This window comes from Varroa destructor, unplaced genomic scaffold (genome assembly GCF_002443255.2).
Source record: "Varroa destructor unplaced genomic scaffold, Vdes_3.0 BEIS01000005.1, whole genome shotgun sequence".
In the NCBI taxonomy this organism is placed as follows: Eukaryota; Metazoa; Arthropoda; class Arachnida; order Mesostigmata; family Varroidae; genus Varroa; species Varroa destructor.
In genome coordinates, this window is record NW_019211458.1 from 11,859,988 (window position 1) to 12,004,166 (window position 144,179).

The window sequence follows — 144,179 nt, forward strand, 5'->3', positions numbered from 1 at the left end:
CAGGACAGTTATCCCGATGTTTTCGCGTCACATACTATAGCTGAGGGGTTTATGCCCAAGCAAGCACTCAGTAAATCTGCTATCTTGAGACAAATGACCTCCATAGAAAATAGCTAGTTAAGACTTCGCGGTAATTTTATTCAAGATTTCTTTTTCGGATTCGTGGAAGACAACATAGTAAAAAATGTTCAGTGTTCCGTGCTCGGTTTTCGCCACTGCCTCGGAGACACAAGACTACTAGGCAATCTATATATAGGGTTAATGTGATTAAATCGCTAAAAGAGGGTGACGGACCAACACAGGGGGCAACTAAATCGTAGTGATAGTGCAATGCGTATACTACAGTAAGGAAAGTTTAGCAAAAAAACTAACCCGACTCCAATCAATTAAATTTTCTTTAGTACGAGATAATTCGCTGTGGAAGACAGTGGTGACATCAATAGACGTGATTTCGAGAAAAAAAAAAGAAAAACTGACGTTCATACTTTTAGGTCAAGAATGGACACAGCATAAGTTAATAATAACAACGTTGACAACGAAAATCTGAGACTGCTACTTCAGTTTATTCGTAAGGAAACGACTTGAAGCCTTGGGGGGTCACCGGCCTTTTACTAGCCGGACTCTTGCAAGTACAAACAAGAACAAGTATAATTGCTCCTGTATCATAATTTATTTTGTACAAAGCAGCGTCGAACACGATCAGTTTAAGGGTATATTGATAGCACGATGTGATGATCACGGTTAATTAACTTATAATTCAGTAGTAATATAATAATATCGTTAGTTACTCAGGATACTGCTGCTGAACAGGAAGTCGTCGTGGATTAGACACTATCGACGCTTCTATCGTCTGCGCATGGCACCCCATCACTGTAATGGATGATAGCTGCTACGACGGCTTCATTATAGAGCGGGACTCTCTACAGTTAGTTGTCAGCGTAAAAGCCATAAGTAACATAGCCATCAGTGTTAACGGTGCTTACATGTTTCATTTACGCTTTTAATGACTTCAAACAACGAACTTCAATAATACATATCGGAGCTTAACGTTAGTAGAAGAGGGCGAGGAAGGGGCTAAGATTGTGGAGTCAACATGAACAAACTTCTGGTGGTTTCTGACAACTCGACGCTTGTGCTCTTCGTTGTATTCCTTTGCCGCATCTAGTTTGACTCGCTTAAAAGTCATCGTCGTCGTCGTCATGGTAGCCTTCTGAAGTTGGCCACACTTCAGCAACGCGTACATATATCTTTATTCTAGAAAGTTCATTCGAAAATGTCCTTTCGATCGAAGAGCCAGTTAGCAGCTGGCGTGCTTCGTATATTACTGCGTAACTAAAAATTTGCCTTACACACATATTAATGATACTGCTTGAACAAAGCAGGTCAAGCTTATTGTGCTAAATCATACACATTCACCCCATATAACAACGTTGGGCTCTAGTTGTCATGCTTCACACTTGCTACGAGACAAACATCATTTTGATTAAAAACTACAATCTATAGAAAAGTACAAAACGGGGGACGACTTATCTAGAAGCCATTTTATGCGAATTATCAACAACGTTTGGAAAAAAGAAGCACAATCCCAGCTTACTGTTTATCGTCGTCTACAATTAGTTGAACGAGGGTGGAGCAGAACCCTAAAATACCAAAACGATATAAGATCCATCGCTAATGCAGTAAACATTAGACATTTAACTAATATTTTTGCCATTCGTTGCACCTTATAATCTGGTGCGTAGGTATATTCCATGCAATGCTTTACGTCGAGATAACGTGGTCCCGTGTCATCGCTAGCTCTAAGATCTGCTCATGTACCTTTTACATATATAAATACGTATCGGACCGCCATGGCCTACGTTACTTGCTTGTATGTCTATTGATAGCTAATATCGGCAATATATATATGATGGACACTGATGGCTAATATAAGCAAAATCGGTTTAGGGTCGAGTCGTCAGTGGCAAAACCATAACGACCGAGCGGCGTAAGCTGGATAATTACTTTGATATCGCGAGGTCCTCTTAGTCACACAGGACCCCGGCATATTAGGAACGATCGTGTCCGTAATCAATAGCTAACACTCTTTATCGGTTATTATTACCACGAAGAGCTTAGGCTTATGCACTCTTTTATTCTTTTCGATAACAGGCCCATAGACAACCCCTCATTAGTCAACGAACGAAGATCAACCTGACGAGCAGGACATAATCTCACTACATTAATTTAATGCTCGTTCGTAACGAATTCATGACCCGCGACGAGCCACACGATATTTCGTACGATAGAGCTGTCCTCGCAAGGCCTTCTAGAAAATTTCCATTACAGGACTCCTTTCAAAATCATGCATTATACACAGCTGGTGGATCAACCGTAACAGGGATCGTGCTCCAAACACACGAGATAATTCACACCAGATATAGCTAGATGCCATAATTTGCAACTGACAGCTTTTTTTTTTTGCAGTCTCTACATTTTCCTTGAAACATTTTTATGCAAGTTATTTTTGAGGAAGAGCATATGAGTGTATTAAAGATATGCTTAAAGGACATTTTGCACTGACTAGAATTTGATCAGATAGATAGCTATTTGTTAACGGCCCTACGTATGTGTTGCACTATGTAAAGATTGTCAGAATTTATTTTAACCTACCTGCAAAAATCTAGAGTTGAGCAAACATCTAAAACTTTCTGATTGTAGCTAATACAGCTAAATAAAGGTTATAAGTAAAAAAAAATTATTAGGATCTTGACCTGAAATTTGAATTTTTTAAATCTCTTATGTGCACCATTTGCATCCAAACAGGTACAATAGATGACGCGGAAGAGTGCCAACGGCAGATAGCAGTGCGCGTGTTTACGTTCCAAAACATCCTAGGACGCTTTGAAATTTCTAGCGGTGCGCAAACTCTGCATCTTTCACTTCTGCCGCTAACATCACCATGAAACCTGCACGGCTTACACTATGCCCCAGTTCATATGTACGATGTATAAGTAAAGTGTACTGTCTAAACCTAAAAAACAGAGAAACACAAGGCCATACAACAAGGTTTTTAGGTCTTAGCGCGCAAGTTTCATAATTTCCATCTTTTTTAGTGCGGGGTGTTATGATCCATGTGCGCACGGTTTTCTTGAAAAGGTTCGTAATATCCAGGTCACCTGCATATTATTCCTCGAATAGCCTGTTCTGAGAAGAAGATAACTGGAGAGCCCATACCCGCCATGTTACCTGAGTTTTACTTGCATAGTCTTGCTTCGATTGTGTATCTGAGTTCTTCCTGGTGGCATTCGGTCTATGGAGTGCATGAGCACACCTGTCGGATTTCTCGAATCGGAACGGACCAAGAAATAATTTCGAAATTAGCATCCAGTTTATGAGATGCATTAATGTTTATATCTTGAAGAGTCGATCGCTAAGAAAAACCGAACATTTTTCGGAGAGAACTTGGGCGAACCGTGTTTTTATCATTTTCCTGTTTCTTTATTAGTCGAGGCTGCGGCTGAGAGTCGGTGGTCAGCCACTAACGTAATATCTATGCTCTATATGTTAGGCCATACATCTCTTCGTATCGTTTAGTTTTTTTAACATGCATATAACCTTCGAATTATCCATAATGCTTCCTAGACAGATGCAAAAAATACACTTGATAGTTCTAGGGTGATGCACTTATGTTATTCGCAACGTTGCAGAATTGATGCATCGAATAAAATGTAGAAAGCTGATCAAATTAACATGGACTTGCCTCCTCGTCGCTACAAGACAATGTTATGTAGCTTTTTTCCTATCGATGCCTGCTTGAAAGGCGTGTTCCAAAGGAGCTGACGAATCAATATGGTCTATATGAAAATAGGCCATATTAATTCTTCTTAGCGTCTACAGTGTTCGTACATCCAGATCGATTTTTGTGGATATATTTTAGCACATGGTTACTTAACGGTGATGCCCTTTTTCACAGGATCAGAAAACATCGTCCTCGAAACTGATGTTTGTGGCTACGTTTGTGACGTTAGTCAGCAACAGCACATTAACGGAACGTAAAAAAGTAAATATAGGGGGACAGGATGAGATAAGGATGGAAATTGCTTACGTGGTAAAGTCCTAGTCACACTGCATAGAAATACTACATGGGCAATGAACTACATAAGCTTTATTGACTATACAAAAATAGTGTACATGCACCATGCAACGGGACTTGAAGCAGCAGTCGTTAGTTGATTTAGTCAAAAATTTGCCTATCTAAAGCACCGCGCCGACAAAATGTACAAAACAGGCAAGGACATTTTTCCCTTTTCAGCTGCTATTATCTGTTTACTAAACTTAATTTAGGCTTTCATTTATTTACATTACATTATATATTCGAGAAATTGTCCCTACGTGATCCATAACTAATAGGAGAAACTACAAGCAATATGGACACGGTGCCTCGTAGTTTCTCTATAGTGCTTATATCAAGGTTGTGTCGCTTATAGCTACATGGACAATTTTGACAAGTGTAAAAGAACGAACTAGGCTTGAAAGCTGTGTATCTCTCAGTGCGCATGCGTTAAGGCAAAACCACATTAACTCGTTTCTGCTATTGCTCTTCATGTGCGCACATGTGGTAGTTCGTCGCGAAGGTCTGCTGGTCAAGCTGGAGTAAACTTTCGGTTTTTGTCTTCACATTTCTTATTCTCAGGACTTTTCGTGTCAGCCTGGTGTTTCTTGTTCCTCGTGTCCACCCCTGGCCCAAGTAGTCGTTCCCCTGTCTTGTTGCTATGTATGACGAGATCTGTGTCCTTAGGATCAACGGCTTTATGTGAAGGCTAACGTCATCGATCGGTTGGACAGCCACCGGAGTGGAGTTGAGGCCCATTATTGTCGTTGCTCTTCGTTGCCGTTTTTCGTTTCGAGCTCCTTTGCCCTCCGCTTGTGGCCGTCGTTGTTTCCCGTGTTTGGAATGTTGCCATCAAGATAACGATATCCGGCCATCGAAAGGCATCGATCAAGACACTGTAGAGAACCGTACGTGAAAACCGAGCCAGGGGCAGCAGCAGCAGCAGCTCACATCAAACGAGATCTGCTCGGTACGTGATTGCCATTTTGTCCCGCATTATTTCGCTCTAAAGGAAGGACGAACGAGCAACCAACGTATCGATGAGAATAACAAGTCGAGTTAGAGTTGACGGCGAGAGGGTTGGGGACGAGAGGCGGTGAGGTAAGGAGGTGCTGACTACGATAAGGGTGCCGCCAGTAGTCGTGTTAATGCTGTTAGTGATTAAGATCTGCTAATGCCTGTGTAGAACAAGTCAACAGACTCGGTAGAGTTGAATCCTAGCTTCTGCAATCCCGAGATACCATTGCAGAGGGTTTTCGTCGAGCCGTGCGTAACTCTAGCATTTTTCGCTACCGCAACGACGAGAGGTGCTTCAATAAAAAATTAATAAGAAACATAAGCCGTTGGAAAATTTGCAAAAATCGCTTCAACGCTCGGTAAAAAATAGAACACAACTTGCATTATTGTATATGCTATTGAATAAACTATAATAACTCTATATTTATACAGAACTCAAAGGACTATTTCTATCGCAAAGGACCAGAACGTTGGAAAGCATGTGCCTGCCATTGCTGTAACAAGCCTCATTAGTTGTTGCAATGTGTGTAAAATAGATGCTCACTGGGCCAACAGGTATAAAGCCACTACAAAAACGCTGGTAGTTGTTTCACATTAAATAAAGACTACATGCGTTTTCTGTTACCACTGAGTCAGTTCGAGTTTTGAGCCTCTTTTTCAGAAGAAGAAAACCTATTTCGTTTGGAGCTAGCATCGTAGCTTACAGTGTAACGACAGCATATCTGCCACATATGTAGGCGCATTTAAACAACTTGGCGAAATTACACTCATTTGGTATCCGTTTAGTTATCATGGTCCGGTTAGTTAGTCCTCTCCTCCTCATTTGACGCTAGGCTAGATAACAGTTGTTGCGGTTCTATCATTGATGTTACCGTCTAACAGTGTCTTTCTTTCTTTCGCCGGAGAATGTTCCCTGTTCCGACTTCCTGTTCGAGGTTGCATTTGTATATCTGAGTGCCGAAGCCTCTAAACAACACCGATTGCACGGCACTGAATCAGAAAATTGTGCTTGTACATAAAAAGAGCTGGAAATAGACAGAAAGTAATAAATCGTATCAAGTACCTATGCTGATAACGTCACAACCTTGTTTTCGATGTTACACTGCGAACGTAGGAAAAGACCCAGAATCTTTGAAACGGCCTAAACTACATTATGAAAGTCATCACTGTTTCGCGCTTGCAACAGTAGGCCAGTATAATCATGATTACTTGTAAATATTAAATTTTTAAAGAAATATTATGATCTTTAAATAAAAATTAAATTGAAATATCTCGACATACGACGCTGTGAGCGTTGTTGTCGCGCAACCTGGGCACACGGTTAGCAGCTAGAAATAGCTTTGATTATGATTTCTCACGAAAATCTATTAGTTCCATTTGCATTGAAATACGAACTAATAATAGCTATTTTGGTGTTAAGCTTTGTCGGGCGACCGTCATTCTGTCGTTGAAAAAAAAACGAGTCCATTGTAGCGGTAAAAGTACATTAGAATTGCTTAAATCTCAATACTGTCGCATCTTAGATCGTAAAAATCTAAGGTGATCTTTAGATCGTGTGCCTTCTGTGACAGGCTCAAGGGTCCAGTGTAGTCTAATTATCCTCTAAAATTTATAAATAATCTTAACTTTGCTATTGTTTATTGGATCTCGCTACGCTTTACAGATACTAGAATAAATTAGCGCAGCAATAATATTATACACTTTCAAAAATTGCCACTAATTTGTTTAACCGCTTACTTATTTACTTGGCCATGCATAAACACCGTCTTTCCAAAGAGACATTTTTTTTTATTTTAGCGTGTACGGTATTAATTTATAAAGCGTAAGTATTTCTTCAATCCATATCATTCTTCTTAGCATCATCGAACTTTAACGTACGCGGTATTTTGCCATTCTGTAGGCTCACGTATAAATGATGACTTTTCGACTGTTCGAAAACAATATTTGAGAAGCATAGTGACTACCTACAATCTGGCCTTTCTATAGTGGCGGCCGGTATTATAAACTATTCTTTTCTCTGAGGCTTACTCCGTCATCTACTCGAAAAGGACATCACCACTATACCATAGCATTATCATAGCACTATTATCATAGCATTTCGATAATGGAATCTATCATATTGAAACGCCCATTGAGCAAACCTTGTCGACTTTAACTAAAAACGACTCTTGAGTGAGCCAACAAAATAACTGTCTGAAGAAAATATCAACAACGTTCGACCGAAGGCTTTCAGCTCTAAAATCAGAAATTGTACCATCAAGTGTGTGCCATCAAGAACATTTCGATGGACCGTTCACTCAAAAGGAGACAACCGGTGTAGCACAAAATAACTAAAATATAACGAAGTACTTCTTTCGTAAACAATTGTTTTGACTGATATGGCATAAGCAATTTTAGAGAAGCAGACGACTGACGTTTACAGGTTCCAGAGCAAGCAACTTATTTCTCAATGCTTAGATGTAGCTTCCGCACTTCTGTGGAGTCCAAAAAATTTCTAACTAAAAGTACTCTAGATAGTAAATGGTTTTCTTTTCCGCGAATACAATTTAAGAAAGTTAATTCATGCAAAAATGACTTCGGGCACATTCTAACAATTGAGCTGTTCTAGCCAGGGTCAATGCAACCTGTCGTGTCTGATTAGTCGACAACTAGCTCGGGATTTACGTAAACTGTCATTTACTAGGATCTGCTAGGTATTTAGTTGTTATCTTGGGATAACTAATAAATCTCCCCAACGCTAAACCCACAAGGTTTTAAATACAAGCTTTGAATGTCTATTCAATGTCCAAAGTGGCATAAGCGTTCTTGCATGTCGAGTCGTTACTTTGGAAGAACTGGTATTTGTCAACCTGTTATCCCTTGGATCCTGTAGCTCTCTTGTACCCAATTTGGAACTACTCAACACAATCTTTTTTTAACGAAAGCTCATACTAACACATATAAACACTTGCAGCAACAGTCGGTATCTCAAAGACGCCAAACACCATAAAAGCAAAGCTCCTATAGGTCTCTCAAACAAATAGACAAAACGTTTATCTGAACCCTTATTTCTTAGAGTCCAATACAGGTGTAAAATATTCGCTCCGTTAGCTTTTTGAGCCATGTCTCACGGCCCTTTCGTCTTGTGAAAAGACAGATTTTGATTGGAGAAAAAACAGCACGATAAACGCAATTTTTCTATTGTCCTCCAAAGAACTGCCAGACGTTCCATAGAAACGTCAAGTGCAATCCAGCATAAGAAAATGTTTACAATACAAAAAGCCTACAAGCACGTGACCATAAAGCAACTTGTTTCAATACAATATGTTAAAACGCCTGTCTCCTTTTACACTTCCAATATCTAGCTTTGGACCCGAAAAAATAACGGTACCGCCTTCCGTCTTGTTGTTGTTTATTATAGTCGCTAACAACCCATTTTTTTGGCTAATCTTCAAGCTCAGAAGATCCTCCATTCGAGGCGAGTCGTTGCTTAAGTCAGACGGAATCGCTGATATTGTTTCAAAAAGCTCCGTTTTTATCGCCTTATAAAATAAGCCCAAGAGTGTAGTGTCGTTCACGACGGCGTACACATACGGAAAGTACTTCCCGGTTGTCAAGATACCAAGCAGATTCTGACGTGTGCTCCGGGAGTGTCAAACGGCCCGGGAAATAAAACGCACTGGAGCAAATTCGAACGAGACGCGCGATAACTTTTGACAATCAGGCAGGCGACGCTCTGGGCCGTGTTGCAAAAACGCGATGATGCTATATCTATCAAGCTGTTGTCGAACTCGAAAAAATCTGCAATTGCGGCGGTGTTCGCCGACCGTCGTACATCAAAAGTTCCGGATTGCCTTAGGCACAAAGAACTCAAAGCAAAGTAAGAGGTGGTATAGAATTAGTCATATATATATATATATATATATATATATATATATATATGAATATGTTTGTCACTAAAAAAATGCATGGCCGCTATGAGTAAAGGAAAGCTGTCTTCTTTTTTTTTGGCTATGCAACAACCTGAGCGTCACCTTAGTCTTTCACTTTCGCTTTTTAACCTTATGGCTTTCGGATTATCCATCCACTGGGCAGGTTTGCTTGCCTAATAAGAGCGGTAGTATCTTTACGCTGAAGTCCGTACTAGCCCCTATATTACATTTATTACAGAAATATTTCAGGAAGTACCGACTCTTATTTAAACACGTTATCTAGCTTGGCTAAAGGAATAAAGATAACTCGATTAAAATTAACCATACTATTTCCATACGAAACAGTCTTCGAAAACAATTCATGAAGATTTACTATTCTATATATCCCGATATAAAAATTTGAAAATCGTGCTTATATATCTAAACTGTGATTGTTATTTCCGACGTTGAGCAACGAAAGATTATTGTAAGTAAAATGTTTGAAATCGAGCAGTACCAATAGCTGAAATCATATATTAATGAACTGATATAATTGAAGTGCTTTCTAGGTAGGTATCACGTGTAGCAGCGGGGATTTTTCGATTGCTTCAGCGAATCTTTACTATTATCCGATACTTACCTGCGTCTGTTCTCATCTCGGGGAAGTGATGGGGCACCTGGTTTCTCCAGGCAATATCAAAAGAAATGTTTTTTGTATTTTTGTATCTTCCAAAAAGAAGAGCGTTTGCCAAAAAAGAGAACCCGATAAAGGTGGCTGTAAGAACGGACAAGAAAGAGAATCCAAATCGGATGGCTTTAACCTTGAAACACTTCGATCGTTTTTTGACAAAGTATATATATATATATATACTTAAAAATTGTACCACAATAATATGTGTGGTACAATTTTTAAGTATATTTTCCACTCTAAATTGAAATCCTGTTACAGAGGACATTTATCTTGCTGCTCAGAAAATCTTACGAGTGATGGTCTTATGCTTTGCTTTGTTTCCTCAGGAATGCTGTATCGACGAAGCTCAGCCCGATGAGAAACAGATTCTGACCTTATTAAGCACGCTGGGGACGTAACCTAATATTATTTTAGCTTGGCTTGCGAGTAGACAGATTGGCCAACGTTTTCCGCTACGTGAAAGTGTATTACATATTATTATACTTTCAATTCTAATTATAGTTGTGCTCCATTATGACAGCATGTCTTTTTAGCTTCTATAAGCATTTCCAAAGTAATTGGAGCCATTTAGACTTCGTCTGGGGGGCACGCGCTTAAAAGCTCTTGTGTAACAACCGCCATATCAGGCACTGCGATGACTCTTTTGATCTGCTTTGCTTTGTGTAACGGCATCGGCTGCTGAGCTGGGGCAGCGGTAATGGGGATTATGGCCTGGCCATCACCATTTTGGGTCAAGTGAGGCAAACTGCCATCATAACAATCATCATAACGGTTTCGAAAAGACGGGCGATTCTGAAGAAAACTGAGGATAAGGTTTGTGACTTTCCTGAAAGCATTCTGATGAGAGATTTCCAAAAACTAAACAAAAAGGAAACTTCAAGTGCTTCGCTGCAGCAAGATAGAATCTAAGTATTTATGCTAAACTATTATAGTTTATTTGCAATTTTTTATCATTTTTCATTATCGGCAAAAACAGTTTTTTTTTTTTGCTTTTCCAATGTGGACTCGTGAGAGCTAAGAAAAATGATTGATTTAAAAATTTGAGGTATTAAAAGCACAACTTTTGGTTGCAGTGGCAGCTTATTGTGAGTGAGAATGCTTGATATTTTTGAGCAACTGGACTCAGATACAAATACAAATACAAAGTAAAGCTTATAGAGAAAATTTACCATTTCAAATATAACAAGTGTCAAATCTACGACCTGTATTCATTTTTCCCAATCTAAATCCCTCCGAAAAAAAAGCAGCGTCCAGTTGCCATGCAACATCTAAAACCTTCCTGCCGGATATCGTTGTGGAGTATAAAGATAGGATATAATAACGCATATGTTAATGGGGCGTAGTTTCTCATTCTGTCTATGACCCGGACTCAAATGCTATTTTTGTGATGTTTTCGTAGAACTTCTCAGTCCAGAACGAATGCTCGGTTTGCCGTGTCTATGATTAGGTTTTCCTTTTCGATTTATAAAGTCAAGGTTATCGTCCTCTCCCGAATAAGGACGTTAAGACGAATGCAGAATTTTCTAGTGATAACAGTTTAGCTAGTGTTTTACCTCGTTGGTCGTTCGACATTGACCCGCATGTTTACTATGTCCATTACCACACTATCTTGTAATTTTGCTTGTATCAACAACCCTTCTAGCAAGGTCGTTCGATTATGGAAAACAGCGTAGTATTAGTCCACGTATGGCGTCAGTTGAAGGACAGAATATTTAAAAAAAAAAAAAAAAAAAAGTCAATCAGAAATTGCGAGCCGTCATTTGTTACTATTACGTAAAATATATTTTTGTTTCTGGAGCGAATAAATGTTTGACAGTTTTTCAGGTTAGTGTAGTACTTTAGTGTAGTACTTTTACTACTAGTGTAGTACGTTGTGTTCATCGGTAATATATATAGCCATTTCAAAACTTCAAGTTTTGTTTTTTTCAGTATTAAAGTCATAACCTGACCAGGTGTTAACTACCTTTTGATGCCCTGCTACTATATATACTGACTCTTCTTTCAGTCTTAAATACTGACAGGAGTAATGTATAATTTTTTAAAAATAATAGTTGTACATGAAGTACATGAAGCAGGCGCCTGTATATAATTCGTGGTTCAGGACATTGATTTCAAAATGGGTGACAACGTGGCGGTTTGTCCGGCCCGACTCGACTCCTTTCAGCTATATTTCTCGTCGTTCTCGCGTTAAAAAAATTGTCGTCTACCTCGACATGCTTCTGCTTCGACTTCCCGAACAACCCAAACTGTCGGCTGCCAGAAGTCCAGAGCGAAAACCCAGATCTCTGATGAGCACCAAGATGTCGGTAAGCAGGTAAGGTCAATTACTTAGCTGCTTTCCGTACGATAAAAGCCTAAAGGCACACTTTAAAAAAGAGATCTTCACTTGATTGAGAAGCTTTGCCTACCTGAATCTGAATCCACCCAAATCACATTTAGCCCGTTAACCGTTACCGGCGCCACATCCACGTATAATACTCGGAACACTGTTGCGAGGGAAGGGCAGTTTGCGCTTCTCAAATAATACGATGTGATTAACGCTTTTCCATGATGTGGAAGATGCACCCGCAACGATTAAAAATATAAGAGGCTCAGAACAGACCCAGAGACCCACAAGATACTAGAATCGAATCTATCGACATATTGAAAGGGAGATCCAGCGGAAAAAAGCGTACCAGAAAGCTGCAACACTACCTTCCCTTCCGAATTTTACGGTCTCTGCCTAATCTAGGTTGACCATTGCTTCTATTCAGTTACCGTCAAATGAAGCGCAGCCAGGGCCTGCTGCATCTGGAATCCTCCAGGCCGGCAATAGATTACTAAGCTATCCACGTAAAGATTAATTTCCCTATCTCTCTGTTAATAATGTGAACCTTCTGTAATAAATAAATTAGGAGATTTGGCTACGGGCACGAAATCGAGGACTAGCATCTTTCTCACGATCTTAGGATAACGTTCAGAGACGTGAGTACTTGTCTAAGATTAATCGTGAGAAAATAGTTCTGTTCGATTAATATTAGGCCTGTCACAATCACATCGTCTATATAGATAACGCTGTGTTCAAAACTCCGTATTGTCACGTAACCATTACTTGTAGGAATACGGCTGAAGCACACTATATGGCAAAGGGTTTCGTATTATAGCGAAATCGTCCCTTTGGTTTATCTAATACTAGTAGACGCCATCAACAGACGAGCTCCCACTCTATTTATTTGGTTTCGCTCTATTTAAACACTGTTTATGAGACATAGAGTATTTGCCGATATAATTTTGCAGACAATCACTAAAGACTGATACATAATTATGGCGATCGTCCAAAGATTTATTCAGATCAGTTTTTTCTACACACAGTCTACGACCCCTAGATTCCTCTTAGTAGCTATTACTGAAGTAGCGAAGTGTAAATGAGTCGTCGACTCTAAAGCGCAACCGCTAGCTGAATGATCTAACTCGACCTCAAATTTAGGTAGCACTTCAGGAAAGACTGGCTGTTCGAGACGCTATGCGTCCGAATGTACATACGTAGACATAATTAGACGTCTATTGTAGACAAAAATATACCTTTCCTCAGTTGTTTAGCATTGGGTTTATGTAAGGCGAAACGTATCTCTACTATATTTGTCTTTTATCTAAACTCATCTATAGACTTATTCCTTAAAATTACCCTATCTTTCCTTCAATTCTACAATGTCACTTTTAACTAATTTCATTGTATAGTTCCAATATGTAACCAGCAAACCTGGATCCCCGAACTTTTGCATTTTAGCTGCCGTTAAACTGGATAAGTTGCGCGGAAAAATCGCTTCATTAACGATGATCATTTCAAGCTGAATGGAACACGAACGTATCCAAACCGTGTTTTGCAGCGGTGCTTTGTAGCTATGTGTCCGCTTTCTCAGAAATCTCTTCCACATTCCCTCTTATTAGATACCGATACTGGATGATCAGATAGCAGACGATATTGAATATATGGTTTTTGACGAATAGCCCAGCGTTTTGTTTGTATGGCAGCTTTCCGTGCCAGTAATTTCTAGCAAAAGAAACGTACAAACATGATGGTAATAACGATGAACATTTCCTTATAGTTCTGTTGCTTCTTTGTGCTAAGGGTTTGATCTACCTCAGTCTTGTTTATGCGTATGTGCGGCCTCATTAATTGTGCATGATGTCCTTTTTCAGTTAGGTATGCTGCTCACTGTGATCATGCGGGAGTCTATTTGTTTGCGACATGCTTGTCATTAAAAAGCTTCAAAGAAACGTGACACATTTCTTCATGTTCTAAATTAAATAAGGTCAAGTGTTATACGTGGAAGTTGATGTTATCTATTACGATAAGTTATACGTACATGAAGGGATAGACATTTACTCGATATTGACACTTCTATTTGTACATACGTGCCGCCCATATCGCCGCCTAATCGTACTGTGTTTTGGAACTCTGCAGTCACACGCAATAAATAAATCAAGAGAACAAATGGGTCACTGTAGCCAAAGCAATATCGTTTCAATTGAGTTTATTGATATTTGTGAAATTATTTTTATTAATAGGATCATATTGTAAAGCTAGGCATTTTGAATATTAAATTTTATAGCTTGTTAAAAATATTGCTTGTATGATTTCCGGTTTTCCGGCGGACAGTGTTGGCATTATTATTATTATTATATAAAAGACATTATTCCAAAAGGCTGTTGATAAAAACCATTGGCCAACTATAAATGCGAACAATCGTTGTATTTGAATGACGGATAAATTCGTAATTTATTGATTTTTTTTTAATTCTATAATTGGGATGTACGCACGTCAAGGAATACATAAAGCTTGTATAAATAATTCAGAATTTTTAATATTAAATCTATAACAAACCAAAATAAATAGACAGGTTTTGAATTATATGTAGTTGCTCCTTGTTAAATCATACCTGATACGATATGATAGGATGTGTATTTTTTAAAAATCCTAATAGAAGAACACATTCAATTGATAATCAAGGACTGCTGTTTGCGGTGCCTATTTTCCTTCCATTAACGAGGACAATTAATGATAAAAGCCAACTCATTAAGCGTATACGTACAGAGAGGTGCGGCGCCTAACCTGTGTACCGTAATCAATAGCGTAGCACTATATAATGCCACTGAAAGAAAAACAAAGAATCTATTGGATAGGCATAACGGTAATAAGGCTAACGATCGCTGGGTTCACTCCAACTTTGTGACCTCACTACCTAACCGTAAAAGCCACTTCATGGAGTCTATTCATGTAGATATTTTTATTCGCCCCACTTGACCTTAAAGCCCCAAGAACAGTCGTGGTGGTCAACAACTTAAGCTCATGCCGAGCAGGGATGGTCGCATGTGGGGGGGGGGGGGTAAAGTTGAACTCTCTTCACTGTCACTGCCAGAAAGCGCTTTCTCCAATAGCGGCCGGCCAAAAGATAAGAAAAAAAACATTACTAAAGACAAAAATAGTGAGCGAAACGTCCAGCTTCAGAGAGGCTTGATCTAAAACGAGACCCTGTAGAAGTAGCAGCTCTTTTGAATGGCCACCTTCGACGATGCCACTCTGACTATAATCGCTGCTAGCACTTCTGAAGGCAATGCTGCGTGTGTGGGTGTGATAAAATGAATTTATTCCATGAATAGCTCGGCTTGAAAAAGTACCGTCCTTTACCCTTCAAGTCTTCGTACAAAGATCGTCACTAACAGCCTTTTGGCTCACATCGAAGTTCGCGTGCTATCTTCAAGTTCAAAAGAGGAGAGTGTCGAGAAAATCAAATGAGTGAAACAGTTTATTGTGGGCTGGTGTGATTTTGCTCTGTGGGTCTAGCATGCGGAGCCCAGATTTTTGTCCCCAGTGCCAGTTGGAACATAGTTCTTAAATTGTACACAAATAACTGTTTACTATGAGAATACGCTTAAATAAGCCTTTTGTACGTATGTTCGTGTAAGCTTTCATTCAGAGCAAAATGTAGTCTAAAACTTGAACCCACGAGAAAAAAAAATAATGATATTAGATAAAATCAATACGATGGAAAATAAATAAAGAGGCAACCGTCCTTATTGTTTATCTCAGCATTTTGAATTGAATCGAAAAGCTATCTTTGATTTTTAAGTTGTTTTTCAGGAAAACGGCCCTGCTAATTTTCGTGCTAGTGAAGCTTTTTACGGCAATCTTGCCTTTCTGCCGGACTGTACTATTGACCAACGTTCTAGCGTCTCTCTAGATATACTTTATGTTTGAAGCACACCCTATTTTCAAATTGTTTTAACGATATCGAACATTTTTATTTACTCCGTCTCAAGATGTCAATGCATTTTTCATGTGTGGTTGTTTATGATCCGAATGAAAAAAAAAAATTTAGCATTTTTACAGTTATCGCTCGACCTCAAAAAAATAAGAGAGATTCAATATTCTATTGCAGCATGCCCACAGCGTAACGCGAATAGAAGTATCAATATAGATTTCGTTGGGCCAATATACAACGGCTTAGCGGATCTTTTTTTTCCCATTGGCAATGGGCTTCAGCTAAGCCAACGCATCCCTCACCTTGTCTGTGTGTGCCTATGTATGGAAACAGGTTAAATAACAGAATTTTAAATTAAGAAAATTCTCTGTTGGCCGCAAGTATCGTATAAATATCGTATGTTGGCTTACATGGTTTCCTTTAAATGGTTTTCATGCTAACTCGGTTAATGTCCATACAGATTGCACAGAATCATCTGTTGTACGCCGTCAATCAGCAACTCGAAAAGGGAACTTCAAAATCAGATACAAACGATCGTGAAATATCATGAAAAATCGTCCGATCATACGTTGAGAATCGAAAGGAGACATCTATAGAATTTCACTGTAACAAGAGCTGAATGAAATAGCATTGATACGAAATAAACATTATGAAACTTGGCAGCTTATTTTTTACGCTTAACAATGGCACAATGGTAAAGCATCTAGTCATCTGGATGAAAGTACAAAGCCCAAAGCGGAATCGTGTTGACGAATCCCTTTCATTCTATTATAAGGTGAAGTGTTTTTCAGAAAAATATAACAGGACAAGACGGACATAGTCATCTGCTGCGCAGTTAGACTTATGACGCTCGATGTCAATGTTGATCTAGTTAGGCAAAGCAGCGATTGGTAAGAGAGGGTCTGGACTTCATTTCTTCCTACCTGATTTAGTATATTGGAGAAGAACAGGGCCAGTACAGGCTGAGGAAATAGCCAACAGTCGAGTCAGAAAATACGCTGTACAATCAAGTTCAATTCATATCTAATATCTTATCATTTTTAATTTGGCCATTTAGTCTTAATTAGATTATTAAAAACAATGCCAGTCAACTATTTTGATAAGGCTGTGGGGTTGATGTCGACCTATAGGCAGCAACTGCACAGAATGCTCTTAATAGAAACTTCTTCACTGCTACACATTCTCATCGTATGAAGTCGTATGCTCGCCAGGCAAAAACAATTTTGTCAACAGTACGATGGAATTACAAATAAATGTAGGAACGATACAACAATGTCTTCTCATAGTGCCCCTCAAAACCTAAAGCTCTATTTATAAGAACGATATAATAGCGGAAATTTAATCTGAAAGTTTTCAAGGGATAACCTGAGTATTTCGTGATGTATGAACGCCTGCTGTTTGTAAGAGACGCTGACAACATATTCATCCAGCTTGTCCTAAACAGGCCACAGCGGTGTCATCATCTAACATCCATTTTCATAATCTAAAAAGGATGAAAACTGGTTTCCTGCTTACAAACAAAATCTGTAAACAGCTAAATCATGTGCAAAATAGGCTAAGTATAACTTAGAGCATAATAACTTGAAAGCTGACTACTTGTAACCTAAGGCCTTCCGCATCGGCTTCTTTCGAAGGCTATATCGATCTCAAGTCTTTTCATATTAACAAAACAATAGGGTTCAGCTGAGGTGCCAGCTAGCCTTGCTGGCTCCCAATAACCTCCGATTATACCAGATGCTGGAATACAAGTTTTTCAGCGAAGACAAATAGGAGAGGTAGGATTTTCTGTATCCGATAGATTATTATTTGCAATTTTATTGGGTCAATCGTAATTGGAAATCAACCACTCCAGCGGACATTAACAATGAGGACAAGAAGTTTTACGATCGATCGGTCAACTTGTAATTTTCTCCTCTTTATTACACAGTAAGTATAGTAGTACGTTGAAATTAATACGGATAGTAGTAGGATTGACTCAGCGTGGCCATTGCGAGTTACGTATCATAAACTGGTATTATATCGTATTTATCGCAAAATTGCCTATCTGTAAAATGACGGTTTGAGACGAATGTTTTAGATTTCAACGTCCGTTTTAGAAGCAAATTCGTTTATTCTATGGGAACGTGAAAAACCTGATTTCGGAAGCGTCACGCGTGACAAACAATTTACCATCGAGAAATAGAACTTCTAAAGAGGAAACCAAGTAATCGTTGCTGGAGAAGAAACCGATCCGGGTCGGGCGGCCCTTGGGAAATAGCGCTATTATGAGTCAGCACTTTTTGAGATGGTTTCGTACGACCTGACACTGCAGCTTCGGTGTATTTAGCCCAAAAAAATGACGAACCTAATGGGACTTTTAAAACTTTACACAGCCCAGAAATCATCTAACGAAGTATAGATGACGCATCTCAGAAAACGACCTAAGGGAGCAATAGCTACACTAATACGAGATCATATAAAGATAGCATAAGAATTTTGCCATATCGGATACCTTTTAGTGAAAATGTTTCGTGTGGAAATTAATCCCTTTATGAACAAGTCATGTTTTCACCTCATTCGCTTGTCGAAATTCGAGAATATTCTGTGCCTGTTTTAGATGGGGCAAAACACATTCAGTTCACTTCTGCGTGGCCTTGTATGGCATCCAAGATGTCTTGAATACCTCTTTTCTAATTTCGAGATTTTTTTTCAAGCTGAATTATCTTCGAAGCATATTACCATAATTTCTAATTGGCCATAGATGGTATACTATAACGCATATGGTGACTAGTTATTTTTGTTTCGTTCGAATGCAACCTCTTGTTTTGTTCGATTCGATTTACTTGCTTTACGTGGGGTAGCAAAATCTTCGAATTGTGGGCAACGGTGGAGCCAAAAAAGAATCAAGGTCGACTCATAGGAATAACTGGGCTTCTGTTCCTTATGTCAGCACTTTCGATAACTGGAACAAACTTATTAGCCTAGGTCAATGAATCATGGATCGAATATTAAATTGAAAAAGTTTTTAATATTTTGGCTCACACATGTAAGTACTATTACAGTGTTTACCCATACTACGACACGACAGCCCACTGACTAGGAGCCTCTAATCTTTCTAAAGATCATGACTGTTTTACGTTGAACAATTTCAATCCACTATATAATTACTTCTACTTGATAATCCCTGCTTCTTAAGTTATAGCTTAAGTGTATAATGAAATGATAATTAGAAAAACTTTGTCTGTTTGGCAAAGCAATCTTTTGTTTTTTGAGTTTAATTAACCGGGCTATACGACTGCTTGATAACACTGTCGTCATATTCTCATCAATTAAAAATATAAGGTAAGTGCATGATATCAGTAGCATCATATTAGCAGTGTCAAGCTTTGCTTGATTCCTCAAAGAGAAAGCTTCAGAAACGTCGTTTCTTTTTGTTTTGCGAAATACTAAGTACGTACTCAGTTGTGCTCATAGAAGTTCCTTTCTCCTTCCTACTGAACCCTTGCTGTGCCATATCGTAACGTCAGCTCTAGCTGCACAAGCAGAAAGGGCCAAAAGCGTACAAAAAAAAGTAAAGCTAGCTTGTCTTCATACCGCTACTACTTCTGCTACAGCCACCATGACCGGACTTTTAACCTTTGGACTCACGAAAACTTTGCGTCATTCAGTTTCTTGATGAAACCTCGCTGCTCAAACGAAGCAGCAGCAGAAACTCCATAAAACTTTTCTATAACACGACGCCTACAACGTCATAACGTAGTAATGAGCCTGAGCATCGTTCGCGGGTGCTCACGCTTCAAGTTCATTCGTAGTCCGTATGCGGACGTAAGAGAAGATGCGGCTGATTGACGCAGATTACTGACGAAGGAAAGGCCTCGGTCCAGCAAATTGTTGCTATTGGAGACAAGTTAGGATGCAGCATCTCGCAAACGTACGATGCCTTTAAGTCTTGTTACTATATTTACTAGGGTACAGAGCCACGTCTAGCTTTGCGGGCGCGCGACATTCGCAGGCGTTGACAGGTACCGGAAACCGCTGGCAACCCAATGAACGGACGAACGAACAGTAAAGCGGTTTCCCGCTTAAGAGCATGAATCAGCTTCTGGATTTATCGGAACCTTTTCAATAGGAAGGTCGGATTGAATGAACTATGAACGGCAGGGTCTATTCACTACATTGACTTTCCAGGCCCTCGACACGCCGCATGCAGAGGCAGCATTGGCACACGACAGAGATCTCTTAGCTGGCTTTGTTGAGCACGGCAGCAGTGTAACGGAAAAGTTTCCCTTCGATTCATTTGCAACAGCAGCACTGATGAACTACAGCAGGCGAGAAGGACGGGACAGTCAGAAACACAAAACGAAGCTAGGAGAGAAAGAAACAAACCTACTGGCCATCATTGAATAAGTGTTAAAATGGCTTAACAATCTATATGTTTGTTCGACGCGTATAGCTGTCAATAGTATCCTCGCCTCTTGCGCTACCTACGAGAGATGTGCTGATTGAAACAGAATAAAAAATGTATAGGGGCTTAGCTTTCAACTTTTACCGCTAAATTATGACACAGGCACATTTTGAGTACAGTAAATATTGGTTAGTAATCATTTGTTGAGTTTACATTATGTAATCCACCATAGTTGAGCAAATCAGCAAAATGCAATAAAGCTTGATAGGTTGCATCCCTTCTTATGATGGTTCATGAGTTCATATTCAAATGTCTTTAAGGACCGTTATTTTAAACTTAGTGTACAACTAAAACAAAGGCAAAGGCACTAAAGCAAATAAGGCCACTGATCCTACCTTCGGATCAAACAGGTTTGAATTATCGAAATAGTATTACCAGCGCCTGATTGAGTCTCTCAATCAACGTCATCTTTGTTTAATGTTAATTAGTAGACGAAAAACAGCATTTTGTGCATAATTCAACTGTCCTCTTCTTTTTCTAATAAGGGTTATCCTCAAAGCCATGGTATAATCTCTATATGCGCTGTACATTAATCAAGCGCACATCAATCTTCGTAGCACTGTTCCTATCTATTGCTATTAAAATAACAGATGGATTACGGCGCGAATTTTTTTTTATGATTACTGAGGTCGTTCACAATAGATCACTAGATGAATTGCTTCTTGTCAATCGTATATCCAAACCTATTGCGTTTTGCCTATCATTTGACATACGTTCCTGGACCAGCGTTCATCGGCCTGCCATCACGAAGATCATACCTAACGATTGTTTCGTACAGTATAGAACATACTATATTCGTATTCTTCGAGCTTCATTAGCAACAACAGCAGGACCGGCGTGCATATCAAACTGCATATACTTCACTTTTAAATGAAAGATAGGCCTTCTAGTAGATTCATTTTATGCTATGCGTCAACTTAGTAGAGCTATGACTTCTGGAGACATCCCGCTTTTTTCATTCTACCGCAGCCTTAATAACAGTATCTATCAACACCGGCGGATCCTACCCGTGGCGACATCCTTATCTACAATGCTAACAATGAATATAATAATATTGCCACGAGTGTTTCTTTGTTTCGGTGGTGTGGTGGATGCTCTTCCCTTTCATCGCTATCTATACCTGTTCTGTACCATGCAAAAAAGTATCTAGTGATAGTTCGATCAACAGCGTATCGTTAATTCTACCGCTCAGATCATCGCTACCCACGAACGCAGAATAGCTTGTATTTATTCGCCCAATGGAGCAACAGCACGTTCAGGTAGGCAAAACAGTGTCCTTGGAAAGCCAATCGATCGTCTGCCGATTGGCCGACTCATTTTTGCCGCTGTGTTAAGGAATACAGCGGACTGTTTTGAGTGTTCGTCACTAGCGGTAACTGTTTTGTCACTTATATTGAGAGGCAACATGCAGGACACCACGAATACCTGAGATGAACCCACCTTATGTTATAACAATATTGGCTGTAACCATCAGTGGACATTTATTGCTGCCCATCTACGATGTCCAGTTGGAAAACAAAGACATTCTACTATGAAAAATCATTTCTCAACAGTAAGAGAATGAGAAAATTTTGAAAAAAACTTAGCTTTAAAAGGAAACCCTTATGATGAAGGCTCGACTGGTCTTCCATAGCTGACAAAATCTATAATAAACCGCAACTTAGATCTCGTTGCGAGGCCCTTGACGTTTGAAATTGGATAAAAATTCTTGACGTATGCGCGTAACCGATAGGATCCGTCTAGCTTTTTACTAGGCTGATCCTAGTTCTGCTCTAGTTCTGATCTTAACATTCAACTTACTAGACTCTAGCTTGAAGCAACGATTTAGAGTAAACATAATTTTTAGATTGCATAAAGCTATTGATTTTAGACATTTCACAGTTAGTGTAGTCCACTTGAAACGAAGCCCAAATGTTAGTGGACATGATAAAGAGTTCATTAAGGCTTCTCAATGTTGGAAGTGCTATCACAAGTTCGAATATGTCAACTCTGTTTCAGCAGCCTGCAGCTTGCTTCGCCTATACGTGTATTAGGGTGTCTTTTTCTACAAGGTATTCCAGTAATGATGTCATTAATTCTTGTCTAGAATTTTCAAGTAGATTTAATTGTCTTCATCAGTGCATACACGGAATAAAATATGGCATCGAGCTAGACTGAGCTCTGCTAGCCCTACGACACGTTGTATAATCATAGTTAATCGCAATAGTTTCTCTCTATCGTAAACAAACTAGCCCACCGATTGTTACCTACGCGCTACGTTTGCGGTCTTTGTGTTACTGTTAGTATTTGTTAAAAACGTTAACAAACAAGACACTGCCCCTTTCCCGGACAACGTCCCAAAAGCTGTGATGTTTGACATTTTTTTTTCTGAAAAATGCTCTATGCTTACTTCCGTAACGGCACGAAGGCAAGACAAGCCAAAGTCAGGTCGTAGTTCTGGTTCACACGTTATCATCAGTGTTGTTACTTTTATTTCGATACTGTTATCAGATGCAGTGTTGTTGGATGAGGGGCAGGTCTCTCTCGCCTTTGAAATTCAGAACGGTTTTTGTCAACCGGCATCGATCGTCAGCAACAGCTTCTTTTATCTTCTCTTTGTTAGGTGGACCGGCAAACGAACGGGATAGTGTGTGAGAATCAACGTCGCAGACAAAAGGCTGGAATAAGCAAAGATCGCTGGTGGCGTTCCTTTTCTAGCTCTGTTACTGTGGCTACATACGCACATATTAATACGGTAGAATATAGTTTTCGGTTAGAACGACTACTAGGACAAAGCGAAAAGCGTCTAACCGGGCGGAATGATCTACTCGAGGTAGGGAAGTCAGAGGAAAAAGCCAAGGTCGTTTCGGCGAACCAAGCCCTGATGGCGGCATTAGCAATAGCATTGATAAGGGTAGCAACGATGACAGCAGTTACCTCGACGCTCACGACAAGCTTTGCTTTAGTGGAAGCAGCGACTGCCGTTGCCACATAGCTACTTACGCTTACGGCGTACACACCTTACCTCGATCCTGCCTCTACAGTTAGGACTAATGTTGCTGCGTCCATTGCCGCCATCTCCTGATGTGATGCGAAAGATATATCATCACAAAGGAAGAAAGTGGTGACGGACGCGGTGCGACGAGCTATCAACAGACGAAAGTCGCCGGGGTCAGTGGCCCATTACTCCTATTGTGGCGGTGGAAAAAGCTGCTATTCCCTGGAAAGGCTGGTGGGGTAATAGGCGTACGGCAGGCTACGGAAGCCTAAGCACCAGATCGCGTAGCAGCTAGAGAACAAAGGCGGCAAATTGGACCCCTCGGCAGTACCAGCAGTCATAGCCAGTTTCATCAGCAATGGCATTGAGGAATAAAAGCAAGCAACCTTAAAGAAAGGTGCGTACGCCCTGTAAACCTAGGAATAGATAGAAATACGTATTATATGAGTAATATAGGCGATGACGTGTTACTCTTATGGAAATGTAATGGCTGTTTAGTAAGAAAACGTAATAAGGCTAAAGATAACACCTTCAAAAAGCTCATTAAGTCTACTCAGAATATAGTAGAAAAAAAATCGACGGACATTGTGTATACAAACAGAGTGACAGCTGGAAGAGAAGAAAAAGATATTTAGTCCAAGGATTACTAAGGTAATAATTATTTTTAAAAGCCAATATGCATATTAAACGAAATAATATAACGAATAAATCTGCTGATAAACGACCACTTCGAATATCACTCAGTTCGAGAAATAAGGTTGTTTGTTGCCAATCATACTATTTACAACACGATTGTAGGTTTGATCCAGCTTTCGTAGACCACTTACTTGCGTTCGACTCTTATAAGCGTGTTCAAATGGCTATTACACTTAAACACGCTCATAGAACAAACGCAGTGTAATATTAATAAGTCCGCATATAAAACGAGATTCTATACACAATAAATACCCTCTGTTTTTTTTCTGTGATTCTATAAATAGTCTATATGACAAATTTTTTTTGCATCCATAGTCTGGACCTGTCTACTAACACTAACTGACGCTTCCTGTTCATTACACGAGAATGCACAGTCCCGCACGGCAGATATCGAGCTCAATAAAGAAACTAACGAGCCGTTCGTTTCCGCGATATTATGCTAATAAAAACCGTTGTTGAATCCACTGCCACGCCGTCCGGCAGGATCAGCTTAATACGTAACAGAATATAACTACATGACTTCTATGGTGAACTACGACTATTTGGAAGTAAGATAACCTCGATCGATGATCAATAACCGTGTGCCAGGAAAATGTCTGCTATGCCGCAGGTGATTACGCATTACGACGTCCTCAGATATACAAAGCCCTCTATGCGAATCGGTATGCAGGAAACGAATAAACCAACTAAGTCGTGGAACATCAAAGAACACGCCCGTTCAGTATAGGATTAAGATATGTCATTGGACACTCACCAACGAAGCGGAGGTTGTCGGAGCAGAAGGCGGCTTACCGAACGGCGAAGGTGGGGTGGTTTTTGTTTAGATGTGGTCCTGTTGTTCTTGCTACTGTTTGTGTGGGCTTTGGTTGGCCTGGCTCGCCCAAGAGTGACTGAAGGATTCGCAAGCCATTCTGCTAAGCTGCTCCTCGTCTTTAGGCTTTGCACAACACTGTAAGACGCACATCATTAATCTTGATAAATCATAAGCGTGAGTTATTCATCTATCATCATACGCTAGCCCATTCTTTCTGTGTATCACTAAATCCTTTTACTAGGGGCCGCCAGGGTTATGGTTGTGACCTGGACTGCCCTATCGTATTACGGCTGAACTAACGCCGTCGCCTTACTCATCCTGCCTGCCGAGCACATTGTAGTTCGTGTGCAATAGATAGCAACCGGAAAGCAACCGGCAACTGGCTACGTCTAGCGTTGGAGAGGAACTATCCTAAACGGTCCCCCCGGCCGGACGTCATTGTCGTGCGCAATCGTGGACTCGTCGTACAATGGCTTTTACCTTTATACTCTGCCATCGTACTGCTCCAGCATAATAAATAACGTGGGTGTACTCCGAACAAAAAAAGGTTGAATGAGAACAGGGCAAGGGGGAAAAATGTTCGTTCTCTGGCTGTCTGCTTCTACCTCTTACTCCAGCTTAATGCTTAATTCTATGGGGTGGCAGCTTCTGGGAGTAGCACTGTATGACATATCTGTTACCGGATAGCTTGACTCTGCCTACAGTCAACGAAACTATAACGAAAAATAAAATAAATATAGCAAAACAAATATACTGTGACAGAGGTTTGGCCATCATTTGTTTTACGTATATCGACGTAGCCAATGCAGAATTCAATAATATCAGCTTGTGCAGTCGGGGTTTGTGAAAGATACGCTTTTATGCTTCCTGCAATGATTCCCTTAAATCGATCTCTAAGATCGGTGCAAACTAGGATCGATGTTATGCTAATTTCTAAAAAGACAGAAGCACTTATCCTTCAAAAATTCTGACAGCTTACTAGGGCTACAAGGTACTGAGTTGTACATGCGGCAGAAGAGATTGCATTTACATGCGGGAGCAGTTGCCTTAGGCCATCAAAGGAATGCGAAGTCAATCCTAGCTAGTATTAAACCGATACAAAAGGAACTTTTAGTCAGCAGGGTGAACGAACAACAAGTGGCAAGTATGACATGACCGAAGATTTCAGTTGCTTTCACATCATTACGTCAACGAACGCTTTCTTTTCGATCTTAATTTGTTTTCTATTCATATATATTATTTCTGGACATTTTTGCCTCAACGGCTGATGGCGCTATAGGCCCATAACAGCAGAGACATACATGCACAAAGAATGTTGCCATACGGAATATAGCATAGAAGGGATTATATGCCGCTAGGCCACTGAGAGATCTGCAGTTTTGCCCTCCCGCATTATTCAGCAATCATCATTCCTTCGTCGCATGTTACAATCACTGGTTAGATAGAATAAGTGCAAAGTACCAGCTAAGAATGCTGCATACGCAGGCGTGGAGACGAACCAACGCGAGGCATATACTGGATGTTAACAAATAATAACTACACCGGAGTAACTAGCTGTTTATTCGCCGTGCTGAGCAGACTGCTTCTTTTACATGATTACACGGTTTTACACTGGAGTTTACACTTACCTACATCCACCGCCCCCGGGTTCGGCTGGGAGAAGGAGCAAAACGTGCCGCCGAAAGCAAGCTACCTGCTTTGCCGACCCGTACTTCGCTTACCTCGATTCTGTGCTGTCGGTTTGTACTAGCGACGGGCAACTCGCAGTGCGGGGACTGCACTAGACAGAAAGACGCAAAAACCGAGATAGACACAGGCATCGATTCAACTTATGGTTGCTCCCGTGGAAATTTATATATATACTCCACTATAGGTGCGATTAAAGCTACAATAGTGATATTCGTTGATGTCAGCGCGATGGACAAATGGTTAGATTATAGATCGTTTCTAGCCCTCATAGTAAACAAGAATAGCTTTTCATTATTCCTCGTGCGAAAGTTTCTCCCTTTTGTCGTTCAGCCCATAGCGAGTATTCTTAAAGCGTCCAGCCATGTGCCATGCTGTTCCACAGCACTATCACGGAAGCAGAAAAACCTCTCTATCGAAATGAGCTAGCAGTGTCAAGTGGGACAAAAAAATACAAGCAATCAACGTAATTTCACTTTCATACGCTAAAGGGTACGACGTATGATATTGCTTTTAAATTTTTTCCTTGATCGCTTTCGATGAGATTACCGGGGTATTTGACAGGTGCTTTTAAGCTCCTAGATACAGCACATCTATGATTGCTCTGAGCAGTAAGTGTAAGTTTTTTGCGGCAGACAAAATCACGAAGAAGTTTTTCTGGTTGGGATGTGTCATTTTCATATTCTTCAATGAATTCTGCAACTCGTATGTGCCGTATAACGAGGCTGGTGCTAGCGATCCATGCGTTCATAGTCTGCCGCACAATGTTCAGATATAGTATTATTAAAGGAAATGAACTCTACGTGGACCGGCAGAGCAAGGGACTTTAAAACGCATTGTTTTGTCGAAACTTTGTCAGCACAGTTAGCCATCTTAATTCCAACGCTTTTCTTCATATCCGTATGGGAATGTAAGCAGTACTTTGTGGCCCTTTTTGCTAGATATTATATGGCTTTTAGAGAACACGAGAAGCCTTTATGTTATAGGTCAAAAGTGAAATAGAGATAGAAAAAGGGCGAGGAAGTAAAACTGAATTTTGTCATAATGTTAAACACGTCGAGATAGTCACATCGTACGAATAAAAAAAGCTCTCCAAAACACAAATGTCAAAGCGCATTGCCTTGGAGGATACCTCCAGCTGCACTGTTGTCCCCTGGAACGTCTGGGGAAATCTTTTTCAGTGAATAACGCTGACCACAAATACGAGGCCACGTTCGTAATGTGGTCCCAGTTAAAACTATAGCACACCCCTTCAGAAAACTACTACACCTCCATTATGCCGAGAGGAGGATATAGTTTGTTTTTGGTAATTCTGCACTAAGCTAAAAAAAAAAAACCATGTTTCTCTTTGATCAAGTAAAGAAGATAATACTCATATATTTGATAGTTTTCTGAATTTATCATGGACTAAGACGAAGTACTCTTTCACGTGTACCTTAGCTTGCAGAAGTTTTGAGGTCAAACCATACGTTTTTACTATGTTGCGACTCAGATATAGATCTAGTTTGTTGTCTAGATGGAAATGAAAAGAATTTGCACTGAAACAAAGCACCTAGAATAAAGCGGGTTCGTACAATTGCACAGAACAGGCATTGTTAACCTAAGTTGTTGCAAAGAGCGCAGTGTATTCATTATACATGTTAAAACCATCTAAAAACCTAACCATGTGAGTGAAAGGCTCAATTATCTGAAACGCAACAGTTTTTTGTTACCATTGCATAATAAGAACAATGCCGTTAAGAAGGAGCTGCGCAATTAAAAGGTTGAAAAAAGCCGTCAGGCTACAAGTACCAACAAAACACTAGTTTACCACGTACCATTGGATATTCAATCAAAACAAAAAAGAAACCTCAATAGTCAGGGTAACTTTTCGAGGTTCACTAGAACGAAATGGTCTACACGAATTTAGATTAGTGGAATCAAAGTTGATGCCATGCATAGCTCACTTATAAACAGGGAATTCTTTGTGACCGTACTTTTTGATTTTCTCCGAAATAAGACAGTGCGCGCTTACTGCGTCTACTGACGTATGTCAGCCATGCTTGCTAGTCAGTGTATGTACTACAGCCATCAGAACACACGAGTACCCGGCTGTTAGTTACACAGCGATGCTCTGTGCCCCCTGGTTAGCTGTCACCGTCAGAATAGCCTTCTTCTCAGTAGGCTTATTAATCTGGCAGTCAGCTCTGCGGCTGACTAAGACTGCCCTAGCTGACAGAGTAAGGTCAGTAGGAAAAAAGGGGGACGAAATAGCTCAACTAAGCAAAAACCAAGTGCCGGAGTGTCATCGAAGGATATCGTCGTAGTCGGAAGTTTATCCGGAAATGGTAAGCGCTCGCAAGGAAGAAAGCTGACCGTGGTCTGTAGGCGCTTTCTGTCCAATCAGCCATGGTAGACGAAGGAATTGGCTAAACATGAGGAGATTACTTAACCACGACGTCACGGCCAACATCAGACGGAATCGAGAGGCGCCTCCACACAGTGTGCAAAACGTGAGGAACATTCATGCAATAGGACAGCTTGGTTTCTAAACATCGAAATGGTGCTGATACGTACACCGCCGTTTCGGCTAATACCGCCAGATTCGAGAGTCTATCCGACCGTGATGTCAGTGATTGGTCCCTACTTGGGACGGAGCAGTCGAGGCAACCAGTCAGTGTAGATAGCGTGTGCATGATGACATCTCTTGTTGCGGATAGCGATACGAGCATGATCGCAAATGATGCATATTCTTGATAGGCATAGACAGGCATATCTGTACGGGCAGATCTATGTATGTGCGAACGATTGACGGTAGTGGGGCAAAAAGTGATGCAAGAAAGAAAGGCAGTATCTATACTACGTATGATAGAGGCAGGCAGCTGAATATACAAATACACACTGACTATAATGGCGAGGATATGAACGCTGCAGTACGTAATACGTAATTTGCCGTACTTGGCGTGATATTGGGATAAAAGAGGCTGGTGCTTATTAGAGTATGCGGAGAGCACAAAGGAAACAATACCGCACTAATAAGCCCGTTATCGATCGTCACAGAAAACCTACTTCGCTCACTTGGTGATACACACATAATTATTCATGTTTAGATTGTGTAGGGTGAAATTGGCGAGGTACGTGGTCAATTATGACCAGGATAATACGATCAAATTGTAGACTTCAATCCAGAGTCGGCGGTCAGAGATCTTGCATTGATTGTAAGTACGCGTCTCTTTTGTTGTATGCTATCATTGATTGTATGCTATGGAGATATTAATTTTTTCATTCTTAACCCATCAATCTACGCACGGAACAAGCTTGTAGCCTAATAGAACAACGCAGATTGAAGCGTTTGCGATTAATTTATTAATAACAAACGATTAGTAATTTTGAACTGGGTTATAGTTTGCAAATCTGTTACAAGAACAACGGGTCATTTCACTGTACAACTAAGGTCATCGTAAAGCTTGATATAAAAATATGGGACGTTGCAGTACAATAAATGGGCTCCATTTACAAAGTTTTGTTTTTCGATTATTTTTTGCCTTCTCGCACTTCCTTAGACAAAGCCGGGTGACCAGTTAATGCTGTTATCTGTTGTTATCTGGTGATTTTCAAGTTAACCTTGGCACAGTACACACTTACAGATAGCGAAACGTCTGTTTTCGCTTATTTCTTTCCTAATGATGATCTAATGGAGACTCATTAAGGCTAGAAATCGAAGCAAGAAATATAGGGGGTACCAACGAGGTCCACTGAGCGGCTACTATTCCTGCCATTTTCCTAGAAGGTCGTGTTAGAAGCCCTCAATGATAAGGGGTGTAAATTCCGAGACGCGTCCGATTAACGTATATTTCGCAATAAATTAATTTACGACAACTATTACTGAACAAAAATAACAGTCTTTCGACAATTATGACGAATGCAGGAATGCGCACAAACGAATCAAAAGTCGTTTAACAGATATATAAAAAAAAAATTACTTATTTTTTAAACACGTATATAACTATGTGCGTTACTAGACTCGAATGAGTAACTCCCCAATCTTGATCCCCAAGTACAATTTCATAGGTGTTACTAAATAACTGACATATAGAGGACTGTCGTTGCTATCAAAGGTCGCCGTGGTAATGTCTTCTATCTGTTAGGTCTATGCAACTCGGGAATCTGTACGATGGCCAATGTCACGCAGAGAGAGCTTTGGGATGATTTACGCGCGCGCTTCGTACTTTCGTTCACACAAACTCCACTAACCCACAGCTTTCCCTTTGGAGTCACTGTTTTGCAGATATAATGCGCAAGCCTAAGCCAGAGTTATATTCATATTTCGCGCTGTACTTCAAGTTACCAAATACAAGAACTAATCCATAACATTATTAAACAGTAAGTTCCATAAAGTCAAATCATCAATTTCGTTAAGGTAAAGAAGTGATAAAGAGTGATACTTTCGAAAAATGATCTAGAATAGTCCAGTTATCTTAAATAACAAAAGCAATACAAACATTTTTTGAACAAACTTTGGTGTCGGTGAAAGATAGGCCTGGGCGATTACTGTAACTTACCTAAAAAATCGTCTTTATCTAAGCTTGAAAATAACTTCGTTGTTACAATTTGTTGTTACAAGTGAAAGTAAACCATGCATAATAAATTGCATTTTCAACTAGAATAAGTTATTACTTTTAAAACGAATCAAGATTATGAATTTAAAAAAATCAATATTTGTACTTGTTTTTTTCTTTGCATTTTGACGAGAAGCCGTCGAGTGGTTGAATACGGCCGGTTTATTTTGTGCACAGCTGCCATTGCTTTCGGAAAGGAAGGAGGGAAGGCTCCGTATGTACGATCTGTTTGAAGATGTACTCTGTTCGATTAACTTGCTTACGTAAGGGCTGAAAAGTACCACTACGTTCATTACAAGCTATATTGCATTGGTGGATCAGTCAACTAACTACATACATTATTTGCATGCACGTACTCTGAGATATTGTACCTCTATCTCAGCATGAAAAACCGACAAAACTGACCCTGTCATAGACAATATTGTGTTTAACGTTAAGTAACGCTGCCCGCATCAAAACAGCTAGCGCCTTGTGCAACGCATGCTTATGCATGATAGTGCATGTTTATGAAAAGAACAAAATATGACATTCAAAAACGGAAGGAATATTGCCAGTGCTTACATCAGAAGCCAAAAGTGCTTAATGGAGAGATATTGAAGAAAAATCTACTCGGTAAATACGGTAAGCCGCTTGATAATAGCTTAACAAAAATAGTTTAAAACAAGTTATCCAAGTACAGTCCCGCTTAAACGGTAAGCGTTGCGTTGATAATTTTGTGCTTTCTCGATACCGCTGCGATTCTAGTAACTCTATACAGATATTCCTACAGAACCAACATTATGCAACCTACTTATAAGAGATTCTCCCATATCCAATTGATTGACTCTAGCGTAAAGGGAAACCTTGGGGATGCATTTATAATTTATGAAATGTAAGCAAATTATAATGAATACGTGTTGAATGAGTTGTGAATAAGCAACACTTATAAAGACATCGTTGTTATACCTTACCAGTTAGCTTAAGTTAACTGTCTTTATAAAGGTCGCCTTTGCACTGTGATCACGATAGCTCATTGTAGCTGGCGAGTTTGACGGTTAAAAAGCTTATACAAAATTTTGTAATGAGTTTGAAGTCTAGCAGTTTCACTGGCATACAGAAACACAGACATCTTTTAATCGTGCAAAAAAAAAAACGCTGAAACAGTGTCCATGAACGTCGTCTTGGGTCATCTGAGGCACTCGCCGAGATACTTCGATTGAAAGTATAATTAAATCGTGAAAGCTGGTTTATCATGTCAAACAATGTTACATCTTGCCGGCGCTGTTTCGCTCAGCTCTTACAAAAACCCAAATGTACATATACATTCTCAGACCATGACATATATGCTATAGATAAACGTCAATAGTACTATCATATACATTAGAAGCAGTATATATAACATACGACAGGTAGCGTTGTGGGTTAGGGACGGCTCGTGTATTGCAACACAGCTGAACTGTCGTTGCTTGATCACTGTAGCCAAGGACAAGACAAAAAAACAAACGACTATTTACAATCTCCATAATATCTTATAGCATAAAGTATTATAGGTTGCAGCTACAACATCTAAAAAAAAAGTAAGCCGTCGTTTTTGCCAGGTGAACCCGCATATTGTGGTTTTGTCTCGTTCCAAAGTTAACTCTGCGGACAAAGCTTCGATTCGGTTTGTCGGCCCCTGATTCCGTAAGTATGCATCTACGTGAACAATATATTATATATCGGAAACAAAAGCGCTGTATCACAGACAAGATTAAAGTTTAAGTTGCCTCTCCCCAACAACTTGGCAACGTATACTCGTGGAACAATCGTGGAACTAGATTTCCTTGTCTTCAGAAAAACTTGTTACAGATAGATGCTATATACTATTTTCTGCAACCATTTTGGGAAAATAGCTATACTAAGTAAAAACCGGTTACTGCATAAATTTTCTAGTATGTTAATTCATGTCTAGAAACACTGTTAACGACGCATAACTAATGGCTCGATCGAACTTTACGTTTTAGTCGGAGAACAAATATAATATAATTTTTAAAAAGTACGAAATTTATGTAATGCCGATAAACTATGACGTCCGGTTGAGTCAGCAACGCCGCAATCTAGTTGCTGTTGCTAGTTCTGGAGGAGTATATATCATACGTTTTTTTTTTGTGGCAGTCGTCGCGTCTTCTACGTGTGTACTTGTAAATAAAGAAAAACGCAAACAATACAGTTTAGGTTAAAATAATTGTGATATACTAAACATTCTAATTGATGAAGATGTATATATAGATAAATGCAGGCGAACTGTGAATACCTTATGCATAAATATCTTTCCAAACGAATTAAAAATTCTATACCTTGCAAAAATGTTTAGTCTACTGTATTCGTCGGATAAGTTAGTTCCCTTGGGAACAGGGAGTTTCGAAGAAATGCTGCCTTGAAGCTACAATTTAGTTTCTATTTTTGCTTTACATTTGAGTTTAACAGTATCAGCCATCATATTCAAACCAACTAGTACTGCTAACTCTGAACCAAAATGCTCTTAAATCAAAGACAAACCTGTTCTGCTGAACTACGGGTTTGCCCTCACTTGGAACGATGGTGCTTAAGGACCTGCGGACGAAGGCTGACCCGATACATAGGGTGAGTTCGATTTATCACAGTGTGGCACCTGCTTTCTCGTTCGATCTTCACGCTCGTTTCTCGAAGAACAAGGGGTGTCATACAATGACCTTTATCCTAATGTAACCTTCTGTTTCTCTCGTGGGGTAAGCATGAAGCACTTCTTCAGTCAGGAAAGTTAATGGACCTGTAAAAATTGCAGAAGCAAATACCTCCCCATCATGCGGAAGGACTAGTACGTAGTTCTCTAACGATTACCGAGACGGGGCGGATAGTTTTGCAGACTCCAGTCGAGCTTTATCCTCATCTATTAGAGTGCCTATTGGCAGTAGGAACTTGCTATCGTTTCTAAAATATTTCAACCAGTTGTTTGATTGCGATCACCCGATTGTTATTTGAATTATAGATGCATACATCACCCAAATGTAGTTGCAATTTAGTATAGTTTGTAAATAATAACGCAACACACATACACATTCATTTATATTTAATTCCAGTTGTTACCACTATTCGATACTTGTTTTTTATTGCTTTTGCCAGTACTATCTGGCGCTTTACTAGATTTAACGCAATGGCATTAGATGCCTGCGTCGATTAGTGCGAAGTACAGACGTGTCTTCCCAGAACGTAAATTGGACACAAAGCTACCCACCGATTTATTCCTTTGAGATATGATATTGATCCATATACAAGTAATGTAATAAAATACACACGCAGGCTTATGTTCTCCTTTTTACAGCGGCCTTCAGTCTCAATGACAACCTAATGACTTGACCTGTCAGTAGGCTTTAATGGACTGGCTCTGTTCTTCACAGGCTTGGGTCGCCACTCAAAAAAACCTTTGTAGAGTTCCCTTGTATACAAAACTTCCTACTGACTTCTTCTTGAATGGATTAGCCGCACCTTTGGACAAGACCTAGCTGGTGTTCGGTTTTCTTTGCTATTTAGGTTTGGTGCCAAAGAACGGTTAGAGATGGGGTCTAAAGAACTAAGACCTATCCGTGCCTGGCACTTGAATAGGTAAACGTCAGATACCCTTTTCCTCTCTGGCGAACCGGTCACAGCAAAAATGTCCAAAACACTAACTCCCAACCGTATTTGCACTGTTAATTCCCTTTTGTACATGGAATCTACGCGGAATTTGTCCAGCTCAACATTTTCGTTCAGCTTCCCTTTGTTGCAGAGACATTCCGATTTGTCAGCAAAACGTCTGTAGATCTCGTCAAAGCAACGTATTTTCAATTCTAACCAAAGCAATACTTTAACACCTGTGGACAGAAACATTTTTTAAATTTCAAAAGTACTCTACATTGCGTTAAACGCACAAAAACGTCGATTACACGTTCGTAACAGGAAAATAGTTGAGCAACAATGGAACCTTGTTCTCAAAAAACCGTTAAGTTACCGCATAAAATTCAGCGAGTACTCGTCTTGTTAGCTCTCTAACATTTGTCTAACTCTACGTCATAGACGACTTCCTAGTTTAGGCTAGAAACGTCGACCAATTTTAGATAAAAAATTATGGCGTATTCTGCACAAATGATCGCATTCGACAAATAGAGATCTGTCTTGCAATGACAACGCTCCGTATTGTTGGTTATCTTTTATTACCGCCCGCTGAGATGACAATCGCTATAACGTCGTTTGCCAACGAAAGATATTACACGTATATTCAAAACGGACCACAGTCTTGGATTTTAGTATGTCGATGGCAGTGTTCGATGCTCGCCGTGAAATCCGTCATCCACTGGAGGGTTAAGTACAGACTAAAAGTAGAGCCAATAAAGTGTACTAACAACCATGGAAAAAAAAGTTGACGCTTGACCTAAATAACTAATACTTCAATAAATAGAGAAACTAGGCTAGATGTACTAGTTTATTATTGTTCAACGTGATTTGTTTGACGCGATTGATTGCCCTTCGTTCGTCTGGCTTTTACATTTGTTTGCTATCGGAACATCTGAGTATTATAGACGACGGATGCAGCAGTGTGCTCCATTACAAGCAAGCGGCAGGCTTGAGTAACCTACGTTCCCTGGAAGTTCACTTTGTTTTCATTGAACATTGCTGCGATAAGCACGTTGACAAAACTCGGTAATGCTCCTCTTGATCAACTTAACGCTCGACGCTACCGTGTACATTTGGAGCTAGATTTTTTGCTTTAACAGCACTGCTTTTTTAGAATGAACTTACAGCAACTATATGATAACGTAGGCTGAACTTAGAGATAATGATTGCATGTTTCTTTGAGTCGTAACTCGTTTACTAAAACTTCTCTATCGAGTTCACTGTACTTTGTCTAATTCGTCTCAACGTTCGCCCTAATTCAACCAAGCACTTAGCGTATTGAAATCACGGACGAAGGCATATGGGTCAATATGTGATGGGTCATAACCTTGACACAGTGAATACTCGGAATTTCTGAGACTAAGCCACTTGCTTCTTTATATTTCCATGCCCCATTACTGAAATGCAGGAAAAAATAGCTTTGTATTTGTACTATTTTTCGTCATCTCACATGCCATTAAAGGCACATGTCAAATCGAGTTAGAAACTGTAGTCTAAAGTTTTCTTCAGGTTCGTGCATTCTGCATGAATTTCAACTTTTGGAACAAAACATTACAAGAATTAGTTAAGAACTGATCCACACTTAGCCAAATGGCGAGTTATAGGGCATTGCCACCGTTTGCGTCTATGTGAGCACAATCTGTTTAAACCTACCAGATTTTGAAGCTTAATCATCCATCCGAAAGCAAATCGACATCATTAAGCGTTCCATTATCTAAAATAACACGTTCCTACCTTTTGGAAAACCTTAGGTAACGCATGCGCAGTCGGTAGCATCGTGACAGCTTACCTCAGGTGGAAACACCCCTCGCTTTCGCCACATCATGCTCTTAACTCTTCCATTTACTATCCAAGTGAGTTCTTCGTCTGTGTCCCCTCCTCCTCCTCCTCCCTAATGCACTCGTTCGATCGCCCGTTTTCTTGGCCTTTGCAAATGTAGGCTCATATAAAATCGATGCTGCCCTATGGCATCTATTATCCGCTTTTTTCGAGCATATGGAGCTTGACGCCGTTTGGGCCTGCTTAATGTCATTAGCATTACTGTTGCTGTTTTCATTGTCCCTAGCATTACCTGCGCATCGACCTAATTCAAAGGAACAAGCTTTTCGGCACGTACGACATAGTCGTCATGGCAACAGCGGTAGAGGCATCCGCAGGATTCGAGTTGCATACTGCCTGTTCTTGATCACCAACATCCTGCCATTTGTCTCTGCCAAAACAACTAACGCGCCCACCACATACCCAGTCCATTATGAATCTCGAATATATATGCATACGTGCCTCTTCTTGTCTATCTCTTTCTTATTTTCGCAATATATGTGGTTTCTCCTTGCGTAGGAATGTGTAATACATTTCTCTATGTCCATGTGTATGTGAGTACGCGCTACCATGTATAGAAGCGCGATACTAGCCCACCGATTTATTTCCTCGCATCTTGCATATAACGACTCACAAAAAAAACGTGCTGTCTTGGCTGGCAAATCCTTTCCAAAGGCAGTAACGAGGCAATACCTTTAACATCAATTATTACGGCTTCAGTACCTCGTGAGCTTTGAGTATGAATGTTGCTTGTTGGGATTTGTTTTGTTGTGAGATTTATACGAGAAATGCACAAATATGCAACTCATTATGGTCATGTGATTAAGCACTGTGAACCGGAATCAATACCGATCCCCATTTCAGAAATCAGGGAAAGAGACCTGAGAGAATAGGTTTAAAAAAACTGTGATATATCATACCTGGCAATAAGATATTAATATCTTTCATGCACTTTCTGATATTTCTTATGCTCTACAACATCCGACATACAGTGGGGCTATATGGGCCAAAATTTGCTTCACATTACCCTTTAGAGTTGGTGCTACAAGAGAGAAAAAGATTAGTAGTGTGCTTGCCCATCAACTGCTCTATTCTGCTGTTAGATAAATCAGTTATTCTTAACAAAATACCAATTTAAGGCACCTATGTCGTTGGCGGTTCCAGCCATTTATCAATTACAACATCATTTGGGCTCTGCAATATGAATACTCGTACATTCGCGTCTCTCAACAATGAAAGCATCCTCAAAATTATTCCACCGTATGTTTTCATTACTCTTCTCTTATTTGGGCCGCAGAAAAAAGCGTAACAGGATCTTTTCCGCGACTGATCAAAGTAAGTGACCCTGTAATAATATCTGGGTGCCTCGCGTCAACCACACCCATGGCACACAGGAGTTTACCGATGGCCTAAAAGTGGGTGGCGTGGCAGCAACGTGTGTAACTGTTAGTATTGACACGACTTTAGCGTCGTTAGGGCTTTTGCCTATCGGTATTCTATCGTCTCCGCCCCTGCAATTTTTTTTGTCGCTAGGATAACAAATCCAATTAGCCGTGGTGCCCAAAGCAGATTTCGGTAAGACCCCACTTATCGCAAAAAACGTCTCTGACCAGGTATGACACTGACCGCAACAAAATTTACGATTTTCTTGGTCATGGAACCATACATCTGTTGCTACCATTCAGACAATTAAATGGTTTACGTAAAGCAAATACACCTTTCACCCTAATAAAATATTTAGGTTCGATCTTTTTCCGGGATTGTATGAGTTAAATTAGACAAGAATCACTGTCAAATCAAGATAAATAGTCTAGAATAATATATACATACATTATTCTTATTTAAAAGGAACGTCAGCTCACTTTGAATCTACAACAGAAAATAACGTAACCAGTTATGATTATGCCCTATGAAGATCAATAAAGAAGCCTGATCAAAGAAAAGAAAAAGGACATACATCAATACCTTTTTTTCCTAGCCTACACTAACCAACTCTATATCTTTTTATCACAATAAGGTAATGCCACTGTTATCTGGATGAACGACGATTTTGCTTATTAGACCTAGCTTCGAAAGTCGCCAGCTTTGCGAAAGAATAAATCGGAAGGATGACAACGTGAAACTTTGGCAATGTTACCGTCACGTTATTGTTGCTACCGCAATGTAGCCCCAAGTAACCCCGACGCGCTGTTATTGCGGTATTATAGAGATGATTACGTGTGATCCACAAAAAATTTGCTTGCAGAACCGGTTTGCCCCGAATACAGTCTTCCGGGTTAACGCTGCATAGACGCGTTGCCAGAAAAAACCAATGTAAAAATAACAAAAAAATATTTTTTTTCTGTTTGGCTTTTGCTACAGCACTTACTTAAGCCACACGAGAAAGCTGTTTCCACGACTACGACGGACATGTGTATAGTATAAAACCAATGAATGGACCCCTATCCTAATCGAAGCTAGAAATTAAACCGTATGTTTCTTAATGCCCCGGCAGTCTGCTAAAATACTTCACGGAAAACCTAAGCAAGCTAAAAGCCAGCAAAAAAAAATAACAAACGCAGAGCTTCTCGCACGAAATTGTTTTAGCTATATCTACAACATATTGTAAATTACCAACACGTCTCGGAAAATCTGCGAAATAAGAACTTTGACAGTTAGCTAAACTATGGGAACGATCTTAGGTGAACTTCAATGTGTGTCACCATGGTAGAAACACAAAAACAAGATATGCCAAGTCTAACACACATAGGAAATTTAATTCTGCGATTCTAGTAATTCTGCGATAAAAAAAGACTCAGTTGTGACATAAAACAAGAGCCTTTCTTAGTTTTAGTTAAAACAGACATAAATCATTATTCGCGGAAACTTGTCATACACATGTGTACGTAAGCTCGGAGTAAGCCGCCTTATGCAATGCTTTACGGCAGTTCTAAGCGTCAAACGTGAAATACTTATTTACTTACATATGCTTTAAATAAAATCTCTTCTTATGACAGTTGACTAATATGCAGTCGTATACAGTAGTGTTACATGCATTAACCTTTCCCTATTATAGCGTTACATAGATCACACAACCAGAACTTCTTTTTTCTTTCTCTTCGTATGTTTGCTTAGTATATAAAAAAAAAAAAGTTTATATAATTTGCACATTCTGTAAGAACCAAGCGTCCCTCTCAGAAATGGACGGACGGTATTGGATGAGAAATTCAATGTTTCTTTACCATCAACGACAGGGGCGGACAGAAAATATGTGCGTATTACGTCGAATGCTGCGAAAGCTCGATAGAACTTGGGCAGATAGTATAACATGTCGAGAACGATATTCCTACACTGTATAGCTCTTCGAACTATCTATAGGAAGCTAGTATGACGCTTGGCGTGTAGTACAAATCCTCCGTGGATTTCCAGTAGCCAGCACCGACTCCATCCATGACTACTTTTGTGTTTAAGTATCCGGTACTTGCTTGGCTGAACCTGCAACCTAACGACGGCGGCATTTGCAAGCAGCAGCTCTACCTGTAGCAGCTTAAAAAGGGCGCGCCTGGCAACCTGTAGAGATTTCGACAAATCACACAGATGATCCTGATTTATGGAACGCTCTATTTATTGGCCAGGCATAGCCATCTGGAAGTGGCCATAGTTGTAGCGACGTTTCGCAAACTCCTACAACGTGAGTGAGCCAAAGACGGCTATTCATGTGCGGTTTTCCTTGCATCCAGTACGGCTCTGAAATGTATTACATCTTTAGAAACTACTAGCAGTAGATGCTCGTGGACCGGTGGGTCAGGTGACTGGTCGTCCGAAACTACACAAAGTCAATCATCTGTGTAAGGTTAAGGAAAAAGAACCTAGAAGATGAAAGCCCACTATCTTTCTACTAGCCTTCGCAAGTGCTTAAAGTTTGTTTAATATCAATATCCTGCTAGCTGGCTAACTGACGACTGGATCACGCGAAGATTGAAGCAAACGATGGATACTGCTATTGCCAGCAGCATTAATACCGAAATAAGCGCATCGGCGGCAGCAGAAAAGCTCTATACTGAAGGAGAGAAGGTTTCAGGGCTACCTCCCGCGACCGTCGGATAGTATGGTGATAAATGACATTTTCATTTGGCTGCACCTAAAAGAAAATAGACCGTTTCCCACCCGAAAGCCACCGATGGCGTGAAGAAGGAGGTGGAAAAGTCGACGAACGCTCGCTAGGCTCGTACGACCGATCCAGCAGAGCAAATTTTCCGCGAACGGGTGTCAACTGTCCCGCGAATAAAAACGTTAAAGATGGATCGCATGCAAACTTTACCACATATGTGCCTTAAATCCTGTGTGTGTTCGTATAGCCATGATAGTTGTTAAACAGCATGCGTAGAGTCAACTGCAATGAAAGCTTTACTGGCACACTTCTAGATTATTAATGTACTACAGGTACAGACTTCTACCATTTGAAAAATCCAAAGCTACTCTGCGTTGCATCCGTGCACCTTGGAAAAAGCAAACGTTAAACCTTGTCTCCTGAACCTAGATCTGGCGTTAGTTAATAGGCCGTCGTGATCGCATTTCTTTAGAACAGCATATGTGTACATTTATTTTAAATTGTGCGGAGTCGTCAAAAAGACATACATTATTAATCAGAGTAAAATAACAAAGAAAACACCGTATACTTATGTGTAGTATCTCAATTATAAAAAACTAATAATAGGAAATAGCAATCGACCTTCGTAGAAAAAATTGCTTGGTTTATCACGTAGACTAAACGCCCAGGTTCAATATTGTGATAGCACTTCATAAGCCTAGAATTGATCGACCAACAGCGCGCTTGGTTCCTAGCGACTAAATGCGCTTGGCTGCTTGAATAAGCTAGGCCTTAAGGTACTACTACCGAGCTACAGTTAGCCCTGATAAACTTGTGTTAGTTACGTGTTCTAAAGATAGCAGGTTGGCATATAAATGAATCGGTGACAAGTAGTAGTAAGTAGATAAAAAGAAAAAGGATCTCACGTATAGTTAAATTTGTTTTACATTTTGTTAATTTAAAAGATTAGCACTATGGTCGATTGCCCTAAGCGCCGCGGTGACGTGCCGGCGTAAAAACGAGAGGGAAGTATGGAGTGGTCTGAATTTGAGGCAGGTCACTGACAGGCGTCTGATGGCGGTTTCAGACGAACAGACTCGGGAGCTTTCTGGTGACGTTGCCTTCAAATGATTTTGCCAAAGATATTAGAGGCAGTTTTGTTGAAGGCAATAGACAAGCCGATGAGATCTAAGTGCGATGCAAATATGAAGTAACCACTATTACCATCAGAGATCCATCACGAAGTCTGTTCACTTCAAAAGCTGTGCTGTTTAATTGTACGAAGGAATAAAAAAGCATCGGACCTATCAGAGGTATTCATATCTAGTTAGGAATTCGTGGAAGCTGTTACATATTTGCGCGAGAGTTACAAGACGAGAGTTCCGATACGGTTCTTCTTAGGAACCTTCGAACATACTAGGAAATTTAACATAGGGGTAAGCGCGGGTCACGCAACGGTAACATGTTGATACTCTACTGTCAAGGAATACAATCTGCTGCGTTTGGTCGTTTGAGCATGCTAGCAATGGCATAAATGGGCTAGTTTATTGGGATGATGCTCGTAAGTTCGACGGACATAAAGCAGGAATTTATTACAAAAATCCTTTAAAATAAACTATTTGTCTATAAGGCATAATCTATTCATTCAGTAAACACCATCAACCTATTATGTAATATAATCATTGATATGCCTATTTGTACATGTGGCATTTACCTTGTCCCCTTACTTTACCAAAAGAACCTGGCTGCACTATGGTCCCGCGTGACGCGAGACCTTTACGCATCTCGGGGGGTGGCAACTTTTAGCCTACAACATCCGCATGTCGCATCTGACGGTACGACGACGTCTGTAGTATTCTATAGAGAATATAGTTTCAACGTTAATTATTGCATGTCGGATTATGCATGTCGATGACTAATGCATTTGCATGAATATTATCCGTATATGATATGTTCCCATTAAGCAGATGAGTCTAATTAGAACTGCGGTTGAACAAAACGAAAACGAATCTCACAAAAACAGGCTGACTCATCAAAATAGGCGAGTGGCTTGGTAGATGGAAACAGTCGCAACCGCCAGATATAATACAATGAATCCTATCTGGCTTAGGACCGCTTTTTCGAGCTAGGTCTCATCCTGACGAACAGACGTGCGGAGAAGCAATTAGATGGCAGAATGAACATTGTCACGGAAAAGACACGACCTTGCCAACGAAAAATTGGTTTCCGCTTGTTGCTAGGTTGCCCCTCCCCCTCCCCCCCCCCGGCGTTACCCGACGAAGACAACCGTGCTAGTAGTTGTAGAGAATTAGTTTGGCACTGTCGTTTCTTTGAGTCCTATTGGGTTGGGGTCAAGCGCAGAAAGGAGAGGGAAATGGTCGTTCCCTTTATTCTACTCTACTACAGGACCTTATTACTTGACGACAGACATACCGTACTTACAGTTCGCAAGTACGACATGTCTATCGTCATTAACTGGGATCGCACAACTGGAATAGCCTATTAGCGTTTGGAGATTTCATGTAACTTATAGAGGATTGTGTTAAAATAAAGGTGATCTTGTTGAACGGGCTATTCTGGTATTAAGTCTCGCAACCAAGATATGAGCTCGAAAAGTTTTTCGAGAACCTTCTTCCTTATTCTATTCAACAGGAACCAAGTGTTCACCTTATATTAGCTTGCAAATGCTTGCATGCTTCATAACTTTCTTTTCATAAGGTTTTTAGTCATATTTCAAAGAAATGCTTGTTTGAGAGAGACAGCTAACCGTGAAAAGTACGTTAATGTAATACACAGTTTATACTAAAAGACCCATTGTTTTAACCACATTAGCAGCGAAGGTAGCTCGAAACTATAGGCCGTCTTATGTTCTCTTGCCGTCTCTTTTTATCCATGCATAACGTTAGTTTCTTATGGTATGGTGCGAGTTGTATGAGCTTCACACGAGATATGGCACACTGACTGTGCGTACGAAGATCGGTATTCAAGTGCTACCAAAAGCTACCAAAAAAAAAAGGAAAGCTACCAAATAACTGAACGTAACGACTGGATATAAGTTTTGTTGGTTTTGAAGCACTGACACAAAATTGCACGAATGGGGCAAGGCAAGTTTGGACCTATGGACGAACCCATTTTCCAGTAATCGACCAGGGACAGACCATGACTTTACTATGGATTTGTACTATGGATTACTACAACGAATAAAGTTGTATTGATTGGAAAAGCTGGAAGATGGCATCGCAACGTTACGATTACCTCATTTACGCCTAAATCGAGATAAATTTTGTCTAGTCATAGAATGTTTACCGGCGGCTGTCGTTCAATAGTCATGAGTATTTTTGCTTGCTTGCTTGCTTGTGTTTATACACATAGAGCATAAGCTTGAATTTTCGCAATTTATACTTTACAGGTATATGTAAATGTGAAGAAAGGACCTGCAAAGTTGAAAAAATTCTGGTGCTGTCGTTTTAGGCAGCCGCTAAATATTGTTCCCCAAATGTTAAACGCTAAAATCGTGATCGACCTATTCTACAACTACAAGTTCCCTTGCACTGCGGATTTCGCTTTTGTAGTATGATACTGATTTTTTTTCTTTCACACGAGACATGCCCATAACGTCGATAGTCTGCAGAACCGATGAAATCAGGTAAAATCCTGCATTTATCCGAAGCACTGAGGTACGTTAATCTCATTTAGGGAATCATGATAAAACCTAACTGATTTTTTAATTACACTGTATTAAACATGTGATCTAAACGTAGACGCTAATTATACGGAGAGTATATCTCATTTTATGGTTTTCTATAACTTGGATGGTCTTCGAAAATTGCAAGCCACGTGATCCGCTATTATATGGTTGAAGCCGGCTGGTCTTTTGAGCATCGTATCGTTGTATAACAATGTTCTCAGCAACAAAAAAATTGGCCAAAAAATAGACCGACGATGGTGTTTCTTGTACACGTTTAAGAAACACGATAACGATTAGAATCGTCATAGCGTATCTGAAACTTTCGATTGGAGGCGTAAGCATTTCGTAACACATATAGCCTATGTGGATCTGTTTTGGTCGATATAGCTTCTTAGAAGCCACTGTAACAACCTAGAAACAGTTATCAAAATGTATTTGTAATAAAAAAAAAAGTACACATTCGTATTTCCTGTTGCGACTAGAGATACGCATGTTGGAAGCAAGATGAAATATCATCCCACTGTGTTGCTTGCTAACAGCGCCCTGATCGGTGCCGACTCTGTAAAAAAAAATTGTGTTTTACACCAGAAAAAACCTGTTCAAAACGCGACTCTTAACGTTAATAATTTATTAGACCGATCGTTTAGTTGCTGGACTTCAGGCTGATCAAGCGTTTTGCGGAAGTATTCTGGATAAAGTAAAATACCACGATCTAATCTCTCACCAGCTATAGTAATAGTCGATGTTACTATTTCCAACTTTCATACCGCTGCATAAACGAAGCGTTATTGCTACTCCATCGTGTAAACGGTGCGTTTTCTACGTACGAATATATGAGCGATTGAATATTCGTATTTACCCTCAGGGTAATTAGTACGTGCATAGTAATGGCAGGTAAAGCAAACGACGAACGAACGGTCGAAGAGTTACATAATTATTGTCAAGGGAGATTAAGAAGGCAGATTTTCTCGGAACGAGATATCACCCTGTTCTTTCGGAGTTTATGTCCATCCAGAATTAAACTACCTGATGTTGCTAGATAGCCTGTAAACGTAATAATTATAGACTATTTAGTAAGTGATAGTAATCACAAGGCATGTACGGTGATTCTGTATTGAAATAAACGCCCCCACAAGTTAGCTCCGGTACCCGTTACTCCGTTTTAGAGTCCTTTCACATCGCCTACCGTACGACCGCCCCGACAAGGCTCATTGATGAAGGCCACCGTTTATTTAGTTCCTTGTTACGTTATCTATGTCGTACTGTATCATAGGTGTAGAAACACTACGAATGGTACAAGCGTCTAAAGAAACCCAAACTTCTGTTACCTTATCGCGCTTCACAGATGTTTTCGTTTGAGCAGATCATTGCAAATACTGAATGTGTTTTTGTGAATTAGCATTGAATCGGGCTGGGAGCTCGCACGAAGGTATGCGAGAATCCCGTAATGTTCATCGACAAGGAGTGAGCGAGTTTGAATGTACTCCCGTTGAAGTGAGTCGAGAGAAGAGAAATGGTGAAGAATGGAACCTGGTTATAATGCGGAAAGCAAATGATGGTGCCAAAGTGAAAATGACGTACAAAGAAATTGCTGATGTTGGTAAAGGGACATTCGGAACTGTGAGAAAGATGATTACTTTTGAGGGCTCAACATTTGCTCTCAAGTGTCTCGAGCATGACCCAAGGTGCCACATAGATAGACACCTAGAATGTACGTTTCCTAGACATTCGTACAAATTCGTTTAGAAGAGATTCAAGTCATTTGATTACGGTATTTCATGATAAACAACAAATCAACGACGTTTACTCCTCTTACCTAGCGTATTTGTGATTTCTATTTAGAATATGCCGAAACGATTAGGTCAAACGTACCATGTTATACTAAGTATTTGATAATTTACCGCACTTATAAATATCTACTAACATGTTACTGTTTCGGAAGCAAGGTCAAAAATTCAAATAAAATGGATATAACATTATAAATTATGATTGAATAAATAGCCAACCAGTTTCGTGATAAAGATTTTTATATAAAAGACGATTTATTTATAAACATTTATAAAGACCCGTGCTCACGTCTTCTGGTTGCATGAGTAAAGGTCTCCACATTGCAATCCATATTTCAGATACAAAAACCGGGAAATCTCCATTATGAAAGAATTGGACCACTGCAATTGCTGTCGTCTATTTTACTACTTTTCAGAACAAATAGACGAAGGAACCGCTGACCTGCGCATTAACCTCGTTATGGAATTCATGTCTGACAATTTAGCAGCACTTTTATATAAGTACCGACGAACAGGGGATGAAATCCATCCCTTCATGATTCAGCTCTACCTCTACCAGTTGTTGCGCGGCACCGCGTATATGCATTCGAAGAAAATAGCCCACAGGTATTTTGTTGTTTCTAGGAGGAAAACTTTATTAGTAGTGGGAGAAAATTGAGTAGAGTATCAAAGTGTAACCATTGTAGGGCATAATAAGCCTGTACTCCATATAGGCGACAACCCATTCAGGAACTGTGTATGCGCCCCTTCATTTTTTCAGAGACATTAAACCGCAAAACATTCTCATTGAGACATCGACGTCGTTGTTGAAGCTGTGCGACTTCGGTTCAGCAAAAATGCTGAATGAGGGTGAACCGAACGTCGCGTACATCTGTTCCCGCTTCTATCGAGCGCCTGAATTAATCTTGGGTAACACAAACTACGACGTGTCAGTGGATACTTGGGCGGTGGGCTGTGTATTCGCTGAACTGTACCTTCTCAAGCCACTATTTCTTGGCGACTCGAGCATAGATCAGCTAACTGAAATCATCCGCGTACTCGGGACGCCGACAGCAGAACAAATGGATAAACTTCATCCAAGATTTCCTAAAATGCTGAAGAAACGCGAACCGATGTCGTTAAGTAAAGTTCTAAAGGTGGGCTATACGTCTAGTTGTTGACGGTGATCCTCATAAGACATTTTAGGTAGCCCCAGTAACTACACACTGCCTGCATCGACGTACCTAGTCTACATAAGTAATAAATAATTTAAAAGCGGGCTTTTTTACTGTTGCATGGACGGACGTTTACTCAGAACAAACCAACGCCGAAAGCGATACACCTGCTAACGAAAATGATACAGTACACGCCCGACTGCCGCATTCGTTGCTGGGAGGCATTAGCCGAGCCATTGTTTGATGACCTTCGGCGTGTGGGAGCGAGGCAGCCAGATGGGCGACCGCTACCCAACCTCTTTGACTTTACGCCTAGGGAACTTGAACAGAATCCTGTACTGAATCAGCTGCTCGTCCCAGCTGAGTCTGGAGCCGAGATTCAGGTAATTAAGAAAAATGTTTTTGTTAGATTCATTTCGTAACATAACAAGAGTTTACTTAACACGGGACTAGAGACACTTGTCGCGAAACAGCTGGAAACAAGCAAGATAACCTCCTAGAAATCACACTCATTATATTGTGAGCTTACTTGACATGAAGCAAGTTCCTTCTTTGTGGTAAGTTGTTGGCCTTTTGGATTCCATTCTATATGGATGAGCGCCAACACTACTGCACTAAATGTAGCGCAATAATATGCAGCAATTTCAATTTTCCTTGTTGGCAGCATTCGAAGAAAAAAAAAAGTCGAAAGGATAAGCGAGAGAAGCCTAGCGGTATGGTGGGATGAATGCGAATGAAGGCGTCGTCAATCGAACTGGGTTAGCAATCACGAAAAGTCACGTCCCGTATACGCTGGGTGTCCTTCCATTCCAAGGAGATTGACGTCATGGTCAGTGGTACGAACTAATCGCAAGACAGTCCTTTAGCAAAGACGGTATTTTAAAAAAGAAGATAATCATAATAACAGAGTAATTGGCGGTAGAGTGAATTTTTGAAATTAGTGCCAAATTGATAAAAGTAGAAAGAACAATTTACGTGGACGGTGGGCAAACAGTTTCGCATGGTAAGCGTGTCAAGGCTACGTTGAGAGAATAGCTGCAATAAAATGACGTTGAGTACGTTGCTTTCGAGTGTTTTTTTCCTATTCGTGCCGTTTGATACAGGAACTGTTTTCAAACGCATCCCGTAACTAAGTCTACTGAAAAGTTTCTTTTACGCAATAACTACACTGCGTTACTCAAATATGCGTTCAGATAATAACTGCTACTATTAGCTACTTTTCTTTATACAAACGTTTAAAGTTTAATGAAACGGGGTGATTCATTGACAATTTGAATGTTCACCAGCTGATGCTCCGCACGTTATCTAGAAGCGTTTCGAATTAAGGTCAAGTACTCAGAAAAAAAATGGAAGATCACGAAAGCAGTTCTCGAAAAAAAAATATCTGTATTGTTGAGTGTTTATTTTTTTCGAAACATATATATATATAAGTAAAAAATAAAAATATATATATTTATAAATTAAAAAAAAATTAACTTTTCAAGCAAAAAAAGTATCTCAAATGAGCCGTGCGACTCGACTCATTCTTTATCGTGTATCCAAAGAAAGGTTAATCTGTCGCGACTATATAGAGACGCGGTCTATTTCAGCTACGTTTTTTATATATATTTTTTACATTTGTGTGGATCCTGTGTGTGTGGGACAGCAGCAGCAAGCGAACTTCCTAACCTTTGTACGTAAAGTACGTAAGGTACGTAAGCGGTTACTTATAAATGAAGCACGTTTCGGTAGCGAAGTTCGCATTTTTGGGAAACAGAACGACATTCTGGCCAGGGAAACACTTCTGAGTAGCTTCCGCGTAAATTTCCTTCGCACCTGAAATACCTCTCACCCTCTTACTATTGCCACGTTTTGCTCTGTTTATTTTCCAAATGGATCTCTCATGCTCAACTGTGGAGCCAGCCAGTAGACGCACCGTCATTCATAAACAAAGATGCACCTTTTCTAGACACCAAGTTATCGGAAGTGAGGGCTCGAATGGCTTTCTCCATGCTTTCCTTTTTCCATGGTGTGACACTGTTTCATGGCTATACGGAAGAGACCCCTCTTAGCTTGGGTTGAATTCGCGTAATTTACAAACCGGAATCACCTGCAGATCTTCCAATAAATTGAGGTAGTATTCCCTCTGGATTGGACTCTCCTTTTATGCATGGCTATATTCCCGTAAGTGCAAACCGTTTTAGCTTTATAAAAATGTGACTTATAAATAAATGGGTTAATAGGATCATAAACGTTCGACCTTTACTGGCTAAAATAGGCACTATTTCACCATCAACGAATTATTGTTGTTGTTAGCTACCAGCAAATCGTTGTCAAATTCTATGGAAAACGTCCTGTATCTTAATTTTCTCTATTCCATTTCTTGAACGTTTGCTGAATTGAGCCGTGTTCATTAGCAAGAAAAGGTTTGCGAGAAAACGAATAGTAACAACAGCAAGCGTATGTATTATCAGTATAAATTCAACAGATAGATTTTTCCACTGGTTTTTGGAATGTGCCCTTCCCCTCTCTGCAAACTGAACTCAAACTCAAACAAAAAAAAAATGTGCCTGAAGTTGTCAAGTACAATGTTTTTTCTGCCCTGCGATCTGAAGTTACGTGACGCAATATATTTGCCATGTAACTAAGAGAAGGCTCCGGCAGGTATGAGGACAACGTATCAAACAAGATGTGCTCCGCAATAAACACGCACCAAACTGAGTACATTGAATTAACTGGAAGCTTTATATATAACTTCCAGCATTACTGAAGCAAATTCTATTTGTTCGATCTCATTAGATTTAAAATATTTTTGTGAAACGCCGAAAAAAAGTTATGCAGTAACTATCAAGTTGGTCTCGAGAAATATCTCTAAGTTATGCTCGATGCGACTGCTAACACAATCAAGCGACGTGAGACCAAAGGGCTCTATATCTTTGAAGCAAAATAGCGAATAAGACGGACAACGTTTCCGAATTTCGCTATCTCTGTTCGGTCTTAACTGGAACAACTAATGACTTGAGTAACGTAAATGGTAACGTACATCTATATGTACATCTAGGGGGCCCGTAGAATTACGTTGTTCGTTCTTATCTACTTACGCATTTCTGTTTAGCTTGTAGGGTTAGTATTCATCACTACTGTGATTAGATCGCATCGCCTTTTAATAAGACCATTCTTACTTGAAACGATACATCATCACGAAAGCGGTATTATCTTTATGTAGGTCTAGTTTTGTAAACAAATTATTAGCGGCATAAAATAAATTTGATTCTTAAGCGGCTAAGTTTGATATTCAAAATTTCAGTCGTTTTTACTCTAAGAGGTTTTCGCAACATCACTCGTTACTTAGAGTATCTGTATGAGCACATTTCTTAGTAGCAAGATGGCGTGTTTCTTTAGTTCTCTAACAGTTTGGCGGGTAATGTATTCGCGTTCTAATCCTAGAAACATGTGGAGATCTAGGTTCTCGAACTCGAGTTCGAACTCGCGCATAGACACACTTCGTCTCGTGCTGGAAGCCGGACATCTTACGGTATACCTAAAGGCGGTATCAAGGCGAGGCATAGCGCACAATATTGTAAACTCGGACCCACACCAACATTATAATCCTCTTTCAGACAAAATTATCAGTTGATATCTTCTCGCATATGCAAACAGTTACTTTGCCTTAGTGTTATAATTAACACTGTGGCCCTATCATTAGCCAACCAAACAGGTCACGTAGGTACCATAGCGTACCAAAACACCTTATGAAATTATGCGGCACTCAGAAGCTGAGATCCTTTTTCATCCGTGCATTGGCGTAAAAAAGATCAAGTCGCTCTTTAGAGCCCTATACTTTGGAAAGGAGAAGAGCTAAGCTCCTTTTAACGTCCAATATGATGCTTTAATCCGTAGTCGTTAAACATAGTAGTTAAAACATTTAAGGAAATTGACGACTTCATTTCTAACGTCAAACGAAGGTATCGACTAGGAGTCATATTTATATGCGTTCCGCATAACGATGTTTTAGCGAGGGCTTAGATCGCTTATTTTTAAGACAATTTTTTGTTTCAACTACCCCATCCTCTTACAAATAGTGTACGGAAAACATGACCACTAAGGCCAGAAAATGAGAATGATTTCGAAATGGTTTGCATGCTAAAGATGCCTCCCTCTAAAGGCTTACTTAGCCGAAAAAAGAACTCTTCCTTAAGAATTTCTTTTCCGTCTATATTATAGCGGTCATTAATTCATATCAGGTCTCTCAAATTTTTCTATTTCCAGTCTTTCACCCTTTGGAGATTCGAAGTCAATCGGGCGTTCTATAAAATGTGCTATCACAATATCCAGATTGTACAGTTTAAACAATCTGACTGAAAACTCAATTACAAAATTATAGACCATACAAATATTTCATATTCTTCTTGAAGAGGGAAGATTCATGTTACCGAAGAAAGCATTAGGTCGACTGCATGCAGTATCGAGGAGAGCAGATGACATCCCACGCCGAAAATTAAGCACGCGGAAGTTTATACGACGCAACTGTGTAAACTGGTTGAAGTTCCATGGGTCGTTTTTCCCTCACCGAGTGCAATGTTGTACATTATAGTTCTCTATAACTATCCAACCGCCCGTCTTAATAGCCTAATCTACTAGTGAATACACAAAAGTCTTCATGCCAAGCTCCTCACCCCACCAACTAAAATACCGTGATAAGCAAGCACACAAAGATTTTAAAATCTCTACTTGAATGCGTTTTCAAGTTGGAGTAGCGTAGCATCGACGCTTTCCATCCTCAACATTGGTGCTCTTAGTAGCTAAAACGTGTGGTAAATACTTTTCAAAAAATTCCATATTACCCTAAAAGCTGGCTGCGGTGATCGAAAAAACACCGCTACTCTCGTGGCCCACAACGCTTTACCAATATATGTCGAACTAAACATATGCGACCTCAATTAAACCACAAACTCCAGAAAACACGTATATTGGCGATGATACAAAGCTAAAGAAGTGGATTCTTCCGTTAATAACGTTATTCCATGTTAGAGTGTATCGTTTATGTGTGACACCTATCGTAGTCAGTTGAATGTTCCTTAGTAGACCTGTGGTAAAAGGGTAACCTGTAGACTAACGTGTCCAATAAAGACAGGTGTTGGCTTCCTGCCAAAGTTTTGAGTACAGTGAAATCTATTGCAACGGATTTTTTAAGTGTCTTCTTTCCCGCTATCTAGCTATACTCAATCCAGATAACTTCTTCACTATGCGTCTTCTTTTCTAAGAAAGGGCTTCTTCCTTCGCTCAGCTGCCCTCTTCACCATATTAATATAAATTCAACCTTTTTTAAATTACCCTTTTCATTGTCTAAATTTCTCTCAGCGCCTCTTTCCGCAATTACCTTCCACGCCGTAGGATGAGCGCGCGTTATTTTTAAAATTTGGCCTCTGGAATTTCAGCTCGCGAAGACCTGCCGTTGTTATCTAGCGTCGCGGCTGGTACAGCGCCGATTCAAAATGTCGTCAACACCATTTAGCACTGGTCCGCGTCGGAAGCGGCCATCCACGGAGCAAACGACAACGGCTACTAGCATCACACAATGGATAGCTAACGCTTTCATCCCTGTGTTGCTAAAACGTAACGCTATGTCGTAAGTAGCAGCTTGTTGCTTTTTTCCGACATATTTTTAACGCTAGGGGGCGGTGGAGGCGGCAGCAATAAAAGGAGCAGCTGTTTTGTCCAATGGTCCACCTACAACTAGGAATAGCGAATCGTAAATGTCGAATCGTAAATCGAAAAAAAGTGTTCGCTACGAAAACTACGAAACGAAATTCATACGTTTAGTTAATTCATTCGATTTTATGCTCCCGTCATCGCTTTAGTACTCCACCGTCCGACAATATAGACGTTAGGCTTGCGATCGAAGCAGCGTAATTTTTAAAAATATTATAGATCGCAGAGACTATCGGTGGCTGTATAAAAAGAATGTACACAATTAAAGGTAGTATACGAAGAGATACATCATCAGTTTCGATCACTCAAAAACTATAAACCTCTAAAAATTTAAATTTCTTGTGGTATATTCTGGTTTCTGATTAACGACTAAGACAATATTTGGTCTAATATCGCGATCATGGACGACTCGTCTTCATCGAATCGGCTGATCGTCACTACATAGCGTTAGAGTTGTAGAATATTGAGCACTATTGAATAAAGCCGAGCTATATATTGAGTTCCTCGCTTGTTTGAATAGGTTCCGATAATAATATATTTGGAAATGTTTTAAAAAAGAAAAAACAAGCCATATATACGGACCAACACGCTCCAAGCGATGAAACGCGTCTACTAGAATGACGCACATTTGCATCGACTGTTAAGTTCTTACCCGACTTAGGTAGTGTTTTTCCGGGTGCTTGGTCAGATCCAACTTAGCACATTGTGTTCTTGCATTAGGTGGTCTAATACATGTCTTTTCATGACACAAATCCGCATCGGTGTGTAAATGCTGTTCGGGTAAAAGGGTAAAACCATTGGTTATCTATTGGATACATGGCAGACTTCAGGAGATGCCTATGCGCGATGATCGTCCTGAGTAATAATGTCGTCGTGATTATTGCTACCCTCGGCTGCACTGAAGTCAGTTATGGCACGAATTCGTTATGCGAGTGTTGACGGAAATTGACAGACGAAGAAAAATCGTTAAAATATTTTGTTGAAACAACCCTCACTCTATAAGAAGTGGTCCAATGCATAACTGTCAAAATAAGTTGATAGGAAAAATTTTCGCTTTTCTGCCATCGTGCTAGGTGCATAAAAACTGTACATAGTCGGTATGTATTGTTGAGTCTTTGTGGGACATCGAATGACTTCCAATAGGCACGATTCAATTCTCTAGGAAGTAACATGTTTAGGCTCCCTAACTGAGCCTTAATATTCTTCGGCGAGAAATATTTAATTTTCAATGTGACATCTTTGTAATGGTTTGAAAAGTCCGACCTGCCTTAACACAGGACCTGATATTCTTGAAGAACTTTTTGTCGCACTCACCGATATGCGTGTGCTGGTCATTTCCTACCAACTTGTACAAACGACGAAAGAACGCAGCGCAATAGAAGCACAATCTCGCTTCGAAAGTTTGCTGGTGGTAGGGTTGACATAAAGCGGTCAAGTGTGGTCAAGAACCTCTTTAAGCCGAGCTGGTAAAGGTAGATACGAATTTCGGCTAAAGCGTTTGACATCGTCCATAGCAATAGGTTGTTGCTTGCTGTCGCTGTATGTTCCGTCAGGTGACATGCGTCCGTCATTGTTCATATGGCAATTACTAGGCCTTTCAATTTCGCATGAGGGATCGTGCCCAAAACGCAATGATTGAGATAACAGTGTTGAAAACGTATATTCTAATAATCTGCAGCAAGATAAGTAATGCTTGCCACTGCTGCTGTTGCTCGTCCAGCATTTTTTTTTTGTACTAGTAGTTCCTTAATAAACTTCCTTGATAAAATCACGACGACACGGAAAATCTGCGCGAGAGGGGGCGTTATAGTTTATGAATAATCAAACAGTACAGCTTCAAAATTAATCTCTGTAAATTCAAAGAAGTATAACTTAAAGTAATTATACTTTTGCCGACAGCTGGTACATATTCATCAAAGTATAATTTTTCATTACTGTGAATTGTAATTCGAAAAGTGAATTACCACCTTTAACTTTTCCAGTTGTAATTACGGCTTTGGCAAGGAGACGTTTGAACTAGCTTCGTAACTGGTAGCGACGCGTCATCTGTATTTACCACAAGCAAAAGGAAAAAAAAAGAAGAGAGTGCGAAGAGTATAGCTTTCCGGCAATATATCGTACGACACAGTTATTAACAATGCAAGACCGATTTCGCATCTCCCAATGGCCAATGGCAAATTCACTGTCGGTTCCGTTAACAGTAACAGATCGCATAGCGGTTTCATCAGTTCCTGGTTGTTGTTATTATTGTTGCGTTCGTATCTCGCCTCCAGCAGTTGTGCTACTAGGCGTAACGCTATCGTTGCTGCTCCTGCTGTGATTATCTACGTCTTTTTTTTTCAGTATATTTCTTTTTCTCCAGTATAACTTTCGCCAGCGGCAGTAGCAGTCTGCTATGTCGGGTCGTTTCATCGTCTTTCCATTTTCATACATGAGCTTGCGCGCACACAATTCGACGCTGTGCTCATCCTCTACTTAAACGGTTGAGTTCAGCACCGTTATTATCACACACACATGCGTAAATATTGTGGATTTTAGTAACAGCGGCGGCGCTGAAGGCGATGGCAAAGAACTTCAACAGTACCTCACCGCGAAGCCTTGACTAACTCCGAATATTTGGAAATAGTCAATGGCATACGTAGAGCTTATATGCCTCGCTTCGCAAACCTCATGTAAAAAACAGTCTAGTCGCAGTCCAGAGCATTGCTGCTATCAAAGGTAAAGACAAACAAGTCATTTTACCATCGGCAATAGGCAGTAATGATAACGCAGTTAAAAGTGATACCCGAAATCCCCATGATGAGGCCCGGAAAATCTGTCGACGGCGCTAACTTTGAGGAAAGCGAAATGTCGTTCCCAGTTCCTCTTACTACGAACGTGAAGAAGACGGAAGCAAACTGTACGTCGTGCGCTCAGCACCTCGCAACTTCTACTTGAGGTGTCTTCAATTCGATAACCAGTACAAATGTTGAGCTCTCCTGAACAGTTGCCGGAGGCAGCAGTAAGGGCAAAAACATCCTTCACCGTGGCCAACCGTAAAATCAGGAGGAACTTTTTCAACTTGGTGAAATTGACAAATACAATGCAGAATCTTTAATTACTGCCAAAACTGCCTGGAGTACAGGCCACACAGTAACGCTAATGCCAAGGAAGCGTTTGTGTGATCTTTGTCGCGACATAAGTCCGTTTACTTTGAAAATCGTAGCCAAAATTATTTACGATGTATTTATTATCAACTTCCGTAGCTGCAAGCTACACAATGTATATACACTGCAACAGAGCGGACTAAATAATGCAAGTTGGATAATATTATTTTTATTACCAGTACTTTATCGAAGGTGTAAGTTCTGATATTGACGAAAACCTTCTGCTGCTCTGATCGCTAGTTGCTCTTGGCGTAGTAAACTGAAAGGAAGTGTTTACAACAGCTTTGTAATGTTCCTATATCACATTAGAAGGACATGATGCCATTGAGAGACTGCTGCCGTGGCCACTGAACATCAACAACATCAATGAACGTGAAGAAGGAAACGACGAGGCTACCGCCGACGAAGCATTGACAAAGTGAGCTCGAGACGCTCACCAACAACAACGATGCGTGCGAGCAAAGCACTCGACCCTTTACAGCGGCGACGGAACAACAAAAACCTTCTCCTTATTAAGCGTTCTCGATCGCTTTGTTTCTGTACTGTCCACTGATAAAATTGTAATAGTTTGAACAGAGTAAGCGAAGTTGGGAGAGCTGTTGTAATAGCAAAATGAATTTGGCCTACTGCTGGCAAATTATTAAGTCATCGAGTAGACGATGACGACCAACAAACACAAAAGCTGTTCTCCCCAGCCGAAATCCGTTGTTAAGCTAAGACCTCGATGATGAATTGACGAGTATACGATTCACTGTATAAAAAATCATCGTTGAAAGTTGAAAAAGTCTAAATGGGCGATCGTTATAAAAACGCAACGGTTGTATTTGCGGTGTTAAAAGATTTCAGTGCTTAGGCGCTGTTGGTGCTTAAACGAATTTCAAAAAAAACTTTAATCGTAAAAAACGCAGACAGTTAAGGACGATTCGCTACGTTGTGAAACTTAACGAATTGAAACACGTGCTATCTTCCTTTGGCGTTACTTATCAACTATTATTCATACTAATACTGCATTTATTTTTTGCGCAGCCGTCCGTAGTGAAGGCGATCAGTGGCGTCCGAAACAGCCACGATAAACATCGACCCCGACCACAATTGGAAGTCCCCTAACCTTCATCAACATTTTACGAAGCTGCATTTGGCTATGTTAAACAGATATGAGCCATTCTTTATGGAACAGGCTCTAAAGTACCTCCAGGAAAAAACTTGACGACGGCTAGGAAGGCGACTGCCTCGCTGTTCCCAGGTCGACAAACAAAAATGCAGCAAGGTCGCTAGTGAACGCAGAATGGTGGAAATTACACGGCAGCGTCGTGAGGTGCACGAGCAATCTATATTTTCGGATATAGTCGAACACGATTCCGACTGTGTTCTGTTTCAAACTTCATCGTCATATGTTAGAGTTTATGAAAGGAATTTTTAAGGAAGAATGAAAACCAGAAGTGAATATGTTTATTGAATAAAAAAATAACCGCAACAACAAAAGCATTACACGCTTATTAATTATATAGCTGGCTATGCGGGATAGATAAAGAATCTTGTCATTACATATTAAACAGCTTCTCCGCAACGATGGCAAAACTCTGAACACTGTAATTCCAGAACTTAAGCATTCAAAACAATGCGCGACCCACGGCAGGCGAGAGGGTACTTGAAAAAGGTCTCTCGCGTTGCGAGAGGGAAGGGCAGTTTGGAGATGGAGAGAGCTCTGCCCGAGGAGAGAAAAGTCCAGCAGGAAAGGGAATGGAAATGTTACCTGCGAAGGGTAGCTGGGAAAGCGGGATACACGTCCGTTTCACTAAACCTTACTATAAAAACGAGACGTTTAAAAAAATTTAGGTGTTTTTGATGGAAAACGATGTTTTATTTAAGCTAAATCACACAACGCAGGCACACTGCATTTTATGTTTCCTGTAAATCGTTTCAAAGCGGGTAATTGAGTGTCGTGTTTTTCTAGGTTTCTTTCACTCCTAACATACAGATTCTATTCTCAAGCAGATTCCGTGTTCCTGTCTCCCTGAAGTCTTAAATTGCTTTAACCAACCTACGGTTTATTTATTACCATCGGTGTAGTTTATTTCGCATTCATAGAAGGCCAGTTACAAAATGTTTCGCTGTAAAGTGCACGGATAGAAATGTCCTACTATCGGGCAAACCACAAAAGAAATGTATATCTTCAAGTAACGGGGTCACATTTATACGCAGGTTTCCTGAAAGAAATGTATCCGCTAAAATTTGTCAGGAGGTGTACTTCCTGATCTGCACGGACTTAAATGCAGTCAACAAAAAGACTCAATAAATTTTTCACGTATTCTTGAACTTATTATTGTGGACTGCGTTATTCAAATATAGTTTTATTAACGACCTCATCGGAACTGATCCAAATATTTACTACAAGGTTTATTTCAAAGCATTCTCGACGTTCGTTACGCTGACTGCATCTCATCAGGACCTAAGCACATCTAGGAGATTCATTGCATTACCGCGTTCCGACGACACAAGCTAGGAAGACGCGATAATCGCAATCAATATTACATCTGGAGTAAATTATAAGGTCCACGTTTTGTAGCTGTCAAAGCTTACTCGTCCAACCTCAAAAATACTCTCCTTCAATCTCAAGTCGAAGCAGAGATCCTAATAACCTTTTACGCTTAGACATTTTTTCCCTAAATGGCAAATCCTTTCCAAAGCAAAAAGAAATATCATTCTCGTTACGATAGAGTTGTTTCTGGCTGTGACGAGGTCCTGTTTGTACCTAGATACATTTGTACTGTCCTAATAGAAGGCTGATCCACTGACCAGACATCATATGATGTAAATAAACACTGGCTCCGCTTTATTTGTATTTAGTGTAATTGGGCTATCTGAATGGTAGCATAAAATAGACTCGTCTATCGAACATGAAACTACACTGATACAGAACGTGTGTCTCAATTAATTCTATATTTTTAGTATACCGAAGGTGAAGGGACGATTTACATTTTGGAATAGTTTTGACACCTACGTGTGCGAAACTGCCATTGTATCAGTCAGTTCAGGTAGACAAGAAGAGTCATTTTTTGGATCTATTTACGCCGAAAATTTTGTATTTGTGAGAGATAAAACAACGATAAAACTCGAGATTAGACAGAAGTGCGTATGTGTGTAAAAGATTGGTAAGTACGCTCGGTTTAAATGGTCGCAGTATACATTTCCGAGATTCGTTTTCGTCCCTAATATCTGTGTATGTAATCTTGCATCTGATTGGTAATCTAGCTCTTCATTTCTTATATTTTCTGCCAGATGCGGCAGAGACAGGTGAAACCAATGAAAGGGTGGATAATGCTATAAGCGTCTCTTCGGCCCCCCTCCAGCCTGCCTAGTGTGTCCCCCTTCCCCCAGCACGCAGTGCATGTTAAGAGATTCTGCATGTCAATTTTTTATGCCATACCGATCACTTCTCTTGATCCGGTTATGTCTATGCATATGTATCTCTTTGTGGTCATCGTATCAAATATACACGAGCGACTATTTCGTTATAAAATGTGTCTATTTACAAACATCCCCTCATATATAGAGTGGATATGCGCATTTGATTCTATAGTAACTCTATTTGCCGTCCTTGGCAGTTTAGGAAGATTGATGCATTGCAAAATTGATTTCCCAAACGCTTCTGATATATGTCTATGGATTACTCCCTGCCCGTTCGTTTATGGATCGTGCGACTTTCGTGTGATATATATAGGGTAAGGCAAAATCTTGTGGCAGTTTTAAGATCTAATTCTAAGATCTATTTCACACCTAGTAAAATAGCCGGAGACATAGACACTTTTGCAATAGGAAGCAAACCTACTGTGCAACACATCGATAGCGAAAGCAACGTTATATCATACTTATAATTTTATGTTCTAATGCTTTTATCTACTGCTTTTAATAGCTTTAGTACATATCCAGAGTACCCTAGCTACGACTTCTACGGTGGTTATTCGAATGGTTTTATTGACTAATATCGAAATACCCGTTATAATAGCATGCTATTATGTAAAAAAGTAAAGTATTATGTAAAAAAAAAAAAAAAAAAAAAAGGGTATTGGGGTGCGTATTCGAATCGGTTTTTATTGCAATATTTTGCGCATTTCTTGCCAATTTAATATGTGACAAATAAAACTTACCAACTGTTACTAAACTTTTGTTTCACTCTGTATATATAGATATGCTCGACAGCGTATCTGAGGCAAGGGTTACTTCTGGGTTACAGAACTGGGCCTGAACGCCTTTAAGGATCAGCCCTAGATGCAGCTTGAAGCTGGGATGGCTAATAAAGTATTTAATAGAGATTGCGATTTGATAAACGACGTATGTGGAAGCGTTTCATAATTACATGGGGCAAATCTGTGCCCTTTGATGCCGAATTACTCTCGGTATATAGAAGCAAGACGTGCACACATAGATGTCTTCTAAAATAGAGATTCAGAAAACCTTAAATTACTGAAGGTAACCTTGTATGTGGTAAAATGAAAGTACGTTCTTTACTATTGATATCATCACGGTCAGACATTGATTGATTCATGATAAATGAATATTGTCATCTGGCTTATAAATATTGGCGAAGTAAATACCCTACCTATATACCTAGCTATTGAATAGATTCTTGCATGGATTTTTACTATTCTCTTTCAAACAGTTGGCACGACTTACCTGACTGACACACTGATTTTATATTCGGCCGCCATCCGGCTGTTCTTTAATAACAAGTATCCAGAATATCACTGGGCCTTGACAAAACTGTCGGGACTCTGAAAAATCAATGTATATAAAGGAGTCTAACTAATAAAGGATTGCGTATTTTAAGCCGCTACGTACGATAAAGTACCTTACAATATTATAAACCATACTGTACGCATGGCTACATATGCTTACATACGATCACTGTTGTACCCGCCAACCTTTATTGAATTCACGGAATAACGGCAGAGTTGTTTAGGATCCATTTTCCAGGGAACGTGTCAAGCACATAGGTCTTCTTGGTCGCATGCCCAGCAGTCTCACTCAAGACACTTCCCCCCACTTCTTTTACACCCCAGAAAGTAGCTATGTAAGCACCGTGAGACAAATCGTCGAGGACGAATAGTAAGCGCCACACAGAAAAGAAGCGCCGCGATTTATTTAGTTTGGTGTGGGCAACAATTTTACAAATATGATTAATCTTTTTATGAATTAGTGTTCTTAAAGGCTAAAGTACGTATACAATATGATCTGAGGCAAATCCGAGTATCCGTCCACGTTTCACTGTCCGAAAGAGTCGCAGTATCCATGAATTGCTCCTTGCAACTAACGTCTCTTTGTTAGTTCGTTGTTTAGGACGATATGTATATATGGACGCTGCATGATTATATGATCTGAACTTTTTTTGTTTGATCTTTGAATTGCTGTTTCAGGATTGGACCTAAGATACATTAGCATCACTGTGATAACACCGATAGCGGGGTATTTATGTAAATACATACAGTGTCTACCTCCATTAGTCTAAACCTAAGCAAAAAGCTGCAATAAGCGTGCGCGCCATAATTACAAGGGTTATTTACTTTGATCCTCCTATAGGTATATATGTGCCTGGACTGTGCCATAGACGCTGATCCGTTCAAATTGCGAAAAGCTTTGGCAGGCTGTCCATCGTAGCGGACATGTGTTCATCCGCAGTCTCTACTACTACACAAAAGCCAGTTATTCTAGAGCAAAATAGTCATTTCGTCATGGTGAGCAACAGTGTGTCGTTGTTAGGAGTTAAAACGCAGATCGGCTATTATCTCATTTTTCCACAATGAACGAACCCCCCACATGGTAAGAAAAGAAAGCTTTGTCGACAAAATCCGGAATCGACAGTCTGCATTATTGCTGGTATCCTCACAGCTTGTAAAAAAGTATATACCGACTCTAGCGTATGAAATAACATTTGCATGGTGGTGTCGGGGGCCTTAGTCATTGCGTCTTGCATGATCCTCCGTTGAGGTAGGGGCATAGGTATCATAAATCTATAACCCACTGATACGATGGGCTGACTAGGCAAAAACCGACAGAAAGAAACATAGCGTATAGTACTTCACAGCGGGGCTGACAATCCGCCAATGTAACCCTTTCTTTTGCAGCTTTCAGCAGCGAACTGAAGTGACCCCAGATGTGACGTGCGTTTCCTCCAAAAATGACCCCCATAGTAGCAGTACCTCACAGTTTAGATTCCAGGTGATTCAATATACCGGAGACAAAGGCTGAGCGTCAGCTGCGAGTTGACAACGTTTTTTAATTGCGTATTCACTGTTTAATAATACTTGGTAGTTGGCTGCTAACGGTATTATTGTAGCTTCAGATTGGTATTTTGTTCGTGCAAGTTTGGCGATCGCACTAGCGGCTATATGTCGCCTGCGCTAATGTGTAGACGACAAAAGAGCCATTGGTAACAGCAGTACTAGAAGCGTTCTTGCCCCATACGGCTTCCTACATGTCATCAGTGTATGTGTATACATATTACATGTACGGAAGAGAATGAAAAAGACAAGAAGCTTTTGAGAGTCTCAGTGGCATCAATGAAGGTGAAGCCTGCCAATCCTACTCCTTTGCCAGCAGCACTCCACTTGCATTGGTATATTCAGCATCAGATCGCCTGTGCTGCAGTGGTGCCGTATCTAATATTAGATTCTGTCGGGATCATTTATCACGAGGCAGACGAGGAAAGGACAGATCGAAATGGGGTCCGGCCAAGTATCCGAACAGAGGGAGATCTGGGGGTTAACAAAAGCTTCGGATCAATATGCCATTCACTGTTTGTCGCCTACTGCCCCTAGGCGGGTGAGTGCAGAGGCAGGTTGATGACCATGAATACAGCAGCAGAAGCAACGATGAACTGTTGCATAGAACCTAACTACGTTGACGAATTGTGACGAGATTAATGCAGTCTGGTTTGGAGTGACGTCCACTGAGTCTCATACTGCCTGGAGACTGTCGCTGCCAGATTTAGTAGGGAAAAAGATTACCAGTAATTGAAGCTATGCCTAATAGTTGAATAAAGACAACTGTATGCCTATTACAGTTGTCTTTATATCTTTCAACTATTTTTTTTGTGGATTAAGAACACTGACCCCCTAAACAGTCTGCGTGTTCAGCTCGACTTCCTGGATGTAGCTTTTGAATACGAATGCCAGAGCCAAGCCTCCTTTGATGACTCATTAAGTTGGAACATCACGTAATCCCTCCAGCCGTCTCCCGCAGTAGATTATATGTGCGTTTTATATATATTTAGATTGTTTCACATTTCGTGTCGAAGCCACACATGCATCTGACTGATACACGTAAAGAAAAGCTACGAGCAAAGGGTTACTGCGTGATACTCTTTTTACATGCAGAATCGAAATTAATTCACCATTTTACGCTCAGAGAAAAACTGCGGTCAGCCAGAACAGAGAGACTAAGTTGCATATCTCAAAATATCTGTAAGCCGCAATACTTACCTTCTTCATCGTATTTTTTTTGTAGGCCGATGCCTGCCTTGTGTTCAATAAAATACCAAGAACTTCAGCCGAAAAGCAACAGCACATCCTTTACATTCATATCAGCGGCAAGAAGGCACGGCCATGTGATCATGTAAACACCGTAAAAAGTCTCTGTAACTCCTGCCTCTTTTCGTAACTTGCGATCTCACTCACGTAGCCTTTACTCTAGACGGATGTATACTATTGTTACAGGTAGATCAAGTAAAAAACGACATAGTTCATCATGTGTATATATATAGATGCAAATGTAACTTCTATTCAATCCATTGTAGTACTGTTAATTTAATTTAAAAAGGATTCGTGAGTGAAGTGCGGAGTAAGTTTATAGCGCGGCTGTAGTTGGGTTCGGGCAAGGCAGTTGAGCAGCGGAAAAAAAAGATCACAGTCGCCAACGAGTCGCTCGTTAAAGCTACTAGACAGCGGTGAATACGAATGTATCCGTGAGAGCCTCGTCAACCACAAAGTCGAAAAAGGAAGACCCTTTTACCCGTGACTAGTACATCGCTCTGGCTGGCGACAAAGAGCTCTCCAGGGAGGTTTGTTCAGGGATATAAATAAGGTCGTATTCACCTAGCGCTAAAATTCACGTGACAGAACAATGCGATGTTATAGCAACTGAACATGATCACTCACGTCCGTATATTGCTAATAAGAAACTTTCTTTTTACCTATTCAGACTATTTTGACCGTAATTGCGTTTACCATAGTTAACAAGGTCACCGTCATAGTTCAATCTGTTTACTGATTACCTTAATAACTGCATCACCAAATGCATTGATACGATACATACGTCACGCATCTTCACGCAATCGACCTAGCTAATTCTCAACTCCCAATAAACTGTCACTGACGCACTAACATTCATCTCTAGTACATTCACCCTGATTGGGGAAACGACGCGCAACCGTTAAACGAACGGCAATGCGTCTAAGTGGACCCGCGAGGTTTCTTTCATTGGATACTTGTCACTGGATATTTTGGTGATAATTTTTCAAACGTTTATATAAAGAGACGGCTTGTAGGACTTGCGGAAATATCTGATGCCATATTAACCTGAGCAAATACGACGTTGCAACGGTTTTTGTCATGTTCCAGTGTGTTTAAGGCGAACAAACGATGATCTGAAGACATCAATGGGAACCCGAACACTCCGTGCAAGCGGCGCCTACCCGTGATAGATTAGCGTGTGAAGTCTGGACACAGGATCGTCATCGACACAATGTCAATCGTGTCTATGTGTGTTTGCTGGCTCTCGTGTATGTACACGACCTAATATATGTGAAACCATGAATACGTTCCATGAGTGAGCGTTCTTTGATTTATCCAGTTTATGGTCTTACATCGAGCCTAGATTCTCTTTACCGCCAATAAAGTTTTATATTATATATACATATATATAGATTACGTAAACTCGTAGAATTACTACGATGAATGAAAAACTGTGGCCTCTGTGCAGCAGTACAGCTGTTACCATATAAAATCATGGTATTGCGAAACAGTAATGCTCACCTCAAATCTTAGCAGCGTGTTGGCCAATACACTATCTCATCACTATTCAACCTCCGGCTCTTGGCCAGTTTACCTGCACAATAAAGGATCTGCGACACGAACTAGTATTTCAACATGCCGTTTCATAAAATCAGAGCAGGACCTGAGTAACTATATCCACTTGATATATCTGTTAGGCACGCGCCTAAAAATGTAGGCGACAAGTCCTAACAAATAAAATCTAGGCCGTTCAAACAAGTCCGTTTGTCGTTACGTGTCAGTGCTTGGCATGAAATCCAGTCACTCTCTCGTAAGTGGACCGCTTCCGAAGGTAATTAAAGCAAACTTGTTTGCCAACGAACTCGTCAGATTATCGTATACTAAATCGTCAATAGCTAACTGATCTAAAATGGGTATCACTGGGTAAATGGATATCGCCAAACCTTAGGGTCTGATACTCTGTAGACATTCATATTTCTCGCGTAATACGGAGTATTTTAAAACGCCACACGCAAACTCACTATTATCGAATCAGCGACCACTTATATACTTATGTCAGCTGTTTGCCTGATATTGATAATGTACCAAGAGTATGCAGGTACACCCGCTAAATAATTTTTATATTGACCATCAAAACACCATTTGTACGGTCAAGTTACTTTATAATATCAGATGGGCTTCGCTCAAATCTTAAGCGCCTGCTGTTGACTTAAAGCGTTAAAAATTGAGTGTGTTCTTTGAATTATATATGCTCGTCAGATTATTTACATGTTATATATTTGTTGAACTTTTAGTTGGTAGCGATTTTATAGGCTCTCTTACGAAGGTATGACCACATATATGAAGTAAGGCACAGATGTGGGTTAAATCTTAGCAAAATGGTAATGTTTAAGAAGAACTGCTGACATATTCTATTCACTGTCGGAGCACAGTCATGCTTCGCTCAGAGTAGATAGCGCTTTATTGAAGGTCTCGCCGTGGTTACTTGCAAGTTTTCTACTGGTTCCAAACAGAGTCAAATGAAGAAACCTTGCCCACGATCTTCAAACCTGGCAGAATTATTTTAGGGATCTCCGATAATGTTAAAGTGAACCAAGGATATTTTTTACCCTTTGCGACCAAGGATCTAAGTGCATCGGCTATTTCAGGCAGATCTGATTTTCCATATGAAACACTGTCAGAAATTGAACTTCTTTCGGTATGACACTGCTGTTGATAAGGAAGATTCCCTCTTTCTTAGAATGGGTTTAGGGAGCATTGATAATAGTTACGAATAGGATGGGTCACAGATAACAATATATATTAATGAGCGAAATTTAGCACTGATACACTTAACTGCAAATGTAGTAGCCATTATTGGACACGCCAGAGTCTCATAAATATGGTTTAAAGTAAATAAACTAGTTATATTTAATAACAGCTTCTATAACATTATGTCTGAATAGTAAATAGGTCTATTAGCTGAATATGTTACATAAATGTCTTGCAATCAGATGACAAATATGTATTATCAAATAGGAATTGAGCTGTTTTCATTTTCCAAACGGGTACTACAATAAGATTGGTTTATCTGCTAGTGATATACGGCAGCATGTGCCCAGGAGGGGAAACGGGAGCTAGCAGAAAAGCTAAAGTTAGATTCTCGATGATACTGAGGAATGAATTTGAAACCTTTGCCTAGGGTATAATTTTGATTAGAACGAGTGTACCCAGGGAGTTGCGTTATGTTAGGAGAGACTCGAAGACGTATTATTTTGAGCCGATGCCTACGAGCATCGACGTCTTTATATCGTACGAGCGATTTTACTTGGTCAAGGATCGCTGAATTTCTTATATTGTTCGGTGAGATGGCTTCGCAGCCTACGATAGCTGGTGACAAGCAGAATCCCGAAAACAGTCGGGTTAGAACTAGGTTTTGAACGAAAAACTCGGCCTATTTCATGCAGTGCTACAATAAAACATGAGCTAAAAGGGTTAAGCAGGAACTCGTGTTGTTATGGAGCATACTCTGGTAACGACATCTGCTGCAGGATACGCTATAGATATGTACGTGTAAAAATACAAGAGTCTGCGAAAAGTTCGAGGCTAAACGCTGCTGGAAGTCTGCGAGGCTCAAACAAATATATTTTTTCATCACAGCCTATCAAAGAATGACTCATAAGGAAAAGAAATTGTATCTTCATACTTACCCAGTGAAGCTAAAAGCTGGCTGAAAAACAACAAAAACAAATTTTTCTTGCCTTGTCAATATCGGGTTCTATGCGAAACGAATCAATGGTTTCTTTTTATAAACGCATTGTATATAGAAGGGCCTGGTAAAGAGAAAAAAAAAAGCATTGTCGGTCAAAAACCACTTCGAATTCGATAAGTTTACTTCAAACAATAATATCTGTTCTGTTTTTAGAAGTAATGCAGCTGCAATAAAGTAACTAGCCCAAATGAATCTCTGCTTGCAAAATTGCTATCTTACCAAAGATAGCGGTAATGAATGGTAGCCACGTTATACATGTTTAGGACCTGCAAAAAAGATATTGCTTAATGCAAATGCGAATTTCCTCAGAAGCAATTCTTCACTCACTGAGAACGTGCGTTTTTAGGAACGAACACGTTGCTGCAGTGGGCTTATAACAAATTATTGGTTATTATTTTCACATAATTTATATATATATTTTTTCTAAAAGTAAAAATCATAACCTTGTTTCCTAACGTATTCTTACTGCAGGAGGCTATACTCTTGGCAGGGGCGGCATTTTTGTGTCTTGACAAAAAAGACATATTTTCCCTGATGCACGCATATTATTGCACATCGAAGCCTTTAAAAAGGTCGACGCCTACCTTGGCAAACAACTAAATCAGCCTCAGTAACCCCGCGTATCCCAACTATACCTATAACATACATTGCGGGATTTTCTGTTGCTGCACCTAACATTAAATAGTGGAGATTTTATTAAGTATACTTTGCCTGTTTCCTCTTAGTATTATTTTTCTTATCTCTCATATATCCCCGACCTCTTACTTCATCATATTGTGCAGCTGTGCGTGCTATTTATTCTGCTTTCACATAACAGAATCTCATAGAGTTACTTGGGCAACAAACGTCGACAAAAAAAATTTATATATACGTGTCTTATGGCCCAATAGTAATATATGATTTTCTGAGGTGAGGTATGTTTTCTTCGAAAAAGGTTGTTAATTGGATCTGTCATGTTATCTGAATTAAAACTGTGAAATATTCAAACAGACCTTGTTCCTAAAAATCACGAAAATTAATGAGAAAGGGAAATTATGATTTCAAAAAACCGGAATTGCCACCTTAAAACTATTCAGGAATGGACGATACCGTACCTAATAACTGAGCGTTGTGAATCCCATGAAACTTTCGAATATACGCGATACATGATAGTATTTAGCAAAGAGTAACCTCAAATATGTATTCCAAAGCTAATAGTAACATATTTAGCACTACTTCGTATAGAACTTCAAGACGGCGTTATCTCAAATCTGAGTAACTGGAAGCTTGTTCAATAATGAAAAGTATTCCTGAAGCCCGTCTGCTTAGCGATTAGAAGGTCGCTATATAAAGTTCTCTTTAATGACCTAGCCATCCATACAGTATGTAAACGTTTTGGCGTTCTTGACAGACGATTCGTTTGACGGGTCCTCGTCGTTGTCCCCGTCTGTGTTTGCTTGACTGCAATATTATTGATAAAGCCCGTTTACAATATCCGAAACGTATGTAGGGCAAGATGTTGTTTCTCTTTTTCTGTTAAAGCCAACTGTCTTACTTCGTTCTGCTTTATCAATGTATTCAGGGTGAATCTGCGCGTATGTCTATTCGCGTGAGTTTGCTTTGCTAAAAAAGCTCCTGTCTTCTATCACACGTATGCCTAGGTATACCAGGTGGAATAGTCGGCCAATCAACGGTACTGTGGATTTAATCAAAAAAAGGTTCGCGAGCCGATGCGTTTATGATCTCGTTATTGAAACGCATCGATCTATTAGCTACAGAAAATATGCTAGCTACATTATATTAAACATATAAATATTGATAAATGTGTTTCCACAATGCTGGTTATATATAGAAGCACTATAGGTGCGTCTAGGAGCGTATAAGCAAAGCGTAATGGGGCCTTAAAAGATAATTTAATAAATGTTCTTCCCTTTTTTGTTCTAGGGATTTGAGCAGGTTTCTTTTTTGAGACAGCAGCGATGATAAAATTGGTCGTCTTTTGGAACGTGCTTGTACTAAGGGTTCAGCTGCTTTAATAATATAGTGTATATCATATGGTGTCCGGCTCCTAGCCCAAAGTAAAAGCAAGATGGAGCAAATCCAGTAACTATAGCATGTATACCCAACGATACACGGATGTGATGTGTATTCTGCGTATCGGTACGCTTCTGGCCCAGTTTTTTCCCCTTCTCTGCCTCGATTGTTGCCGAGGCATGGTGGGACATTTGGCGTTGGCTAACTAACTCCTGCCGCACATATCATCCAGTGTCCAAAGATTTGTTCCTTGCCAGTGTTCTATAGCTGCTTAGCTATCCTTGCCGCTCACCCATGCTATTGTAGGCTATTTTATATAGCAACCGACTCCCATATTGTGCACCCGTATATACAGCTGGCTGTTTGCCCATTCCACATCGCAGTTACCAAACGTAAGAGCAGCAACACAAAAAGAAAAACTATGCAACATAACACTGCAATGAAGCGGCAGTGAGCGGAGGAACCAACAACTTTTTTAGCCTTCACGATGTTTGCTCACTTACTTCCACCACTGGCGCTACAGCTGCTGTTAGTAGCCAGCAACTCTTCGACTTCGTCGGAAAGGGCCTGTCTTGTCCGGACTCATCCTAGTTTCCGCTTTTTTTTTTTCTTTGATTTGCCAACCCCTTCCTATTCCGTTTAGTCCACTGTGCACCCTCTAGGAGGACCGCTTACTGAGCATCCCGGAGAGATTGTCTGTGCTTTCGTGTTCGCTAGCGTGCTAGATTCTAGCTGGCTTTGGCTTGCTATTGGGTAATCACTAGTAATAATGGCAGCAGTAGGAGTGCTGATAGGAACCGCAGCCGGCTAAAGGCTAGAGTAACAGGCGGACAGCAGGCGGTGCTGTCAGTATTGCGGTGCTGCCTTTGGTTCCAGAACGAGCGTGTTCTCTCCAGACTGAAGACCTTGGAAAATTTAGGGAGTTAATGGAAAAATGCTGTGTCCTTCAATCGAATGGAACACTAACCGAGTGGCGCCCACGAAAGTCTACTACGAAAGGATGGCGATAAGCGGGAGGCTGTCAACCGGACGTATGCGGAAACTGTTAGGATGGCTTGGGGTGTCAGGGTGGACAGTATAGTACGTTCCGATGGGGCCGAGATCGGTTGCCATGTTCCTGCCAGCTAAAATCCACCTTTTCGTTGACTATTACGGGTCCAACTCAATACAATCAAGCCGGCTACGATAGACACAACTGACAAACTCAGAACGAGCCGAGCTGCGGCATCGAGTGTGTAAAATTAGGAAACAGCAGGAACAAACATGGAGGATTCACGGACGAACTAACTAACTAGCAGAAAAGAGCCCATTGTTCCGTGTTGGTCTGAAAATTCAGATTACATCGTTCTATACCTTACACACCGATTCGATGTAGACAGGAATGGAGCAACACGATAGATAGTTTTTTCGAGGAAAACTTATGAGGAGAATCCTGCTATGACAAATAGGTGCTGACGGTAAGACGCTGCGAATATTGTTAGAGAATTTATAATTATAATACTAACGATAATAGTAATCTCTGTGGGTGCCAATGTGCCTTTTTGGGGTCAAAAACGAAGTTGGAAAATAAATGATTGAATGATAAAAATATGTTGTGCATCTATACGTTGGGCACACCATAAGTGGACGCCGATGCATATAGAATGCACGTGCCTTTTTAGTACATGCGATTTAAATTATGGTAAAATTCGTTTGTTGAAAAATAAACTTCGATTTCACTGAACGCGTTTTTAAAATTGTTTCATGCACGTATTTACATTCGCCTAGAAAGCACGGAGCAAATGATTGCATGCCAGCGACAAGTGTGAGTATTATCTAGTTTAGCGTTTTGTATGTGGTTATCGCGGAATGCTCTTTTACAGCCAGCTTTCGGTTAGTATGCAAAGAGCACATCTGCAGCCTGAGCCTAGGAAGGACAAAAACTGGGCTATTGTCATGCAAACCCGCCTGCGTTTTCAGGATCATGCTTCTCTTTGTAGCTGTTTGCTGGACGCTCTCATCAATGATGACTACAACAGCAAGCTCTTTCAAACGCACTATTAGACTGTAAAATTCATCGATTACGGTAAGTTAGTTAAGCGCGGAAAATACAAGCGGAAGCGTGATAAAGGGAGAGCCGTTGGATTAGATGTGTGGGCGTAGGAAACATTTCAAAGCAACAAACAACACGTCTGCTTTGACAAAGGATCGTTGAGATACACTGTAGCATATTCTAGAAGATGTCAGAGTTTTGTTCGCTTTCAGCTATAGATATATACCTATGTATGTATGTATATGCCAGCAATATACAAGAATATGAAGCAGAAAAAAGAACACGTTATGTGAATAATAAATAAAAGTCTAAAGAAACATTAAAAAAAAATGTAAGCAACTGACAGGGGACAGAACACGGATAAGTAATTTAATTTCCCATCACATAACTTAAGTGCATACAGCCTAAAAATCGAGTGCGCTTCGTTATATTTCACAAGGTTATTACAAGATGTCTGATTACATGAGAGATTGAAGTTACATGAGTTAGAGACCTATATATTGCCTCTTGGTAGCGCAATGGGTAACGTAATTGCTTGCTAAAATTGAGAGACCCGTCCTAGTCGCTGGGCACGAACATACTTTGTTGCATGCTGAGAGCTAGCCGTCTGAAGTAATACCCAACGATTTAAACACTGGAATAAAATCACGATATCAAGTAGTTTGTTGACATGAGTTATCAATTAATTTAAAAGCAGTCTGTTCTTTGTTAACGGCTATAAAAATTCTATTTAAGTCTGAAATATTATATCAAATATGATTTCTTTAGTAAAAGAGAAGATGTCTATTTTTGTTGAATCGGAGTTGTCCTAAATAGGCGTAAGTAGCATTTAGTGCACACTGTACATAGTACGTGGACTTTACTTACAACGCATACTACTGCGCTTCGTCGACAGTGATGATTCCGACTTCAGAACAACTCTGATCAGCTAATTATTCTCCGCATCAATTAGTGAATTGCTCCAACCAATGACTATGTTTAACAGTTCTACAAGCCTCAATATGCTTTATTTTTTTTGCTCTTGTTAACAGAATATTTAATAAAATGTTTATGCCTCCTTCGTCTGCATCAGCAATCCATCATTTCGGAGTGCGCATTGAGTTCCATACTTCGGAGAGCGGTAAACGATTGCGCAGGAAAATTTCTTTTATTTTAATTAGTGTTCTTCTTTTAAATAGTTTGTTCTGTTTATATCCCCGCTACCATCTCTTTCGATGGTTGTCCGACACTCGCACTCACATTTTCCGTTACTCTCTCGCTCTCTCTCTGCCTACCTACCTACTTAGCATTTCCTTCAAGAGTAAACCTCATGTCTCTCGTCAGACTTGCACGAGCGCACTCTCACATGTCGTTACTCCAAGAATGTTGTGACGACTTCTGCAATTGCCATAGCGGGAGCAGCTGTGGGCACTGACGGGCGTAATCTAATAATTTACTCCGTTTGGCGAGCATTTCCTTCGCAGAAGTACACGCGATGTGATCTAGAGAAACGTGTCAGATTTGCAGATGACACTTTCACTACGAAGAGGAATCCTCCGTCTTCGTCGTACCGATACGATGCAGCTAGAAAGAGGCCAGGAATAAAGAGAATCGAATTTGTAACGGTGGAGATCCGGAACAAGGCAAAGAAAACACAAAGGAATAGCTTTGTTATATTACCGATTTGGCGTCTAATCTCTTGGGAAGACACTGCGGCAAGCGGACCTGCGCAAAGTCAGCAGTCTTGTTTCTTCAAATGCAGCTTCTGTAGGAGCAGAAGCGCGAATACAATGTAGCAGCCTCGCCCAAAAAACAACTCGTCTGTAGCGTTTTTAGACAGTGATAGTCTTTCTCACTTTGATAGTCGTAGAGTGTACTCAAGACACGAGCATTCTCTTTTGTTCCTAATGTATTTATTTTATTCGTTCCTTCTCGGAAATAATAATCAATCTGACATGTAGCACTGTGATTACAACACATTGACGTAGCTTGCGCAGGTTCCACGAACGGAGAGGTAACGTTAACACCAACGCGATCCCGCAAACCGCCGTAGCAGGGATTCGGTGGGGTATGGACCAAAGCTGCCAGTGTTACCGGACGGACGTATACGTGCTGGCAAAATCATCTGTAGGCTAACCAGTCAAACTGTTTGTCGTAGACGGACTGTCATTCGTGTTCTCCTTCATAGTTGAAATCGATTTAATATTGTTTTCACTGCCTCGACACGTGAGCGTCGCTGGTTTATCCTTTGAAATACATTTCATTATTGAACTATCGAGCTTCCATAAGTGACTTCGATAGTTCTTCACAACCGCTTTCGTTGTCTCGATATTCGCGTCGATTTCGCTTCTTTCCTCTACACGACTAACGGTTAAACTAGACACATTGTGTGTAGCACTACCTCATGATGGTTTCGTTAAAAAATATCTGCTTGACCTTCTGCCTACGACGTATCACGTAAAGCATAAACACTCTATAAAACAGCTTCAAAGGACGCACTTCAATATTAAACTGCGTTTAGACCTTGGTTCGACAGTTGCGGAAAGAGATGTCAGCTGGCAGATTTCCTATGGATCCAAGCACGAACATTAATTTGCCGCTTGGCCGCGCTGCTTCGGAGCACACGCCGTCCGGCCGAAACCTGCGTAACAGAGTGATTCACCCGGTAAACGACAACCCGTCGCAGTTCGACCACACCGAAAAAGCGATCTAAAAATATCTGTAAAATCTAATGTCCCGTCTAGGAGGGAGCGATGGTTTACTCGTATTTTAACTGCAGTAATTGGTATTAATGATGATAGTAATAATAAGCATTGGCTTTTTTAGACTTGATTCCTGCACATACGTAAACGTACACCACAGATTCTCGATGTCCATCATCAAACCGTGTTCAGTAATTGCGCCAAACGAGCTACAAGCAGTTTTTGGGCTTAAAAAGATATCAGTGCGGATGATCGGTGGCAATTTAGAACGCAACTACATAATGGATCGTTTATATACGACACTAAATCGTTTGTGGACCTGATAATGAAAATAGGGCAAAATGACTTCATCGTGAAAATTCAACCAATATATACATTGGCAAGTTAAGATGACATACTTGAAAAAAGGTGTCTGCTCGAATTGATACATAAAAACGAATTATTTTTTCTTTCAAAAACAGACCGATTGCCATTTAAACGGCATCATTTATACAGATTTGGTAAAATGGTTTTCTTCAGAATTCTGATTATCTCTGACATAAATCTGATACTACGCACCATTATAGAAAAGAAGAACTCACAAACTGAATAATTCCGTACCTCATAAATGGATATAACGTCTTCGCAATTCATTATCAAGCCGTCAATACCGCATTCCGTCCCATCTATATACGATGGCCGAGCTATGTTTCCAGAGATTCCCTTAACGATTGATAAGAACCTTTTGCGTTTCAATTTTCCAGCTTTCTATATTCATTTCACGTGCGAGTGTAATCAGCGCATCGTTATGCAGGAGCATTATTTACTCAACGATATAAATGTGCATTTATTTAGAGAGTCGGTTTGTTTGACTTGTCTTCTTATCTCTAACGTTACTCGTGGGTCTGATGTTCAGGCATTGGCAAACATCGGTGTAGGAGCCTACGACGTACGCCCCATTGAGAGAACGGAAAAACAGTGACCGAGAAGTCGAACAATTGACAGCGGATAAGAATAACTGTCTACCCGACTGAAATCTAAATACGACAAAATGTCGCAGTATTCATAGGGTCATTTAAGAAAATGAACCCGTTTCCTACTGTTGCTCTGGCTTGTCTTAATCCTTTTGTTTTAAAAAAAAAAATATTTTTTTCGAAAAGTGCAGTGATAACAGCTGGTAGCGAGTGATCGTTTGCGCACTCCAAGCGGCCTTCGGTGGAGCCGCAGCGGTCTTACGAAAAAAAAAACGAGTCTTAGTCAGAGCTCACGCGACGGCACGCCTTCGACGCAGGCCAGTGGACAGGCGCGAAGCCATAGAGAAAATCGGAGACTAGACGGACCTATAGAGAAGGGTTGAAGTGGCAAAAAAATCTAAATTCGCTGTGTATATGGTTTTAGTTCGATGCTGTGAGCGAACAGAGTGAGTCACGCTGTTGACAGCTACACAAAACGTTTGAAGAATGGACCCAAGGCTGATTAATCGAACGACAAAAACAACGCAAAAAAATGGGATATAGCAATGTAAACTGCGATGAACGAATCAATTGTTGAGCTGATTGGGGAGAGTATACGTGCAGAAGGCCCACTTTTTCAAGACAGGTGTCCTAAAATCGAAATCAGATATGTTCTAATTTAACTGAATTCGTTCAGTACATCAATTGACTTGTTACACTTGGTTGGTATACGTTCATTGGTAGCCTGCAGAAATAGACTGATATACGCTAAGTCTAGAATCTCACTTTTCAACATTTAGCTAAATAAAAAATATTCTCTAAAGTACTGGAGTTATTGTCCAAGTTATTTTTGGTAGTTTTTTTTAAAATAACTTTCGTAAATATAGTAGGGCTGACAGTGGGCACCTTTTACGTGAGATCACCCACCAAATCGAGTATCTGAAACGTAATGAGTTAAATTTGATATGATATTATAGCCTGGCTATGTGACACCGTAGTTTAAATACATATATTAGAAATTACTACGTTGTGTTTTGCAAAAAAAAGCATTTCAATTCATCGCAATTTACAATACAAACATCGTACGATACACGGCGCGCTGAAACGCTGGGCCCAAATGCCCAGTTACGCGTGACTCCACACATCCCTACCCAACCTTTGTATACTCCTCAATAAATAAAATAAACTAGGTGAATCAAGACATGCACCCCATTGTAAACTAGAGGTTTGGCAAACATTGATTATATAGACTCGTGACAGGTGGATAACAATTGAAAAGTAATTTACGAAAAAATTTAGAACTTGAAGACCAACTGGTGATTTTACTTCGGTCTTATTTTGTGACGTTATAAAGTTACTGGCAAATCCAGTATCAATTGTGAAAAATTTCGCAACCAAAGCATGTTGTGTCTCAGCCCTTGCCCTATGCTACTCATTCAAAATATATCAATATTTTCTCTAATTAGCTAGATTTTTTCCTTTAAATTTTGTAAAAATTACAAACATAAAGTTTCTTCTTCAAAGCTTCTTTCATTTTGTTCTAAATAATATGGTTTTTTGCCTCTAATTATATTTGAAAATTTCGGGCACTTAAGGCAAGCTGTTCGTGTTTGTGACTAGCTTTTTATAGAAGATATTAACAATATGCCGAACTTCAATGAAGATTTCTTCATAGAAATTTAAATTTAAATTAAATTAGACTCTCCGAGTATTTTAGTACAAGTAGATTCAGCGTCCGCATTATTTTATAAAACGTCTAAACATTGGATTTCTATCACAGAATATGTTCTAGGACAGCCTTGCAAACCATGGAAATGAAAAAGCAGCTCAACTTAGACGAACCGACGAGAACGCTCTTCTTTAGATAATGGGACTGTCAAAGCTGAACATACTATCCCCGAACGTACGTACCAATATATAACTATCCTGATATTTCTATTCATCTTCATTTTCCTTACAGCGTTGTCTCCTGTAACCAATAGTAAAAACCAAAATCTCTTATACAATATTCACTGGTTGCTTCTGACGCTTTAACGGGCTATTCGTATGGTTGGCCTGTATACGGTGTATAATTAGCTTGCTTGCAGTGATACTCATGTCCGTCCCACATGTTCGTCTGACTCGATTCCTCCCTATATTTTACCCTTCTCGAAAAATATATCAGTGTTTTTGTTTTGTGGAGACAATGTAAACAGCTAGGACAGTGAGAACCCCGCTTCAGTGGCGAGCTCTGAGAGTTGTGTTCCGAAGCTTTTACTATGGGAACGACAACGCTGTAACACAGCCTTTACTATCATCACCAGCGGCCCTGCAGAAGCATGGGTAAAGGTTGTCACTCGTAAAAGTCATGCTCACAGCATCAGAGGTGAATATTATGATGGAATCATTGTCCTTGACGGCTCCGTCTTACAAGAAGCAATTGCCTTTTATGTCACGTGGGCCAAGTGGACTGCATCGCCTAGAGCGGCGGCGGCGGCGGCGGCGGCAAGTGGAACGGTAACGAGTCTCGACGTGAAGTGCTTGCAAAATTTTAAACATATGCAAAGAGAGAGAGAGAGCTTCGAGTCCTTTAACGCCGGTTTGAGGCCACAGCATGCAGTATGGTCCTGTGCGTGGCACGCAAAGTCGGCCGTCCTTCACTGAAGGATTCTGGAAGAAGCAACGAACGATGTAAAACAATGAGACCCGAGCATCAACCGAACTGGTTAATCTTTGGGGGGCTCTTAGTTCAGATCATGTTTCCGTTACAGTTGTTGTCGTCATCGCTGAGGTAAAGTAACCTACCGGATCGGTTTCTCTCTTTGTTCATGAAAAGCCATACTCTACTCGTATGTTTGTTGCTTAAAAGTGGGATCCCACACCTTTATTGACTTGTGTATGAAACGACAGATCCTGTGGTTTTATGGGCGGTGATTAAGATGACAATGCATTCGCCACTACTCACGGTAAATTATTATCGAATGTAAATGGATTTGTAGTTATTGACGAAATCGTCTCACAGCTGGCTTAAATAAGCCAGTTCTTTATTTGTGATGATACCTCGACCACCTGTTTGCGGTTATCACTTGCATCTATAAAGTTCACTCTTTTCTCACCCGAAGTACACCTTAAATTTCTACTTATCTATGCACTAAACGTAGAACATACAAGCCCAGCACGTGCAGCTACATACGAAAACTAGACTAAGTATGGAAGCAGTCACCTGAATGTCACACAATGGCGCGCTGTTTTCTGCAGATAGCCTTCAGACTATCAGGGGCGTTATAGCACGTCAGTGACATCTGTGTTCAATTAGCACCCGAAAGAGACGTATGCGACCGCAAAAACTACTCGAAATGGTACACTGTCAGCGGGGTGGTTCAATTAAGGGATTGGCACGTTATGCGTTGCCGGCACTAGGCGAGGTCTAGACGTATTCTTCAGTCAGTAAGGCCTTTACCGGCTGGGTTTCCGAGCCAAAATTTGTACCTCTTCAGAGGCTTAGTACAAGGACAAAAAACGAATCGTGTGTTTTCACCATTCTGACGCTTTTTTTAAACGCCATCGATACGTGCCTTTCTTGATTAATGAACGTTTATGAGAATAGCTTATTGTATATTTGAGGAAAATTATAAGTGTTTATAGTTATGTGAATTCTAAGCACCATTGGATAGCGCTTAAAGATGTTCAGCCTTGGCCGTCCTATACATTAGATGAGCATTTTTTAATGAAAACGTCTATGAACAGCATGACATTGACAGTCATTAATAGCGCAGAATTAATAGTCATGATAACGTCCAGGCGTTTCGTTAACTTATAGCTATTCGGTGCATACTATATGAAGTGCCTGCTAAACTTAATAACAAGCGGTAATCTAGGTCCGAATTTGGGTGTAGGCACACTTCGTTTCGTGCTGGGAGCCAGCTGTCTGAAGCAATGTCTAACGACTTACCGATACAGTATAAAACGAGAGTAAATTAGATACTAAGGTTCAAAATTTGCGAGTTTCAGTTCTGCAAAGTTTCAAAGTAACGACTTAATTTTTGTCTGAAAAAGCAAGAAGTAAGTAGTTCAAGCTCGGTTAACAAGATATACTATACGACATATGTGGCTGAACAAATAATCGAAGGACTAACCTTGGGCTGGCCTATGAACCTATGAGCAGCGGTGAACAAAAACATTGCAATCTACATTCGTGGCAGCAAACATTACGCGCTTAAGAAAAATGTTTCCTAGTTAGGGCACAGGCTGAGGAGCTAGATAAAGCTTTGTGCTTTTTCTCCTTTGTACGCTTCGTGTCCTAAGGCAACGTACTTTAGCAAGATATTCTAAAATAAAACTCCTATCACCTATAGCAGATAACATACTCCACCGATGCCTTCGTAAGATCATAGTACGCTACGTGAAATTTGGTCTTTAAATGAAAAAACCCGCTTCACAAACACTAATCGAAAAGTTTTGCAGTTACTTGAACTGAACTTTTAGCCAGCAGTTGCCGTGCAAGGTTTCCAAGTATGTTTGGGACAAATTTCTGAACTAAGATAGTCCATGTAGGTAGGGAGGCGTGGAAGAATCATAAATACTCAATTAGTATCATTTGTATAACAGTTGAATCCTTTATACTTCTGTATTATACCAGTAAACAGGAAAGAATTCGGCATAAATACGTAAGCCATATCTTCAGCGTAAATGCCCAAGTTGGTGCATCATATAGATAGCTCGACAGAACATCGTAAATACTAACCTGCACGACTCGTCTACCTTCTTATCACTCGCCCACACATTTATAACGGTGTAAAGTCACCATCGTCACCCTTGTCTTCCGGAACGTTATCCCGATTTGTCACGACTATCAAAGTCCTTTTTCCATTACGTTCAGGACAATGCAATGCAAACCGAGCCGTCAATAGACATCATTCTTACAGCAAGCTCCCCCTTCCGCGAATTGAATTCATATCTCACCTATTCAGGATAATGCGTTCAATAAAATTTGGCCGCCCCAGGGTCTGGTTCCCTGCAGGCTTTACCCGATTCTTCATCTTGTCCATCCCAATGACTGCCAACATCTAGCCAATACGTATGCCTTTAATACGTAGTGTAGTAAACTCTGCGCGCCATTGCTATGGATAAGTAGGGAGTAACTGCGAAAAGGATTCACAGCGATGCGGAAACACATTTATCGTCGTATCCGGCATCATACTAAAGGTAACGGACTGAAACAGACAGACGAAAAGATTGCACATTTTTCGTATCAGGTCAACAACCTCAGATATTCCTGAGCCTGATGGAGAGGGAATGCGTCGATCAGTAGAAAACAGTAAGAACCGTTGTCCTCATAGCATATTTTCTTTTCACTTTTTGTATGCTAATGCCGTAATGATTAATTTTTTGTGCCTTTATCGCTGAACCATTTTAGATTGAAACGCGTACGTTTTAGCGTGAGAATTTTGTGCTCTGTTTTCCAGTGTACTCGGAGCTTTTGGCTACCGCATAGATGCAAGGTTAACAGTGTATGTACGTACGGGTGTAAATTAGGCAGATACTAAATAAAACTGAACAGTCATCTGACCGCTAATCTATAATCAGAAACCATACTACATTTAAGCGCTCATGTGTATTCTTTTTCGCTTTATGTTATTTTTGCAATAGTAACATACGGACGGGGAGGGTCGCGAGGGAGGAAGAACTGATAATGGCGGTTCTAGCCCTTTTTCGTAGAATTGTCAAGGTAACCATGACTTAGTTCTTCGATGCTTCGAGCAGACTATCGTCTAGAAGGGAAACCAAACATATACACCATGGCAAGGTTTGAACACCTTTGTTGAAGAGGCTTTTTTTTATCGAAGCATCGGACACATCGTCATCAACAACTACGATGCTAAGATGCCGACGGTTCAAGTAGAAAACTGTTCCTTATCTGAACAAGTATCCGCCGCTCGAGTGTAAAGTGTTTACCGGTTCAAGTAGCTAACGGCCGGCCCGGGGTACCGGAAGAAAAGATGACAATGCTATTATGAGCTGGTTTCAGCCTATTCTTAGAAGTCCACTAGAATTTGACGCCCTATACGTGTACAAAAAGGCTGTCCGACCTTCGTGTCAGTGGACGGGGCAGCGAAAGCGACTTCTACGTTCATCTTTGCTTGGATAACAGAGCGAAATATCTTGAGAATGTTTTCTGTTTTTCCTCTATCGTATCCTCGAGACCAATCCTCCGATCCGATCATTTCCGTCATTTTCTGTTTCGTCTATCGTTCCGCCTGGCCGCTGTCGACGATGATCTAGTGGCAGATCCTCCTTGCTGCGCTGATTCTCGATTTGGCGGCAAAGACAGCGTCCGTGAAAGGAATGTGTTTGTCTCGTTTGGGCGGCATCGACGATGCCTTCGAAGGCACAGGAACAGGGAACGGGGACAGAAGAGAGAAAAAAGGTTCTCCCCTTGACACGTGATTGCCATGTCATTTGCACTTTTTCAGAAACGGGACAAGACAAGGGAAAAATAATTAAAACAAAAGGGGTTTTGGCGAAGATAGCTTATAATATTATGTTGAATTTTAGCAACAACGGATACTAAAACAATATACCTAAATATCATTGAGTCTATTATCGGGCAACTTTATGAGCGCACTGAGTTGAGCGTATTAAGCTTTTCAAGTTTAGAGTTTTGCGTAGTTACATATACAAACTGATCGTGTTTCTCAATTGATCTCGAGAACAAAAAATGTGCAAAAAATATGAATCGTAGGCGAGATCACAGGAAATTTAGTGGCAGTTTCGGATTTATTATTTTGAAGACCTCGGTATAAAGTTGGCCCACTTCTATTTTTCATTCCATTCAATAAAACCTTCACTTCGAGCAAATATTGCTTTCATCACCCTTATTTCGGTTAGGTTAATTTTTTTTTAGTATTATGATTGGTCTTGTGGGATTTTTGATAGTCAGTGCTGCTTCAGTGGGTTAGTGATATAGGCTTTGTATTGGAAAACTTTTCGTAAATATGGTTATCAAGCCATACGAATGGCCATAGGAATGTTTGCCGGTTTGATTTGTTTTGAAAAATACTTTGTGCGATATCGTTCTTTGAGCACCTGAAACAATTATGTTTGATTAATTCTAAGAAAATATATTTCAAAACGTCAAGAACTGTCAAGTATTTTTTAAAATGTCCCGAAATTTTCAAAAATACAATAGGCTATTTGAGATATTGTCCAGTATCATAGACTATAATTGACTCTTGAACAAATTTAAAATCCATATTTGCATATATAGTTTTTCAGCGATTGATTCCACAAGCCTAATTCGTAAATTAATTCCGAGCATTCATCTTGGCTTCAACTGAACCTTTTCCAGGAAGTATCATTTAGACATGATTTCGTGCAAGAATCTATTTGATATTATCAATAAAAGTAACACGAGGTAATTATAAGCAGTTGTTGTTCTCAACAAACTATGTAAGGCAAGTAGTAAACAATTAAAAACGTACGTATGTTAGCGCAAGCTACTTACGTATTTAACAAAAACAATTATTTGTCATATATCCATGCGTGGACGGAATGCAATTGGTTTTATAGAATTTTTATGGCGAAAATTTATAGAATTTTTCCATATTTTATCGAGCTTTCTCGTCACGAAACCACATCACGCACATGCGTGACGAAGCTGTCATTGTTCACATCGAGATGTATCGAAAATACGTAGTCGAGGAAGTAAGTGATTCGCTTCAACCATCGATCGCGCAACAACGCGATAATATGCACATTTTACGTCTTGTTTTTCGAATTATGTCTTTGTTTGGCGTCATTCCATCTTGCATAACCTGTCTTCGACGATTCGCAACGGTCACGCGCACAACAGAACCTCAATGTAAAACATCATCCCGTTCTCTGTCGGCATGAGCCATACCCATCGCAAAATGCTATTGAACGTGAGGGAGTTCCTGTGCAACAGGGGAAAACTTAGCCCACGATGATCCTGGAGTCTGCTGCCATAACGATACATTGAAATGAACTTGGCTGGCTTTCTGTTCTCCGTCAGTCCAGTGTTGCTGACGGCCAATCGATCCCGTCTTCATAGTGGCATCTGACCTTAGTTGTCGAAAACGCTCAGTACCGATTAACCGTCAGTCAACTAGTCAATTATTGAGATCCCAATTTCTTATAGGATGATCATAAATTTTTGGCTAAAAGTTTATTTCCTAGGTTGTAGTTTGTTCTAATCGACAAAGCGTTATGCAAGCTTATTAATAAAGGTGAAATTCGCAATGCAACCCGTAGGACTGACTGTCTTGTTTAGCAAGCACGGTGACCACAGCAGCCTGGTCCGATTAAAGCCAATATTACTATGGTTCTGCCTTTTTGTCTGATAGTACTAAACGCTACGTGTGTTTCCTTGACGCTCACATAGAACGGCTGCTTCCGCTGCCTCTTTTGTGCACGACTATAAAGAGAAGCAAATCGCAGAACGGATGAAACAGTCGATTGTAGGCAATGCTGTTTAACAACAACTGAAAAAAGCTCTATGAAGAGAAAAATTTCCTATAATAACAGTTCTAAGCGATACAAACTAGACAGCCCTTATCAGATCGTCTAGCTTGGCCACGTTAGTATGTATGCCTATGACGTACTTTTCAATTATCCTTTCAATTGGTCAAGCTTCGCTGCAATGCAGATACACTATATCTTGATTAAAACATTGCCTTGGTATCTGATTGTTACATACGGTGGACTATATTGTTTTGTTATATTCTAGAAAAAAAGCTAAGTACCAATATAGTACCTAGATTTCATACTGCAGAAAGATGCGCAACCATAGAACTCTTCGTTTCAAGAATATGATGCCGGTCGTCTTTCCATGCTTCGTTTTATTGCTAATATTATTATCCTGTTTTCATCATCTTACTATTATTAGTATACTATTGATATGAATTAGAACGCTGCTCAGACATCCATGTAGTAGTAGACTCACGTCCAATGGATCCTTTACACATGTAAACCATCTTCGGTTTTTTCGCGTTCTACACATATTTGTATGTTTATAACAAGCAAAGGATCTACATTTGTCTATCCTAATGGAGCAAGTCTGTAGTTGTATGCTTGTTTCGGCTTAGCGAAAGAAAAGGCTGGCTGGCCTTCGAGGGCCATATCCGAGGTCATGTTTACCTTACTGATTTACTCCGCAATCACACCTGGTAGAATCCTGACAATCAAGGATTATGTCTTTTCAAAGCTCGCGTTCAATTCATGTTCAAGATGTACTACCTGTTCGGAAGCTTAATGTTAATTCTAAGTCCCGAACGTTTCTGGAAGCTAACGGATATCGCAAAGAGCGTATTTCCATATACGTTCTCAGCCCAATGGCATGATCAAATGTTGCCACAGAGTTTTGTCCTTACACGAATGCTACCTCGTACGCTAACGTCTCGTCCACGTTCAGCAACTGCTAGGCCCAATAGAAAGCTTCTCAACTTTTCTAGTACAACGCCAGAATGGTTTCGAGCCAACTGGGACGTTAGTTTATGCCATGCTGAGCGCTTGAGCTACACCAAGATGATATTAGAACCTAGATACCTGTATAAGGAGGCACGAAGTTCGATGACGCGTAAAAAAATACTAAACTACGGCTGTAGTCAGATAAAATTGATCTAGCAATAATTATAATAATCATGACTCGTTGTACGTTTTTCGTATAAACGTTTGGAAATGCGAAAATGAATTTAATGGATTTAGTGCCTATGGGACGTCTGCGGACACACCTACGAACACTTCAAATAGCCTGATTGTTGCCCGTGACTTTCAGTTGTTTGTCGCATGGGAATTAAGACGCCATCGATCGTCTTACGCAAATCAGAGTTTTTTTTATTTATTGTTTCCTTCACAATCAGTTCTCGAAACAAATCCAATAGTTGCTTCCGCCTGATTTCCCCACAGAGTATGCTGTTTATAGCGGTTTTAAACATGATTAAATTGATGACATGATCCAAATGTTTGCATTTGTTTCTCTAATGCATTATGTACAGCTCTCATTATGATCATTTATCAAGTTCAGCTAGGGTGATCCCTTAATCAAGGCGTAATTGAACACGTTTGAAGTCCTCTTCCAACCAAACATATCAAAAAGGCAGCTTTGCATCATTGTTATACAAGCTAAAATCAACAGAAAAATCGATGACTGTCTATAGGAAACAGAATTTAGTTTAAAGACGTTCTTTGTTGAAAAAGGCGTGCGCCCACAATGTCGGCATCTTCGTAGATCTTCGATGATACCATTTACGACTTCGCGCACTGACTGGATTAGCCGTACATCGCATATGGCGTAAGCGGTTGGACCATTTGAGTTTCTTGCTGGAAGAATAGCGAATAGTTAAAGAAGAAAAGCAATACATATTACGTACATACGCACCACAAGCATTGGCAAGTGCGCTGCAAAGCTGCCTCTGTCGACACAACATGTCCAATAAGAACGCCGAGTTTAATGAAAAAGGGACCACTAGAGACAAATGTCTCTGGTGGTCCCTTGAGACAAAAAAAAAACGAGCTGACATCACAGTTAATTATCGCACGTTAGAGAAACAGGCTGTGTGAGAAAAAGGAAGACGGATTGTTGTTTATGCTTATTTGAAATCTTTGTTTGCCTTAGCTTGCCTTTATGTAGAAACCTTTGTATATGGATACTGTCACCGGCTCCCGATATTATAGTGTAGAATAATTCGTATGGAATACTGTCGCTTTTCTCCATAGATGTTGATTTGAAAGGCACTTGCGGGAAACGGGGTACTTCCTCTCATATTGAGCTCTTTGTTCTGTACGGGTCCTCTACGGTCCAGTAAAGTTGGCTTTTAAGGGGGCCTTCTTACTCGTTCGCCAGTTACTGTCAGCGTAGCAGCGTATTGGCTGGCCAAAAACAGGCGTTCGAGAAGGCGAACCAAGAAAAAAGGTGTTAGGGTCTGTAGACGCGTGACGTTATGCAATTAACGAACTAAACGATCGAACATGAAATAAATAATTGAGGTGGTCAAAATATAAGCTGCCAGCAATTCCCATGTATCCACATTAGAAGTAACGGATACTTTAATCGAAAATGTTTTTATTTATGCTGCAGAAAATTAGTTCTTACGTAGCGCCCATCAAAATGGTATTATCGTTTTAGAAAGGGTAAATTCATTAGTCTTCAAGTCTGTTAGAACCTAGCCAGGATCCAAAGTATCAAAGGAAAAATCTCTCCGTTCAAATTTCATCGCTTCGCGTGCATGTCCTGAAATTTCAAAAGTGTTATGTAGAATTAGACCTAACAAAGCCTTTTCAAACTAGAACTAGATGCAAGTGTTTGCCATTTCTTACAAAAATATCTACAGGACCCTTTCTCTTCGTTGTTTTGTTTCAGATACATGTTATTGTCGATCATGTACAGGGACATACACAAGAAAAAGACAACAGTTTCACACACGGCTACTATCAAAGGTGTCAATTTTTGGCTACCCTTTCATAAGGTTGCGTAACTTCTCAAGTAATGAACAGCCCGCACTCGGTTATGATAAACGTTATAAAAACAGAAATTGGCTATGGATTTTAATTGATTCGACATTTATTGTAAATTTAAATGAGGGAAGGCTGTAGGTCCATTTATAATTATTGGCGGATTTAATGAATTAAAAGTGTTCGAATCTCATTAATTATCGTAGGACAAGGTAAATAATTTTAGAAGATACGATAAGTTTGTTTCGAACGAGGGGATTGTCCCTCTGGGCTCAAAAGCGATATCAAACATTCGACGCGAGACCACCTTGACTCAACTGTTCAAGTCAACAATAGAATGGACGTAGTACCCCGTAGGATGTCTAGTCGTTTTCATTGGTATACTGGCCGGCCGCTCCCGCAGCCGACGACTAGCGCGACGTCCGCCGGAAACGTAGACCACTGCACTTCCGTTCTGCTCGCGTCAGCCTTAACATGGCTGCTAGTCTCCTCGTTACTCCTAGGGCATTTGCAATACCTTTCTTCGTGAGGTGATATCTAGACGAATCATTAATACTGTACGAGAAAAAATATGCAAACTATTTTTTAAAGTTGCTAGGTTATTATAAAAGAGAGCAAACGACACCTTCAAGTTCGTCTAATAATTGTTGACCGATAATTGCAGTAACAATGGCTTGCTTTATTCGTCAATGTTTTGCATTTATATAGGAATTCAGGATCTACATCCCGTACATTCAAATGTAAGTGGATTATAACGTAACTTCGTATGTAACAACAGAAAGTAGTTCTTCTTATCGTCCTCAGATACAGATTTGCTCGTTATTTTGATGTACTCACTTCTTCTTTCATTGCAGATTTGCGAAAGACGTCTGTTGATGATGACGATAATGTTTGGCAAATGGAAACTGTAGGGCGACCTGATTAGAGGAAAGCTGAGGTATATCGTAAGTAGAACATACTGCATTTGGCGTAACTTAGAGTAGTTACTACGGTACAAATGTATCGTTGGAGCGGACAACCTTAGATCGCTCAATTTGGATTACTACAGAATATCGCCGCCATCAATGAGTTGTGGTCTCCGGCAGTTCCATTCTTGCTGTCCTCAGAAAATTCGTATTACGACAAATACGAGTTTTTAGGTTCTTTATTTCGCAGTCTCATTTGGTACTTATGCCCTCTGGTAAAAAGGGTACTCTGCCCTTAACCATCTTGTGCCTTAGGGTTCTTTTCGTATGTTGAATTCGACAGAAGTCACTTTGCGCCTCTTCAGCCAACCTTGAAGGTCCCTAATCTATTTTAGTGTATATATAGTTCAACACATAGGTCAGATCTGTCTTATGAATCTTCCAATAATAATAATACAATAGGTATTTTGACGGGAGAATTACGGAAGAAATAGCGAAACCGAAAATGGTTGCTTTTACATATTGTAGGGAAGGGATAATTGTTCACGTCGATAGTTTTTAATGATATTTTCCTATGCTAATGCGATTGGCAACTGGCTTAGTACGTTTCGTTGCTTTTTATGTATCACTTAATCGCCATGTTGAAAGCCCCTCCTACTAACCTATTAAGTAGGAGGGGCTTATTATGTTCCTTTCTTTCTATTTCGAGAACCTATAGAATGTCTCAAAGTCACGTGTTTGCAGCAGCATCATCAGCATTCGATAAAGGTTTGGCGAATGGAAGTACAGTCTGTGACGAAATATTAACGTCTCCTTCTGGCGTTCTCCTAGCACTCGTGTTCTATCTAGCAGTACATGGGTCTATGGTCATATCCGGCGACTCAAAGATATGCTCTCTTGTTTTTAGTACCATACGTTACACTGCCTTAAATTCAATGACAGCTGTGTTTTCCGTACTCAAAGCTTCGTGCAATGGTCAGCTAGATAAGCTTTAGGAGACCGATTTATTAGATTTGATCATTATATAGATAGAAAATACTGTCAAATCCTGGTTAGTTTTTTGCTACGTAACAGTTGCCGAGCATTAGACACAGTAAATTTTTCGTCTTCACGCTATTGGGTGCGCTTGCACGTATTCCTTTACAAGGATACAAGTATCCTTGCGCCACCTAGCTATCTGCGCATCCCCCATCAACGTGGCTTCCGTTCTGAAAAAAAGTGTGTTAAAGTGTAGGGACACAAAGTGGACGGGGAGAGGATTTCAGTCCAGATTTCCGTCCGTTCAGCTCGGCTTGTAGGGAACAGTGCTAGGGAATGCTTTTTTTTCTCTTGATTCCTGGCGCCTTATGGGATGGTGGCTGTATAGTGCTGCCTAGGCGTTGCGTCTGCTGCTGCATTGGCGGAAGTATGCCTCTGCTCTTGGAACTCATTTCCGCCGTTGTCCAGGAAAGAACGGGCAACGCCTGCCGAAGGAGGACGAAGTCGAGTGGAGGAACAGGGCGACAGAAAATGTACAGAGAAGGCCAACAAAGGAGAGGAACTGTAGCGGAGACCACCAGACTGTCGTTAGATGCTCAACGCTAGCCGCTAGACACTAGTTTGAACGCAACTGCTGTCGCAATTGCCACCATTGCCGGTTCAGTTACGTTTGTTTCTTCTGTTTCACTTACTGCTGTTACCGATGCCAATAATACAGCTAGCACAATCACTGCGGTGATGTGGGCGGCTGCTGCTTTGAAAGCAAGCGCTACTACCACAGCTGACTTCGGACATTGGAAAGTTCAAAACCTTAAGACAAGACCTCTGTCGTCTGTAGGCTTCAAACGCTTCATATCAAGCCTAGGGTGAGTTGACCACTTTGTCACGCTCTGGATCAGCAGAGACCAGCGTCCAGGCCTGATCTGCTCTGTTTCCACCGTACAGGTGAGACAGTCTCTTTTTTGCTGCTTGTTTCTTGTCTTAGTCGGCTTTTTCCGTCATGCGGCAGGCTAAAGCCAGGAAATGACCGCCAACACAACATGATTTTTTTGCTGGATCCGGCTAGACGACCTTAATTGTTCTCCCCATTTGCCGCTCATCAAACTTGCCTAAGCGGTTCGCTAGGTTCTCAGGAATTCGTGCTGAATGGTTGCCATGTTGTGCTAAATTGCTGGTTGCACGATTTTGATTAGTAGGACGGAAAATGGGACGCCGGTACCGGCGAATAGCAGTCAGGAAACGGCAGGCAAGTGCGAAGAAACGATGAGTATTGTTATCTGGGTACAACACTCCGCTTTAGTCACTACTGTAGAAGAGAAAAGAAGTCGTTTTTTGTTAGCCATGCTTCGGTACACAACCGACATAACGTGACACGATGACGAAGTAAGGTCAGCTATTGTACTAACGTAACCACCTAAACTGAATGTTACGTCTGGTACTGCCATTGAGCATTCCATCAAATAGCCGGCTTTTAGCACGAAGCGAAGTCTGTCCACGTTCGGGTTCGAACGCAAATGATCATCTATCACCAGACACACTATCCACAATGCCGTCACTAAGATACTTTACGCAATTTACACACGTGTGTATGAAAAAATTAACTTTTATAACAGTTATCTTAAGATCAAAAATAAGATTGTAGCTCATAGCAATAGAGGTTGTTGCTTTTGTTAGAAATTAAAATTCAAATTTTCGTGAGTGTATACACACAGGCATCAAAGATGGCAACAAACCAGCAAATTTCCACAAATGGTTATGGGCGCAGAACGTAGTCGAGGACTACGTTACCCTTATAGCAGTTAAATGCCAGGCTAGAAGCTTAGATACAATTGAGCTATAGAGAAGTGCGACCTGATACGTCAAAAAACAGCGTAATGGTTAAATGCCGTTACATATACCTATTGCAAATTACGAAGGACACCTATATGTATAGTCTATAGAAAATTCGTTGATAATCGGTCTTTTGTTTATACAAAACAATGGTGGCGTTGTGAGATTTTAATCGACGTTAGTAGACATTGTTGCCCAATAACATATCATTTTCTAGTTAAAAATTTATTTGAAAGTTTGTGTCCTCGTATAGAAATCTTTTTAGGTAATAATTAAGCGGGTGATGATTACTACTACCGAGGTATTTTTCAGACAGCGAAGTCATTCGCAGTTTTGGTATAATTTCGAAAAATTACACAGTCACTACTTAAGTATGGAATGATCATCTCCCAGTCACTTCTAAGTTGGATTTACAAATAGAGATAGATATTTTGAGGCTAATTGCTAGCTTCATCACAAGCCGCAGCGTATAGACCTTACAAATACAAGAACGATCACATACAGTATGCGTAATGGTATGCCGGTAATATTACGCCTTAATGTTAACCATACATGCTGGCCATTGTCGACTGGCTTAATGTCAATTTCTAAACGAAATATCAGCAAAAACACCAGGAACTACTACCTACATATTGTTGTAAAAAATTCATTATAAATGCGAACAAAGATATATAGGATGTTTGAGAACGCGAGGTCAGGCGTTTTTACAATGATGCCAGGCGCTGAAAATTATCTTATCGCCCTTCGTGAGCTCTGTCAGCTCCCCAAACATTGATCCGTGGCTCTTGAAGCATCTTGTACTACTATGATCCATTCGAGGCTATACACATTAGTAGCAGGGCATCACTTAGCGTACGGGTGGGACTGAAACAACAATATTTATGAGTAACGACGGCTATGTAAAAAAGCCCAATAATACGAGATAAATTACTCTTTTTGTGCTACTAGCCAAAATATGCCTGACAATGCCGCTGTGGGAGAACGTCCTGGTACATCGAAAGAGAACACTAGTAGGAGCATTATCTTGTGTGTGTGTGTGTTCGTTATAAAAAAAAAAAAAGATATTACGTCAACATGTCCTTCAGCGCACGAAGTAAACGCTTGGCATAAACTCCTGTGGCCTTGTTAGAGAAACCCAGGTCGAACAAGCCCTATTGCAAAATACACGTCTAGCATTTCGTGTCCTGCTTGCCTCTAGTTTAGCCTGTTTTTATGTCGATTAAAAATGTGACCCTTTGATAAAATAACTAACCTACATATTTCTGCATTTTAGTATATTAAATAATTTCGACGGAGTGAATGTTAGGCAATGTTCAGCGGATTGCTGATAAAGAAGGGAAATTATTTTTGCTAATTGTCGCCTTGATCTGTTTTCATTCAGTGCGCAGAAAACACAGAGGTTAGAACATAGGTCAACAGGAAAGCGTTCAGGAAAACACGCACATTTTCAATAGCCGTTGTACGTTCAAAACGTTTGATCGTGTGCAAATTGGCTCAGCTATCAACGCGTGCACGCCACCAGGCGTTTGTTTTTGTTTTATTCGTCTTTTTTGCTCTATTAATTAAAAGTCAGTATTTTATTTTCTTAAATATATCGTGTGTATTAACGAAAAATTATTATAGTGTTCGTGGTTCGATGACATTTATCGGCAATACAAGACAAAAACATGTAGTCTTATTTTGCTTAACGGAGGAAACTAACAGGAGTTGTTTGTAGAGAAATAAATTGTTCAGACATGAAGCAGCGCACATACATAAGAAGTTGCGTATCGGAATTTAAACACTAAGAAAAAAGTTAAGAGTAATTCAATAATCGTAACTACATAAAAATAAATTGGTGGACGCGTTTACAGGCACTTTGTTGTTCGCTTTTCGGCTTCTTTCGCGTCCTTAGCTTTTGCATTCCGTTGACTTGCGCACGAGCTACACGAAGTCTTAGGCGCGACGGAGTCAGGGAACCCCATTGTGCAGGACTGCGAGAAGGACCCCTCGTTCCCTCACATGGAAATACAAGCAAAACGTAAAGGTAGAAGGGAAGAATGTGAAAGCAGGAAAACTAATGGAATAACCAGCAGCACTTCTTCAGTCATATGTTAATAAGGTATTTTTTCGTTCGTGAATATATCGTTTCACAGAGCCCAGCAGTGCCATGACGACTAGGCGATCGTGTTGGGTAATGAGGATCAGCTGAGATTAAAAATCTCTCTGTCTCCTATTATCCACAGGATGGCCGAGACCGTTTTCAAGGAACGAAGGACAGCAGGCCTTTGAAGGAAATGCCACCTCGATAGCATTAAGGGGCACGAACAGAAGCAGCGGCAGTGGCGACGGTGCTGGCCGCGCACTCTGCTCTGATAACGTTTTTAACGGTGAGCTGTGGCCGGCGGTGAACGGAGATAGCGTACAGTGGCAAAATCGACGGAAATGAAGGACACGTTCGCCCGCCGAGTGCCACGCCGGCCCCTTTGCTACTTAATCTGAATGAGAGAAAAAATAATAGCAGAACAGCGATATTTACGATTGCAGATAGAGCGAATATGCGTGAGTCCCAGACTAGTTCCAAGCAAAAAGCTACAATACGAGGAAAGACGTCCATACGCCGGCTTTTCCACTGCACGTACGAGCACAATATGCCCTGTTCATTGTTCACTTATTCAAGGCAAATAATAAAATGATCTTAGAAAACTCTGTAACAAAAAAAAATACATGAGGAAAAACTAGATGCATCATCGTTACATTATGAGCGCTCCTTTTTGTGTCCTTTTGACGAATGATTACCCTCGATCGTCCAAGGGTAAAAGAGAAGCTGCCATGTTACTTATATATTGCTTTTGTGTGGAAAATGTATCGTTGAAAGATCCGTCTGCTTGATCAGGGTTGCTGCAGTGCCTGCATAAACGCACCAAACTATACATTGCCACGAATTTTGACGCGGCCAAAACGTTCAATACGTTATGCGGATAATATTAAGTTCGTGCAGATGGACTTGTGCTGCTTAAAAAAGTATTTTTAAAAAAAAAATAGTTAAAAAGTGTAAAAAAAGTAGTTTGGTTTTGCTGTGTAAGGCTAGAAATAAGAACGTATGTGACCTACGGAATATGATGAAATATAGCATCACTGATATTGGTTAACGGGCTAATCCTACGTAAAGGACAGTGTGCTGTATCTGTTAAGTAGGCGATCCTTGTCTGGCTCTCTTCCCCCTTTCTGGCGACCAGAAAGTTCTCTTGATTTCTCATATTAACATTTTCAACGATCTTCTCTTTCAGATCTTGTTGTGACCTATTTTATGGCCGTCATCAAAACATACGGAGGTGATCCGACGTAACCCATTCTAGCCAGCAACGTGTTAGCTATTTATAATCGTCAAATCTAATAGAGCCGAATCGTTTATAAAGCTTGTTGTCCCCAATGTTGAATTCACTTTACATGCGACCAACACATCGGAGCTGCCGCAAAGGAATATTTTTCGTGGTTACATTGACATTTTTTACTAGGGCTGTATTTCCAAGGCGGAACGACGATTTTCAGTTTAGCGTCAAGCAAAGCACGAAGCAAATCAACTACATGCAGAATAAATATGTCAACTGTAGATCATTTCGCGCTATAGTGCGTTTTTCTGTTAAAGGGGAAAAGACCTACTATTTTGGTTCGTCGGCTGCAAAACCGTGGGTTTTCTCGACTGGTCACTAATCGAGTTTACGGTTTCCTGATAAAAATGCACAAACGACTACAAACAAGACGAGTGGACAAATGTTCGTGAGTGTATTCAGATTGCAGTACAAAGGATACGTAAAAAGGTTGGCTCGACTAGATGTCAATCAACAGACATTTTTTTTTTACTATTAGAGATGACAGCCGACAACATACTTTGAGCAGACAGATTTCCGGGGCGATCTAAGGCTCCAACCAAAATTCTTGTGTTATAATGAATGCGGTTCGAATGAACTTACCATGGAAAAATATGACATGTTTACAAAATGAGTACCAATATTCAGTTACGATCTGCTCGAAGTAAACAGATGTGGCCGTATTCAGTAGTGGCGCTTTAAGTGACAAACATCGGATAGTTTTAGAGAGAACGCGCCATTGCGGAAACGGTCCTTATTGTAGTATCTATTAGCTACATGGAGCTCTTGCACATAGTCGACTGTTTATGTAAGTTTTATTGCATTGCTAATATAAGAATTTGGTGTTCGGCACGAACAGACCAAGCACACCGATGAAGGGGTCTTTCTGGCGAAGACTGTGAACAGTTTTGCCTTCATTCCGGCCAAGACTTTGAAAACGATGGTGAAGCTTTATGAAAAGCGGACCTTCTAAGCGACTGGCTGTTGAGATATATAACATGGAACGTTGCAGGAAACAATGTGTCATGCGAGAAAGGATTCAAAATCATGACACTGAACAGTTCCGCGTGATATGGGCAGTTAGGGAGATATGAAACAGCTAAGGGTATTTTTGAATTACGGAAAAAGTACATCTGTTCGATTAACGTTAAATTTGATAAGAGTGAGTTATATATTATGTATCCGTTCCTGTCGAAGGCTATAATTAGGCTCATAAATAACGCTGAATATGTAAAAAAATAAACTATAACGCCTTTAGATATTTTAATTTTCTGTTGTAAAAATTAAGCAATTAGAAAGATTTTATGCCTATGCGTGACTTTCTGAACACGTTCAAAGAATTGTAAATCCTACGAAGAGTTGCATTACTTTTATGTGCTATCTGCAAGCCAACTTGCACGATCCTCGTAGATGCCATGGAGCTGCTTATAAATAAACCAAATATAGTGTTAACTGAAATCGGCTGCACCAATGAACCGATCCAAATAGCGCTACGACATATCTATATAAAAATAGCGTACTGACGTTCGCTCTAAATGCGGTACCGTTTATATTCTAATCTGTTCTGCTTTCTTAATGCGCGTCTTCACGAAAGTAATAATACGTCTTCTTTTCTGCCATCGCACGCTTCACGTCTGGCTCACTTGTTTGACGTCAAAGCTTTCCTTTAGTTTCACTTCGCAACCCACGTTCACATTGGTGTAAAAGGATCAGCGTGCTCCGTCATGGAGTCAGTAAGTAGTCTTTGAGCTGTGCATCAACTTCTTCGTTAGGGACCCCGTTCTGAATTGTGCCCGCGTTGTCATTCGTGTTTCTGCTTGCGCCACTGTTGCTGCTGCGCTACGCTTTTCTACCACTAACGCGCCCATGATGTCGGCCGGAAACGGAGACTGATGCACTTCCGCTGCTCCTTTCGCTACGACAACCCCGCAACGCTACATTCAGACCAGCTTCGCCATCCTTACCCGCCGACGCCGCCTTATGGACACATGCGTATACAAGCTCCTGCACGGCTCAACACACAACACTGTTTCGCATACTCCATCTCTGAAGTGGCTATCATCAAACAGCATCAGCAGCGGCAACCTCCTGCTATTTACTTATCTACAAGCCGTTCGTGATCTATCCGTTTTTCGTGGAAGGAACGGCGTATAGGCTAACGCGAATGACGCCTATACGAGCTCTTCATTTTAAATATTGCATCCGCGGTTATATTAAGATGGTTACGGTTAGTTCAATAAGATCTGTTGAGGGTGTGGCAAGAAACGCTGGGGCGTAAACCGGAGCGTGTGAAAACGACTTGACAGACCCGTAAAGATTATTTTACGTCTTTACATTATCTAATTCTACGCATTATTAGTTCTACGTATGCGATCCGAAATGGATTTTCTAAATATGTTACTCAGTAGAGTAAAGTAATCGCTATACGCATGGAGCAAGAAATAAAATTAGATACGTAGAAATAATAATTATTGATATTAGTGTGAATAAAAGAAATTAAGGATGTTGTAAGCTGGGTTATCATATTTTATTTCCTTTCCAGGATACTGCTCTAATACGATGGTGATCTAGTGGACGAGAGTAGAATGCATTCCTATTAGTTGTATTGCAACTTATTGGAATGTGCACTTCACTTTAGACAAAAGGGGTTGAATAGAATACCATGAATATCACTTGCTAAACAGCTGAATTGGGATTGTTTCGAATAAACGTAAACTTTGTGCCTTAGTAAAATTAACTTGCATAACACATAAAATTACTGAACTATGTAGTATAAACTGTCGGCTTCGACGGCTTAGCAGAAGACAACTATGTGCGATAACCTTGACCGTTGCCATGGCAACCTGAATGCGTGACTGGTGCTGAAGGGTTTTTGTCGTTAGTTAGCTCGTCTGCTTCGTGGTCTCCTTTCGGTCAAACTTCTTCAGCAAATCTCTTGAAATTTCATGATGTCCATTGAAAATGAAACACGCTATCATCACAGGTTTCATGATCAATGGTACTTTGTGGGATTAAGCAACAAGACCTCCCTTAGTCACCTAACGTAACGGCGGGCAGCTAAAGGTGCTTGGAGTTTTTCTTGGGACTGCGAAACGTCATCAGTGATTGCTCGTGGATAGTAGTGCCCAGTAGGCCTTTTTGACCGTATACTGTTTAGTACAATAGGACATAATCTTTTAAATTCTCGTTCCCAAATAGAAATTCGGTCTTTCTCCTTAAATGTATTTATTGCTCCACATAAACTTTAACCGAATAAACCCAGATGGTTGCTAATCTTTTGGAACTGTAATACGTGGTCGAATTGCCTTATTGGTTTAATTAACTCTTTCTCTTACGTCTTGTGAGGGACGCGTTTATGTGCCTGGAACAATGCGTAGCACTTGAGCCGTTCTGAGAATGCGTTTATATATGTTTTAAATAGATATTAATCTGTTTTCCCAAACTGCAATCCCACGCGTTTCCTAATCGCAATCTTCTTCCACTTCTTCTACCAACTGCATTTGATAATCTTAAACTTATACCGAGAGTACGCAGTATTAATCGCTCGAGATAATTTCGTGTTATATGCATGCTTGCTGAAGAGTATCAATCGTTTTTAAGCCAACCGTGAAGTAAGCATTTCTTTTTTAAATTAAAATTAAAATTTATTTAAAAAAAGACCCACTTTTTCGATCGATGATCTTCTAAAATCGTAACCCCAAATTTTATGGTTGATTTTTGCGTTCCTCCGTCGAAACTAAATTATAAACATTAAGGGAATGTTGCAGAGACCGAAAGAGACGATAGTCTGATAGAGCCAAAATGCATTCAAATTTCTTATGCAAGTTCTCTCAGTTGTCTTTGGATAGCTAAAGATATGTGTAGTTTGGCATTGTCATCGTGTAAAACGACGCCCTTTCTGTTTGCTATTTTTTTCAATGGCTTGTTGTAATTTTATTAGTTGTTGGTAGTAAAAGAGCGAATTAATCATTTTACCAAGCGACGGCAGCGATTTCGTTGTAACAAGTGTTTTTAGGTCTTCTCATATGAAAATACGACCCAGCAAAATATTTTGCGTCAATTCGTGTTGCATCCGATCATCGAACTCCCTTTTGTAGCCAGCTTTCTTCAAATAATTTTGGTAGAGGATGCTTAAAACCCTGGCGATACCATAGCTACACATGGGGCGCTCTGGCACAACTTCCGCAATAGCTTTATCTTTACAAGGGCATCTTTAATATCCAGATATCCAGAAGAAAGGGACGCACCCATCTTTAGATTATTTTCTCTAAAAACCCATCTTGTTAAGAGGCCTGGCCTGGATTTGTGCCTTTATCGTAGTAGAATTGCGAAGGACTGCGATTTTTTGCAGAAATTCCACAGATCTTTACGGTGCTGTATCTTGATTCGGAATAAATGCATTCCGACAATGTTAGCGCATCTACTACTGTTGAATTTCAGCTTCTAAATGACAACGCTGACCCAACAGGGCTTACATGATTTGAGGTATGTGACTTTAAAGCCCCCTAGCTGGGAACACGGCTGACGTTTTTTTCGACAACCTAATAGCTGGGTCCAACAAAAACGGGTCTGCAAAACTTGATCATAGAATATATATACATGCATATACATTCAACGAAGAACAAATGGCTCGACACTTTTTTCTAAAATAAAAGCAAAGGAATTCTTTCGGCACGTTAATCGTTTACAAGAAAATTACAGAAGTATTGGCTTTGGCTCTAGTGTCCGATCTGTTAAAAGTTTGTAACGGTTGTAGAGACTTAATTTTCAAATTTGCTGAAGCGGCATTTTGTTGTGGCGATGTATTTAACGAGGATTCTCCAATTGTTTAGTGCCTTTTCAAACTGTCAAGAGAGCTTGCCTGCATAAATATATACATATATATATATATATATATGCGTAAAATGTTGAAAAAACATTATAAAAGATTAACGAAGGTTAATTTTTAAAATAATTTCAGCCTTAGTCCTGCAGGCGGAACGATGTCTTTAAGTGAACGACGAGGCGAGGTAATCTGAAAACCTATGTCCTACAGAATCTTACACTTTATTTAATGTCGTGACCATGAAACCTTTAATGTTTTCCAGGTGAGTTGTTCTATTGTTTTCCTTCTTTGTTGGGATTCAAAGTAATACTTGAAATATATGAAGTCTAACATACCAAAGAGTGACATAGATACAAGAAGAATTAAACTGTCACACCGTTGATAATAGCTAATTATAACAAAGGTAACATTAATTAATAATTAGCACTAATGTAGGATCTTCAGGAAAAATTGAGACACATTTTATTTAACGTACCGAGACTGTTTTAATCGCACCAGTGCCTAGCCTTTTTGAAACGGATTGCTCCTCTTCGCTTGCTGGACTTTTAGACACTTTTAATTTTGGAACTTCGAACTTACTATCACCGCAAAATTAAAGCTTGCCGCATTATATTGTGTCAGGTGTGTCTGGGTCGGACTTGAGCGAAGCATTCAAACATATGTCTCTATTTAAATGCAGCTTACCATCAAGCAAGAAGAAAAAATAAGATGTTGATTTTATGTAGACAAAATTCCTATTTATGGTAAGTTGTCCACAACAGTTGGTTCCGTGTAAATAGCTCTAGTATCACTTCCGTATTTCTCGCTGGTCATTGAATTTATGAGCAGTTTACTATAGCGCGTATTCAACTGGGTTGAAGATAATTCGTTTCACCTAATACTACCCACTGATAATATTATTTACTGTACGTTCAAAATAGAGTCTGAGGGATGCATGAACTTTTAGGCTTAAGAATCAATCTGGAACCCTTAACAAGCGTTCACTGGTTTGACTGTGTTCTTTTGTTATTATGTTCGAACAAGTATGAGCGTGCACACACCCAGCACAACTTTAGAAGTTTTATGGAGTTTGTAGTTCGAGTTAATTAATGATTTCAATTTTGCACCTAATCAGCCTAGTGACAACCCAATAAAATTAGTCTAATTACTATGGTAATGAGCATTAACTTAACTTCTATAATCGTTTCTATCGTAAAAACTTCAATGACTGTTTTCGAAGGTGTGACAATACTCGGCGGCGGTTCCGTTGCCTGTTTTAGCCTGGCTACCGAAAGAATATGCTGGCCTGTCAACTGGAAATATTCGTTCTCTTCTGTTATCTGGACGAGTAAAACCTAAAATATGTCCGTTGCAGGTTTTCAATGCGAGATAAACGTACTTTACAGGTGCGAACAACAGCTTCGATATGCATTATCATTACTTGGAGATTTCTATACGCACTGACAGATAATTCTTTTTACAAGTTATATTTTAGAAAAATTATATTTCAATATGTATATCAGAGCTCTTTATTATTATCAAAGATTATTTGCATTTATCTGTCATTCATGCCGTATTTTTTTCTGTGAAGAAGTAACCGGTAAGTGCCTTACTGTTGTCTATCTCTCTTTTTACCTCCCCGTTTCTGGCGAAGTCAAATTTTATCAGTAGTATTATCAGCTCTAATCCTTTTTAGTTGTTTATCAATTCGATGTTATTGTTTTGTAGTTTTTAGGGGTGCTAGCAAATATAAACGGCTTGATTTGTTTATTAAACAGCCTACCATACCAGTTTACAATTTGATTTTGGTGTCATGCTAAAGCACAAGGCGTTTATGCTTGACCCGCCGGTAGCATTGCGAAACCTACATAACATAAAGTTTTGCATGAATGAGTTTTAATTATCGTGTTATATTAATTTTCCATATAATTACTTTCTGTTTACTCAAGCTTAAATATCTAATTTTACATAGCTTTTATTCTTGGAGAAGCTTCGTAACACGTACAATCAGATATGCATCAAATTCTGCCTTCGGATTTTCTCTTGTAATCTACTTGTATTACTAGTTATCTAGCTGCTGTATTGCCACTTGGTGGTACCTTACCATCGGAAACCACAAATATAGAAATATAATACTGATAATGCGTTACTCCTAATTCTATATTTTTGATCTATATATTATAAAATAATTTAGCAGAGCTATTTTATATTATTTCTAGCTCAATCACGATGAAAAGGTGCAGAGGCCCTCCCTAGCACATTTGGAGTAGCATACACTCTGCCATTATGACGAAAGTAGATGACCCTTATTCTATGTTTATTCAGTTTTCTTGTAATATGCATATTATTTGAACAAATATAATCGTTACATAATTGATTTGGGATATAAGTTTAAGAGCCTACCATTGATTTATACTGTAGTGTTCTCGTTTAATTACCAACTGCCATGCACAAAATAAGGTAATCCAACATCTTCACTTGGTTCTTTGATCTCAGCTTGGGTTTTAGTTACGTTCTCTAGTTTCTTCCTCGCTTTTCAATTTTCCCTTATGACCATAATCCATAAGGCAATATTTCGCATCACTTACCACACCGACAGTTCTATCGTTTGTGTGTGCAAAGCTACAGTTGGCTTTTTGATAAGTTAGCCGTGCTCCTCTAGTTCGATTAACTCGACATAAGCGTTCCTCACTCTTCTATACGTCTAGTAATTTTTCACTCATACACTTCTGTGCCACTTCAAGTTTCCGCTTGCTTACAAGGGGCTACTAGTTTACCAGATTTTCGGGATTGAGTCACTTCAGTCATCACGAAAACTAGTTCCTTGTACTCCTGTAGTTCCTCATTTCTGTTGTTTGCTAGAAGCATTAATTCTGGAAGTTGGAGACAAAGCTTCAGTGCATTTTCGATGCGCTTTTTCCTGGTGACATTACCTTGTCCATTTTTACACCTCATAATACAATATAGTATTGCAGTTAGTCATGCACGGTAGCTCACGACATGCTCATTGCGTTCGCATTCACGTCCAACTCACCTGTACCCGCCATACTGTCGCGTTCCATTGTTCGTACTAGAAAGCCTTTCAGTTCTGCCAACAACCATCTAGCGCAGCAGAATACTATCATACGGAGCATATTTGCTTTCTCACCCCGTTATTGTCGCTCCTTGTCTCTTTGTATCGTAAATGGCACTGCCTGCTGAACTCGGAGATAAGTTGATGTCTTTCAACTTCTAAGTCAGCCCCTCCATCTTTATAACCTCCTTTCTTCTTCCTATTCCTAGTTACTGATAGAAGTTACAGCCGCGACAATTCATTCGCAATGGAAACATGGCGAATAGAATTCTATTATTGTAAATGCTAGGTACGGAAAAACGAAGCAATATAGGATGAGGTTGATTCATCAGCAGACATGTATATTTCTAGGAAGTTTATTTTAAAACTGTAATGTCTATTAAATTGTACTATAGCAAGATTGCGAGCGTAACTTTACCAGAAATTTTCCGATAACATGCGTACCCTCAGTTACTCGAGATTACTAAAAATGCCGTGAATCCATTTGGGACTTCCTATACGATACAGAGTCATAAGCATTTTACAAATCAACTTCAAACAAACGGTGCGTTAAGCCGTATTCCTAGCTTCTGAATACAATAAAAGAACGTAGTTCATATATGTAAACGTGCGTAATTACAAGTTAGCATGTTAACAGCTCTGGTAATAAGTGTTCCGAGTTTAACGTCCTATAGTGCTCTACTGGGCATAAAGCTGGGAAGATTTACTTGTGCTACCATTAAACATTAATTTACTGAGCGAATTTTTCGAAATCCCACGTTTTTTTTCACTCAATCATGCACGCAGTGTGTGCCAATGGCAAGTCTTAAAACATTACAGCAGACGGCTAAACTACCTTTTAGGGCTTCCAGAAACTCACGGCGACCGGAATTTTAATATATCACTATCCAATTCTACTCAAATGGATCATGACATTGGAGTACGCTACCTTTATATGAGAACCGAAGCTATTTTGCACATTTCCCAAGTCATTATACGCTGCTAAATAAATCGCCAAATGCAAGTTAGCTGCAGCTGCTAAAATTGCTCTTGGATGTGTGTGTGTTTGAAAAAGCCTCAAACAAAAAAAAAGCACCGGGGCAAGTTGCGGTTATGCCAATAAGGAAGAAAAGCGCTTATTGTAAGTTCAACAGAATATTTAATACATTCTATAATTCAAATCCATGAGCCCTACAACGAATCAACTATCAACTTGTGGGAGGATCACGTGGTATAGCATTAATGTATACAGTAGGTAAACATGAAGGTCCGATTGTGAAATTACATTTTGGCTTAGCCTTTCTTTTTCTAGAGCACCTTCTGAAAAGCATCCTACACACTGTATCTGTTATACAGAACCGACCAATAGTGTATACCTCTGTCGTTCGCAGGCAATCCTCTCCACAATGTTTTAGCGAATTATTACCGTTTCGAAAGACGTACTCAAATTCATTGCAGCCACGTATGCGCCAGCCACGATCGTTTTGCCCAACAGTCTTTTCGACATAATAGTGGCATCGGATGACCAAAACATATGAAAATAACCTCTGGCTTCGGTTCCTAAGCAGACGTCTTGTGACAACATAGTACCGTTATGCGCATGACACTGGATTCCAGTAACGTCGAGGACAGTGCATTTTGTAATCACGTACTTGTGCATGTCATTATGGGTCTTCTACTGCCATGAGGCGTGTCGTCCCAGAAATGCAAAACAACGTTGAAAGTGTTTAAGCAATGAAGAGCGAAGAGTCGGAAACAACTCCGTACTACTAAGCTCATCGGGGTATTACCGTATCCTTGTTGTCCTCCTGCCCTGTCAAGAGTACTTTGTACGCTTGCCCTTTTCCTTTGTCTCTCTACCTCTATCTATCTCCGCTGACCCATTCGCACCGACTGCACTGCGTGCGCGAACCACACCCCACAAACACACAATCAGCCAACATCCGAAGCCGCTCAAAGGATCGACTCGGACAGTGCCAAACGTTTGCTAGGCTGCCCCTTGCCTCTGAGTATGGATAGCAGATCAGCAATGCAAACCTGAGTAGCAAGCTGCATGTTCCGTTGGTCCTCGACGTTTGCTATTGTCTCAGAGCCTTCATGCCCTTTCCCTTTTATAGAGCGGGCGAAATGCAAGTAGATATGGGTCGTGCTGTATAAAGATAAACGTATAGCCCTTTACGTGTTTGACGATATGACAATGACAAACTTATCTCGGAATGGCGTAAATAGTACTAACGGTAAGTGGCAACGCTGCTAGTGTCGGGGTAAATACTCACACAAAATTCGTCTGAAACGCAGGATCGAGGGGACACCCGTCAGGGGACAGTGGACCTTGTCACAACAACAACGAACAAAGAATATCGTTTGCTGCTGATGGCCTAACGAAAACGAGATCATTTTGTACGCGACAAAAACGCAGAAAGTCAAGAATAGAGACAGTCAGTAACGGATCAACGCGGTGCCTAGAGCTCGTAAGGCGTAGCTAGAATCATGAATGGACACACTGTGCAGAATATTCAGTTCAAACTTAGTTACTCCGATAGAGTAACTTAGCTCTCTGAATGATGAGTGAAGGCATCAACAGAGATTGAGTTGAGGCACTCATATAATGGCTTGCTTTAGTATAATATAGATATATAGCAAGCAAGACAGAAATGATAACGTGGATAATGAAATTAAGTGGAATGTTTAAGAAGTTAGTTTTGTGTGCGAGCTGACGGCGAACTCTTTCTTGCTGTATTTTATGTTAAATTAAACAAATTCAGACGTATTTTAGTTAATTTTAGCAATGTCGATTTTATAAAATCGTTAGAAACGTCCGTTCTTACAGAAGCATGAATTCAGTGGCAAGAAACAGGAGGCGTTCTTGCCAAAAGTTCATAGCGATGTTGATCGTCCCGTGTAGTAAATGCCACTGTACAATCGAGCAAAGTCAGGCGAGTTCTAGCTCGTCACGATTAACGCAATATCTATGCGGACAACATCATTCTTTTCCATTCATTCAAAGTAATCGATTGGTAACCGTCCGTCAAAAATGTCCGTTTACTTAAGCCTAAATCAAAGATAAGAACGCCAGTCGCGCCGCATCATTCAGCTGCATTCACTCATTCCTTGGAAGCGTCATAAATGAATGGACATTATTTAGGGTATGCAAAATTCTCCCTAGATAATATTGCTCAAAGTACAGATTTGCAGTACATTCATAACATCAAACTCCCTATGGATTTTAGACATAGATCTCACAGAGCAAGTGTCTCAAAATGAAGCTTGTACTAGCTCTTGTTATGTTCAGAAAGGATTGGCATTTTTTTTTTGTCGTATGTGGAAGAACCATTATACAAGTCCCTTGTGGACAAAAGTGCCGGTTTAGAAAACAAATATAGTCTGGCGTTAAACTGAATAAAGAGGCGCATAAAGCATAACTTCAACCCAAAAGTACTTCGAATATATATATATATATGGCATTTTAGCCATATATGGCAGCTTTAACTGTTCGCACAACGGGCACCCGCTCAGCCATAGCTGCCTCATGTGAGTTGTTTAAGGCTAACAGCGAGTGCACCATGCATGAAAAAAAGCTGTATGCCAAAAAGCATTGGATGGAACAAGCGGATGTTATGGTAGCTAATTCTGTTATATCTGTGATACCTAAGAAACTAAACAAAAGACATACGGAGTTCGCATAATAACACATGTGTGTAGCGCGCTGAAGAGCTGTTGATAAATCTTCCTGCACCGCCATTCAGATGATAACGAGACGATGAACGAATGAATTTCTTAACTCCGGGTCACGCGAAACAAGCCCTGCAGCCAAAAGTCTTTTAAGCCGTGGAGACAGAATGAACAATGCTACCTAAGCGACGTAAAGCCGAAAAATGCATAGATTGTTAGTTCTTCATAAATATAAAATGCAAATTTAAGATACTAGGACACACGAAGAAAATTTCCACTCGCGTGAAATTTATAGTTATTTTTATTATTATTTATATAATTGTATTAAATTAAACCTTTGTTCCAGCTCTAAATTTCACTAATGTAAAAAGATGGTTTCGATACTTGTGAGACTCAACTCATATTCAACGCGTTCGCATGACCTTAAACGTAGTCGTTCAACTTTTTGAGGCCCGTTTACACTTAAAACGTGACAAGAACTTCCTTAAAGAGATATGTATTAATACAAATAAGGAATTCACTTCGTTGAATTGCAACGAAAGTTTAGTTTTTTCTCAGACTACACATAGTTCTCCTGATTTTGTCATACGCTCCGCAATTTGCTGGCCTGAACTATCTTTCTGGTAAGCAGCCAAAAAATATTGAAGCTTCTCTTTGGCCACAATGGCCTGTTTATCTCAATTTCTTAATCACCTTCTTGAATGTGTACCCTGAAATCAACCAGTATTTGGTAAAGTCTTCCAACTGTGGCTTTTGATGTCGTCTCTTCTAGACTGGAAGCATTGTTCCTTATCATTCCCACAATTGTTGCCGCCTATAAGTGCGAAGGAACCTAACCAAGCTCATTTTTATGGTGAGGGTGTGTGGGTTATCGCTTCATGAGCCGCTTCGCAACTTTCACAAGCGGAGCTATTCCCCATTTGTTAAATTCGCAGCTCATCAGATATTTCGCCTAGAAACATTTAACTCTTTATGCTACTTTAGCTATGTGTCCACAGGGAGCCACAGCCTGGAACGACTTGCCGCTTACTAAGGCGTCATTGTCCACACTAGATATGCATACCTAGGCATTTTTCTGTCGGTACATTTTTCTACACCTGTTCGAGCTGTCATGACCTTTCCGTTGTTCTCTCAAACTCAAAACTGAGCTTTTTACTGAAGATTATACAGTTATAGCGCTACTACCATATCACGGTAGTAATCATGAAGATGTTGGTTGGCCATTTTGCAACTATTTCGAAATACAACGTGTCCTAATTAGCGTAGCAGTAACGTAATGCGCTAGCTAATGGTCATGGGCCTTCATAGGTAAACGTGTACCCAAAGAAGTTCCAGAATGCAATTTGTTCGAACCGAGTAAAGGACAGACGGAAGACGGAAATGAAGAAATCGTTGTGTATGTGAGTCATTTCCTGAAAGAACCTAAGGGCAGTTTGAGCAAATAGCCTGAACGTAACAGTGATTTGTCCCCGGGATCCCTACAAAAAGGCAAGCAGAAATTAACCCACATTTTACACGCTCGTTACGTCTAACAAATTTTTTTTGAGGCTTTTAAAAGGTAATTTTGGGGTCTGTGTGGATTTCCTATCAATACCGTAACAGTATAAAATCAAAACCGGAGCTTACCAAAAAGGTACTTGTTTTTGCTTTCAATATATAATTAAAGAATGTTGATTTTCAAAACGATTGTAGCTCGTACAATGATACGACGTTTAGCGCGGAAGGTGCTAAATAAATTTAAAAAAGCTCCTTTGATCCTCGATGACTGGCCATAGAAAAAAAGTTGGGTTCTAAACATGTTACGTTCGCTCTGTATTCGCAAGGCATAAACATATTTTGGGCTAAACTTTAACATGCTATTATGAGAGTGTTCGCGAAGAAATTCTAAGTACACAACGTAACTAGTAGCAAATTAAATCAACTTACATTTCAAGAATAAAACACATATGCTGAGCATACACATACGCGGTTGGAGATATAACAGCATTACTTTACAAGTAAGTTTGATTAAAAGAAGGATCTACGTGTATGAGGCATTAAATACACCTCCATATCGAGCTGCGATATATATCCATGTTTTCAATTTTGTCGAATACTAACCAGAACTAAGCTAAGCACTTAAATGTATGTATGACCCGCTAACCTTTGGCTAACATAGACCTAACTTGGGCAACTCAGATGATGGTGTTGTCGTTGACGTTGTGGGCACATGAGTTTCCAACACTTATGAATTGCCGTAAATCAATTAGTCTACTTTCTATAACGAAGAATTGATGAAGAACTATCATAGAAACACGGATTAAGCGTCATATTGTAGTCAGAATGGTTGTACATTCATGCATACTAACTGGCGTCCGTCGTATTGATTTTATTTATTAAATATTGGCCATAAATACATAACGAAACTATGAATAGGAAACGCTTGACGAGCTTGCGGGTGCCGTAGTAACATAGAGCGAGGAGGATACGAATTTTCGAGGTCATAATCCCCTAGGGTGACAAAATTCTGCAGATATGAATGAAAAATGAGACATCCGCTGGGTGTTAGACAACGCTGTTATGTAAATTGAATGCTTAAGGATGTGATGAAATTGCTGGATTCTATAATTGTATTACCTTGTACTTCCTCAATGCCGGCAAGGCGGCAAAGCTTTTATTAATGAAGAACTTTTATCATTACTATCGATTTCGTTATACACCAACTATTTTGATGTTTTGCGTAGTTAGCTGGGTGATATATTAGGAAATGTTTTGTACTTATTCCCTGAAAAAGCAGAACGCGTACATGATTTAGTCATGAAGCTAAAGAAAATAGTGCCGTAATTCCCACCAGCAACTAAAACGTTCGTGTATTTCGTAAGCGGTTCATTACTAAGCATACTATGCTTGACTTCGGAATATGTTATCAAGCAATTTGTATATAGAAACAGCATTATGTGCCCTAAACAATCTTATATAGAACAGAAATAAAAACTAAATATTATACTGTGTTTAATTGATGTTTTCCGTAGTCGAAACCGAAATTCATTGTTGGCGCATCCTACGAAACCGTTATGTCAATGATACGCGTCATTCTACACGTCCATCTTTAAAGACTGTAACGTGTAGCGTTAGTTCCATAAGGAAAAAAAAAACTTTTTTATGGCACTGTATGTCCGAATGCGTTAGTAATTACAACCAGGATTCAAGGTACCTTCGTTTGTGAACTATTATCTGATTTCTGTATCCTAGGACTGAATCCCTATAAAAGATAGATTTAAAATGAGAAATACTAAGTTCAAGTAATATGAAATTTTTTTAATGACTTTTTTTGAAGCAAATCATTAAGCAATTTTCAGAGCTACGGCATCGATGTTTTTTTCCCCTATTTTCTCAAAAATGAACCAAAAATCTATAACTTATGTTCCAGAAATAACAATTTTCTCGACAATCAAATATGTCAGTTATGCTAGTCTTAAATATAGCTACAAAATGCCTTCCAGCACATTACGTTACTATCGAATTGTTGTTATTATCGAATCGTATGTCCGTAATCGGGCTGCGCAAAAAATCTATATTGTAATTCGCTTACGTACTAGCTTGCCGACGCTGACCAACGTAAAAAAACTACGAACAAACATAATGACTCTGTGATTATGCTGCGTGCATAGATTTTTTTTAAATATTTTCTTCACGATAGTACGGATAAGTAATTAATTAGAAGTTACGTTGCGTCGTGATCGAATCCTCTCTATTGATATTTTCTCAGCTTCGCTGTCCGGTAGCCTACGCATTTTCTATCCCTACACATAACTAAAACTCACTGCCTAATTATAAACATGTAGCATGACTGCTCATAGCCTTTTTGATTCAGTTCTTAGGATTGTCTATTGAAGGTGCTGGCGAGATTCGCACCAATTTTCGCACCAAAATTTCATCCAATCAATTGCGCTAGACAAAGCTTATCAGGTCTTTTGTCTCTTTGAACTACGGCTGATCCTAGGGTTTGCGCTCTCCGTGTTGAATCACTCCAAATCTGGGCCATAAGAAATTCTTACGGAAGACATCCAGGACGAGGCCCACAACATCACTGGATTCACAGTCCACTATTGAAAATCGTGTTGGCCTTAATGAAGTATTATATGCTATCCTTCTGTCGATCGGTTGTCGGCTACCCGGATTTGCTGGATTTACTTGGGTTTTTTCCAATAAGTCTCTGCAGCGATATGCCACAATGTGTCGTAGTAACCATTTACCAATGCTGAGGCTTAAACGAACGTCGACCGCACATTCATGGCTACCATAGCAAACTATACAAAAACACCTGCATCATCTATAAAAACTACGCCGTCCACTTTTTTGTTGGCTAGTCTTAATAAGCTTGCCTAACTTTCCGCGTTCATTGACTTGGCGCTACGATCGCTTTTTAAAAGCTCAACAGTTATAAGGGTAGACAAGTTTGGGCATGCTCTATGTAAGAGATGGAACAGAATAATATCGAAAACCATGTGCGTTGAGAATTAACCTATACGAAGCTAAAAAAGACGATAGCACGGTATCGTTTACTGCACTTTTAATATTATTGTTAAGCTATTGCTTCCTCATTGTTACCAGTACTAAACAAGCCTACAATCATTAACTAATAATAATATAATGAACTAATAATAGGATACTGATCACAATGATCTAATGTATTATGTAGACGCTCGAAAAAACAAAGCCAGGAATCAGCTCTAAGCTATTTAACGCCGCAAACGTAATTCAATTACTCGTCGCGTTAAGTTATCCAACCTTACATATATTTCTCAAGCAAATCGCCCTTGCGTCGAGTAGTTTGGCAATCGAGCTTAACCTATTCAGTCGCCTACGCGTTCTGACATTAGCTTATCCTTGTAAATCAGATTCTACTGAATGACTGGACGTACTATAGGTTTTAGATTGCATGATATCAACCTCATGACTTTCAAACGACGTCGATATATTTTACAAGGTATTTTACAGCCACACTTCACAATAAGCAAATTTGGGTAAAATATAATCTTTATATATATCCGGGATGAGCCCGGACTTTTGTTGGAAAGACACTGAGGCAGAATACTGTATAATAGCGTAACTGTTGTAAGACAAGGTGACAAACCTTACAGAGACTTTGCTAAAATTGAATTCTTCTTACAGTTCTTACATCTTTACGACCTGTGCAACTGTCAATCTCTTTTTAATGAACTAATGGTGATATCCTGGCATTCTGTGGACAGTAATTGATTTTTGAAAAATTATACACACTGCTTTATACTGCCTTTTCAATAGCTAAGGTAAGTTCCTAGGCAGTCGACCATTATTATAAGAAAGGATATATTCAAAATCTTGGTTCCTTTCATTACAGCCCGCGGGTGAATTAAGTTCTACTTATAAAGCATTTCTTACTATGTTTTTAATGTTCTTAAAGTTTTACTCGTACAGACACAAAACAATACGCAAAAGTCCAATACGCTTTAAATCATGTACTCATGGGATTTTATACGTCTCTCGTACGACCGACGACTGTGCAAAACCATACGGTCCTACTAAGTTTCTAGGTTTAGCCGATATATTCAAAGACGAAAGTCGTTCAGGAATATCGGAGCATACATGTGTACGTCGTGGAATATAGTTTTGCCTGCGGATTATTTAAATGGGCTGCGTGTGTTCGGGCGACATTGACCCGAAACGGGTTTCTTTTGTGCTGCCAGCTTCTAACTTCAGAAAAAACTTTTCGCTTACTGTCATTGAGCAAGAGCGGCCTATATCTCTTTTGCTGAGCCACAATTCAGTCGTCTGACCAATTCATGTAAGCTGTCACCTTGAGCCATTTCTCAGGGACCTTTTCCATGCAGACCGTTGTGTAGAGACGGCATCCCAATACTCAAGGTCCTATAGAGCAAGCACTTAAGTAAAACGTCCTACCTACACATTAAATTGTTATCGACCAGCCATCGCAATATAATCGTCGCCCTCTAGGGCACGTTTAGTAGACAAGGAAAGGTACTTTATTAATGAAACAATGACACGTACGAAAGCTAGCGTAGATTTCATGACACAGATATCAATTTTGGATGCATTTCGACATGCATAATATGTATGGCCATACACTTGCAGGCAGGTGATACTTGACTGACCTACTCAAGTTCGGTTTATTTATTGTTATGTTGCTGGAGTGAGTTGAGTTTGTGTGATTTTTATGGGTTCTTCCAGTCGAAAACCCGGTCGGCAAGCCATGTTGAGCGTAGCATAACAATTCTGCTACAAGAAAACACGGGTATTCGCGCCAGGTTTTTCATAACAATTTTACTATAGTCATTTTAGTTCTTTCTTTAGTGGTCAAGTATGTTATCAAACCTTTCGTCGCACGTTAACAAAATCATCCGGACCATTGTTCAGCCCACTGCTCTTGCTTCGGTGGACGTCCGCTCCCGAGCATTGTAGGCGAATACGGATATTTTTGCCGAGAAAACAGAGTTTTGCCGAAATTTATGCAAAACATTCTCCTGTTTTCTGTACCCTTCCCAAGCAAACGAAAGCTTTTTTAGCTTCAAATATATTGGAATTAGTTTCATACCGATGATAGTTGCATGGCTGGTCTGGTGTTTATCGGAAGCTCGCCTATATGTAATAATAATGAGACGAGACACAAAACGTCGATAAGTCTTTGGAAAGGATATCGGAACGCGAAGTTGTATCGACATTCTTCCGTTCTGAAATTTCTTCGCATAGCAAGGTAGATCCAACCTTTGCTTTTCTCATCGCTCTCCTAAGCACAGCCAATATGCGGCGCCTCTTCTGTAAAGTAATCCACACACTTAGCCCGTGCTGAAGATAGGCAAATCGCGTGAAAATCAGTGCAATCTCACAGAGCACGTGGTACTTTGCAAAAAGTCTGTTAATGAGAAACGCTGATGCACATTTTAAACACCCATGTTAAACGACTGTATTATAGAGAGGCCTATTTCTTGCAGAACTCTACAATAGTTTACTTTTACATTTCTAATTTTTACGAGAATCACCATCCTTCCTCCATTGACTGGTCGAGTTTAATCTACTGATCTGAATCAGTAGATTAAACTCGACCGAAACATTTGTACGTTCTCTTTACAACAAGTCCACTGCCGCGAAGTATATATATTGCAACATTTTAAGCTATGCCCCTTATGCCATGTCCACTTAATCCAACATGATTAGCTTTATGATTTCCATATTTAAGAACTAATAGCGCCTTGTGCTGTGATCGGCCACGGATTTAGTGACTTATAAAACGATATATACACGCGATTATATATATCATCTATTATGATGGCCTAATTCTAATCGGTAATGACTGCGATACTGCTCTTGAATTGAAAGATGTCTTTTCGTAATGCTGTGTTATGGACTTGAAACCGGCGCCTTAAAACATAGCACTAAATGAACTCTAGCATATAGCAGGAACAGATAGTCGTCGAAACCACAAGCATGAATCACGTTGCTTCTTTGTGCCTCCTGGCGTCCTTTTAGATATTTTGAGTTTAGGCGAACCCCATTGTCACCGTAGCTAATAAACAGGCGTGGACCAACTGCTCCGCCGTTATCTATTGAGTGAGCTATGATCGCTTGCTGTCGTTTTAGTTGTTTCGTCACGTTTCGCTTGTTTTCACTCTGAAGTAAGACTGATTCTTCCCATCTTATCTTTTTTCCTGAAAAGGGTACGACATCAACGTTTAACTTCTAGACCCTAATCGTACAATTCCGTACCATGGCGAACCAGACATGTCACAACAATATCGTCTCTTGGCTGTTGGAACAGCAACCTCTGTCACTATTAGTGCTATTGTTTCTGCTGCCTTAACCATACATGCATTGCAATGCTCGTCTAGTAAAGGTGCCAACATTTCTAGACTTTAATTTGCGTTCTTTTGTTTATTTGAGTGCACGCTGGCGTTTCGCAGATTCCGGTGGGAGACGCCCGGTCCGTAGGCCGTGAATAGATAGTATTTCCGCTTGCCGCGCCGATTTAATCGTATTACGACGCGCATCGTAATCCCACTTATGCAGTTTACATTGCCTCAAAAGCTATTTTGCGAGCTACACACGGTGGGACATCTAAATCCAGACTTTTCTCATAAGTTGTTTTTGAAACCGTACTGAAACAGAAACAGAAATTCTAGTAATTTTATTGCATGTGCTGGAAGCGTCATTTCTGACAGCTATACTCTTATTAACCATTCACCGCATTTACAGCTTCAATTCGGGGTCTAAACCACTAATTATAGATTTTGAAAATTTTTGTTCCGTAATAACCACACGTCAACCGCTACTTATAGGTATAAACTAATTAGAATGTTCCTCAAATATATCTATATATATAAAAAGGTTGATAACAGGCAAAGCCTCTTAAAAATGCCTGGCTAAAAAGTTTAACGTATGAAAAAAATGGCGAAAAAAGTTGTATCTAAAATGGCCTTATGAGCCACCATTGGTCAATTCTCAAACAAATCTGAACTTTATTGAAGGTTTTTGAGTTTGTTTTAAGAAAGTCCTCCTCGAATTTTTCAAAAACCGCTTGAAAACTGACAATAACATAAACTGTCGATTTTAGACAATTATATCTTAATCATTGTTGGGGTTCGTTTACCGCAAAAAGATTGAATAATAAGATTGGCAGCAGCTGATCTTCTCTTAGATTTGAAAAATGGCGCACTGCTTTCCACCATTATGGGTTGAGTATTTTGTATCAATAATGGCGGATGAAATACCCACACTACGATACACGGTTTGTCATGCATCATACTGCCAGCTAGATATATGCTCTTTAACTGCAGTAATTATATAACACTCAACCACCAACGTACACAGTATGGAAAAATCAATAATAAGTGCATTGTACCGTCTGTGGTACAAAGAGCTTACGTTTCTGTCTGCTATTAGCTGGAGTCGGCTTTGTCGCGACGTGCTAGCAGCCGAAAAATGTGAGACATGTGTACTGCTAGTAACAATGTATTTGGCCTTTCTTATCCTATCATAAGAAAACCAAATAACAGCTAAACATTTTACGGTCATTTCTCTTGGCCGGACAGTGATGTTGGTTCGAAATAGTCTGATCGTTAGGGTACGAAAACTGCAGGAAGAACTATATATATATATAAAACCTGACAGGTGAATCTCGCAGTATCTTCTAAACAAGCTATGAATACACCCTCATAGATAACATGCGTTATTATTCATACGTGTCTCTTTTGTGTTTGCTAAATCGTAAAATAAGTAAAAACGAAACGTTTCCGCAGAGCATCTTTCATAACATGTAGTGACCAGAAGAGGGTGTTTTCGAAAAACACCGATCAGCCCCTTTAAAGATAAGCTAAATCACATTCATATCTTGAACATATTTCCGCTCGAACTACTTTGAGCAGTCTCCGCTTGCTCAGTTTTGCCATTTTGGATCGCTTGTCAATTAGTGTTTAAGACTCCATGCGTGAATTAGACGTGTTCTGTTATGTTTTACCGTTTCGGATATATGAATCTATATATATATATATATATATATATATATATATATATATATATATATATATATAGTTACGGGTAGAGTACATATGAGATAAAACTTGTCGTATTATGTTTACTCATAATCAGCTAAACTAATTTCTAAAATGTTACTGTGAAAAGTGGTGCGTTATACGTGAACGTGTCCATTTTTTCTCAGCGGCAAACGCCTCGGGGCCGCTTACATCAAATCACTACTCAAGGTAACGACTAACTCGATTGCAGCCTTGACCTTGGATCTCTAATTGTTACCGACAGACGCTGTTCGACGCGAGAGCAAATATCACTCTTAGATGGCGATCGCTGATGGAACATTCAAATAATCTCTCAAAGAATTTATTTCCATTACATATAATTCTACTATGATTGTTGGTCTGGCTCTGAATAACTTTGTATATTCTTTAGGCCATGAATAAACAAAATGTTTTCCAGCTACTTCTGCCGAATTGCCCTCGTCGGCAAGAGGCATACATCTACACTCGAACAGCAAAAAGACTGTGGTCCTTTAGAGATTTTCGTTGGCATCGCTCTACTGTATACTTCATTAGTCATCGCTAATTCATTCCGTTGAATTGATTTATCCCAATGGCAAGTATGTATGCACAGCCTCCCGGCTACCGACAATCGCAAACTGTATGCCATCACTCCGTTACGGTTATATTACTACAATCTTAGCCTCGCCCATTAGGCTAAACAGTCGACTAAAACATCATGGCGGAAATTTTATCGGATTATCTATAACGATTGATACCAGTATAATTTGGACACTCACCTCACGAGCACTTCACTTGTGGTTCGGCCATGGAGCACACACGTATACTAGCAACTTTTTTTTTTTTAATACGCATTCATGATGAAATAGTATAGAAGATAGAATTACGCATAGACTGCCACCAAAAAGCTTCAGGATCATTAGAGGATGACAGGGTGGCTATTGTTTAGGGTTGTGTGTGTTCGTGCTCAGCGGACTATAGAGACTCCGGTCCGCTGTTGATGAACCCGGCAGCTGTACAGGATTAGTAGTAACGAATGAGACAGTCGCCTGTTTGAAATTGCGCTATTTTCGAAGCAATAAGACCGAGGTAAACACAATCTTGCAACACAGATGATAGAGCTGGCCGTCTTTCAGCTAATGCAGAATTGACTCGAAATGGAAGCCGCTATACAGACAACGGCAGGCATGGTAGACAGGCATAGATGCTTCTTGTTTTTCGTCCAGCTCTAGTGGGCGAATCGTACACCGAAGAAAAATGTGGCACAGGGCCTTACGAAACAGGACGTAGATAGGCCAACTGGCGTGTGTATGTGTCAAGGGGTAGAGAAATTAAAACTACGAAACCGATTACGGTACGAAAAGGTTGAGCAACAATCGTTGTGCTCGAGACATGTCGGCTAGTTTTTCATCGAACGAGTAAGTTATGTTAGCAACAATAGCAGTAATACCGTTCGTCGTAGTTCACCTGTGGAAATAACTGAAAAAAGGAGATCAACTCAAAGTAAACTACTATTATGCCGACATGGTTCTATTATCACAAAGATAGCAGCCTTATAATATACGAATGACGTTGTCAACAGAACAATGCGCTGCTAGAGATATTGGATCAAAGTTGCGTAATAAGAGATGGAATTAATCGAGCAAGAAGTATCTTGCCCCTCATCGGTGTTGAAACCCATTTGCGGGGCAAGCCTCTTAGGGCTAGAAGAGGAGAGAAGGGGCGGCATCCAATAGGCACGACATTTGTAGTTCAAAGGAAAAATTTCAAAAAACAATGAATCGGTAGTTGGTTCCGGAACCGGCTAGCTCGGCAAGCGTCACCAGCTCATGTCTACGACGATTTAGACAACGGTTCATCAGAATGTCAACTGCTCTTAGTTGTATAGCGATAAGTAAAGCTGCGATGAACGTATGTACTCTCGGCAAAATCTAGTGATAGACGCATTGACTCTCAGGTGTTATTGACACTTGCATACCTTACGTTAAGTTCCATTATCACGTACGATTTCTAAAAGCCATTGAAGTTATTCGGAATGAAATATGTATGCAATATGCATAGAACGTGTTCGTTTTCAAAGTCTGCTTATATTAATTAACCCAGTTTATACTCATTGGCGATTTACATCAATTTTAAACTATTTCTTGGCTTTGTACTATATTCCGACAATTTTTCAAGATGCTCAAAGCTATCATCACTCCTCTCTATAGCATAAACAGATAACTATTGTGATATCATATGTTGTTATTTCTTATCTAAATTGACTATTCCACCGTTTATACGTCTTCTATTCTTAATTTGTACGCTACCGTGATCTCATGTTACGGTACTCTTTTCATAGTCAGAATTTCATTTCAAAATCTCGGGCTCGTTTCAAACGATATGCCAGCAATTTCTACTAACTGCTAAAATTTCACTTACCAGTGGTGAGCCAAGTTAGTTGAAGGACCAGTCGCTGGACACGTTATGTACATCGGGACACTTTACTACAATTGTACTTTTATTTCACCAGATTAGTTTGATTTTTGCGCGATGTATGACCTTGCAGACACCGGCATCAGCAGCGGTCGCTGCAAGCCAGCGCTGACGAGGCTCGTTAACCATCCCGTCACTTTGGTTCGGAGCCGCGTTGTCGTTGGCAGCAGGACCTTCCGTACGTATTACTTACGAGATTTTAAACGAACGTACGTTTCACTATGAAATTTCAAAGAGCTCGAGTTTCTGCTCACATTGCTTCCAGCGAAGCCGATTTAACCATCGTTGCGATCTAAGTCTTTTGAGACTTCGATATCTTTTCTATTTCGTTCAATTTTCGTTCATGTTTAAAAGTATCTATTCTAGAGCAATTGCCAAAAGACTTATTTGGCGGACCGGCGTTAGATAAAACGTCTGCAATAAGGTAACTACGTCTAAATTGGAAACAAGATATATGTCTTCATTTATCTTTGTGTAAACGAAAACACGCTATGTTGACTGTATTGGCTAAGCGACGAGCACCCTCACGGTCGATGGAGTGGTCCCCAATCATGACATTCAAGTAGGGCAGTAAGGGCAACATCGAAATATGCTAAGTGAGTTGCCCTCGTAGTTCAAACTATATTCGGTGCATCTGACTATCAGCGTTGTCTCGGAAATGCTCCATATCTTTAGCAGCATGCCTTTGTCATTTATTAACTTTATTAACCGTGGACTGTAATTAACACCGGCATTTCTAACGGTTGTTGCCACCTCGGCAGATCGTCTAGCTAAAAGATGACAAAATAGTTTTTATATTTACTGAAGTTAGTGTCAAAAACGTTTTTGTTATTATTCACGACCTGCTGATTAACTTTCACAAGCGACGGCAGGCTTGGCCTTGCATAGATGCTTTTACGTCGACAATCATAACAGAATGTCTTGAGTAGGTTCGATTTGATTCTTTATATTTATGTCTAAAATGAATATCAAAAAGAAGTAGACACGCACATACGTTCATTCTCCGCAAAAACAACTACACACTTAGATATCTTCTCAAGTGTTATTTGTCTAGTGAACTTCTACTACTAATTATTTATCTTTAGCTGTAAAACGATTATCAAGCCATATAATGCTCTTGGAAATAAGTGGTTTACTTCCATTGTTATCTGACTGTATTATCACCTCAGAGGGTGACTTCGAATTTTGAAGTACCCGGTATGTATATATTTAGAGAAATGACACAAGTTTCATGAAATTAGAATTGATGTTTTTGCGTCTTACGTACTGCTTCAAGGGGATATTTCTTTAGAAAGATAACCTCTTGCAAGACTAAACGGACATATATAGACAATGCTCACATTGTGCGCTATTGAGGATGTTGCAGTGATATAATCCGGCAGTCTTTTAGATTATGGATCAAGAATAATGAGAGTGTAAGAACTGGTCAAATTTTCTAGCATGATCCGCTGTTGACAACGGCGTTAAACCTCGACCGCCGCCGCGAGTTGCCTCAGTCGAGTCTTTTCCAAACCTGTGGCAGCTCATTAACAGTCCAGTATCTTTTCCAGCCAAATTGAAAGTCAATAATCAATACTGGAAACCGCTGACCCGGTGCCACGTCAAGAGGTCACACGCGAAAATGAATGGTTGACGCTAATGATAAATAGGGATATAGCTGCATTCTATAAATCACTTAATGATACATGCATTGATAAACACTAGCATCATATGAATAACTTCCCGAATTCGGTTTGTGTTTGTGATAGTTATAAACAAGCGTTTTGTAAACTATGTGTTCGATATCGTCACAATTATCGTCTATAATGACGTGGCCAAAAAGTGAATTGAATGGTAAATCTTACCGTATATTACGTTGGACAACTGTGAACATCATCTCATGACGGCGTCTCCTAACGGTAAAATAGTGACTGTTCAAAGCCATAACAAACACATTTTGTTACGAACCAAAATGAGAAAATTTCTAAATCTTTTTATAAAGTACTGCTACCAAATCCGTCCATCGGGGTTCATCAGCTACTTGCATTTTGCTGTGCTTCCCAGAATCTCATTTGTTAATATTTTAAGTTTGCGCCCGGTACTAGCATCAAGAACCTTCAGGCTGTATTATACATCAGCTTCAGGTCAACTTATTGGCAGGCATGTCGTCTCTTACTTCTGCGTACTTCTGTACTGGATAGCGCTTACTTGTATATACGCCCAAAAACGCAGGAATAACCTCTGCTGCTCCCACTACAAGCACCTATTCACCCACCCCTTGTCTTCTTCGTTACGGTCAACTATTGTGAAGCCTTTATTTCCATCTACTCCCACCTGCCTTATCTCCCTGTCTTCCAGTCTGCATAATTGTCAGGGTATGGGATTAGTAGGTAGAAAATAATGGCACTAGTAACAAAATGGGCCACGGATTCGAACACTGTGCTCTTTCCTTCAGGGAAGATGCATGGAAGAGAGAAGAAGTAGTTTGTAGTGATGAGGGTTGGGGGACCCACGCTGCATATGTGAACTGACCAGCTGAGTCCAGCCAGGGCAGAGGAGTGAAGGAGCAGAGCAATGTCACGCTTGGCTCGGCCTGAATAACGGCGGATTGCGGGCGAGCGGTTGGACCGATTGGGCAGACTGGCGAGGCAACGCAAAGCTGGATCGGTGGTAAATCCCATCATTTCTGCTGCGAATCGGATAGGGCCTGGGATAAGGCCGCCACTAGTGCCTACCGGTCCAGCTGTGTGATGATGGTGCTCCTACTATTGCTGGTTGCTCTCTTAGCCTCTGCTTCACTTCTTTGCTGCTGCAGCTGCAAACGAATCCTGCGACGTGCTGTTGCTATTCGGCTCCTTCCAATCCTCTTGTTGTTTATTCGGGCGTAGGGGGTCTATATGTGGGAAAAATATTGCAAGGATACAAGAGCGAAAGAAGAATTGGTGCTGGCTCCCCTGGCTGGTGGACGTTGGACCGTTTTTGCATAGCCATCCAAGGCTATTACACCACTACGACGAAGAAGACAAAAAGCAGAATGGCTCTTCTCCCAAGGGACCGAGCAAAAATATTCGAAAACAGTGAACAATACCAACGCTACTGCCATCTATATTTCAACAATTTCTACCACTGTGATATAGTTCGCACAGTGCCGAGCTATTTCCTACGCAGCCAAAGAAGCCACTTCTTCAGCAACTGCTCAAGGCTACGGGATTTTTTGAGCTCGAGAGTAATATCTCGTTCACAAAACATCGCTCTGGGCAACCATCAATGATTTGCATGGTTTGAAAACCGAAATCGTCGGTTATGCTGGTTCACCCGCTGCCCTAGTTCTAGCGAAGATAAGAAAAATCTATTGCAATCCAGTTTTAACTTGATGATACCTGTATGACTTAGCTGCAAATGGTGTTTTTTTAAAATAATGTCCTGAATTGGCATTGTATTTGTCTGGAATCTAATTGACTATGTCTTTCGTCGTTTTTGCTAAAAAATTTGAACAAAAAAGTAACATCGACTTTGATCGGGTTTCGAGGTTGTTGCAAGTGCATCTGGTGGGTCTCGATATTGAATGCCGTTTAAACTACGCGCCGCTAGCAAATGAAATTTAGCTAACAAATATTCCACTACCCTAGAAGCTTAAGAGTGAAAACTGGTTGGGTTTATTCTAAAGTATGGGAAAGGAACTCAGATTGAAAAACATGTTTCAATCTCGAAAATCAACGTTAAGTGGTCAAGTTCTTGCACCTCGAAGGCCACGCCGCTGCAAAAATGTATCGAAGACATTACGCCAGGGGGCTTTGCACGGAGGCACAGTACGTGAAAGATGCTGTGTTAGTGTTGAAGATCGCATAAGAACACATTACCGCAACAAAGGACACCTTTCACAAAAGCAAAGCTTAGAGCCTAGGTGCTGTCTGGTCTAACATATCATGTGAATTATAATCAAATTACTGAAAAGGCGGAAACTAAGCAAAAAAATGGGTTTCCCGTAAAATAACTCCACTACAGTTAAAAATGCATGGAATCTATTTTACGGAGAATTTCCGAATCTTTAATGAAAAACCTACGTGAAGCATATGGTCGCCACCCCATGAAGCCTGGATTGATCTCTATCGCCAGCCGGAACGGAACCAGGTGAAAGAATGGCGTGGCCTTGAAGAAAAATCGGATTGGGCAGTGTCGAGTAGGTCCTGACGCAAAGTGACGGCAATATTTACAATGGACATCAGGGACGTCTGGTACTACGAGAAACTCGTCGGAACCAAAGCAATGAATGCCCTAACTCGAGTTTTCCATACGACTCATACATACAGTTCGGCTACTCGATAACAACGACAGATTTTATCACCATACCTCGCTTACTTCGTGGATTGAACAAAAAGATAATCTAACTCCGTGTAACTTAAGGGTCTTAAAAACGACAAGAGGTAGGCAAACATACCTCACTATATATTTATTTCATATATAACGAAACTACTTATGAAATGAAAGCTGCTGGAATAAGTACCTCTAACTCATTCTCCAAAACAATTAGTTCAAAAGTTATGTAACATATATAGTTTATGTCTAAGTAAGAGTAATAAAAGAAAGGGTTACAATCGTTTTTCGTGTTTTGTTGATAGAAAAAAAAATTGATAACATCTAATAGCAACATTAGTCACCGTATATGCAATTGCTGTTGTCTGAATTATTTCTGCCTGTCGATTTAATAACCTTACTAGAATAAAATCTGTGATATTAATTTAGGTCAAACACCGAGTGATTGCCTAAATAATAATTACCCAACCTGTACATTTCGAAGTCAAGGATCTTATAGAATAGATATTTACACTTCAAATTATCGAATTTTGCCCAGCGATGCTCTGGGGAATGTCTCAAAGGGAGTTTGTACTAAAGATAGGTAAACGACAATTAGAGACAGCATCAATACACATGCCTTTCGATACATAGAAGCTGCAATCGAGTGCCAACGGTGACGCTTAACTCTACCCGTATATATTATCTATCAAGTTATTTGCTAAGTCTGCAGGATAAAGTAGACGATAGCATTAGGGACTTTGGGCCAGAATGTGTTTAGTTCTAATCTTGTTGGCCACATCCAGATTTATGCGGTCTTCTACTTCATCAATAAAAGAAAATCGATTAATATTATTACTTACTTTTTTTTCACGTGACTATATGCAGGACTTTAGCCTCGATTTAAATAACGAGGTCTTTGAGATGATTAGTCATGATTTTTTTGGACGTGGAACTCCGATGCATCAAGTCTTAACACAGAAAAGCAAGAGAATACTCCGTATCATTAATAAGCTCATCAATAAATATTTTCATATAAAGAGTAAGCTTGCAAAGCGTATAAAATTAGTTACGCTGTACATATGTATATATATATATATATATATATATATATATATAGGCATGTTGAACATAATTGTGTTAAATTTAAAAATTATTTGCGGAAGTCAACATGTATGTAAACTGAATAATCGTTCTAGAAGGCCACGTTTATGAGGGGTATCCACTTCTGATAAAACAAGTTACAGCAGAGATCGCTTGTGTCTATTCGCTCATTCATTGTTAATAGACACTTAGTGAAGCGTAATTAGAACGCATGTATACGTGTAAACGTGTACGAAGCTGCCTTTACTTGACCATAGTTAGCACAAATCACGGAAAATTACATCATAGAAATGTTTTATCCCAAGACCGGGGCGCTCGTCTTTGCCCACATTCACCTCTCCACTTCCAAGCAAACTTTTCCAGGCGGCTGCACCGCAGTGGAAGCACACGCAATGATTTTTCTCTCTCGCCTTGTCATCCATCCTAGTTTTTCTGGAACTCGATGGCCTGTTGGTTAGGATTTAGGACTGTAGGCATATATATATATATATACAGGCATAATTCAAAGCAAATTTTAACTTGGACTTTCCACAGCGGTTTCTCTATGAAGCGTCGCTGAGACCGTTGGTGAGATTTGGAGAAAGTTCAAAGGAATGAACCTTTTGATGCAATTGTTCCGTGAATACAGCCACGATTTGTCGGCAGTAGAATGCCTGTAGCATAAAAAAAACGACAATGATGCTTTATGCTGAATGGAGAAACCACCTTGTTTTGTTAAAATGGGAAGTTATCCTATAATATAAAATTAATTAGTATATATACGTATTATCTTCTTTAGTTACCTCTTCAGAAAAAGTAAGGTTCACGATAAAGTGTGCTAAACTAATTTGTCGACAAGTGCAAAGCTTATCTACTACACTTCTTTCTATCCAAAAAAGTCTGGAATCTACATTACTTCAAAGACTTTTTAGTTTTACTTCTTTAGTTCGTAATTAAGAAAATGCCTTTTTTTCAGTAAAAAAATGCCTTCTTGATTCAGACTGTGGCCACAATTCGTATGTCAAATAAGCAGATCATAATTATTTTTTTTTTCTAAATTTTTAGCAAATTTTAAATATCTCGGCTTAAACCTCATTTTTTAGAAATTCGAAAATGAACCTAATATTTTTATTTCTTCTCGAGAACTTTTTAATTCAAGTATTATTTATTTCGACGTTATAAAGTATTACACTTCGAGGCGTAAACATAGATAATACAGTCCTGGCCGAAAACTCGACACAGCATGATCTCAATATGGCTGCAATATATACAAGTACGTGTTAAAGACTTCGTTTATGTCTCCAATTGGTCGACAACTTCCAAAGCCGGTAGGCGCAATAATGATACTGTTCTACCATGGGCTTTTTCATCGATATTATAATGTGTGTCTGCTTGGCCAGGTAGAAGGTCCTTCTTTTATGACCTTCGTTTCCATAAAAGCGACACAGGAGTAGCGGCCCAGTGACGATGCAGTTACTGACGGTAATGGGGGATGACGGCGGTCAAACGAGGAGCAAGATCGTCCAGGATTGGAGGTCTAGCGGACGAGAAAAAGCCAAGGAAAAGGGCGAGCGAATCCGAACATTAGTGACATTAATAACATCAGCACACACGACCACGGGAGAACGAAAGGGAAAAGTGATGCAGCATGGCGTGGGAGCCAGAGCCGCCCAGCAGCACCCAGTGTTCTCTACAGAGACCGACCCAGTGTGTTACTGTCGCTGCGAACGACGGGGGCCTCCGTTCGCTAGAACCATACCAGCGGTAACTAAAATCGACATGGCGCTGGCCACATACCTACGTACACGTTACGACAGAGACCCGAGGGCCAGGAGTAGCAAGTCTAGTGGCTGAAGGCGCAACGGCAAGCGGCACGTACTGATTGCTAGTTACAAACCGATATCGTAATGGATTACAGGAGTATTTGGGCTTTTTCTTCGCCAAAAGCCGCTATCTTGATGCTGGACCGCCAAATTGGCCTTGCGGAATCGAGGGGGAAGGTTCACGGTAGGACGAAAGTGTAGCGAGGATAGCGAAAAACTGAGGTTCAGTTTGTATTGGACCTTGACAGCTGGTAGACGATAAACCGTAGACCACGAACGACGGAACGAGCATGGAGCACGTCGAAGGCTTAGCAGCAGAAGGCCTTGCCAACACACCTGCGCTGAAACAAAGCTGACGAATGAAGAAAGATATCGGTTTCCATTGCTCCTGTGTTTATCCCGGGCCTTGACTGAAACGTAAGAAGACGGAACATATCGAATCATATACATGAACTTAGTTAGGTGCTGCGTACTCCAGTTGTCATATTCTGGTTTGTTGGTCGGCCAGTTCGCTGAACTAGCTTTACGGCAGCGTCGGCGGTAACGATCATGGGTTATATAACAAATTTTCAAGATGCAAGCGAAGTAATCCAATAGGAACAAAATATGTAAGCCAGACTGTATAACTTGAACAAAACATATTTATACTACTTGATACTGCTAGTTTCGCGGAAGGGAAAATAAATATGACTGAAGTAGGCGTTTCACAAAACGGTTCTATATTTGCTTTAATGGTCCAGAAATAGGTGGATATAGAAATTATCATGATATCCTTTTCCCAAGGGTGTTTAACAAGTTACTGTCATTCAAATTTTTGCTATATCCTGTTTCTCCTCCTACGAGCTCTTAATCCTAGATCATCGAAGTGAAATAAAAAAAAACCCGCCTAGCACAGATCTTTGTCAACATTTTACCAATAAAATCACTTAAATTTATATATACATTATATTGATCGAAACAGAGATGTTTTTCGTTTGTACTTACGTTCCTTAATAGTATACACGGGTATACAGACACAACGAAGTCCGGTAATAATGTGAATTCCGAAAGGCGGTGGCCAACTCCGTAGTGGTAACTAACTCAATAGTTCCGCTACCGCTGATTATATAAGTACTAGCCTTGAGCAGTGTATTCAAATGGCGGCAAAACAAAAATTAAAGATTTCGAAATCGATCTGTAATGATGTTTCCCTTTTTGAATCATTAGGCAAATCATGGGCTGGAACTAATTCCACTAATTAATGGACCTTGTCGCTATAATGGTGCGATATTGGATCATGATAGTAGCAGCCATCTCGAATGCTGCCTATGTTTGTGTACTATATGTAGCGTCCTATATGTAGCCTTCCGTCTCAAATATAGTATCATTGATTTTGTGCAGTGATTCACTTTAGTCAGAAACTCGTGACAAATAAGGTTCATTAGATATAAGCAAGCAGAAAATTTAATATGAAAAAAAATTGTCGCTTGATAAAATGTCGTTGGCAGTCCTATTTCTTCTTGCCAAAAACAGAGCTATAAAGCATATATTTCACTTACAGTGACATCCTTTCGCCGTATGCCGCATGCCCTTTTAACTGAGGCATAGCTAATAGTTCGTTATCCGCAACTACTGAGCTCTTTACGAGCAGGTATAAAGTTTTATTTAAAAAAAAGTGCTACCTGAAAATTGCTAAGTATATCCTACAGTGGTAACGTGAGCCGTTTTACTATGTAAAAATTAATTATTAGCGCAGTGAAATCTTAAGACAGAAGCAGAGTCCTAAAATTCCGTGCATGACGCGAAAAATTACTTCTGTTAAAAAAATTTTATCCAAATTTTAAGCATGTACGAAATATAATTAAACCATTATACGAATTACTTCTAAAAACTTCTAAGTGACTCGAAAACACGTAGTATCCAGTGTCGATAGAGTCTATTACGGTGCTACGTATGGGAAATCGGAATGACGACTGACATCCTTCGAGTTAAGTGGATCGATGTAGGTGAATAGAGGTGCGCGCTAATTAAATCTCATTTAAGCCAGCGTAAAGAGCAGTAATTTATAATGTGTGTACGTCCTTATTGCTAATGGCATGACTTTATCTGCTCTCTTATACCAAGCAATAGATCTGAAGTCTGATTTTGGTGTTTGGTTGTGCCGAATACAAGTAAGGGCTAACTGCAAAGGATTTCATTTGACTAGTGGAACTACAGCAAAAACGACGGTTCTCAGGCCCATCCGAAATTAATCGCCACGAGCCAATCGAAATGAGCGTTGGCTAATCGATAAGGAAAACGGAGCGTATTTTAAAAGCGAGATCCACTTCACCTCGATTCCCTTACTGTCCTATTATATATGGCAAAATCACGACTAGCGTTTATTTTTTTTCTATACAATAAACTGTCAAGACAGTGTCTCAAGCAGTACTCTGTTTGTAGCCAGCTCCTTGCTTCTTCAAGGTAAGAGACACGCCCGTCCGAATTATTAGCAAGTTATAATTTCATCCAACATTAACTCCAAGCCTTTGGCTTTAAAAACTCAAGCATCCTTACTAAAAAGCACCTGCTGCCTGGTAAGATGCTCGGCCGTTCACTGTACACGTACGTATATACGAAAAAGACGAATCCGCCAAGCCAGTTCACCTACGATCTATATCATATGGGGCAATACATTAAAAGGGGTAAGAATGCACGCGATGTACTTCGTTCACGGACGTAAATCGTGACATTATGTCCGTTCAAGACAATTCGACGTGCCGTCATTGTCAAGTGTCCACAACATGTGGAAGTAAACCTCTTCTGTAGTTTGTTTCATTGAGGTTTGCAGGTGCTAGATGAGCGTGTTCTATCGTCTGATTGTTTTGTCTGTCAATAACAGAGAAGAGAGTGGGGTATCGAAGGCCAACGTATAGGGTCCCGAATTTACTGTGAAGCCGAAAACGAAATCGGTGAAGAAACATACGAAAGATCACTGGGAGCTACCGCAGCTATTGCCTAGTTCAAGCGCTGAGCTAAAACAGTCGTAGCCTCAATGTTCTGCTGTTTCCCCATACAAGAGCTATACTGTATTTTCGGCTGTGTTACGCAAATGCTCACAGACCCACGCATGTAGATGTGTATTGACCGCGTATATTCAAATTAACGCATGGGGTGGCTATGCTGGTCGAACTGAATCTGGCGTATGGCGTACGATGGCCTGCTACCGCTTATGGCGAAGCAGACACGCAAATAAACTCGAAAGCTGAAATTTTTACGTCATTAACAAATGAGCCAATTTGTGCCCGATGTGCGACTATAGCACTATCCAAACTACGAGAATAACTAGGAAATTAAATGTCATTAGAGATTATAACCTAGGGCTGAATTTTGAAGAATAAAAAAAAGTGATCAACAATGGGTTCTACACGGATGTTAGCCTGCTGATAATCCCCAAAATTAGTTGAACTCGTATCTTACTTTAGAGACATCTACGTAGCTTAATCGTGAGTTAACAAACAAAGAACAAAGCGAGCTGTTTTCGTGGATCGCATTCGTTGTTTGGCTCGGACGTGAGTCAGTCCTTTGAGCTGCAATGTCGGCTAACCATCTACAGGAAAAATCTTTAAAGTTTAATTAAGAATATGTCTATACCTTTAAGACGAAGGGTCATTGCGGGAAGCTTATTTTACAGAGGCCTCCTGAGTCCCTAGCACACTTTCAATACCAAGCAATTCTATGTGAATTGTCACGTGTAGCGTGTTCGGGCTCTTGCTTATTAGTACCTAAGTTGTTCTTTATAAGCCGCAGTAAAGGGTATTACCTAAAATGCACGCTATATAACCCAGGTTCAACTTAAGTTGAATTAAATAGGTACTTCTTCTCAATGTTATCCCAAAAAAACTATCTCTGTTTCAGCTTTAAGGTATGTGTTCACGTATTATTTGTTCGTAACGGTCTGTGTTAATCTATACTGAACGATTAGAAAGAGATTGTCCCTAAGAGGCGCAAGTGATAGCGAGCCAAAGACCACATTGAACACTACAAAAAAATAACATCCAGCCATTTTCTCGTGTGATATCCTCAAGAAACTGACTAGACATCTAGCTTAATAAACACAGAGGAGTATTGCATTGTCTGCCTGTTATATTAGTTGATATGCTAGAAGCGTAACGGTTCTCGTCACTGAATGTTGTGACGAGATACTGTCAATAAGAAATATAGTGAGATAAGAGCTTATATTGCTAAAATAATTGAATGTGTTGCATTAGTGGCTCACTGCGAAATAGACTGCTTAAAACGAGACATTTTATTGTGTGATTAAATCTCATTACTCTTTTTGATTCTACTTCGATTATATACCGGAATTCATTATTTGGATTAGTCTACAGATTTTAGAAAGTCAGACAGCACCGGTCATTAAATCGCGCCTGAATTTTCTTCCGTATATATATTCACATTTAACTAGTACGTACAAAGTACGATCTTACACATGGTTATACTGTACAGCTAGGATATAAGTACATGGACCGAGTACGGCCTGCTTGAAGATGCATGGCCCCACGGGAAAAAGACTGATGACTGCTTGGAAGTTCCTGTAAAAATAGGGATTGTCTGCAACAAGGGAGATTGACTGGGTCTGACAGGCGATGCGAGGCAGGACCGCCGGAAGCTGGGACATTTTTCCTGCAGTTCCGTTCTTTGAGTATGTCTGTTGCTAAGAAGCCAAAGCAAAACGGGTCCGTCAGGCGGACTCTTCGAGATTGTCACCGGTCCAGCAGACCGCCTGCTGGTCGCCGCCACCCAGCTTCGATAAACACACAGATGACTCGGTCTAAATCAAGGCTATCACTGTAATGATTGCGAAACAAGACGGCAGCAAGACACTTGAGATGTTTACGCATAGCGCGGATAAACGCATATTTATGGTTCGCTATGTGCTGAACAAACTTGTATACATATCAGAGGCACCCATATTTGATTATCAGTGATAGCGACGATACATACGGTGGAATTCTTGAACATGAGATATAAAAATGCCAAAGTTGTGCGAGATAGGTACTATTTGTTGAGGCAAAATATGCGGCCGTATTCTGCAAGCTATAGGGCCATTTTTAGAGTTTTTGCCTTCAGAGCTAAGTAAAAAAAAAAGCTTATCACAAATTCCTACGAAAAAATATAGCGAAGAGTCGTCTTTATCCCCTCGGCCAGCTCTGTTTATAGCGCCAAAATTTGAATCAATTCGAAATCCACTGCGAACTTATGGGACGCACTAATAGCTTTGGCATATCTATGCTTGTAGCTAGTGACTGGTCTAGTAATAGTATCTTAAAAAGTGTGAAATCGAAAGCAATATTATTGACACAAACATTTATTTAGTTAAACCATTTACTATCTAAAAGAAGATTTACCCAGACGCATCGCAGTGAACTCTTCTGAACTAGCCAGAAAGATCCCTCAAAAGCCTACTATTAATGTTACTATAATTAACAGGGTACAGCTTATTTTTTGTTTGTTGTATGTCTAGATACACACCTGACACGCTGAACACATTCATATACACTGATTGAAAAGGTTAATCATTTTGAGGAGCGTTGGAAGCCACACTAATGCGCATACTTGAAAATATCAATTTTTCTCGTCTTTTCATCTTGTCGTAATTTACCTCCTATATCATGACTATCTCTACTCCACCATTTGCTTTGCTTGTAGCGGGATCGGCTCTATAGATCGACTATACGAGTATTCAATGTCTTTTTAACGGACATGGTAAATACTAACGATTGATTTCGTCCGCGGAATTACTGCAGCTACCGTTTCTATAATATCTGTATTTTATATTTATGAATAATCCTGTTTCTCTCTCATGATTATATTATGTCTTGTTTCGTAATAGTACCGTTGCTATAATACTCCATATTGATTAAACTATTACTGACTAGATTATGCGCGAGAAATGTTTACTCGTCGCAAATTCTACACAAACACGTTCCAGCGAACTCGATTGTTTCTTTCCGTCGTTTTCTATCAACCAGCAACCTACCTTATGTAGCGTACTGCGGCTACGGAGACGTTCCTGCTCGCATAAACGGCGTTGCGTAGCGGTGAACTGTACAAACGCTTTCGCGCCACGCCTTTTAGTGTCAATCAATCATTCAGACGTCGTTGTTCCAACGTCACCCGTGTTGTTCACTTTCGCGCCGTTTTTGAAGTGTGTAAATGTAAATGCGGCAGTTCAGATTGCACTGCAGCTTTTGTGGGCTGGTGGCACGAGTTCTAGCATCAGGCAAAATACAAAGAGCCATTGGCTGGTGTTGTGGGCCATGTTCCTTCAAAGAAAACTCTTCGTACGTTCTTCTTGAGAAACTTCCCGTAAGCAACTTTAGCCAGTGAAGAATCCCTTGTTGTCTAGTGCTGTCGTATTGCTCGGCCTACACTATTTCTCACCCATGTTGTCTCTTGTTCTCTACACTCTTTTCTACTTTAGCGTACCCTTTTCTGTCTCTGATCCCCGTTGTCCCTCTATGCCTATGATGCACTCACAGTCACATAACGATGCAAAGCACGAACGACACGACCTAAAGCCTGTGAGCGATGAGGACAGAGTCGATCTTCAATAGTCATTGCAAGCCGCTGATCCTAACGCCACTGCCGAATACAACCAAGCGTTAGTACCGCCACCGAAAGTGCTTATTGCCGTCAGGCCTCCTCCAAACCCGCACGCGTCGTGGGCCCACAAGGGCGAAGGCCTTTGTGCTGTTGTTGATGTACTATACGTATGGAGGTCTCAGTTACGCTAACTGTCCCTGGTCGCACTGGTATCGCTTTTATTGAACTGCTCCGATAGCACACTGCTACCATTTCTGACAGCAGCAGGCGCTTTCGAGTGGTAATTGGGAAATATTGCTGCCAGTTCTAGTGGCTCCTTTGTCGGCTTCGCAGGGTAGGATGGAGGCCAATGGAGTTCGAAGGAACGGAGACCGTGGGGGTAGAAGCTTCAAAGTGAGGCGTCGTTCCCAAGCTTTTGGCAGAATTCTCTTATGCGAGCCCTGCCTGCCTGCTGCAACCATGAAAGCTAACGAACCAGTCAGTCAACCGATCATTGAGCCGTCGCGTAGGGACTGAGTAGGACTTATGCGTCATAGAATAGAGTTTGGTTTTTTTTGAGACCACTAATGCCGCTTGGTGACTACCAATGAAAGAACGAACCGGAAGGGTAAGAAACAGGTCACCATTGTACTTAACAATGTTAGAACTGACCAAGATGTTGGTCAAGAACTAAGTGACGCTTGTACGTCCTGAACAGATATACTTGCGTAGGAATAGAAAAAGGGCATCGAATTTTAGCGTATAATGATCGTTACAATACGATGCATTCGAACTCAGTTGTTTCTTGCATGTATTGCATCCTCTTTAGAAATTCCGCTCGATGTAGCCATTTGAAAAAACATGTTTGCTATCGCACGGTGACATAAATTTGTTTTTAATATTACACATACACGTCTAACGGTATTGCTGTTTTGGTCCTTTAAAGAAATGGGGTTCATCTAAGACTTGTGCAAGGTCCAGTCATTTATCGCAGTAGACTATTTGTCGTGTTTTTAAAGGAATGCTTAGCTTTATGACGGCTTTGTATGGACCGCATGTCTCACAAGTGCATAATATATCTTACTGACGTAAAGCGATAGGAGTCAACTAAATAGGAAAGTCTAAGGGCAAAAGGTGTTGAAGGCCAACAGCTCGGTGCGTTACCTTATCCTTTCCCTGACTTCGCTTCCTTTCTGTCGAATGTAGAAAACGCGCCGATCAATACATAAGCCGTCTGTTGGGTCAAGAATGTGACACATTAATATCATCTAGTGCGGAGACGCCAGAAAGGTCCACCTTCCAAGAATAAATAGTTTGCCAGATGTATCTGTCCTGATATGAGTTGTAAAAACGTCGGAGCTAATTTAACGTGTTAATAACTAAATCCAAATCAAACAATAAGATTCCTATTTTCTAGTATAACAATTTTACACTTAGCTATAATAAGGCTTAACAACACATTCAAGTGCACGTAGTACCACAAATGCACGAGCTTCTTTGTTTTAATTGCTTTCTGGTATGTATATGGATGGCGACAGTCTCGTTTGCTCAATTTTTTTTGTCAAACATCCATCTCTATAGGCTCCAGTATGACTCTGGTTAGCAAGTCTTGTTATTGCCTTGGCTACTGGTCGTTATAACACGTGACCAGCCGTTTAACGGACTATTAGCCTAGCCGGCGGCACCCCAGCCCCACAAAATCCACCACCGCTTCTATCTTAAACCTGCCTATTACCCACACCAACTCCGTTTATACCCTAGGGGTGGGTGGAATTTGTTGAATGCCATACGGTATCTGTTGTCGATACGAAGTGCACCGCCTCGTCTGTGTGAATACGAGCGATCCTTAGAAGTAGCCGTGGCCATGCTCGGTTTGGGCCTAGGCCGTTGAATTCCCTCAGCAGTAATAGCAGCGGTGCGGCGGAGGCAGCGGTTGCTGAACGTCTTAGAGGAAAAAATCAACATTTGATGTCCAACAACAAATAAAAGGCCATTTGTTCCTAATTCTGACCTTGGCATTGGAGAATGTTGAGGCATCGTGAGATCGACTGTACATAGATGCACGCCTCCGTCGCTTGTTTGTATACGATCACGATTTGAATCATATTGACTACATCGATGCTGTGGCTAGCACTGACGAAAGTGACGCTTACCTTCTCAGTGAGGTAAAATCGCACGTTAGCAAAACGTTGCGGTTTGACCATGTGTCATAATACAAACGCCAGCCCTATAAAGATCATCACAATATGGCCTCCTATATTTGGACAAAACAAAATTTTTACACATGGAGTTAGCAGTAAGAAAATTTCGAGAGGCTTCTAAAATATGCACGCATATTTAGCAAAAGAGACCGAGAGAAGTACGGAGATTTATAAGACATAGATTTATCGATCAGCTCTTTCCTCTACCAAATCTGATTTGAGCTTATTCTCCCTTCTGATTTGCAATTGTGCTAATTTTCGATGGCAGACTTGAAAATAGCGAATTATATTTTAAATATTACGCTAATTTCGACGGATATTCGGTCTGTTTTATGGTGATATAATAGCATTGTACACGAATACATATGGTGTGCTTTTTGTCCCCGTTCCGTATGCAACTGGAACGGAGCTGAACTATTTACAGTGTCGATATCTACAACAATGGCTAAGATATTGTTTGCTGTAATAAATATTGCGTAGGGCAGACGACTCGTTATTGATTACGGATCGGATTTTGTAGGTGCTCTCAGAGATACTGTATACGCAATTTAATCAAATCCCAGTTACGCTGTTAGGATAATTTACTAATCTCGTCATTGCGTCTTAATCTATCACCTAGAACACGTTGGGGTAGTCGCTTAGCTTTTCGCAATCTAAGACAGTCTTCGGCGATGATGTAACAGCAGGTCCATTGCCAACACGTACGCAATACGACGACCCGGGCCAGCTAACAGAATTACTCTTGCGTGACTCGAATGTGTTATTGTGGCACGCCTACCGAGTCTCCTGTGGGTTTTCGTAAATTTCTGTCCTTCAACGTCGTATCGCACCGATATCCCAAAAACAACAAAATTGTCAAATGGGTCAGCAACTTTGGCACGCGTGCATGGCACGGCCAAATTCTAACAACACTGCGTAAAAATAGGTATTTGCATTGTACACATTCGCACGATTATGCAAAATAGACGCCTCAACCTCTGTTCGTTTTATCAGTTTATTATACCTATTGCAATCAACAAGCAACTGTATAAATGGACAATAAAGGCGACTGCCAATAGAACGGACGTTTAAACGCTAACGAAGAAATTTAGCATTCGACATAACAGGTCAACAGAGAGAAATTTACTAGTAGTTATCGAGATGAAAATTACAGAAAAAAACTGTTTACAAAATGTAATTCCGCCTGATCACGGAGTGTGGGTCGCATTTACGTATGGATAGTACATATGTCGCATTGTAAATCTTAAATTAACAATCCCTGACCTTTTTCGGCTAACTGCGTACCCATCCGGCACGTGGACGATGTCAAAAAATTTATAACTGCGTAAACCACTCTTCGCTAAATTTTCACACTCATATGTAATGTAACGGCCGTATGACAGTTTTTGACTAGACTATAGCTTAAGAGATTCATCTGATTCCGTGTCAAGAGCTAAGCGGGCATATTTTTCATATATGAACCAATAATAAAGTTGTGGTAAATAGATAGCCACGGGTATCAGCACTTCGATTTCCGATGATCGTTACTTGACCGTCGTCGAACTCGTACCCTATCGTCACCATCAACGCAGGACTAACTTCTCTCCTTTTGAAGCTCGTCGCCATTGACCTGAGAGCGCACGCTCTATGAAACTATGTTGCTCCATTGATTTGGCCGAACATTACAGCCATGTTAAACAGACGACTATAAGTGGTTCACGTTCATTGCATAACGCTTGTACCAATATAAATTTGTAGAACAGATCTGTTGGGATTAGCACGTTGCGGACGATCCGAACGCATCGATCGGACCCTCGTACCTCGTATTTCTCAAAGATACAGCATTATAGCACAATAAATAAATCGCATCTTTACAGCGTTCTGTTCACTTCAGTTATATATATTATAGGTTCTATTAGCTAGACGACGGCCCTATCTCACACCATACGAAGCAAGTGCTTTGGAGCTCTTTGCACCCTACACGGTTTTCCAAGTAATTTCTCCCATAGGGTTACGTCACGTTTTAGGCGGTCTTTACGACAATTGAAAATAAGCACAAATATTATCTAAACATGCATCGCTATCATTGGAAACATTTGCTTCTCTTCCTTTGAACGGACATTTTTGCCAGTCACAGGCTACCGACCTCGGTGATAGGAGCGGAGCGCTTTCAAGAGAACTTCTACGAAGCGTTTTCCATGCCGACGTCATTTAAATCCTGGCAGTGGGATAACTGGGTTTGTTCCCCTTCCTCCTAATTCACTCTTAATTTAAAGCCGCACTTTCTAGTCGACCGCATGTAGGTATTTCATGGATGAAAACAGCAACTCCGATCCGTCTGAGTTAACGGTTAAGATTAGTATTACGCAGATCAACATGCAACTGGAGTAACCGTTAGTTTTTCAACAAAGAAAAACAAAACAGAATACGTGTAATATATCTACCACTTAACGATACAACTGTGAGAGAGCACTTTAAATGTGGCGAAAGCAATATATCTATGCTCCTGACAGCTATATAAATATTTGCCAATATGAAATAGAGGCAAAGTGAAGAAATCAACACCCTTTACTCGGGTGAGTAACTGCCATCATTCGTGGGGAAATAACGTTGAATATTTCGTACCGTTGTTAGAATAACTATACATTCAGTCAATAGACCTCACTCTGTGTTCTAACTCCATAACTCTATGCTGTATAATGATAGCGTGAGAGATACATGTGGAGGTTGCGCGGCGTAAAAATGATAGGGCGACATTTTTAGACGTGGCTCTAATAACATGTTTTCACCGCATGTATACAAGCAACAGTGCGTGTGCCAACATGGGCGACATAAGTAGCAGACTTAAACGTCTGATGAATAGCAGATAAGTTCACAAGTATTACACTAATATGCTATAGCAATGACGCATGCATGTCCCGTCTGGTTTGTTGCTTTTCTCAAGAAACACAGGAAATCGGAAGGTCTCGGACTCCGAGTGACACGCCATGATCATTCTAAGCTAGACAGATCTTAAACTGCAAAGTTAGCCTCCATTTGTTCGGACATGCGAAGCAAGCCGTAGAATATAAAAGCAAAAAATGGTTCATGTACTAGGTTTGGCTTCTGAACGCATATACAGAGCCGTTGTGGCTATGATGGCAAGGGCTCAAAGGCCTGAGAAGGGTCTGGGAAGAAGCTGTGTGAAGATAAATCCGAGCAGGACCTTATGAATTCATGTGCCGGCAACTGTCGCATTCTCGCAGATTTTCGTTGAAGGTTTTGGTGCGGAAAGAAAGAGGATAAGTTTTTAGTGGTGTAAATTTTCACTAAGCAAGTCGCTTGTTTCTGGTTGGCGCCTTAGGCGTACATGCCCCTTTTACCAGCCATCGATTGCGTTATAATGGGCGGTCAATGAATATGTCTTTCCCATATATGCTACATCATAACAACACTCCTGAAAGACTATGTCGAAAGTTTGGAGCTGTATTCGTATATACGTAGAGTTGACACTATGCGCCACTTGTCGATTTGCTACATCATTTCTGTTGCTTTTCTGTTGTTTTGGTAATTTACAATGCCTATTTCAGATAGTGCACGTTTAGAAACCATACATGGTTCAAAAAGCAGGATTGACGGTTTCAAACGCACAGATTATATCCTTAGTGTAAATGAGTCTATGGTAATACTTCGAAGCATGCATCCGTTCTGTCTAGCATCATATCCTCAATCAGTCTTAATTTTGACCAGGTTGCAGGGATCTGTATAACAGTTTGATCTAGCGTAATACTTCGAAGCACGCATCCGTCCTGACTAGCATCAGATCATCAATCAGTCTTAATTTTGACCAGTTTGCAGGAATCTGTATAACAGTTTGATCTAACGGATCCTTCCTAATTGATCCTGTCTCGCTCCGAGGCCTACCCTCCCTGACAAAGTCGCTGTCTGTCATTCATTTGCTCATTAGCTTGGTTGACTGACGAACTCTTTCTACCTACAGGCAGCGCGCTTCCTCAAATCCGTCACCTTCCGACAAATAGTTATATTCCGAAAAAGATTCCAAAAAGCATGAAACGAAAATGTGACAACCGATGTGCTTCTGTCTTCGGTAATGTACCCTGAATCACGGCGAGAATGTTATGGCAATAATAGTCGCGTCGATCGTGAGGCTGGTGTTTTTTTCTATTTGTTTTTGTCTTCATTGTATTTCTGTTTTTATTCTCGCATTCGGCTGCTGTCGTCTCCTGTGAACCCTGAGCATCGCTGGAAGGATAATCGCTTTTGCAATCAAGCAAATAGAGGGTACCCCTCTGAGCCTTTACAATGCTGCTGCTGAAAAGGATTCGCGCACAAAACCCAGCCTGCAGGTGTTAAAACGATCGTTAGCGTCACGTCGCTACCTGTGCAGGAAGTAGGGATCATACAAAGCTCTCTAGCCACACTTGCATCGAAGATGTCAATATGGAAAAATGGAAGCATCTCTCCATAAGCTAGTTGAATGTACGCTGCGCACTGAGATGAATTTCTGTCTATGCAGACCATACGATAAACGTTATGTATTTTCTTCTTCCTGTATACAAGTACTAATTAGTGGGTAATTTTACTGGTTTAATAATTAGTGAGCACATCACTTACGCGCTACTTTATAGAGAAACGCTCAATCATTCTCTGGTCGCATACGGTTGTCTGTAATTATTGTATTGTCGAAAAAAACACCGATGCCACCATAGCTGCCACCGTACGTTAACATCGATTCAAACGTGGAAACGAGTCTTATGCAGTTGTCTTATAGTGACCTTGGCAAAGCAAAACTTGGCAAAGGGATTGCCTTTACGATCGAATCGCACCTCTGACATTGTTTTCGCAACCTTGGATCTTTTTACGCCAGAAACTTCAACAATTAAATATTGAGTAAGTAAACCGCACGTAAATATTGAGTAACTCTTTGGTTGTTTTTCTCACCGACTATTAAAGACAGACTGATTATAATGCCTGACCTTTAATTTTATAGCTTAAATACTGTAACCTAGGCTTGTCGAAAGAGTTTCTATTTGGAATAGATGTGCGTAACGAGGAAAGGTCGAAATAAAGATGGTAAAGTGTATATAAGGAACTTCGTTGTGGTATTCAGACGTGACCGGCTTTCTCAACTGCATTATCCGGAGAAAGCATTTCACTGTAGTCGTTAATGATATTTGATGAACACGAGCTTTCAAAGCATTTTTAGCAAAAAAAACTGTTATCATCCACGACCAGATCATTTCATCGAATCGTTCGAAATAATTCATCTGCGAAAATCGAACGAAACGAACGCAATGCCTTGGACTCTTTTAGCTAAACGGTATAATAATTAACTGTTCTAGTAGATCTATTCCGTATCTCAAGGCTAAGCCTTATGTATGCTTCTGTCCCTTTACCGTAGAACAATCTCCAGGTTTATCTATTTTGAATTAGAAACTGTCGGCGACCGACTGCATCGAACACAATGAATATTCTAAACGGCTGGAAAAGTTAAACCAATGCCAATTAGTAAAACGGCAACTTGAGGCGAGCCATTCGTACCGACCCGAATTTATGAAAACATACTATTATCTAAATTATTATTATTTTTGAACAAAACCACTTAGCTTTGATCCTCCGTGCGCTGTAACCGTCACTGCCCAACTGTCCTTTCAGAAACCCAAATAATGAACTTGGGTTAATGCTTGAATAGTGTGTTGTAGGAAAGCAACGTTGTAAATCGCCATGGACGAATATGTCGCCTTAATGGAAGACCGTACTTGATGGATCTTAACAAAGTAAATCGGTAGCTGCCTGCGGTGATAATGAAACTGTCAATAGTAAATAATGAAGAGGGTGCTTCGAACAAACGGCAACCAGGAACGTTAATGTGAACTACAAACCGTAACGCCCCAACGGCCTGGAAAAGAATGAAAATGCCGAAAGAAAAAATAATTCCTTCCGCTTGTGACATCCATATTGCTAAATAACGCGTGAACAACGTTTAGTCGATATGATAGCTTATCGACATGATTTACCATAGCCTCTATTAAGTATAAATTTGGGTTAATCGGCAAGCATGCTCGCTCATAGATAGATAGATCGATACAGACGCTTCGCACGAGTAACCTGCGTTCTTCAATTATTCGATAAACAAAAAGTCATCGAAAAATAAACAACTATCTGCTAAAATATATAAAGTTAGCATTTACTTTAATAGGCTGATTTTACTCGATCTAGTGTAACAACAAAATTGCTAGAGTTAATGTGTTTTATATGCTGACTTGATTAGGAGTTTGATAGACGGACTTCAACTCTTGCTCCTTTGGCCTAGGCCGTCCGTCATGTGACGACCTTATATCACTTTCGCTTTTTGAATGCTAACTTCGAAATCTACTTCCTGAACAAACTTGCATACAAGATATTTAGAATTTGCTATTACAATCTCATTTGCATGTATAGTTAACTCTGCGGAAGGATGGCAACTCGGGATACTGCTATGCAAGCCTGCTACAAAAAACACGGCTATGAGTAAGTTCAAGTTCTCGCTACGTATCATTTGCCCTATATTAAAGGTATTTGTTATTACATGATTAATCTAATTAAAAAATCGAGGTTCTGGTTTCGTGATATTGAATTGAGCTTACCACGGGAATTTACATAAGTCGAACCTTTCGCAACAATGGTTTATATCAAAGGTGCGGCTTGAGAGATGGGCATGCAGGTGGTGTTAACTGTTGCACCCCCCAAAATCCAAGTTGTTTGAAGGGGAAAAGGCCTTTTCACGGTCAACGAGTGACGTCAAGCTGGGTCCAAGGCCTAGCCGGCAGTGTTTACGCAGCCTTTCCTGGAAATCCCCTCCACAAGACGAGTTTCATGAAGGCTCTTCTACTCTATGGAATAAGCTACATACTGCACTGCTTATACAGACAGTCGAGATTGTTCCTCTGCAAAGATACGAACGCACTTCAATGCGGTACTAGTGCCATAGCCTACTGTAGATGGTCTTTGCCGAGATAACTCCAGACTACGACTCGTTGCACCTTCTGAGCTGTAGAGCTTTCTTCCAATTTTGATTTTCAAAGTAAGTCCTCTTTAAACGATGCGGTCACCCACCGTCGGTATATCTCTTGGGATCGTACTCTAGAAACTGTTTGCAAATAATCCTAGAGGCTCTCAATATCCACTAAAGTCCGACGACTATCCTTCTCTAATAATGGTGTCACAAATGCGATCTTTTCTTTGTTGTCAGTAATAACTGTATCTTTCCAGCTTACATAAGTGTCCCATACTATGCGCTTCGATAACAACCTCGACGTTACTACCAATGGACACACCTCCGGAGCTTATTGTCTTGCCCCAAAAGTATCGCCTTTCCTTGAAAAAGTTTTGCAATTTATAAGGGCCTCAATGCCATTGTTTTGCGCACCCGGGGCAAGCTGTCATGCAGCTTGGCAGTTGTTTTCTGTATACTTAAGTATCAGCCTATTCTGTAGAATGGTCTATTGCTTTGATGACTTCTTGAAGCCGATCAGACTGAAGGAGTATGGACGTAGGCTAGTTTCTGCTGGCGCCCTGGAGTTGTGCGAACGACAAAAACTCTCCTAGAAAGAATTAATGCTATTTATTTACGCTTCTTAGCTAGAAATTGCAGATAAGTGTCTGGCATGTTATGTCAATTATTGACTTCTCTCTTGTACCTTCAAACGTCGTTAATTTTTCCATCGCGTCTCGTCAGATTTTCCATCAGCTCGATGTTGTCTTCCACTGCTGCCGGTTTCGCATTTATGGCAATCACATTTATTCCTTTGTCCCCTGCGATAATACTGTTGGTATCCAAGGCACGTTCTGACAAGGCGGTTCACAGAAGATAAAGTTAATATATGTGCTTATTCACTATACAAACAGATACTACTACACAATGCTAGGTAATTAATATGCTGCACATTGATGATACCCTACGGAAAGCTTGCTCTAAATTGTCGTTCTGGCAGTATAATGAGATACTCTTATAGACCTTTCTATATATATTACCATTCACTGTGTGGAGATGCCGTCTTCCTGCATATAAACAACATATGTATATGTGGTGACGCACAGCTAATGATACGACAAACGAACACCAATTATTGATTATCGTAAGGTCTGTGCGTGACAGAAATAACTGCTGCCGGTGTTGTAGTTCAGCAGAATATTTGCTACCCCTATACGAACGTCATCTACAATATGATATGTATAGTACCCCACTTGCTATGCTTCCCCTGTAGTATTTGCTGTATACCATTGGTTGTATACCAAAGGAGAAAGCTGCTAGCTATCCAACCAGAGCGAGCGATGTTTCGCGTTCACTGGGCGACGCCTTCACCTACCAACCAGCTCTACAACCCACTTTGGTGGGTCGACCACCCCACCAACTATGGAGTATAGATTGGCAGTGGTGAGTCTATGTGTCGAGCCCTTTCTTAATAATATAGGGCGGGCAATAAAACGGGCATGCGGACGGGTGGATAAGTGTGTGTTGGGCAATCCGGGAACGAACCGTGTGTGCGTGAGGCACGCCGGCAGAGAACCAACAAAATGTACAAGTAGGAGAACTACGTTGTGATTTGTCGCTGAAAGCTGATTTGTGAGGAGATTTTGCCGATAACGGTGGGGCACACATTGGCTGGACATCCGCTGAGGAGGGAAACTGTGAGAGCGGCGGGTGCCAGTCCCAATTACTGTGCGCTCGTCGCGAATATTCCCGCTGTCGGACCCGCGAGCGATCGAATACGAACGACAAGCTCACCAATGCTAGTATTATATTAAGCCGAAAGCATAATCGAAAAAGCTTGCACAAGCAACAAAAAGAAGAGGGGTCGAGCAATGGCCACCTTAGAATGCGAAAGTACATAGAGCATAAACTTAAAGAATTAGTCTGAAAATGTCGTCAGATTCCTCGCACGATCAATTAAATCTGTTAACTGCAACGACGAACATAAGTTCAGGGTGTTTTAGTAATAGGTAAGAGTAATACTAGAGTTGATGTTTGTCAGAACTCAGTGAACGCCCGTCAATCAAGTATGGGCCACTTCACGACCATTTTTCTCTTCCTCCTCATTATGACTCCTCAGAGTGGCCAGTCTCAAAGGACGCAGCTACTTTAGGAATAGATTGTTTGGAGACTGTATATGATGCAATGACAACGATTGATGAGATGTCGAAGTCCTCGACTCCGCTCGAAGGATATCCCTTAACGCCATCCTATTAGCCACTTAAGTTTGTGTGGATAAAAAAACAAGTTTTCGTCTTATGACGGATAGCTGTTTTCCTTGTAGGCCCTTTAATTGCATTCGAACACGTTCTGTTAACAATAAAGCATTCGCAGAAGCCACGATAAGTACCTTTAAGGAACGAAGAAGTATCACGAAGTAAGGAATAATCTTTTATTTCAATTCAATGTACTGTTTAGACTAAATAGCCGTTTTGTGGTGCTTCATATTTGTGATTCGTTCGGGTAGGGTTGGAAGGTATTTCTTCTTATTACTAATCGATTTAGACAACCGACAAAAGTAACAGTAGGGCAATTCTAAAGAATTGTCTATTATGTAATTTCATAGTAATATTCCAAATTCTAAAAACTGTAATCTGAAAAAGGCAGGTGCAGTGGGTCCACCCACTATTAATGTTTTAAATTACATTTTTTTTTTTTATTAATTATGTATATTTAAAATTAAATTTATAAATATAAGTAAATCTGTTAGCGTTCGGAGACGCTTATTAGAGATGCTGTGAACGACGCTACTTTTATGTATATTACGTTAAGCCGAGTTGTAGTTCGAACCACAGACAGCTTCGTACTCATTTCATAATTGCCGGTTCTTTGCAGGTCGAATCGAGAGCGTCTTGATGTTAATCGGCGGATCGCAACCCCGTGCATCGATGAGCAGCAAAACTTCCTGCTTCTCGCTAAGTTCTAGCCTCTAAGCCGTGCGTATACCTACAAAGTATGGGCAAAATTGGCAATGGATTTGTGCACAGTTTCTTGAAATTTCATCATTTGCTTACGTTCACCTAGTCTCTATTTACGGTAATTAAATTAAGGAATAGCTCCGAAACCATTTCTGGAACCTACAATGGTCCTATAGCTGTCTTTGTACCAAGGGGTTACACTGAGCGCATGGAGTTCAAAAAAGACAAATTCATAACCGCAACTGAGTTGCTTATTATTAGATATAAAGCGTGCATTTAGAGTCCGAGTTGCATGTCTTATCCGTTGTACTTTTCGTGTTACTTCAAGTTACAAAGCGTTGTTAAGAGTGGCCGATATAGCTATAAGGGTAATATAGCTAGTAATATCGCGTATAGCATCGCGAGGCGAACCAAATTTTTTAGGGGTCAGGATCAAAAGGATACCGAAGGAAGGTGTGCAGACGAATCGCAAAGACATGTCGGTAGTGCCGGTGACCCGTCGCGATGGGACTGGCAGTACAGCCTGCCGGTTAAACGCAACAACCCAAAACATCTGTAAGGAGCGCACCAGAGAATCGTCGAGTCGGAGAATCACTTTCGAAGAAAAAACCTAATTATCTGAATCTACGCTCCATAGAATCGCCGTAGCTCTCGTCATTACCGACAATCGAAAATTCCGTGAGCACAAATGCACCGAAAACACAGACTATGCCCATGAACAGCAGGTTCAAATTTTGTTGTCAATTGCGAGTACGCTCTCAGGACAAAAGTTGAAGCAGGAGTCGAGGATTATTCTCCTTCGCATTCTTCTACGTTAGAGATATTTGCCTATGATAGTCGATGAGGTCGATATGAAGTCTAAGATAATCGATATTCTTGCGCTTACAATGACCTTATTCGATTTATCGGGATTTTACTCCTTTTATTGCCCTGCGCAGACAAAGCGCGTCGAGGCCGCTCTCAGCAAATAAACTTTGGGCCCTGATCCGGCATCATGTGAAAGCTAACATTATAGGGTTGTATGACCCCAGAATATGGAAGTATATGCGAATAAATAAAAGCGAAAAATAAGAAAAAAGAGCGCACTCTAACCCTCTTAGAAAAACACGTCGACGGTCTACAGGCCGTAGCAGACCCTACTTCCAACGTTTCCTTTAGCGTAGCAGGAGATTTCAGTGCATGTATTTCGAGTTGGGCCCTTCAAGATTTGTTGATAGAACACCACTGCTGGATAGTCAACG

General features: G+C 40.2%; 1 protein-coding gene and 4 long non-coding RNA genes across 9 annotated transcripts; 2 read left to right on the forward strand and 3 right to left on the reverse strand.

The window, feature by feature from the left end:
• Positions 1–22,800: 22,800 nt before the first annotated feature.
• LOC147755277 (uncharacterized) lies at positions 22,801–25,390 on the reverse strand. Its single transcript, XR_015328492.1, has 2 exons — positions 25,178–25,390; positions 22,801–24,999 (listed from the first exon to the last, which is right to left on the reverse strand). It is a non-coding gene; the product is annotated as an uncharacterized LOC147755277 (long non-coding RNA).
• A 19,667-nt stretch (positions 25,391–45,057) lies between these two features.
• Positions 45,058–48,357, forward strand: LOC111251074 (glycogen synthase kinase-3 alpha-like). Of its 4 annotated transcripts, none has more exons than XM_022807325.2 (6): positions 45,058–45,181; positions 45,771–46,056; positions 46,498–46,764; positions 46,919–47,294; positions 47,453–47,695; positions 47,977–48,357. In XM_022807325.2, the coding sequence occupies exons 2-6, from the start codon at positions 45,803–45,805 to the stop codon at positions 48,037–48,039; spliced, it is 1,203 nt and encodes a 400-aa protein (XP_022663060.1). In that variant the 5' UTR covers positions 45,058–45,181; positions 45,771–45,802; the 3' UTR covers positions 48,040–48,357. The 4 variants fall into 4 exon arrangements, with proteins under 4 accessions (XP_022663060.1, XP_086846481.1, XP_022663059.1 ...); XM_086990355.1 differs by having other exon boundaries at positions 45,077–45,181; positions 45,717–46,056; XM_022807324.2 differs by having other exon boundaries at positions 45,135–45,265.
• A 4,268-nt stretch (positions 48,358–52,625) lies between these two features.
• LOC147755278 (uncharacterized) lies at positions 52,626–57,632 on the forward strand. The gene is made up of 2 exons (XR_015328663.1): positions 52,626–52,920; positions 57,176–57,632. It is a non-coding gene; the product is annotated as an uncharacterized LOC147755278 (long non-coding RNA).
• A 2,594-nt stretch (positions 57,633–60,226) lies between these two features.
• LOC147755279 (uncharacterized) lies at positions 60,227–117,510 on the reverse strand. 2 transcript variants are annotated; one of them, XR_015329129.1, is made up of 5 exons: positions 72,732–73,857; positions 67,628–67,674; positions 67,347–67,366; positions 60,824–60,921; positions 60,227–60,582 (listed from the first exon to the last, which is right to left on the reverse strand). It is a non-coding gene; the product is annotated as an uncharacterized LOC147755279 (long non-coding RNA). The 2 variants fall into 2 exon arrangements; XR_015329130.1 differs by lacking the exons at positions 67,347–67,366; positions 67,628–67,674; positions 72,732–73,857 and adding an exon at positions 117,051–117,510.
• Positions 117,511–122,725: 5,215 nt separating this feature from the next.
• LOC147755280 (uncharacterized) lies at positions 122,726–125,401 on the reverse strand. Its single transcript, XR_015328808.1, has 3 exons — positions 125,267–125,401; positions 124,357–124,692; positions 122,726–123,133 (listed from the first exon to the last, which is right to left on the reverse strand). It is a non-coding gene; the product is annotated as an uncharacterized LOC147755280 (long non-coding RNA).
• Positions 125,402–144,179: the final 18,778 nt, after the last annotated feature.

Bases quoted from the DNA above. Each gene is read 5' to 3' on its own strand.
- LOC111251074 (XM_086990355.1), top strand. From the start codon at position 45,752: ATGTGTTTTTGTGAATTAGCATTGAATCGGGCTGGGAGCTCGCACGAA. The intron at 46,765-46,918 runs GTATTTTGTTGT...TCATTTTTTCAG, and splicing joins TCGAAGAAAATAGCCCACAG to AGACATTAAACCGCAAAACA. The intron at 47,295-47,452 runs GTGGGCTATACG...ACGTTTACTCAG, and splicing joins CGTTAAGTAAAGTTCTAAAG to AACAAACCAACGCCGAAAGC.